Source organism: Rhopalosiphum padi, chromosome 3 (genome assembly GCF_020882245.1).
Source record: "Rhopalosiphum padi isolate XX-2018 chromosome 3, ASM2088224v1, whole genome shotgun sequence".
NCBI lineage: Eukaryota > Metazoa > Arthropoda > Insecta > Hemiptera > Aphididae > Rhopalosiphum > Rhopalosiphum padi.
Window position 1 is genome coordinate 43,675,220 of NC_083599.1, and position 144,179 is coordinate 43,819,398.

Genomic DNA, 144,179 nt, shown 5'->3' on the forward strand with positions numbered 1-144,179 from the left:
TGTTTACAATCATACCTGTACATGTGAACGCGGTTTTTCAAAATTAACCCTAGTAAAAAACAAATTATGTATTACAATGGGTCATGAATAATTAGAGTCATTATTACTGCATTTCACAGAACAAGAAATGGTATCGAAGGTAGATTTAAGTGTAGTAATATATGAATTTAATAATATGGATAATAAACGAATTTCTCTCTAAATACATAAAATATATTTATGATTTCTAGCAATATAATTCATAATTATTATATTTGTTAGATAATAATACTTTATTTTAATTTACTAGTACCGGTTTAGTATAAAGCAGTGGCGGATTCGTGGATTTAACAGGGGGAAAATGGACATTTTCTGCCTGGGCCCCTACACGAAAATTCCCCCCGTACCCAGTGTTCCAGTCCTCAGTCCTCACTTATTTTCATTTCAATAAAAATTGTCAAGTATAATTAGTTATTTCTTAAGTTCTTGAAGTTTTGGATTGTAACACATCAAGTAATAATTGGGATAACAATAATACTGTGTAATATATTCGTACTCGTACGTATTACCTATGTACAGTCAAATCCACACACTGGCATCATTATAACTATTTGTATTTATATTGTTTCATTACCTAACTAGTTTAATAGTTTTTTAAGATCTTAGAGAAGATGGGGGTAAAGTTCTCCAGGAGTTAGTATTCACGACAATTCAAAATTATTGGGCCCTTTATATAATATGCCGCTAGGGCTTTTTTCCTTAAATCCGCCACTGGACTATATAAAGTATTTAAAATTATATAAAACTGTATGCAAGAAAAGGGGATTATAAAACGGTGATCAGACATCAGAAGGCCGATGATAAATATGATGGACATTGCGGGCACTATACCCGCTTTTAGAGTCTGTGGCCTGTGCTCGCCTATGCAACCAAGTATAATCATGAAACTATTAAAATATTAAATTCACAATATATGACGTAGATATCTATTACATGAAAATTAAAATCGGTAATCAAGCCTTTTCCTGATTAATATAAAATAAAAAACTAAAAAAGTTCGAAAAATAGGATATTTTTCCATATGGATTTTGTTATTTTGTTGTAGTTAGTTCAAAAATAAATAACCATACATATTTGACATTTTCAAAAAATGTTTATGTTCCCATTTTATATATTATAATATTATTTTTTTCTTTATAATATATTAAATATTTTTAGGTATTAATAGAGTTTAAACTTTTTAATTTATGTTAGTTTTTTTCCTATAAATTTCAAAAGATTGAAAATTTAATACAACTAGGTGTCTAGGATCTAGGTACTTTACGATTTTTTAATAGTAGAATTAAAAAAAAAAAGTCGAGCGCCTACCGCTATAAAAGCGTCTGATATTAGCATTTTTAGGAAATCGAGTCTTCAATTTTTTCATAGTTAAAAATTTAGTATAATTTTAAAAATTCATCAATATTTTTTTTAAGGTTCCATCATAATAATTTTGCTTATAATATAAATATAATTACAAAAAAAAAGTCGATTATAATTTCGCAAATATTTGTATACGAGTGTCTGAAAAACTAACAGGTAAAAATCAGATACTCACTCAATAAAATAATATTTTATTATTATAGGATTTTAGTATCATGACTCATGAGTATATTAATCGTAAAAACTTCAAACATTCCAATGTTACATAAATTATCATTTTTTATACACAATGAAATTTTAAAAAAAGTAAAGCCTTCTATAAGGATACAATACTATAACATAATAAATTAGATGTAGCATATTAATATATTATGCATTGATATATAATAGCTTTCTAATAACCAACGTTTTTTGTGGAACGGGAATATTTTCTCTTCTTTTTAATGGGATAACCTCTGAATAGCGAACACTCATTTAAATTTAATAATAATAACTATAAACAACGACATTAAAATCACTTAAACTAGTAGGTACAAACGATAACAAATTCGTTCAAAACCGATTTTTTCCCACACATTGAATTGCATTTACCTATGTATGTATTTATTTTTTCAAATTCTTTTATATTTGATTAAATATATATCATTTAAATAATAAATTTGTTATACTATTAATTAATTAAAACATTAAATAATTAAATAAAAATTTAATTTAATTTATGTAGTGCAGTGCTTCTCAAACTTTTTTGTCTTGGACCTCCCTAAAATTAATGTAAGACTGTCAAGACCTCCTAAATTAAAATTATTAACTATTTTTTCTTAACTATATACTAAAATGTACAAAACGCATGACATCAAGCAAAGAAACACGACTGTACGGCTGTACTACAACGGCTTTACATCATTAAAGTTATCATAATTTGCGATAGTCTAATGTCTAATCCTAATGACTCTTATAGTCTTATATGAGATAAACGTTACCGATATAATAAAAATTTTATTATTATTAATTAATAGTTATCTAACATTAGATTTTATAGACTTTATTTAATAACTAAATAACCGAAAATATTTTACATAAAATAAATATTTCACGGCCCACACGTTGTGAAGCACTGATGTAGTCCATAGTTTTTCCTTTTACACATTAATACATTATGAATTTGAAAAATATATCACCTTTGAATATCGAACACCTCCAAATGGTGGATGTAATTTCGGTAACCAAAAGCGTCCACTATTCAGAGGTTTCTCTGTATTTAAGATTAATTTTAAACTAATTATAGGTAATTTAAATGTTAAAATTTTTAAAGTTTTGATAAAAAATGTATGCCTTGATTAAAAAGCTTGAAAATATAGTTCAAGATCACTTTTAACTATAAGTTGTTTTTAATGTTTTTATAAATATTTAAAAATAGTAAAGATACATAAAAGGCACGATTTTTTTTAAGAGTTATTTTAACTTTAAATTTTGACAAAGTTCATCAAATTATTTTGCAGTTAAAAATATATAGAAAGTTAAATTCGTATTAATTTATTAAACAATTTAATACAAAATTCCTCATTAGTAGTTTGTATTTAAACCAAAAAGGTAAATAATTTATAGGTATTTATAATTTACATGCTCATTTTTTTAAATTAATATTTAAAGTTTAAATGTTGATGAAATGATAATCTTAAATTTATCATATATCTACGATATACCTAAAATATAGTTGGTAATTTAAATTGACAAATTTCACAATCGACACAATCATTTTTATGACCCCGTTCATAATCGGTTTTTGTATGCAATAAGTTAACATTGAATTCAAACTTCAAAGTTAACACGTCTATATTACTACTTCAATGTCTCTGCAGTGACTATAATTATATGACATATTATGATACATAAATACATAATATTTTGGTAACAACTAACAACGTTAATTACGGTTCGTTGTGGAATTAAATTTATCTTGTTAAGTAAGTATAGCAAATGGAAAATAAAATAAGTCAACGTAAATAGATTGTAGATAGTATACCTACTGCAGTGTATAATAAATGTATTGTGAGATAAAATTATTTATTTAAAGATCAATAATTAAATACAAGATTTCATAAGAACTGTTCTTAAATCTTAAAACACTTAAAAAAATATCGAAAATATATTGGCAGTTTTATTATATAAGTGTTTGAAGTTCAAATTTTGATATAGGGTACCTAATAATTTTTGACTTGCAACTTTTTGTCATTACGTATACACTATACAGTTATATTTTAAGCAGGTACACAGTTACATTTTCTAAATATTAAGAAAAAATATTTTAAGTTCTTTAAGTACAACAAACCAATTTATTCTGTTCGTTTGTAATGTTTGTATAATTATATTGACTTATTGCGTATTAATTATTAATAATTAAGTTTATCAGTTTATGTGTCGACTCTGAAATCTGAATAGAGTGAATTGGTCAGTTCATTAAACTTAAAGTTAAGAATAGTATCTTTGTTTGCTCGTGGCACTTAGGTGTCTTTAATAATTTAATTATCTATAGCTGTTTATTATTATAGTAGGTAATATTATACTAATATGGTAGGTACTTTTATAAGATATTTAGATTTGTAAAAAACCGATGCCACTGCTTTACTATTGTCTATTAGTGTTCTATACTTCTATTTTAATATTACTATTTACTATTGATTAGCATAGGTATATTGTTGAGGAACTAGATGTCAACATAATTTTTTTAAACAAATACTACTAGATAATTTATTACCGAGATAATGTATGAAAGCGTAGAGTACTACAAGTGCGATCTATTCCAAGAAATTATTCGTAGCAACACGAACACATACCTATATCGTAATTCGTAACTTTTTAATATTTTTACCTCTCAGTGGCATATATAGGGGAGGTTAGAGGTTCAAGCCCCCCTGAAATATATGGTTAGTACAGGCATTGATTTTGATTGTATAATTAATTGGAATTTAAGAATGGACATTTTTTTTAACCCCCCCTGAAATTAATTTCTATACGCCACTGGTACTACTGGTATCATAAACAATATAGAAACCGAAGGATTTCTTATATCAATATAATATTTCCGGCTTCTTATGAACCATCACCTAAAATCTCTACCGTGTATTTGTCCATCCGAAAGTAAACCAAATGTTCAAATATATATGGTACGGGTTTTGATACGCTGTACAATCAGAATTAGTCTAATATCCCAAGTCACCGGACTTAATTGAGTCGTATATCGCCGCTTGCTAGCTGAGTCCAGAACCCAGTCATACTTAATAACTATACTAATTTCTATTTTTGATTCAAAACATTTTATATTTAATAATAATAAACAACTAATTATTATTACAAACACTGTTACCTACTGTTGTTCACTTTATTCACTTTAACTCAAGCTCTTTAATCCAACGTGAGACCGACCATCTACCATCATTCTTAGAGATTTTATTACTATGAGTGTAGCCCGAGTATACCTGAGGTCACTATCGATATATAAAATACAAAAATTCTCATTATTTAATTAAAATTGAAAATATCGTAAAAAAAACCACGAAAACACTCCAGTAATGTGTCTTTAAGCTTGAAAATATGCCAATTTACCAATCATTTTGCCAATTTGAAGCTTATTGCTAAAATACACACAACGACACAACTGGAGTTACCGCAGTGGCGTAGCCAAGGGGGGGGGGCTAAATGGGCTATAGCCCCCCCTCATTGACCGTATTTTTTATATTGTTTTGAAATACCTATTAGATTCTGAACGGAGTGAAGAATGTATTTATTTTACAATGATGTATGTTTTTATTTTTTTTTTGTGTCTGTCATCACGTTTTGGAGTAGAAATAATGCTTTGATTTTTGACTTCAGTCCTTCTTTGAAAAGTAAAATTCATCTAGTTGGTGCTTTAACGTTATCTATTTACGATTAAATTTTTAAAATATTTTGACTTTTTTTAAGCTATTCATAGACAATTGAAATTTTCGATTTTTCTAAGTTTTATTTTTTTTTAAATACCGTTAAAAAAATTTGGCTTTCCAAAAAATATTTAAAATTTAATAGAAGATTTATTATAAGTTGTATTTATTGTAATAAAAAAAAACGAAAAATCGTTAGTCACAATTTTTGTTTATAAACATTTAGAGTTCAAATGTTAACGAAAAATGTCAAAAATTGCAACAATTTGCAAGGAATTTTTAAGTTGAAAATTCATAACACTTTTGTGATTTATATCTAAGGATAAAAAACCCAATACAAGGCTCTTCATAACATTTTCTTCAAATGACTGTAAAAAAATTCCTGCGTCAATATAGAAAAACATTTTTAAGCGTTGGAAATTTAATTTATTACGAAATCGCGTAAAATAGCGATAGGTATATTACAATTTAAATATAGATGATAATAATATATCCTACTAATTATTCTAGACTGACAAATCATCTTCATTCAATTCGTTTTTGGTGTATACAATGATACTTGTCATTGCATTCAAATTTAAGATCACATCCATTATAGTGACCTACTCTCCATCTCTACTATACAGCAGAGCGATACCCACTTGCTCATCCTTTTTAAATTTAAATATGGAAATTGTCTTACAAATTTTAATTATTTGAAATAGTAAATACGTTAACGGAAAATCAACGTTAATATGTTACTTATCAGTATGTCTGTTTTGTTGCTATTTTTGATTTTCAATAACTCAAGTTAAAATTATTTAGCCCTCCCCATAAAAAAATCCTGGCTACGCCTCTGAGTTACCGAACACAATTTCGCTAATGGTGTACGTATTTAAGACGGAATCAATACTTACGAGTTGCAAATGTTGCGTTCTTATAGACCGTTCTAAATGTTAAGACATATCTTCAAGTATAGCAGTAGCCAGTACGTCGAGCGTTTGATTTGGGCGCCATAAATCGTAATTACGTGGAGGTAAAAACGGCGGTGTCGATGCGGTGCGCGCACCGGTACGCACCGATGACGCGATGTGTAGGACAATGTACATCGTTGTATTTTTTCCGCCCGTCATCCAATAATAATCTTTTTTATGTATAATGTATATAATTTATACGCCGGGTGTCGCTCGCACGCACACGCACGCGCCGAGACGATAGCCGACGCACGCGCAGACGGGCCAACTCGAGCATACACGCACGTACACACGCAAATACACGTCACACAGACGCACACAGACGCGTACACGCACCGACACACTCACACGGACGCATCACCACACCGACACTGCCATCACCGTCCGGTGCGAGACTAACCATTTCTCGTTTCTGTCCTATTTATTTCATTTCTCCTTTCCCGACCGTCTTCTTTTCCGCACACTTTTCGCACCACCGGCGACCACGCGTTTTCCGGCCACAGCCCCCGCCAAATCGCGCACACATTAACAAACAACGCACAAGCAACCGCCCCTGATTTCTTCAACATGTCGTCCTGGCAAGATTACGTCGACAAACATTTACTGGCGTCCAGGTGCGTCACCAAAGCCGCGATCGCCGGTCACGATGGCAACGTGTGGGCCAAGTCCGACGGATTCGACGTGAGTATAAACAGTAGTTATAGGTTAACCGTGTGCCCATCGCCACAGTGGCGGCCCGAGCTATTACATCTTTTGACGCACAGTATTTTTTTTGACATCCACCCTATGACCATACTAAAACAACATAAGGTACGTTATACGTGCTTACATAAATTATTAATAATGAATATCTAACTACCCACTTTCAAATTCCGAGGCACCTATTCACCACCCGCCTTATTAAATCTTGATTTCTGTGTCTCAAAAGATAACCTTTATGCTGCCACTGTGCTCTGATTAAAGGCCTATACAGTGTGACAGTGGTGGTATTGGTAAAATCACAACGGTTGCAGTGTGTGCAGTCTTCAGTGTGATACATTGGTTTTCAAGTTAATATCTTTTATCCAGGTGTGCATTTATTTCATTAGTTTTAACCAACCAGCACATCTTTTTCAAACCTATCGCTCTCGTTTACTTTTGTTCATACTACTATTGAGGAGACTGAATATAATGTTCTATGTGTTTATTAAACTTATTTCATATGATATATTATATTTTCTATATCTTGGATTTATTAAAGAAGAATAAAAACTTCTTCAATATTGTATAAAGAGTATTGACACATTTTAAAAACATGATAAGATACAAGGTTCTTGTCAAACTGTTTAGAATTTTTACAATGAATTTAAGGAGTTCTCATACTGTTTATTTGAGAAATACAATTTGTGTTTCTTAGTGATCACCTTTATTTTTTTATCATTATTGCCTATTGATAATATTTAATAGATCATTTAATATTTATGCATTTTAATTTAATTTAATTTTTTTTTTAAATAAAGTAATCAACATAAAAATATGAGTTTATAAATGTATGTAAAACACATTTTAATATATGAATGAAATATGCTTTATAAACTTCTTATAATAAAAATCTTCAAGTTTTAAATTTGAAAAATATATACTTAAGTATATATAGCATTTACAATTAGGTAATATTTATCTTTTTATTTCAAGACCTGTTAAATAAATGCTAAAATGCTAATAATTGTTCTGATTATTCAAGTTAATGATTTATTTCTATAGGTATCAAAAGAGGAATTGAGCAAAATTGCTCTTGGCTTTGAAAACCAAGATACATTAACGTCTTCAGGCATTACATTGGCAAGTGTTCGTTATATTTATTTATCGGGCACTGACAAAGTTATAAGAGCTAAACAAGGAAAAGTTGGAGCTCATTGTGTGAAGACACAACAAAGTAAGTTATAATTTTTATAATTATTGTATTCAAAATCTTAAAATTTTAAAAAAATCAGTAAAATATATGAATTAACTAATAGATAGGTACATTAGTTTTTTTTTTTTTTGGTATCACTGGAAAAAGGGATACTTTAGAATGATTTTATCCATACTTTTCACCATATATTTTTGTTTTGTGAATAAACTTTCTTGATGATTATTTTTCCTTAGCGATTTTCTTTGTTCCCTTTGTACCTGCTACAAATTTATAACATAATATGTTTAATTATCCTAATGTTTATTATAGTGGACATTCTTAACTATGTTTTCATAGATATTTATATTATTACTTATATAAGTAGTCAATCTTTACAAAAAATATGAAAAAATATTTATTCAAGGAATGTAGGAAAGCTATTTTAGTTTGTATATTTCATAACTTTTCTTACTATTGATAAAACTATTAAATATTAGAATTAATATTAAAGTGACATTTTAAATTAATTTTATTGTTATTTTTGCCATATGTCAATATTATTTGTATAATATATTTATTATTAGTTAATCGTTATTCATTACCTTTTTTTTTAATTTGCAGCTATTGTTGTATCATTATATGAAGATCCGGTTCAACCACAACAGGCTGCCTTGGTAGTTGAAAAACTTGGAGATCATTTAGTTGCCCATGGTTATTAAAAAAATGTAAGTGGATACACACTTTCAATTATGATAATAAAAGACAGATGTGATACTACTTAAATCAACTTCTTTTAATATATTATATTTATGTTACATTTACATAAACTTATTCAGATACACAACTAACTAGTTTAGAATACTGTTTGCTTTAATAATTTTTCTATTTATATTATCTTATTTCTAATATTCTCAAGTAAAATATCATAATATTCAAATGATTAATTCATATTCCCATAACTATTAACTATACAACTTGCTATCAATTACCTTTATATATATCTTTATGTATAAAAATACTTACTTATAGTAAGTATAAAATAAAGTATTCTCATAACATAATAATCTCTTAAATTGTTACAGTTAAAATTTTTTATTTTTCATAATTACTTGCTCATTTTAAATTTTACATTAAAGTAATTATTTACAGTGCAACGAAAATTATAACACGGAGTTCGTCAAGAACAAGACTACCATGCAATGTTTATTAATTTTATTAATATTAAAGTATCATAAATGGATTCTATTAAATAATTTTATTATGATTTATACTATAAAAATCAATAGATTTAAATAATTCACAAATTGTACTGTATTGAAGCCATGTTAAAATTTTAAGTCTTGTTCTTGTAAGAAAAAGAAAGAAAATATATCCCCAGTAATAAGCATTTTTAAAATTTGTATTTAACTTAGTAATTACTGTATTTTTAACTATCATTTTAAATAATAAGTCATGAAATTATTATTCTAAATCAACAATATTTTATTTTGATTATGTTTTTTAAATTAGTAAGTACTATAAATAAATATACATATTATTTTATCATTTTGATTAAGGAGTATTAAATATTTATCAGTTAATTTTTAAGATCAAAATTATTTTACTCTAAATTATTATGATTATTAAAAAAAAATCAAATGATATTAATATGTATATAAACTATATTAAACTGTAATGTTATTCTTAAGCTTTGTATGTTAATAATAATATTTCATGTCAACAAGTTTTGATTTTACATCTTTATTGTATTTACATTAAATAGATAAAATCAATTATCGAAACATACTGTATGTAAGAATAAAAAAAGCAACATTTTTTCTCATTGGCTTTCCATATATTATATATACATTTTTATATTTTTAATAAAGAAATTTAATATTATCTACATTTATAATATACATTTTCAATCTGCTCATTTAAGTAATATAACATTTGTAATTGTTAAATTTTCTAGTCCTGGGGATCGATCTTATTTTAACTATTAGAGCTCTAATTGTACAAATAAAGTAATAAAATAACATATAATAATTGTAATTTTTATAAAAATTGCTCTTTACATAAAATAACATTAATAATCTCAAAATTAAATTTTTGTATAATTTAAAACTTTAATATTATACATATAAATCAATGCATAATATACTACATCTAATTTATTATGTTATAGTAATGTATTTATTTACTATTTAGATTACCCTTCAGCTGTCCTTTAATGTATTGCTCTATTAAGTAAACCGTAATCCAGTAAGTTAATCTTTTGTGTAATTTTTGTAGTAATCAAAAATATAATTGGTATCCTTTATAATAATTTATTGTGTATCTTTCTGTTCCTATTTTTAAAAACTTGTCAAAATGTTTTAATGTCCATTTTATTTTTTATTATTATTATTCTAATCTATTGTAATGGCCAAATGTCTATTTTCATATTAGCCATTATCTTCATTATTCAGGAAAATATTACTTTTAATTTTAGAAGCTAGATAAAAAATAATGCAACATTTAAATCAAAGCTGTTAATAAAGTGACTAAATTATATTAAGTAAAAATAGTCAACTATTTATGAGTGCTTAATAGTTGATAAATATTATGATATATTTTAGTTAGTAATTATATACTTAGTACTTGAGTAGTTTATTAAAATATATATAAAGAAGTAGCTTTAAAATGTATGTTCAATTTGAACTTTTTAAAAATATTATTAAAGTTTCTCTGACTCATTTTAAATTATTATTTACACTATATATGGTAAAATATGCCTTCAAATAAATAAAATTGTACAGGTATGTATAATAATAAAATTATTAAAAAAAAAAAAAATTAAGATTAATTATCTTGTTATGTAAATGTATGTACACTTTGCTAGCTGTGTTTCTTAGTTTTAATTAGGAGTTATAATTCAATTTTATTCAAATTTAATTCTAACACCTCAACATAAAGTTAAGGTCATTAATTACTTGTCTTTTATATATTAATAATGGACTAATGAACAACTGGATGGAGATGCAACATTTGGTAAAATTTGCACAACAAGTGTTTTTCAGCACAGTGGTGATCCAGTTTATTATGTTTGAGTTTTTATGTTTCTATGACATTTTGATCTTGATCCTTGTGAAAAAAAACAAAATTTTTAAGAAAAGTTGGCTTAAAAATCAAACCAGCTATACAAGAAATTAAATGAAGGTTAAGTATAAATTATAGGAAGCTGTAGTTTTTGTTAGATATTTACATATAATATCAAATATAGGTATAGATATTTTCAAAATAAAACAATTTTGTTAGCTGCCCAGTATACAATAAAATATGGCAATACATTGAGACTTGTGTTAAGAAATAATATGATTTATCTAGTTTTTTGATTGCTCTAACGACCCAAGACAACTCATCTGGTATGCATATAAATGTATCTACAGAATACATGGTTTCTCATTATTGTTAATGATAATCATTAATATGATACAATAAATTCAAACAGATTCAGGTAAATGTATAATAATTTTATATTTTATATTCATAGTTTTTTTTTTTTTATTTATGATTTAAATAACAAATAGTTGGGGAATGGTATGCATGTTATTGTGACGCATATATCGATTGCGCCGAAAATCGTAGGTAAAGAAAAAAGGTATACTAATACATCAATTGTACTGGTTGATATTAGGATGTAATATATTGTTGTATGTTAATTGTACCAATCGATTCCTAAAAACATATATTTTTTTATAATATTGTCTATTACCATTTATTTTATAACTTACAGATAAGCCATGTTGATCATTTAGTAAATTAGTAATTTATAAATTTATTTGGTGACTTGATTTTGATAACTATGAATATCTGATTTTACGTGTTGGATTGCCAGTTTTATCTAGTTTTTAGTTTTCAAAAATTGGTACTCTAGACATTTCAATGATATTTAATACAAGTTGCAATGACCATACAATTCGATAATTTTTGTAAAATTTGACTCCGGTATCAACAAATTATAAATTACATAAAAAGAAAAGATAAATTATAACTATAAGTTATATAAGTTAATTTAACTATACTATATAAACTACTATTATACTGTATATAAACTAAAATTATAAAAGTTAAATTAATCAAGACAGTTTTATAATAATATGGGCTAACCAGCGGGATATGTGTAGATTATACAAGCTATGTCCCAAATTCAGCATGATTGACAAATTATATTATTCATTGGTAAGTATTTGCTGTTTTCATTATTTTTTTAATTAATCTTTAGATTAGTTATAGAAAAAAAGCATAGGTACTAAAATAATTTGACTAATGCTATTTAATAATAGATAAAGGCGTTTAAAATTTAGATACTCAATATTTATTTAATATATTAGTTACAATATTTTGATTATCTTGAATAATTAAAATCCTAACCTTATTTTGAATAAAATACACTTATGACATTAACAATAAAATTCAAAACTTGGAAACTATACATTTTTTATTACATCATAGCCATTTACAATTAAAATAAATGAATATTGCTAAATATAATACCCAGCCATACTCAATTTGTATGTAATTGGATAATAAATTAATAACAAGTAGTATATTTTAAAACACCAAACAAACCAAACAAAAACCAACACAAATAATAACAATTAAATGATGTTTTTTTCTTATTTAGTAAGACTTTGAACTTGGGCTTCAATAATACTAATGCTCAGCAGAACTATATAATGACAATTCATCACGAACCGTTTTCATTGACCGAAGTATGGAACGCAATGACTCACTATAGTTTTGGTATTTTTCATATGCTTGTAATAATATTTCCACTTGTTGATTACGTTTTTCAATTTCTGATTCACAATGTCTCATAAGTCCACATATTTGTTGCATACAATTATTCATTTTTAATCTGAAAAGAAAAGTGAATTTAAATGATTACATATTATTGCAATCTGATAAAGCAGTGGTCGGCAACCGGCGGCCCGCGCGTCTATTGTATACGGCCAGCTTTAAATTTTTTTTTTGATAAATAATTTGGAATATAACATTTTTATTTTTGTCTGGCCCGCAAACTCTTATTAGTTTATGAATGTGGTCCGGGAGTCCAAAAAGGTTGCCGACCACTGTGATAAAGTATAAAATATTACTGATATCCTTTATTGTAAAGTGTGTATAATATGTTAATACTCAATATTACCAATGTATTTTTGTATTATGCTAAAATTTATTTCTAAAAGCGGTTATAATAGTTTATGGTATTATAAAGATAACGCATACGTGGCAAATCTAACAATTTCTTTAACTTTATTAGATATGTTGGCAGTAATATACACCTAATATAAACCTTAGTCACTAGTCAACTGTTTTGTGTTAAGACATAATTTACATAAAAGAAGATTCGAAACAATATCAATTATTATTTACAAACAATATTATATTACTATTTTACATAGACTGATTTAAGGAGATGTCAAACTAGCATGTATACCTTTTTACTTATGTAAAACATACCAATATTTAGGTTCAGTAATTCTAGTTTTGTATTATCAGTTAAATTTAAGAATTATGAATTAATAACATTATCTATCTTCTGCCATTGGTTTCTTACAATATTTTAATTTTTAAAGGAACTATGAAAATTATTAAATCTAACATACTAATAAATCACTTAAAATAAAAATATTGTAAAAGCCAATGAGAAAACACAAATAATGTTCTTACCTTTAAGTTTCATAATAGATCAATTAATTTTAATATTTAAGCCACCAACACAAACTGGAACTGCTGAACTTAAATATTACTTTGGTATGTGTTATTAAAACAAAGACAATACACACCAATATTACGCTTTCTTAAAATAATATTGTAATAATAATAAGGCTAGAAAAATTAGTTTTACAAATTTTATGCCTTCATTTTATTTAAATTGTTACATTAGTCTTTAGATAACGGGGAATAAAATGCAATAATTTGCCTAGAATATTTTTTTTCACAGAAAACCCTTCCCTTTCATCTTTAATATTCATTGCAAATCCTGTTTATCTTAGCACATGAGTTTTTTGTGCATAAAAACTGAATTAAAAAGTGCAATTTATTTTTACACAATTAATAATTGTTAAGTTATTTATTATATATTTATATTTTTTAAATAGTAAGATTTAATTTAAATTAAAGACGAAAGATAAATAGTATTTTTAGTTTGTAGCACTTAAAATTAGTAAATCTTCTGGAAACACATATGTACCTATAATATTGATTTATCGCAATAATAGTAATGATATAATTTAATATCATTACAAATTTCAAAAAAATGAAGTGTAAAATAATTGATTAAAGAATGAGGATTTTGGTTTATTTTTGTATCACATTTAACAAATAAAAATCTTAAAAAGTTGGTAAAATTTGCCTACTGTTTTATCGGAAAATACTTAAAACTATTACTTTTTCCATGCAAAAAAAAACTAAATATTACTTTGATGAAATCATTCAACTTTTAGCATACACTGTTAAAACTGTTATAATTACTGTGCTGTAGCTAAATGAAACAACACATTTTTAAACTTACTTGGACTAAACTAAAACCAAGAGTACTAAAGAAAAAGAAGTTTTAATAAAGGGCAGAATCTTCAGTACATTAATATAAAAATTAGATAATGTGTAATATTACTAGAATTATTTTTTTAGAATAACTAAAATGTGTGAATATTATTGATAATTATCAAAAGTATATTTTTTCATTTTTATAATATAAATAATAATAATAAAAAAAAAAATTAGTACAAATTAAATTCATTATAAATACAAAATTCTTTCAAAAGTACTGCTATAAATTAAACTGGTTGGCTAACCAAATAAATGTTAAATGGATTTAATAACCCTAGACTATTAAAATTTAAATATATAACTAAAAAAATAGTAAATGTAAAAAAATTAAATCATATTTACTTGTTGAAAAATGTTAAGCTATAATAATAACACATTAACATAATAACTTATGTTAAAATGCTATTTAATGTTAAAATCCATAAACCTGAACTAATGTAGGAATACACGGATCTTCAATCAGCAATAACATTAGAACTTAACACAATAAATAATATTTTCAACAATATGTATAGAGGTGCTAATTTTAACAAATGCATATGGAAATTGTGAATATAGATAATAGATACTTAAATAAAATTATGTTTAGTATAAAATTAACGATTCATACTTATTATCTTCTAATGATTTAGCGTCAGTAGCTTTAACATGGTTATCCACAACATTCAATGTTGGAGCTGGTGATCTTAATGCACCATTGTTGATATTCTTTTTCGGTATTAATACCTAAAAGTATTTAAAAACATTGATATGTTTTCAGCATATTTAATATTTAACATACCTTATTTTGAACTATATCACATTCACTGGAAGAATCATCACTTTCTGATGAACTAAACGTTATATGCAATATCATAGTTTCATTGAATTTTTCGGAATCCAAGTTTGAAAGTTGAATACTACCATTCCTTATAACTTTTTTTATATCATCTTTATTATTGATGACTTCAGACTTACTTTGGGATTCAATGTTTGTTTCAAGTTTATGTTTACTTTTAAATACTTGTTCAAGATGATGTTTCGAAACTCTTGTAGTATTTCCTGTATTAGTATTGTTAGTAACATTGTTTACCAAATTATTATTTTTCATATCAGTCAGTTTGATGTTTTTTTTACTTGCTAATGGAGACACCTGGCTACTTATGCTTCTTTTTTTTTCATTAACTAATTTATTTTTAACAAGTTTTTCATCTTTATTACCTTGTGAACTTTTATTATTAATTGTCTTTAACGCAGCTGCTCTTAGTAATAATATATCTTGTTCATCAGTATCAGTATTATTAGTATTCTTTTTGCTAGACCTTCTCACCATAGATTTTAATGCTAAGAATCTAAGTTGTTCAGCTTCATCAATTTCTTCAACAGTAGCCATAGTGGTTAGTATACACAATTTTCAATATTTACAATATTTTTAATTCAAAATTTACATTTTACTATAAGCATTGTTCCAAAAATGTTATAAATGTTCATTTTTAACTCCTCTTCTGAAACATAATATTGCCAAATACATTATTTTATTTACAAAAAAAAATATATACATTTGTTACACATAATACTACATATTAAACCATTTTTAAAAATGCCTTTGAAAATAGTTTAAATGTAAATTATGATTGAATTATCAATATAAAAGAATAAGAGCATTTGATTTAGCAAATATTTATAAGTCATAACTTATTTTTGTTTCTGATATCGGAGAAAAGTTTTTTTTTAATTATATCAAATAATCCAAAGTGTAATATAAATTAAGTTGACTATGTCAATAAAGTAGTTAACACAAAGGCTAAAAACAATAGTTAAATAATACATAGCCACACACAATGTGTATTTCACACTTATAATACTAATAAAATATGTAATATATTACAATGAATATTAATACTTATTAATATTTATGCTAATAATTAGATGTGTATACACGGTATAACATTAAATATATAAATACCATAAATGTATGGATGTATTAAAACTTATAATAAAGGAAAAGGATAGCCAGTAAAAATTTAATTTAAATAAAAATGCATGCATTTCTTTCACTAAATTAAAAACAATTGGTCTTATAATAATAAATATTAAAATATTGGAATTTTTAATGTTACTAGCAATAAATGTTTAATACTGGCTACTTGTAATTACTACAGTAGAATCCAAACGTAAACATTGTTAAATAAGTAATTAAAAATAATTTTAAATCAACAATAAAGATCCCTTATTCTATCTACTATATTTACTTAATTAAAAAACAAATAAAATTATGTAACTAGCGGGAACTAGTAAAAACAAAAATCATTGTTTGGTTAGTATTATTAAATTTGAATTCTATCTTATCGTTAATATTATGATTTATGAAGAACATTAGTTAACCTATACACTTTATTTTACATACATTAGTCCATTACGGTTGTCCAATTAATGGCATTACTTTCGATATAGGTATTTAAAGTTAAACTATAATTTATGTTTTATAATTAATTAATCATTTCTAATCAACAGTATTAAAATAAAATTATACTTAACGAAAGACATACCACCTATTATAATAAATAAAAGGAACAAGTTTTATATTTGGTTTTTTTTTGTTTTAGAAATTTATTTATTTAAATACATTTTTAGTTTTATATTTGTTATAAATTATTCCTGAAAATTGTTTTGGTTTAACAATTTTAAGAAACTAATGATTTGGGTTGAATTCTTAGGGCACTGTTGTTTATGTCTTACTGATGTTGAGATTCGAAAACAAAAGAAGAAAGTATGTACTTAAAAACTAGCCAGTTGACCTTACCTGGTTAAATTCATCATCCAAAAACACTAGCAGTATATTCATCACAAATTTGAGAATAAATATTATTGTATTTTGATAATTAGATCGCCGTTACAACATAAAATACCAAACTAATTTACTATTTAAGTACAAAATAAAAAATTAAGTATTATTAACAGAACAAATATCGAATTTTTTACTGATAATAAAATGTAATAAACGAGAAGAGAATATGTATATTGCTACGAGAAGATAACATGGAGCCATTGTTATCATTTTATCAATAATTCAAAGGTCGAAGTTTTACAGTGATAGTATTCTTTCAAAATAGAATAAATATTAAATTTTAATAACGAAAAAATTACGACGCGATAATAATTACAGTATTGTTTACAGTTTATAATGTTTAGATCATATACAATGGATAGAGTTACCTACCGACTATATTATGTTTGAAGCTAACATACTAATTAAGCGAACTTGGCACAGTTACGCATGCTTACAATTTATATCTTGTTGTTATCATTGAACTCTATATGATAACCACGGTTAGAGTTCAATGATTGTTATCGATAACGATAAGCGCAAAGTAAGTTTAGGAATTAGGATTGAAATTAAAACTTTTTTTAATTTTAATAATAGGATAAAAGCTTCAACAATGGGGTTATTACTTATTAGTTAACATTTACATTCGCATAAATGGGTTACATTTTTTTTTATGATTTTTGACTGTTTACTAAACCTATCTTTTAGTGTAGAACTTTATTAGTATTATATTATGTTCTTATTATATAATTGTTGTAAAAATGTTAATTGAGTAATACAATTACATATGTGACATAATAAGTGATTATTCATTTATAAATAAATACAAATTTAAAAACATAATTATTAATTATTATTACTAATGAAATCAAAGTCTAACTAATAAGAATGAAATAGACCTGGATTCATCAATATTTTGACTACATAGTTGACCGACTACATTATATTTACCTGGGATATCATCAATAATCATAGAATTTAATTGATTAAACTTATTATAGAATATTATACAACATTATGAATGCATTATCACTCTGTGAAACAGCACAATAGGCTGGAAAAAATGTAAGAAGAAATACTAAATTATTTTATTCAAAAACCAATAGGTAGTTACTACCCACTACCTATTCGTAGTCTCGTAGATACATAGATAATGTAATGTTGACAACCACTCCTATGTTTAAATCAAGGTTTAAAATATACCTATATATATTTTAAATTGTGCAGTAAATTAAGCGAAAAGTATTTTGAATTAATTTAGGTAGGTACCTATATAACATATTAACATTTATTTATTTATTTATGTAATCCATCAATACATATTATGTTATTACTTATTAGTTTATTACTATTTTGAAACAATTACTTTGTATGTTATAATGTAATGATCTTAAAGATATACACTTACCATAAAAAAGTGATGTATTGAACGATTTGAACGTATATTTTTTTTTATTATTAGTGTTAATTGAATAATTGTTGTAGGTTTGTAAAATTATTATACTTTGTAAGTATTACTTAAACATGTTTCATAGACTCATAGTATATTAGTATATCAATATAACATAGTTTAAAAACTAATAAAAAAAATAAATAGGTATAATATGTAATATGCAGAACACGGATGTTGTAGTACTAAAAAAACTAGTAAAATTTATTTCAATACTACACTAAAAAATACCAAAAATTGCACTTAAAATATTAATGATTTCACTAAAAAACAACAGCGTTTTGTTATAAATTTTTTAAATTTACTGTTATAATTTAATATTCTACCAAAAATATAAATATAAATAATTCAGTATTCTATTCAAAGTAGCTGAAAAAAAAAATTATAACAATATAATGCATAATTGTCAAGTAACCCTATTTTACAAATTATTTTTGCGCTGTATTAAATATCTACCAACTTGAAATTATGTTTATTTTATAAGATAACTTAGATGTTATGACGGTTGAGTATCAACTATATACCTACCTAAAATAGTTGTATAAATGAGTAAATTCTATAAAATTGTATCAAAAATCCAAAAATTGCAAAATACTGCTCTTAAAAACTTTAAATTTTAGTTTGTACTTACATAACACGCATTTAAAACATACAAGTGATTAATTGAAAAAGTAGAAAAAAAGTTGCAAATGCAACAAGCATTTATGTACTCTATTACTCTATATATGTACTACATTGTCTACATTTATAGTAATATGTCATTATAACAATATGATAAATAGCCGAATAGGAAACTGAATAACTAAATAAAAACTCGGGAAAACATATTGCTGTTATTGGCGGGCGGGTTACGATTTAGGTATATAATATATACTAATATATGCGATTGGTACTGACGCATTTGCGCAATAGAAGTTTATCCGGTAGAGACTCGTCGCTAATGTAGTCGCTAAAGTGCCAAGTCTACAAAGAAAGAATGGTATACTGTGTATGAATCCCGAAAAAAAGCCCACAAAAAAAATTGTAATTAGGATAAAGCGTACTAAGCGTAGATATTTTATTAAAACAACCAAAAATTATAGTTAGGTACCTATTGTCATCATTTTTGGAGTTATTGCTACTCTCGTTTGTAGTTATCTATTTTAATTAAATAATAAATAATAAATAATTTTGTTTATAATCGACAAAATTGATACATACAATTTTAATATATTATTTAATATAATACCATTAATAACTACTTATACTTGTATAAAATACATCATTAGATATTGGTATATAGATATATTGCACTTTTGTATCAGTTTTCTGTTTTCTGTATTCTTATTTTTATCGAGTTGTCGTTGTTTTGTTTTTAAAAGCCAAAAGGTATACCCTATATTCTGAGCTTTATATTTCAAATGTGTTATATATTATTATTTATTATTATATTACAATATACAGTACCTATAATCAACAAAATATTACATAGAAACATTAAATGGCACTTGCATTTCTGACTTTCTGTCATTTATATATGGACTTTTATTTTTCGTGGTCATTTTTTCCACCAATGCACATCGGACGACGGACAGTAGTCATTTTATGCATAAATGATAGTTTTATTGGTTTTTAATATTATAATAATCTAAATGATAAAAATGGTTTTTGTGAATTCAAATTGTTATACCGCTTGGGTGTGATATCGGATCTCTCTCATTAATATTTTATGTTAAAGCTAGCTTAATTATCCACCTACTCATTACAACTGAGTTACATTTTTATCATTTTCCTATTTAACAAAAATTCTTGAAGTTTTAAAAATTCAGACTTTTTACATTTCAATTACCATACTTACTTGATTAATAATCAAGAAAGTAAAATATAGGTAAAAGTACAATACTACAATCGGTGAAACCACAAAGTGTATTTAAATATTTTATCTCAAAAATACTGTAAAACGTGATAAAAATTAATTGGTGATAAGTGATCAGTCGAAAGATAGTGGCGAGTATACCACAAAACTGAACTCTGAAGCCGATCTCGATATTACATTATTTGCCGGCCGGTATGGTACTCAGCATTTGCATTGACAATTGACTGCATCAAGTTCTACGCACAGAACATTATTTAATGCTTACGATTGTTTCTGACTAGATTTCCTTTTCGATACCTGTGCTGTGAAGGTTTTTCTGCTACCGATTTATTTGACCATCTATGTAAGTTACAAAGTTAATTTAATTCTCAATTTATTCCTTTTACGTGTAGCTGTGTATGTTAACCCCAAAATGATTTTGTTTTAACAATATAGTAATTTATTATTTAATACGTTATTCTCTTAAATATATAATAAAATCTTTTAATTGTTCATTTCGAGACTTAAGTGCTATATTTTGTTTTATTTTTTTTATAATATTTAAAACTAGCAGTATGGTTGAAATACTAATGTTTATAGCATTGATCATAGGTGATTTTACTATTTTTATTTATATGGCGTAGCCAAATATTAACCTGCTGCCATCATATTATTAAATCTTAATAATTGAGGTCTATTGAGACATTATGTGAGTAATTAATAACCTAACCTATAAAGATACTTAAATATGTGTTAAAACGTAACAGAAGTTCATAATGTTAAATCAGTGATTCCTATATTTGCAACTCAACACTAAGCATAGATCATTTTTGTAAATTGTCCACAGATCACTATTTAGTTCTACTTTCGCCCTCTATAACTTATTTCTTTAAGTATTAATTAAAAATGTATAAACATCAAAAATTTAATACAGCATACTACTTGAAATGAGTCTGAGACTATCGTTTGGGAACCACTATACTAAAAAAATCTGATAACTGTAAGTAATAAGCTTGAATCTTCCATATATTTGACACCAAATTCATACAATACTGTACTTCTTCATTAAAGCAGTTATTTTATAATTTGCATAATATACAGGAAATACACTTCTTTTTTAAATTAAAATATATTTATTATACTAATTATTTCAGTACATAACCATCAATAGCTTAATGATTTCAAATAATTGATTTGGTTTTGACAACCTAAAGAGTCGACTTCTTATATGCATATAGATTTATATATTATATATCTATTTATATCGATAGGTATATTCAAAACATGATATAATATTATCATTATCCAAATTTTAAATAAACACTTGATAAAGATTTAAAATTTGTGTTATTATATATAGAATACTTACTAAACTAATTATTTGCAATAAAAAAAAACATTGTGTTAAATTAATTTACTTGATTATTCGTAACTTATATTTTAACTCAAATGGTATACTTCCATAAAATATATTTCCTTTCTTATTATCTTCCACATGATTGTTCAAAACTCTAGATAATGATACCATGAATTAAATTATAAAATATAATAGCATATATAAATATATAGATTTTAATGTTACGTTTAAAATTTTATTTTTCAGAATCATTACCAAAATGGAAGAAGAACAACGTCGTATGCAGAGTGCAGTATATGATGTTTTAAATGATATAGATAGAAAATGTTTAAGGACTTTACAAGTAAATTATTTTTAATTATTGTTTTATTATAATATAATATAATTTAATACTTTAATAAATATGAAGTAGTAATACTATTACCATGTTATATGCAATTGTTTATGTACTTTAAATTAAGTTAATTTGTGTAAAAACTCCTCTTTCATTTGCTTTAGGATAATGGGCATTAATTATTTAATATGGTTGGTAAAATTAAATTAACTAATATTAAACTAAATGAATATAAATGTGTTATAAATATGAGATCTCTTCGTTACATCTAAATGCTAGTATACAATTGACTTAATGTACCAGTTGTTGATGATCATACATTATCTACAATTTTGGCTGGTAGACTATCAACACCACTATACATTTTTTGGTATTTTTTTTACAGTGTATCAGTATATGATCTATTATAATTATTTTACATAATTCTTTTACACATTTAATAGTAATATTAAAGTAATATTAGTAGATGGTATCTACTAATTAATGACCACCTACTAAAATGTTGATCTTTCGTAGTAAAATGTATTATATTACTTAGTTGTTTTATATTGTCATTTTATTTTATTATTCTGTTTTATGAATTAGTGGTATTGAAAAAAATGTATATCTTTAGGAAATGGATGTCTTCCTGTTGTATTAATCTTTTATAATATTTTAATATTATAATCTAAAATTGTATGAATATGTATATGGTAATGATAAGTATTTTATTTCCACAGATTCAAATGCATCAATGTGCTATTGAATGCTGTAGAGACCCTTCAAAAAATATTGAATCATTGGAAGTATGTAATGAAAATTGCTCAAAGGAAGTAGCAGCTGCTCGTAACTATGTTCAAAATGAATTTAGCAAGTGGCAGGTATTGTTCTCCCTTTATAATTTGAATGCAACTATTAATTTAAGCAGGATTTTTAATATATGCATAGAAAAAGACCAAAACATATAAAATTATATAACAACTAAAACATAAAATTGTTTCTATTTTAATTATTATTACTTATTATTCATTAAGTACTTTATAATTTTACATTCATCAACTTTGCTTATAACTTTTAATTTTTTTATGTTATGAGTGCCTAATGTTGAACTGTTATTTTAATTAAACATAATTTAATAAATAATTGAATAAAAACTGTATTCTCAGATATACATCAAAGCTAAAATATTACTTAAATTAATTAATACAACAATTTAAATCTATCTTGATGAATTCAGTTATTATAAATATATAAAATACAATTTACTATAAACCTAGGTATTTAATGTATATCTTGTATAATGATATAAAATTGTGTTTTTGGTTATCACTTGTCAATAGTTAATACATCCATAATTTATAAATTATACCTGTAGTTGTTATTATTATGTTATATGCAGCTATAATAAAAACAAAAATTTGAATAATTTTATTCAATGTAAAATTTATGAAACTAAGTAGTTTTATATAAATATATAAATAGTATTTTATACTGTACTGTATAATAAGTTCCAACCTTGAGTTTAAATCAAATTTTATTTTTGCAAAACAAATGTTTAATTTTTATTACTGATTTTAAATTTTATAACAAATCAATGATAGCAATAACTTAATTTTATTCTATTAGTCATTAGTGTTTTGAATATTTAGCTTCTTATTTATATTTTTAAAATTAAATTTCTAAAATTGATTCTAATTAAATTTAATTAAACAGCATTTTACAATCAAATTGTCATCAACTTAGATTTTTAAAAATATTTATTGTGCTTATTTTTATTTTAGAATAGAATACAACGTTGTGTACAAGATTGTAATGATACTATTATGGATAAAATGCCCAGTGACAGAAATCGAAGCGAAAATGAGGTTTGTTTGATTGATATAGTTTAAAATGTTTAAATCATTAAATAAATTTCATGTTTATAATATTTACATTTATTATTTTATAATTTATTTACTATTTTACTGAATTATCTCATTTTATTATGTTCTATCCATACAATTTTTCATATGAAATTTAGTATTATTTATTGCCTTAATCTTCATTTATTTATTTTTTTAAATGCAGGAGATCTCATACTGCTTAATTTAAAAATTTTTCATTTATTTTAATTTATCGATGTTTTACAGTAGTTGTATATGTTATTAATATAACTATATCAAGTATTATCACTTTTTAAAGATATCCCTAATTATATTATGTTATTACATTTCATGATTATTTATCTCTAACAAATTATCATATTATTTATATTATTTAGACAAGGCAAAAAAAGTATTATATATGACAGGGGTGGCCAACTTTAATAGACTTGCGATTTTCTAGGTTGTCGCGATCGACCAAAAAAAAAAAAAGTTGTCAATAAAAAAAAAATATGTATATTATATATGTACATACATGTTACACTTCTTTTATTCGATATCTGTGTATAATCTCGTTTTTCATAGTTATTTATTGCATTTTCTAAGTATAATTTTTATATTCGTTGATATAAATATATACAAATTTACAGAAAAAATTCTAAAATTTAAGAAAATACAAAAGGGAGTCGCGATCGATTGGTTGGCCACCCCTGATATATGTTATATATATATATATATTAACCATGACCTTATGTCAGGTGTACTAAAAATTAATTATATTTACATTATTAATAAAATGAATATTAGGACATTAAAATCTGCTTTGGTTTTAAATTTAATTTTTTTTTACAATTTTAATAAAAAATTTGAATTTATATTTTACTTAATTCATTTTTATTAAAAATATAATACCTAGTTAATAAAATTTATTTATAAACTGTAAATTGTCTTATTTAGTTTATAAGTTATTTATTTTTTTTTTTTTAGATGAATAAATATATAAAAGAAGCAGAAGGATGTACATCGCAATGTTTTACAAAATACATAAAAATATTACCACAATTGACTAATAAAATTGTTGATAACTTGTCCAACAAAAAATTACAATAACACTAATTGCATTTCCAAGATTATACACATTCAAGGCAAAATAACTAGAGGTTCATTCATATAAATTTCAATGTTAATGTGTATTAGTCTCATAACATATTGATTTAATGTAAGATCAAGTTATTTTTCCAATAAATTAATTGTGCTTTTGTAGTTTGACATATATATGTTAATATAGTGTAATAAATGGATTATATAATGAATAATGAATATTTTAATAACCTAATGATTCTCTTTGTTTTCTACATAGTTAGTCATGATCCATGATTATTTGGTGTTACGTCGAAAAATAATATTACTTAACTAAAAGGTTCAAATTATCATGCATTTCTAATTTATTGGTTACTAAATAAATGGAAAATAACAATAGTAACAACATATTATCCTAGATGGTATTAGTATTTTTCATAATCGAAACTGAATAGTTTTTATTTTATTAACATAAAAATATTTATACTTTTATTTATGTACTCAAAAAAATCCAATTGAATATATATATTCAAGACATTAAGACAAAATGTGGAAAAAGAGAATAAGATAATAAATTAAATGTTTAATAAACAATATAATATTATTCCAAAAACCTTAAAATGTATTAATATTTGGATTAAATATTGCATAATTGTGTAAGAAATCCTATAATTATTAAACATTTAGAAGTAACCAGTTATTGCCAGAGACGGACAAATCACACATAACTGTATTCCTTTTTAATCAATTACTAGTAGCCCACATGCACAAAATTATGCCAAGAGGTTCATGCACACTTCAAGTCAGCTGCCTGGGTCAATTTTAAACATAAGTGAAGTATAGTTTAATTTATATTTTTATTGATTTAATTAATTATTTCTGGATTTCATTAAATAATTCATTGAGATTGTATTTTATGGGACTATTCCTGAACACTTAATTTTAATGGTCCCGGAAAGTCAAACATATGTATAATAGGTTAAATTATAAACCAAACCATGAATAATTTTCAATCTTACAGTATTTATAAAAAATGTATAGTAAAGTATGTTGTAAAGTTGTAAAATAGAACATAAAATGTATATTTTTATTTACCAAATCAAGATATTACATTAAATTTGTATAGGTATTACAGAATTACAGTGTTTAACAAAGTTATTATATTGTTGGCATGAGCCTGCATTCTTTTAGTCTTAATGACTTAGTATCAAAAAATAAAATTTAGAGATTCTCTGTTCTTTTTTTTCAGTTACTGTTACAAATTTGTTAAAATACATACTTTGCCAAAGAAAAATTAATTGGGCAATATTTTTGTGCAACTAAGCCATAAGGTTGTTTTGAACCTATATTAATAACAGCATGTTTACTATGTTTGTTCCATACATGAATGCCAATGCTTTCTTTAAGCTTATCCATTACTTCATCACTAGTGTTTGTATTAAAATAAAGCTGCCAATCAGTCCAACTTATTGGACAAAATGCTTCTGTCCCTAACACCGTAAATCCTTTGCATTTTTGTTTATTCATATCAGTTACCTGTAAAATTAAAAGTTATATTTAAGTTAAATAATGTAATTGAAATCTTAGTTATAATATTTTATTTTACAGTAATTATTATTGGGATAAAATACTTCAAGTGTGAATTTTAAATCAAGAACTACAAAGGTGTTTTAGTACTTTAATTGAACTTAAATGAATTAAATCCTTTTACTTGGATTTTATTTGCTTTAAATGTTGGTATTTGTTCAAGAGAATTAAAATTTGACTGAAGAATTTGATAACATTGAAATTTGAAAAGAATAATCATTAAAATAAGAAATTAATAAAACTTGTGTTTTAACACTAAAACACCTTATAACAGCATAATATTCTTATCTATACGTTGCATAAATAACATAACTAGTCACATAGAAATTTCATAATTTATTGGCACTCAACTATATAAAATAATTGATAAGTTAAGTATGTTTAACTTATTCGCTTTTAACGCACAATGAGTATTGATTTTGCAAACGAAGCTTTACTTCCATTTAAATAGAAAAACAACATTTAAGAATGTATTATGTATTCTACTTATACTAGCTCAAGTGTTAAAGTAAAACTATTTATACAGTAAAAAGTAATAAATGTTCATAAGAATTATAATTTTAATAAATGTTGGATATAAATTATGTATGAATATATGATACCATAAAAATATTGAGATTAGTGAAGAAGTAGAATTTAAACTATAAACCATCTATTACTGCTTAGAAAAATGATATAACTTTAATCATTAGCCTTTATCTACCATAAATCAGTTTTAAATCACATCATAAAATTAAAATATATAACTTAATTTAAGAATATATTGATTTTTTTTTTTATATACTCACCAAATTTGTATTACAGATTTTTTCAAGTGTTCTAGTAATAACACCAGGACCATTATATCCCCAATTATTACTACAATAATTAGAAGCAAAATCATTGATTGAAGTATTTGCAACGGCTCTTCCTATTTTATCAACATCAAAATTCAATACAAGTGAGGCAACTGATGTATTTGATTCAATACTTGCAAAATTTGATAGGCCGTCCAAAGATCTAAACAATATATAGTTAAATTATGTTTATACCACTTAAACACCTAGTAATATTATATACTTAAAACAAAATAAGATATTTACTTCATAAGTACTACATCTAAGTCCAAATAAGTCCCTCCGAATTTCCACAATGTTAAGAATCTTAGTAAGTCACTTGCATGAGAAACTGGCCATTGACTAGTGGATATAGTGTTTGAGGTCACAAAGTCTTGCAATGGAGTATTATAAGAATATTTTACAAAATTTATATGCCTTAAATTAACATTTTTATACATTTTAAATCTATTAATAATATCAGAATCATTGTTTATATAACTAGGAGCGACAAATAATACAAATATATTTAAATTAGGATTTAGTTTTGCTGCAGATTCTATAGCACAGCCTTGTCTCAGACTTAAATTAATTCCGTTTTTATGGTTGCATGATGTTTCAACAAAGAAAATACTATTCTTTGTTACTTCTTCAGGATTTAATTCAAGTAAAGAATTATCTTGTTTTTCTTCAAAATAACAAGAAATTAAATGTTTTTGTGATGAATTTAAGAATTGATCAATATTACAGAGAAAATTCAAATTGTACACAATTACCAATGATATAAGTAGTAAAAATATGACACGAAAAATTAAATTTCTTTTCAAATATGGCCAGCAAAACATTTTAAATTATTTTAACAAAGAAAATAACATGAGATTTAAGGCACTTATATAGTATGAAACAATAAAAGAAAATATTAGAGTTTCCAGCTTTCTTTATTTTGAATTGCAACTTGAAAATCCAAATCTAAAACGAAAATGAATGTTTTATTATTACAGCTTGTTGCATTTTTTTCAGAGTACAGACAGTTGTTTTTATTTATTATCAATTATCTAGATTTTTGAACTGTAATAGTTAAATAAATTTAAAACAACATTCTCTACTTCAACAATAATTGTAATACACTCGTACAATATTTTTATAACTACAATTTAATAAAATATACTCTGTTTATACAACTGTTTTATCAAATCAAACTATTTGATCATAATACACATTATGAAACTAATAATCAAACAAAGAGATAAAACAAAATATATTTTATCAAACCAAATAACTGAACGTTTGTTTTATACTTACGTAGATTTTCTAACAACTGTAAATGCATTTTAGTACTAGTATTTCATACGACATTAATCATTACAGTTAATACATACGATATTTTAATAATTAAACATCAACAACTGATTAATGCATAACTTTGTTGTTAAAATCAAAATCGATGGACTGTTAGACAATATAATATCATAGTAGATATTCATTCATGTTACAGCTCACATTAATTATTGAATCGAAAAATCATAATAAATCGCATTGTCGCATTCTACGCGCGAGTCACACAACTTAGGTATGTGAAAAATTTCAAAATTTGATTAAGTCGTGATAATGTCGTTATCATTTTGATATGTTATTGTACGCTGTGTTCTGTCTAGAGCAGCGGTTCCCAAACTGTGCTTCGCAGAGCCCTTGATGATCCGCAATGGCTTACCAAGGGCTCTGTTAATAATACCACAAAAAATTTACTCAGAATTCGGGCAGATAAAAATTAACGTAAAATATTTTTTGGAGGCTCCACAAGAAACTTCTACTTAAAAAAAGGCTCCGATGCTAAGAAAGTTTGAGAACCGCTGGTCTAGAGACACGAACGTTCGTGTTTATAATGTGCGCGGTTATTATATCATACCATAGGCCATAGGGCATAGACTTAAGTCCATACTGATATTACCTATACGGTTATGCTATTGCATAAATAATATTTATATTTTATATTCATTACTCTAAGGTACAGAGTGTCCGGTGATGATTTAGTTATGTTTTTTTATAAGACTCACAGGGGCTAGAACTACAAGTAATTCACATTTTAATTTAATTTAATGTTTTAGTAAACAAGTTAAAAGAATAATTTTTGTTTAATTATTTTCATTTTATAGAGTATTTTTTTGAACATTTTGACGTTTCAAGATTTTATTTTTATTAGAATCCCGATTTTTAATATTTTTTCTAGTTTCGAGAAAAATTATGAATTATTTAATAAGTACTGCAAGTGACAGTGTTATTAAGCATGTGCTTGGCTCGTGCCCGTATAATAATACAAAAATATTCTCAAAATTAAAAAAATATTAAAAATCATGATTCTATCTAAAATAAAATTTTGAAAAATCAATATTTTCAAAAAAATCAACAAACAATGGCTATTTTCGATTTTTTTGAAAATAACTAAATAAAAAATTATTCTTATAATTTTTTTACCAAAACATTAAATTAAATAAAAATATGAATTACTTGTAGAATCTTTAAAAAAAATATAACTATGATATCTAGTGCTTTGTAATAAAATGAGTCATATCTACTTTATGTTTACCTATATTACACAGTTTCTTCTCATTGTTTTCAATATTTTCATTTTTTTATAAACTCAATTTCGATATTGTACCATTCAACCATTGTATTTATCAACTGTATACACTTATTGTAATTTTGTGACAGTTTGAAGTTTTGTGTTCCTTAAAATACATGTATAAAACTGTACAAAATCATACTAATCATACCATACGAGTTACGAGTTCGGTATCAAGTTTTATAATAGTTATAACTCGGATAAACGATTGTCAAAAATATACCTACATAATCATTTTTATCAATCAGTATTTCATTAAATACCACAGCTAGTTTCTATAGCTGTGTTAAATACCATTGATAAAAGTTTGAAAAAAAAATAGTTTATGTTAATGTTTGATCCTACTTCAACAGTTTTTATTTAAAAAACAAGAAAGTTATTAAGCAAAGATGATATAAAAAATAATTTAATTTTTTTATCTATCAATTTTGGAGTTTTTAAAGTTTTTAACAACTAGGAACACAAAATACTACTAAATACTTTAGTTCAAATTTGAAGACTTTTAGAAGAAGCTATAAAATAGATATAACAAATACCTACAAAAACAATCGAAGGTGACAGCTAAAAATAAAATGCAACATATTAAATAAAAATCCTGGTTTAAATTGTTTAAAATTAATTAGTCAGAGATATCCATTGCGGAATAAATAGGATATTATTGCAGGCTGAGCTCCCTTCTTTGGACATGGCAATTATGGAATTTGCACCCATTACATATGTTGGAGTCTAGTGTTATTTTAGACAGTACAAATCTGTACTAAAAGACTAAACTGTAGAGTATACGAGTAGGTATATAAATAGTATTTATTGCAATCAAGATCTAGATTAAGATTTAATTATATGTAAATTGTATTTTTTTATAAACTCATGTTTTCATTTTTTTATTACATAATATATAATTTGTGTTTACATAAATTTTTCAAACTATATTTATTATAAAATCATCATACAAAAAAATACTTAAGTTTTTAAATTGTATCACTATAGCAATAACTTGTAAGGTGCGACTAGTTATGAATTGTCAAAGTATCATGTATCTAATATAACTAAAGATAGACAAATTTTAGTTTAATTAGTTGTCTATTTGTCTATAACGTACAACTTTTTTTATGATTGTGTAACTACTTACTTACCCATCTCTGCTCTCAATTATATGTTATTTAACAAGTATAATTTAACAATATATAAGGTACTCATTATGTAATAAGATGCATGCTACTTACATTAATTTTTTTGTACATTTTTATAATTATTACATTTATAATTTTATTTTTGAATTGATAATTATGTTTGGCAACCTCGTTTTATACATTTTAGATAATTATTTAACTGGTCTTAATTAAAATTCTCTATAAATCCTTTTTGCAAAATGTTCGATGTATTATTTTAATAGGCCCTGCTCCTCCATATATAATCCATTTTTTTTTTTGTAAATATTCTTTACTAGTAATAACTAATAGTTCCCTTTCATTTAAATATTTTAAGCAAATTTATTTGTTATAAATAACATTCTTATTATTAATTATTTTTTATTTTATATTTTATATTATGTAATTAATTATATTCTAATAATGAATTTAATTATGTTTTAAAAAAATAAAATTAAAAATGTTGACTACCTATCAGTTTGGATAGGTAAAATAGTACATTAATATAATTGAATTATTTTAATGAATTTCATCAATGATCAAAGTATGAATGTACTATAATATGAATTAATTTTAATATATACATTTATATATATATTTTTTTTTTATTGTATGACCTATTAGTATATTACTATTCTATTTATTAAGATATAAAAATGGTAAAATTTTAAAAAAAATTATTGATTTTTTACTAAGTTAAATTACTTTTTTCTATTTTTATAATAGTTTGGTACTTTCACAGGTTAAAAAAAGATAAAAATAATTTTTAATATGGTTGACAAAAGAGACGCTTTTAATCGTTTCACTGTTGAAAACATACATTCAGGTGTTGTAAGTAGGTAACCAGAAATGTTGCAAATACCTAATAGTAAAAATATTTGAATATTTAGTAAAGCAGTTGTGCGATGGGGACGATGGGGTAATGTATTATGCATAGATCTGTTTTAATAATAGAACTATCATTACATTGAAGATCTTGAACATACATAGTAATCGCCTTAAAATTAGTGTTGTTGTCATTTATACCTACTGAATATTGTTAAAACAATAACATTTTCAAAAATATATTAAATTATTTATACCTGTAATATTTAAATACGTTCATGGTGGGGAGGATTTTAACTCCTCATGACTATAAGATATTCACTCAAAATCTACTATACAGCAGTGAAGCGAGTTCTCTGGTTATTAAAATAAAATTTGCAAAGTCAAATGTAACATTTATTTTTATTTTAAATAATAATAAACACAATGTTATTTCACTGTAACAGTTAATCAACCTTAAAATTGTAAACAGAATAAGTATTACTAGTATTAGCCATTAGGAAATAATAATTATTAAATAATTATATTTATATTATATACTATAAAGATTTATATCGATAGAATATAATAATTTTGAATAGAATAACTGTGCGCGCGTCATCAATGTTATCTATCACTGTTACGGTGCTTACTCTGACAAAAAATAAGATAACAATTTTGTCCGCCGAACGGCCCGAAGTTATCAGTATAAACTGTAAACAATAAACATTACATTATCGTACGTTTTAAATTTTAATTTTTTACCAAACAATTTGCTTAGCCTTAACTTATTTTTGTTAAATATTTAGATTTACGATGGCTTCTAGTGACAGTGACGAGGATCGGAGAGAACGAGATAAGTTTGCCGAAAGGCTTAAAAAAAAAGACAAAGACAGAACTCGTAATATTGCTATTCCTCGATCAGGTAAGTCTTGTAAATAGTAATAAAGTTTATTGAAATTCTTATGTTAATAACACAAATTAAACTATTAAACAAATTACGAAAATAATGATTTATGCATTGGAGGTTTATTTATTCCATATTTAATACATTTTATTTGTGCATTTCAATAATATATTGTGAGGCAATCCAGACTAGTCTACCAGCTAGTATTTTTTGTTGTAGACTAAAAATATTGATGCGTTTATTAGTTAATCTGATTTTGATAATAACCCTTTCCAGATTTTGGATGGAGAATAAATATTTACTGTTAGATTTAAAAAGGTTTTTTAGTTTCAATAATAATAATACAATTAATACATTTTTGTATTGAACAATTAACTAGTGATAATAATAAAAATGTACACAATTGAATTTAAATAAATTATTATTATTATAATAGAATATAATACATTTAATGAATGCAAAAAAAAAATGGTATATGTTGTATTTACAAACCATTTTTGACTTAACGTCTTAACTCAATGTATAATATATACTGTCATAAGCATGCGCATGGGGGATGCAGGAGAGGCAGCTCTCCCCTGCGAAATTTCCGCTTTCTCAAGATTTTATATTGTACATTTATTCCTAACAATTTTTGATAATATTTAAATAATAATATGTTCAAATGCTAAATATTGGTATACTATACTATTATGCTGTACCTATGCTATTTGAAAATAGTAAATATTAAATAATATTAAAATCCACAATTTGTGTGACATCAGTACATTACATACGTTAGCAATCCTTATCAAAATCTAATTTTGGATCCAAACAAAACAAAATACTCATTTAAAATGTATGAAAAAGTTGAAATGTTTAAAACATTAGACCCTACCGCTAACCTATGTATATGGAATTTAAATAAAACATATTAGCTATTTTAAAAGTTGTTCAAATTATGTTTTATTATTTATTAATTTTTTTTATTATGTATTATTCTTAATTAATTTGTATTATGTCTTCTTGATAATTAAAGATATGATTAAAAAGTACTTATTGAAAACTACTTTGGTAATTTTATGTAAAATCTAACTCTTAACCATATAGAACAATACCATGGTCTAATAGAACCCTATATTTGAATTTGTGTGAGGATTTATTTAAATTATTGTTGCCTCACATCAAGGTTTTAGTTGGGAAAAATCAGGGAGTGGGGTTTGGAGTCTGGACCTCCTTAGCTAAGGTATTGCCTCCCCTGCCAAGAAGACCTGCGCATGCTTATGATATAATATATTGTATATTGGGTTAAGACGTTAAATATAATATACATATATAATATATAATAATCCAGATATAATAATATCTAATTACTTGATAAATATTATGATCCTTATGGTTTATTAATTACTTAGATAAAAAAGCTTATGAAGAAGCAGCAAAGCGATTAAAATTAGAAAATGAACGTGAGAAAGAGATGGTTATTCCTCGACTTCGTATTGAGTCTCGTCGTAAATACCTCGAAAAAAGAAAAGATGATAAGGTTACCGAACTTGAAGCTGATATCTTAGACGATGAATATTTATTTGATAAAGAAGAGTAAGTTTTTGCTATAATTTAATATGGTATGGATTGTAAAATATGCTGTTAAATTCATTATTTTTATTTAGTTTATCGCAACGTGAAATTTTTGATCGTGAACACAAAAAGAAGTTATTAAGTCTTGCAAAAGAACATGAAAAAGCTAGAGAACTTGAAAATGTTCAACGTTATCGGATGCCTCAAGATATCAAAGATGACCAAATGGAGTATGAAATGGAAGTGGATAAAGCACCAATTACCGAACAACAAAAATGGGAAGAAGAACAAATGTCTTCTGCTGTTTATAAATTTGGTGCTAAAAGACAAGAAAAAGAACAGTACGAATTATTGATTGATAATCAAATAGAGTTTATTCAAACTGCTAATTTACCTGGCACAGATGAGGTATGTTCATACCTTTTGACAAAATAATTTATAGTTAATATTTTTTTTTTAATTTAACAAGGAAAAGTCTGAAATTACTGAAAAACAAAAGAAAAAACTCAGCATAGAAGAGACAAAAAAGAGTTTACCTATATATAAATTCAAAAAAGATCTGATAAGAGCTATTAAAGATCATCAAGTAATAATTTTGTTTAAATTATAACTTCATTAAATTAAGTTTATAATATAAATTGTTTTATTTTATTTAGATACTCATCATAGAAGGTGAAACTGGTTCTGGTAAGACAACACAAATTCCACAATATCTACATGAAGCTGGTTTCACAGAAAATAACAAAATAATTGGATGTACTCAACCTAGAAGAGTAGCGGCTATGTCGGTTGCAGCTCGTGTAGCCGAGGAAATGTCGGTTAAACTTGGAAATGAAGTAAACAATCTAATTATACTTGAAAAAGAAATACATATTAATATATAATTGACACTTGAATACTTGATACAATTTTTAGGTTGGTTACAGTATACGTTTTGAAGATTGTACTTCAGAGCGTACTATAATAAAATACATGACTGATGGAACATTGCATAGAGAGTTTTTGTCTGAACCAGATTTACAGTCTTACAGTGTGATGATTGTAGACGAAGCTCATGAACGTACCCTTCACACTGATATTCTATTTGGATTAGTAAAAGATGTTATAAGATTTAGACCAGATTTGAAATTATTAATATCAAGTGCCACTTTAGATGCTCAGAAGTTTTCTGAATTCTTTGATGATGCTCCTATATTTAGAATACCTGGTAAACATATTTAACATTTTATGATTTCTGTGTGTAAATACTAAATCTATTTTTTTATGTCTGTATAGGAAGACGTTTCCCTGTAGATATATATTACACAAAAGCGCCTGAGGCTGATTATATTGACGCATGTGTTGTGTCTATATTACAGATACATGTAACACAACCCCTTGGAGATATATTAGTCTTTCTAACTGGCCAAGAAGAGATTGAGACTTGCCATGAATTATTGCAGGAGCGAGTCCGCAGGCTTGGTTCTCAAATCAAAGAACTGATTTTACTACCAGTTTATAGTAATCTACCTACTGAGATGCAAGCCAAAATTTTTGAGCCTACACCTCCCAATGCTAGAAAAGTAATTTTTAATGTTTATCTATTTATTTTTGTTGGAAGTAAATTGATTTGTTTAATAATAATATTATGAATTATTCTTTAGGTTGTTTTGGCCACCAATATAGCAGAAACTTCTCTAACAATAGACAATATTATTTATGTTATTGACCCAGGTTTTTGTAAACAAAATAATTTCAATTCACGTACAGGCATGGAATCTTTAATAGTTGTACCAATATCAAAGGTAAATTATTTTTAAAGATGGATTTGTATTTGTTCATATTTTTTTATGTTAACGGTTTAGGCAAGTGCTAATCAAAGAGCTGGGAGAGCTGGTCGAGTAGCTGCTGGTAAATGTTTTCGCTTGTATACTTCATGGGCTTATAAAAGTGAACTTGAAGACAATACAGTTCCAGAAATTCAAAGAATTAATTTGGGTAATGCTGTGTTGATGTTGAAAGCTCTTGGTATTCATGACTTGATACATTTTGATTTCTTAGATCCCCCTCCACATGAAACATTGGTAAGTTAATGTTATTTATGATATCTAATTTTATTTTAAAAAAAAATTATTTTTTAAAGGTACTCGCATTGGAACAACTTTATGCATTGGGCGCATTGAATCACAAGGGTGAATTAACCAAATTAGGACGTCGTATGGCTGAATTTCCATTAGACCCAATGATGGCAAAAATGCTTTTGGCTTCTGAGAAGTTAGGATCTTTATATTTATATTATTATTTTAATACTATATTAAATGCACTTAAGTAAAAAAAAAAAAACAATTTTAATTTAAAGTGCTCACTTTGAAACATTCTATCAATCAAAGAATAAATTATTATTTATTTTTTAATTTCAGATATAAATGTTCAGAAGAAATCGCTTCCATAGCAGCAATGTTAAATGTAAATAGTGCTATATTTTATAGACCCAAAGATAAATTAATTTTAGCTGATACAGCTCGTAGAAATTTTTTTCAACAAGGTGGTGATCATTTAGCTTTATTAAACATTTATAACCAATGGGCTAATACAGATTTTAGTACAAATTGGTGTTATGAAAATTATATTCAACATAGATCAATGCGCAGAGCTCGAGATGTTAGAGATCAATTAGTTGGTTTAATGCAACGTGTTGAAATGGAGATAGTTTCAAATCCAACTGAAACTGTCAATATTCGAAAAGTATGCAAATTATTTTTTTTTAATTATATAAGAAATTTATGAATATTTCTTTTATAGATAAATATTATTATTTATTTATTTTAGGCCATAACTGCTGGTTATTTTTATCACATTGCAAGACTGTCAAAAGGTAGTTATCGCACTGTTAAACATAATCAAACTGTTATTATTCATCCAAATAGCAGTTTATTTGAAGAGCTTCCAAGATGGGTTCTATACCATGAGTTGGTATTAACAACTAAAGAATATATGAGACAAGTTACAGAGATTGATAGTAAATGGCTACGTGAAGTAGCTCCTCATTACTATCAAGACAGAGAACTTGAAGACTCCACTAATAAAAAAGTACCTAGGACATTAGGAAAAACAAGTTCTGAACTAAAAATGAAATAAAAACTAATAATTTAATAAAATATGTTTAATATGTTAAATTTTGTTAAAAATAAAAAAAAAATAAATAATTGCTAGCTTTAAAAACTTTAAAATGTGTTTTATATAATATCATAAACAATCGTTATCATTTATCACAACTCTTAACAACATATTGGTAAAACAACATTAATTTCAGCATTTCTGCAAAAATTTTGTATTTTTATGTGTACAATTATTGGTGATAATGAAAGTATCAGCTAAAAACATGCAAATTGGCAATTGTATAAAATAGCCGTATAATTTGTATATTTTCTGGAACCCCTTGACGCTGGCTAAATCTTTTTAAAGTTCAGAAGTGTTTTTGTTCTTTGGCAGCTTTCATTTTAAAATTGTTCACTACATATGATTATAGTCCAATAATGGATAAGTTAGGATTTACTTTACAAGCAGATAAGAAAAATAAAAGCTAATTTGATATTTATGCTTAAATTAAATAATGGACGTATAGATTTTCTTTTTCTCCTTTTCTTAATTAATGTTTCATGAGTTTCATTTCATTCCAATAAATCCAATTCTTCTTTTGTTCCATTTCAAACTACTAATTATGGTAGGTACTACACTATTCTTAAATAGTCTATAAAGTCTCTTAAATTTTTCTTATTAAAATAATAATTATTATTAGTATCATGCTTTCATTATTATTACTACCATCTATTATATTTTATTATGAAAAACGATAAAACGTTAGATAAAGCCATGATAGATTATAATAGACTATAATCTACCATGGATAAAGTTAAGTAATAACAGATTAAATTCGAAAACACCTATTAGATATTTTATTTTTTACAGTTAACGTTGAAGTATAATAAGGTTATTCATTTTTTAATAATTAATAAATCATTTTTTAATTTTTTAATAAGTAATGTGTTTTTATGTGAACCCTCATTAATCCGTCGTTTTTGTTATTCCAGCAGTAGCGTGGTCTGATATCTGTCGGATTACCGAGATTCTACTTACTGCTGTAATGCATTTGTTCTGTTTTTATTGTTGTATTATTTAATTGCTAACTACTGTGCAGTTATTGTATATTTTGTCTCTTACTGTTTTATTGACTATTAGATATTATTCCCATTAAATAATTAAATAAATAATTGTTATTTTATGTGTTTGTCTAATATTGTTGGTAAAATTACTCATTTGTTTTATGTGTCTTTAAATTTAGTATCACTATGAATATCATAGAAATTATGAAGTATGTACTATCATAAATAATAGTATTATCATTACCGTAGATCTAGTGATCATATTTTAATTTTCTAAAAGTATATATAATTTTAAAATATTTTTAATATTTTTGAACTATTTATATAGACAATAATTTATTTTAGATATTTTTGGGGATGCAGTTTAGGTTTATTATCAATATTATTCAAAGAGTTCATCCGTCCAATTCAGAATATAAATATTGCATATTGTAATAATTGTGTTGAAAATTAAAAAGAATGCAGTTACTTCCTCCAAATCAGTTATTTTTGGTATTTATTTATTCTGGATAGATAATTAAATAAAAATGGTTTCTCTACCAGAAATATGAAGAAATTGAATTCAATTTGTATTCTAACTATCATAATGGGATATAAAATTGCTATATGTTGTTTTGTGAAGTTATTTTTTTTGTAAGCAAACAACTTGGCAGTGATGATATTGTGATAATAAATTCCCGCTTATAGTCAGTGGCGAATCTAGGATTTTTTTTACAGGGGGGGATTTTCATATTTTATAATATATATGATGTATTTAATTTTGTAAGCACAATATTTAGGTTTTGATGTTAGGATTTACAAATATACTATAATTAGTATAATCCGCCACTGCTCAAAGCATACATACTAAATAGTTTTTATTTATTTTATATACTGTATTATATTCGACACCACTATACTGATACGCAGCTAGTGATCACATATTATGTGTGGAGTGTTACATATATTGCTTTATGTACATACTAGTCCCGTTTTTACACAAAATATGTATCTAAGGTAGAGAAATACAAATTCAATGACTCAATTTCGTCAAAAATTGGACTTGTCCCCTTTCTACAATTAGTGATTCATATATTATATCAGTGGTGTGGCAAGCATATTTCGAGCCCTAAGCAAAGTACAGTGACCCACCCACTATACCATTTTACAACATAATATATAATCTAAAACTGTATGGTAGTTTAGAATTTTCATTAAGGAACATAGGCCATCAACATTTTAATAAAAAAAAATTCTATGTTAATTAATTATTATTTATCCACACAAATTTTAATTTTTAAGTTCAACATAAATTTTTAGGGCTAAGCAATTGCATACTAGGATAAATGTCGTTTACCACGCCATTGTATTATAATATAAATATATATACACGTTTAATTTGTAAAACAAGGTTTTCAACTTATGCCAAACCTGAGATGAAAATTTAACTAATATCAACTAAGACTAATAGTAAATATATCAGTTGTAATAATAAAAAGCAATTTTAATCATCTTATTAAAATTTCAAGTCCTGTTTATATCTATTCTTATTTTAGGACTATTGATTAATTCTGAATTTTTCGAATTAAATAAATACTATTTTTGTTGTAAAAAAACCGTAGATAATTTGTTGCATTAAAACTATTAAAATAAAATAGCCAAAATAGGGGTTTTATGATAAAAGTGGACATAAAAAAGATTCCATGAATAAAAAAATAAAAAAATCCTGCTCTAGACAATTGTTATACCTACTCTTTGTGCAAAAGGTAATAGCAAACTACTACACAACTTCCTACTTTAAAAAAAATAATAACTGAAGGGTGGGCGGGAATAACGTGCTTATGAAGCAATCTCGATATATTTTAAGAATCGAAAAATTCTCAGAATGTTTTTATCGTACACAATCATCGTGTACAAACTTAGAAACCGGTATACAAAATACAATACGGCAAAACATTTTTGTTTAAATTGATCATGTAAAATTAAGAAATTGCTACATAGTACGTTATTGTCGCCCACCCATCAACTGTTGATAGATACTAAAAAGTTAATAACTACAAATAAAATAGATTTAAGACTTGTTTAAAAAACACTGGTTTATTTTATATAATCATTTCAACCATCAACAGGTACATCTGGAACAGCAGTTACTGCTACTTCGGGTTCAGATTTAATATCATTGGTTGGTACTATGGGTAGAATTTCTTCCTTGGGTTCATTAACTATGACAACATCTGGCAAAGGCTTCTTTGGGCCACGTTTACCTGTTTGGTCCCACGGCAACATAATTTTTACCTTGATACCCAAAACTCCTAAAAAATACATATATTCAATTATTAATTATTAATTATTTTCACAAAAATAATATTAACGTTTTTAAAAATTACCTTGTCTTAACAAAACGTGTTTAGTAGCCACATTGACATAATCATTGCATGGGTCACCACTATGAATCATAAGTCCATCAACGAATTTCATGGAATTGGCTCGTTGACCTCTTAATTTACCAGCCACTACGATTTCACATCCCTTAGCTCCACTTTCCATAATGAATCTCAATACACCATAACATGCTCTCCTGATAGCTAAACCCCCAACCAACTTGTAACGTAAAGACTCTGCTTGGGCAATAGCACACAATCCACGTTGTGCTATTTTCTCGACGAAAAGTTCAACTTCCTTATCTTTGAAATCGAAACGTTTTTTGATGAGAGATGTAAGTTCACGAATACGGCGTCCTTGATCACCCAATACGTTATGGGTACGTGTTGCAGAAACAACAATTTCTGTGCGCGATGGGCTCGTACGGATATCAACGCCAGAATAACCATCTTCAGCAAGTTCTCGTGTAAAGAACTCATTGAGTTCTGCACGTAACATACCATCCGACACAAACTAAAAAAAAAGACAAAACTAATATTATAATAACTGATAAATTTTACATACAGGTATAGTACCAGTCTAGTGATAAGCATTTTGTCTATTCTATCAGACTATTTCTATTTTATTATTTTGTAGGAAAAATTGATTTCACCATACAATTGGTTTTAGACATCCTATTGAATTCAACACAGGGGTGGATCCAGAAATTCATCAAGGGGGGGGGGGTAATTAAAAATATCCATCAGATACTATTCATATCTACTAAATAACATACTTATTAATATAAAAATTAATTACTTATATTATTTACTTATTATAATATTCACCATTTAGAATTTATTCTTACAAACTGGTATCAATGACAACATTTTTATACTTTTATAAATTTATAAAATTTAAATATAATAAGCTCTACCAATTTTTTTTCATCAACCGTCTTTTAATTTATCTTTACAGTTATTTATTATTAGTTATTTTACCTAACACTAAAATTAACATTTATACTATTCCAATAGTAGATATCATGGGCGTAGGTAAGGAAAGCGGGGTTTTGGGTGTTCAGACACCCCCCGAAATTAAAGATAAATACTCATATTTCATTTTAATGTTTTATAATATTAATATAGACCTAAACCAAATATCCTCCGAAAATATTTCCTGCCTACGCCCATGGTAGGTATATATATAAAAAAATATCCTGTTAAATGTAAATGTATTTTTAATTAATAAATAAAGTAACCAGGATGGCTACAGGGGAAAAAATGACAGAACCAATGGGTTGTTTTAAAACTAATCATACCAGTAGATATTGGTCTTTAATAAGCAATAATATTTTAACCGTAAATATAGATAAGTTAAAAATAATTAATACACTAAATGTACAATTTCAAATTTCTTTATAAGATCTATAGTCTATTCAAAATGAGATCGGTACACGGCGTCGACCTGTTTTCGTCGGCGGCGCGCAGGCAACTTGTTGATTCAACTTGTCGTGTTCTCTCGGGATGCTTCAGTCGCTCGTGCTTTTGGTCTGCTAGGTAGATATGCGTGCGTCATGCTCACTGTACATTTTAAATTATTTGAACTTATCGGCAGTCGTTACTAAAATAATGTAACGCTCTTGTCGGCGGCGGCGCATCGGACTGCCACGACCATGCGCAGTATTTGGCCGCCCGTACCGATCTCATTTTGAACAGACTATACATGCAGTGATAATTTTATCAAAAATATTTCAAGTACCTAATATATCGATGTCATTTTTTTCAAAAATGTTTATAAACAACGATTTGTTGTAAGATATTATTGAAATAACTAAGTTATTCAAGTTTTTAATAGTGAAATAGAAAACATGCTAGGTGCATAATTTACTCACCCTTTTCTTAATAGAAGTCATCGGCATCTTTTCTAAAAAAAACAATATATTTCACATAAAGTACTTGAAATGGAGTTTTTAATACAATATAAAATTTCTAAAGTCTTACCTTGTTTCTTATTTCCGAGGGGCGAAAGCAAAATAAAATTTGACGAGACGCTACAATTTTCTAGACGCAGTTCAAATGGCGTTAAAAATGTTAACAAACATTTCCTTGACGAAATGCTAACGTTACAGTGTAACCAACACAATTTTAGTTTGTTACAGAAAATATAGTTCAATAAAACACATATAGATAACGTGTCATATTCTTAACAATGATTTCCGTAATCTTATAACAAGTTATTTTATAACGATTAGTGATTACTAGCTGTCAATGTAACTCGATTCCGGTGTGTAGAAGCCACCTTCGAGGTGATTGAGTGAAAACCGTTTCATTAGAAATTCGGAATAGAATGGTAATCGGTCCCTATAACATGTGATGAAGTCGATTACCATGTTTGTGAGTTATCACTTTATCAGTTATCACTTTATCAGTTATCAGTTATCATTCGGCGTAAAAGTCTATTTTGACCACGGACTAAGATATAATGGACTGGAATCGAGTGAAATATCTGTGAGCCAAAAATGTTACGCGAGCGAGGAGTGCAGGGGGTTACAAAAACCGAATGATTTTAGCGCTCTTTATATAATTTATGTACTTTTATATACTATAATAAAAAATGTAGATGGCGTTGAAATCATTGGGTTTTTATTTTTTATAACATTTGATGATCGGTCCCTTCTACTCCCCCAGCCTATTTGATGCTAGTCCATTATATGCCAGTCCGTGGTTTTGACACTTGCCAGGTACTTTTTTTTTTAATTCAAAAATAATAAATGTATATCGAAGATTGATAATCGAGTGTCTAGCTATCAGTCCTTAACGGGTGCACCTCGATAATTGGCTGGGCAATCTGTCTACGGCGGATTGGATATATATCGTATCGTTTGCCCGGTACTTTTTGTATGTAAAAAAAAATAAATAAATACACGAACAATTTTAATTGAGTGTCTAGCCATCAGTTATCAACCAGGTCAAATTGAAACCTGGCTGGGTATAATTTAAAATTATTTTTTAGATTCTGAACGGAGTGATGAATGTATTAATTTTACAATGATGTGTGTTTTTTTATTTTTTTTTGTGTGTCTGTAGTAATAGTAGTAATAGTGGAGTAGTAATAGTGCTTTAATTTTTAACTTCAGCCCCTCTTTGAAAAGGAAAATTAATCTAGTTGGTACTTTGAAGGTCAAAAGTAAAAATTTTCTAACAGTTGTCAAATAGGAAAAACCCTAAAAAAGTAACAGTAAAACAGGAATTTTTACGCATAACCAGTTTTTCAACAATTTTGCTGTAACTCAAAAACAAATCATTATAAATACTTGACATTTTCACAAAACGTTATATTTGCGTTATCTATTTATGATACAATTTTCAAAATATTTTAACTTTTATTAAGCAATATCGATAAAAAAATCTGGCTCACCAAAAAATCTTTAAAATTTAATACAAGGTTTATTATAAGTTGTACTTATCGAAGTAAAAAAAAAAATCAAAAATCGTTAGTCACAATTTTTGTTTATAAGCATTTAAAGTTCAAATATTTACATAATATGTTAAAAACGCAAAAATTAGCAAAGAATTTTGAAGTTGAAAATTCAGAACATTTTTGTGATTAATACCTAAGGTTAAAAAAACCCAATACAAGGTTTTATAGAGGTTATATGGAGGTTCCAATATTTCGGAAAACACTGTCTCAAAAAATAGTTTAATAAAGCCATTATCATAAAGCCCCCCCCCCTCCGGAAAAAAATGTCTAGGCACTCCTCTGGTCATAACAATCCTTCTCGTGGAGCTCTCTGGGTTATGCTAAAATAGCTAAATGGCTTTATTAAACTCATTTTGAGACAGCGTTTTCCAAAATGTTAAACGTGAAGCCGTGGGCGTAAAGAATGCAATTATATTTTTAGGTGAAAAGAGGAAACTATTTTATCATTTTTGGTCGAAAAGAGGACGTAGGCGAAAAGAGGAAGGTCATTTTTGTACGAAAGGAGTTCCGCTCGCACATAGTATAATATCTATGGGTTGGCAGTATTTAAATCAGATATCGGTATATTGCGGTATTATAACGTGATTATACAGTATTACTTCAGTATCAGTTATTGAACTTACTGTACGTCAGTACTTCGGTATTGCGGTATATCATTCAATCAATATTTAATAAACAATAACCGTGGTCCATACCGTTCTTATACATAGTATATTTATCGATATAAAAGCCGCCAATCCTAAAGCCGGGTTTACAGTAATCTACATCGTCTGTCGTGTCGTGTTCATTGTTTCGTATTCTGAAAAGTCTTTTTAATCTTGGTATCATGGAATAAATCACTAATCATAATCTATCCAACTGGCCGAGCTCAACTTTTGGACACAACACGACGTACCTAGCTGGGAACCCGGTTTAACTGCTTACCTTTTGGATAATGTAACGGATATCTGTGTTAAATTTGAATTAAATGATTCATTAATGTACATGAAAAACGATACTGAGCGGAAACGGTAGTTAGTTTAGAAGAATTTTTTATGTTAAATATGTTTAATGTTTATGTTGTTATTATAGTAATTAATTTTATTAGTACTTAGTAGTATAAGAGGTTTATTTCATATTTTGTCAAAAATGTAGCCACATTATTACCTATAAGTAATATTTAATTATTATAATATAATATACCTATATCTATAGACTATATTATATGTATTATAAAACGGTGTACAGGTTTGTGGTAAATGCATTGAATTTTAATAAGAAATAGCTTAAAACGTATTTAAATGTTTTGAAAAAGTCATTATCTTTAATATAAAATATAATCAGATTATTATAAATATAAGTTTTTAATCTACACAAAAAATATTTTTAAATTACAACAAAATAACCAAAATCGTTATTATTTGTTTAAATATTTAATTTCGTCCAAATTTAAACTTTAACACCTATACAAAAAATTTGGGATTATTCAATTTTTTAATTTTTAATAAATAAAAAAAAAAATTGTAATTAATAAGAATAACATCAGGTAAATTTTATTTTTGTGAAGGTTCTCTTTTATTTATCTTGAAAATTTGTTTTCTTATTATAGTACATTAGTATTAATACCTATATACGTGTTATGGCTGTAATTATAGCTGACACTTGACTAAAATATTATATTATTAAATTTTAAATTAAAGGTAACTATTAAATTTTTTACATATATTTTGTTTTGATTCTCATGTTTTACTTAAATATAATTAAGACTGATAAGTTAACTGTGTTCCAAAATAATAAATAATTTATAAGCGTAGGTATTTAGTTCCCGTTGATAAGTTTCTACAATCTATATACCTACCTATACTTGTATAAATATTATTTCTGAAGTCAATCCGTAGTAAATGTTTTATTAGATTTGAAAGATTCAGCGAAAAATATTTTGGTATTCTGTTTGTTTGTTGTTGAAGATCTTATAGAAAAACTTTAAAATTCTGAGTAGAGCATAAATTTAAAATCTAATTTTGGAAAGAAAAATATCATTAACACAAATAAATTATAATAAATTCTTATAATGAATGGAGGGTTGAAACACCGTTTCCGCTCAGGATCGTTTTTAATACTTTATAATTTAGTTCAAATTAAACAAATCCATTAAAGTGACTAAATATCAAAATAAATACACTTAAACACATAAAGACTATAATATATAACAGAGCGATTTATTTAGTTTTTTCATTGTTAGCACTTAGTTTTGAATCGAAGTTTTTAAATATTATGTTTTATTATTAAGTATAATAAGCGAACACCCAGATGAAAGTTTTAGTCACAAACTCACGACATAGATAAACAGATAAATGATTAAAAAGATTTTTCCCGTGGTTCATATTATAAGACGAAGTGATACAACATAAATTAATTTAATTAATTATAAGCTAGTTAAATAATTAAATATTAATTAATTAACAACTTTTTATTATTATTGTATATTATTATTTGAAAAATTTACAATCTGTATTAGATAACACAATAAGTAAACAAGATAACTGACATAACACATACGTAATAAAAAATAACACATGAAGCATATGATGAGGGAAATCATCCAGCGATGGTAACCTCTCTGGTAAATTAATAACTTAATTAATTATTAATTAAGCTAATTCGTTTACACGAATACACACTTATAATAATTACACTTGGTGACAGTAAATATATCAATTATATCATTATGATTTAATTAATTGATCTATAAGCTTGTAAAAAATATCTATAAACGTTGACATTATGTATTATGTATTTAGGATAGTGTGCAATTTATTTTTAAACACTATAAAAATATAAAATATTATGGTCATATGGACATGACAGTTACGCTTTGTCAATATTTACCTACGTGTCAATTAAATTGGGTTGGTTTTCCTAATTTCTCATATGTCCTGTTTTTACGACAACATTTAATAACTTATAAAGCCAGCTGGCCCTAAATATTGTAAAAAATATTTATATTTATATAATATATAATAACATGAATAATTTATTAAAAAATATTATGAAGTGTAGGCAGTAGATACGAGTATAGTGATATAAATATTTTTATTATTGTTACTTTAAATGTATGATAAGTATAGGTAATGAACTGAACTCAATCTCCTTTCTTCAAATTTAACACGATTTAAGTCTGTTTGATACCTATATTTTAACAATTTTACATAACTAAATTTGATATTCTTCAATAGTTTAACCAATGTAATAATATTATACATATTATTATTTATTAAAAAAACTCGTACACTTATCGTTATTTCTTGACTACTTTATAATTATGGTAAAATATATGTTTGGCTTAGTTTAAACCACGAGTCCACAAACTTTATACCTTAAGACTTAGTACATGTGGCTTAAACGAAAGTTAATATTTAGCGTAATTAAAATTCACATATTTTTAAAATGCCCAGGTTAATTATAATAATGATCTATTCTCTTGGTAAAATTCTTTGGTGGTTTCGTTCCATGTATAATTGAAACTAAAAACAGTTTCTAAATTCATACAAAAATCTATTCACATGTATATAATGTAATAGATATACAAATACCTTTATACATATATATATATATACATATCATGTAATGCTTAGACGTTTCAATACTTAATTGTTTAGTATTTGTTTCTGGCTTGTACATAATGAGAAATGAATATTCAAAATGTAAGTTCCTATGACATTTTTTTTTTGAATATCCTAAATAACGACACACATTCATATTGTTCGTTATGCATTACTGGTTAACTGACGTGACGCGGAAAATATATTTGTTTCATTAAGATTATTTATATTAGGTCTCATTAGTATAATAATATATTATGTTATGTTTATAAAGTACTAGCTAGAGTTGCGTATTGTTATTAGTTGTTACTTTAGACAGCAGCGTTTCAAGGTGGTCCAGAAAAATTTTTCAGCTAAAATAATATTAAGTTAAGATTTACGATATAATAAAACAAAATACTAGTATATTTTATATAGTTGTATTTAATGGAACACAATCACATAGATCGTACCTATTGATTTTTCCAAGAGTTTGAAAAATTTTAAAAACAAATTAAATTATATATATATGAACTTATCATAATTTTTTTCATTAAATTATAAAATACATTTTAGTTGTAGATAAATATATAATAAATATGATAAACATACATATTAAATACTAGTAGCCTACCTACCTTTCATCACCCAGTAACGTCCTTTCTTTTTAGGCTAATTTTAATTGAAAATTAGTATTTTTTTTTTAGTAATAATTAATAAAGTAGGTCGAACTAATTTTTGTAAAAATACTCACGTATAGTAAAATAATATTTTTTATTTTTATTAACCTAATAAAATATTGACGTTGCATGGTGTGATAGGACCATTTAGTATCTGTTTAGCATAAAATGTTATTGTGTGTAGAATATTAATTGAAGCATGTTTAAAGTTCCTTAGATATTTCCCTTATCTTACAACAATAAAATACCTTAGACCGTTCGAGAGAAAATTGCTATTTCCCGTTTACATAATTGTCAAAAATTACTTTCAAATGTCTATACCAAAAATTTTCATTTTTAATACTTAGTTTTGAATTTCTATAAGAACGTCTTGCGAGGAATACTTTATATTGCATTTTCACTTATGTACTACGGTCTACGGTTTTAAATGATAATTAATGGAACAAAATATCGATCCAAAATCGATTTTATAAATTAAATTGCATGTAGGTAAAGGTAAATACATAAATTTCATATCTATTATTAATTTGTTTTACTATTTTATATGATATCAAAAAACTATTTTTAATAAGAAAAAATATAGTAATATTCTAATAATTTTTATATGTTAATAATTTTTTTTTTTTAGTAAGCAAAAGAAGTAAATTTATACCTAGTTAAAATAATTAAAATAGTATTTATTTTATTTATTATCTTAGTTATAAACTTATAGCTAAAAGTTTCTATAAAATCGTTAAGTATTGATAAGTAGTGATAAATAAATACCAAATTAAAGAATATGAAAGTATTTTGATGTTTAATTTGACAAGGTAACTAGTCATTTTAGGTGCTGAGAAAAATTTTACATGTAAATATAAAATAACAAAATAAAATTGAAATTGATATATTTTTTATTTCACCGATGATACCTCTCTCAATCACTTCTATTTTAATGGTTTTTGTAAATTATTAAATATATAAGATTATGAGTTCTATTTTTTTCTTTTATAGCTTTTACAGCTTGTGAACATTGTTGTCATTTGTCGTATTATAAAAAAAAATTAATTCTAAACGTTGTGTCAAAATACTATTCATATTAACTCCACAACATAATTTAAATACATAATAAGTTACTATTTTTTTTTATCATTACGTCTGAATAAATCGGTTCTTGGTTTTGAGTACATTTTGGTTTCAAGTGTTTCAACAAGATATTTTTTGATTATTAATTAAATTTGGAATTTATGATTGAATCATTTATTGAGTTATTTAATTGACAATTATATTTTTTTTCAATTTTGATTATCTTGTGAATATTTCATTGTTTATTATATTTTTATTAATTTATCCCTAGTCGTTTGATGTATTTTTATGTATAATATGTTGTTTCAGATTTTAAAAGAAAACAGTATAAAAGTGTGATATATTTTTTAAAGTTTCGTATATAAATATATAATATTAGAATTATAAAAATTTAAAATCGGATACATGCATTACTAATATAATTTATTGTTCAGAAATTTTGTTTCGGAAAAAAATGTCATTATAATCATAGGCGTAACTAGTCCTCTAAGTTAAGGAGGGCTAGATTCCTAGATTTCTTTTAATTTTATTATTATTTATTGTTTCTATTGGTGATTACAACTGACTTGAATGATAATTCGTTTATATGAAATATAATATTTTCCGTACTTTTCTTAACGATTGAGAAAACGAAAAAAATAAATAAGGAATATACAAATAACTCCGGGTACTTAAATGTTCACTAAATACAGTAGAACCTCGATTTACTACTACTCGCGCGTTGAAGTAAAATCTTATCGCATTATATGCGAACGGGTTTATCCGAAATTTTCCGGCAATATCAACTAGATTAGTTATATATTATAGTTATACATTATATGGGTGAGATAAAAACAGTGTATTGCGATTTTGAGCGTATCTTTTTAGTGAAAAGTCAGTTAGTCATAATTATACTGCCTTTTCGATTATCTATCAAGACTCTGATTCCAAGACTGACGATTAATTGAGGTTCTATTGTATTAGCATTTTCTAAACATGGTAACATTTTCAAAATATTTTTTGAGCTATTTATAAACATTTTAAATTTTTTACTTATTATTTTTTTTATTTTTATAAATGTTGATAAAAACAATCGTTATTTATGCTTGATAAAATAGCTTGAAAATTGAATATAAGGTTACTCATAAATTGTATTTATTTAGGTTATTACAATTGAAAAATATATATTTGATATAATATAAAAGTTTACCTATGTATCAATAAGTACATTTAATATAATTTGCGTCAAAATATAAAAACATAACATGTATTTTGCGCTATAACTAAAAATTAATTTTGGTAATTTACACCACGACAGAAAACGATACGAAATATAATATGTAATCTGCGCCGCACTTTTCATTTCTTAGAATAATTATATACATTTATTTATATAATTATAATATGACTGATTCTTATATATTTTTTTAGTAACTGGAATTGTACTTATTTATCATTTTTTAAATAATTTTTAGTAGTTTTCGAGAAATGTAACTATTAAAATGAACTTGATTGATCAATGATTAAAAATATAGTATGTTAATCTGTAAAAAAACTGTTTAGTGCACAAATTAAAGTTTAAATAAGATGAATAATGGTGTAAATTACAACTTTTGAAGGTACAAATTGACGCAGATTATGTATTTTTATTTAATTTTATGTGCCACAACTACTACCTAAGTGGCGCGAATCACCAAAATTAATTTTTAGATCTGACACAAATTACATAATACATACATATATATATTGAGGGGTTGTTTTGGCGCAAAGTACATATGCCCCATACAATGTGTGTTTTCAAACAATCGGTAGATAAGTAAGTAATTCAATTAATTGATATTTTACCTCCCATTGTTTATGTAGTTAATTTAATGGATTTTAAATAAAGAAATACACGGGAAATATAAAAGAACTAATTTAATAGAAGATACAATATTATATATCTGCTACTATGATATATTATATCATCATTGTGTATTTATGCGAGACCATTATTATATCCTGTTGAAACATTATATGACTACCATATAAAAAAATAAACCCACTATTTTCTTTGTTAATAATACAAGACGTTATTTTTAGAACTATCGTATGTTATATTACACATCTGCAGTGTCACCAATCACGATGTTGACGTAAGAGGAAAATAGAAAAATAATTTTACTTAACTGTATTTGTTTTTGTTGTTGTTCAATATAATAGCATTGAGTGACTTTAATAATAAGTAAAAACCTGCAATATGGTTGATTGGATCAATATTACTTTTTTATTACAGGTATACTGCTACCATATTCTATAATGAAAATTAAAAATAATTGAAGACACAAGAAACCTACAAGATGTAATCGACAATCGTAGCCTTTTGCAAACTGTGACTAAGTGGTAAAATGTCATAAATATTTATAATTATTAAGTTATAGTTCTCGATGTTCTGGTAATGACTTTTCGGTAGTATCTGGTATTTGTTTACACTCTAAAACATTCAAGTAAATTAAATTTATTTTCTCAGTCTTGAAAGTATTGACACCATTTCTCTGATGAAATTATTGTGTTTAAGAGTATATGCATTGAAATACGATTTACCCGTTTATAGTTTCACACAACGTCCGAAGTACTACGTATAGGTACTTAACCTAATGCAGTTATATCTGAAATGTTATTATAAATATTTTATGTAAAATTTATATATATGCCATCAGTGGCATGATTAAGGGGGAGGATTTGGGTGTCGTATAAGACTTGTTAACTACATTTATTTATTGATTTATCAATAAATATTATTATATATACTTTAATTAGTTAATATTTTATAGAAATAATACAAAAAAACACGAATCCCCATTGTTAGCTGTACATAAATATATAATTCTTTTTTTGGGTGGGCTGGTATATGTAAAAAATAAAAACATTTCATCCCCCTCCATAAACATAACTAAATTACGCTACTGTAGGCCATTACATTATCAGAGGTGTTAAATATATTATGGTCAAACAAAATATTATAACACTTATTAGTGGCGTATCCAAGATTTATCATATTGGGTAGGAAGACAATTTAAAACAAAAATTTATCCCCGTGAAAAAAACGAAACATGCTTATAAGAAAAACTGTATATAGCTGGCCCAGTGGCCCACATGATAGTTTTATTTTTATACAGTTGTAGTAGCCTATTACCATTTTATTTTTTCTTTGTAATATGATACATTAAATTGACAATTTCTTTTCCAATATAAATGCATACTTAATATATTGAAAATAATGTAATTTGTTTTAAAATTGTTTTGAAATACAATACTATAATAATTATCATTCTACAGTTTATACTTTTTTAACTTATACTTTTTAACTCGATAAATATCTTCCTTATAAGAGGATGTTATACCCGCATTTGTTGTCTCTGTCTTACTAATGTAGATCATAGCAAATTTTCGTTCAGCAGAATACATTTTGTGATGTTAGCTTTAATATTAGAGTAAATTTACCTATTATCAAATTTAAAGGCAAGAATATTATCTAGAAAATGTCATATGATTTTATTGATATTATCATTTTAAAGTGAGTTATGAATATTTTAAAGTTGTAATATTTTACATAGCTATAACTCACTTTAAAATGATAATATCAATAAAAGCATATGACATTTTCTAGATAATATTCTTACCTTTAAATTTGATAATTGGTAAATTTACTCTAATATTAAAGCTAACATCACAAACTGTATTCTACTGAACGAAAATTTGCTATGATCTACATTAGTAAGACAGAGACAACACATGCGGGTATATAACATTCTCTTAATAAATGTAATATAACTAACGCTAAAAACCCGATGGTCAAGTCATTAATACCTATTGGCTTAGTACTATCATCAATTAAGTATACATTTATTTAGTCAGTATTGTTTAAATTTATACTCAATGCTGTTACAAAAATAATATTTGAAATTTAAATATTATTATTTATTACTTATATTATCACGGGTGTACAAATGTTGATTTCGCTGCATCTGATAATTTATTTCAGATAAAATAAAATTCTTGAAAATCAGAAATTCCAAACATTCAGTTTATTTATTTAACAAAACATGATATAAATTTGTATCAAAATGATCACTTTCAACGTCAGACTGAAATGAAATCTCATCATATTACAATATTTTGTGTTTACTATAGGTAGGTATTTTTAGTGTCATTTATCAGTATTCAGTAATAATTACTAAATTTACATAAAATGATTGTTATTATGTCCTATAACACTGACCTATCTATTCAACATTTATATTTAGTTATAAGTAGTAGCTTTTTTTCAAATGGTTAATGACATTTTATTCACAAATCTAAACATACACACTCATTGTTATCATTATTATTTTATTTTGTATAATTTAAGGGCTTGAGCACATTTATATTATTGTTATTTGTCACCAGCATTATAGGCATATATAATAATATGTGTAATGTGTATTAGATACTATAGTTATTTGATCAGCATTTACGCATTTAAATGAAGTTTGTACTGTGTAGAAAATTCCTTTAACGATATATGTATAATGTATATACGTATGAAAATATTATTCCAGCAAGGATAACAATAACACAAACATGAACAAATGTATGTTTAAAAGTTTTGTGGAGACTATATATTATGTTATGGACACATAGTCACATTATAACTGTTTAATTATGACGATGAGGGGAGCGAGTCTTTTTCATTACAAACATTCTGTTGACAAAGGGAGTTCGTCGACAATATGAGACAATTGTGAATACGATACGCTTAAAAATATATTTTAACAATTAACAACGACAATAGACTTTAATGAACTATATATATATATATATATATTCTGACTAAATTCTAAACAGTTCACTCATTTCTTGTTTTATCCTTAACGCACAACGATGCATAATAATATATATTAGTAATTAGTATGCACCTACCTATATACATTTTGAAAAATAGTAGCGAGGTATACAATAAGATTTCATAACGGCTATTCTAAACCGACTCTTATTGTTAATATCATTATGCAACAAACTACTTGGTCGTTTGTCGTTTTTAGTTTTGCTGCTATCCACATTCCGCAAAATTATATAGGTATATATTATATATATAAAAAAATTATTAGTTAAGTATAAAACAACTACTATAGCTAATTAACCAGGGCAGTGTTCGAATGAATTAGTATGCTTCTATAAGTAATTTAGTATTTATAGAAGAATAATAAAATTTGATCAAAATTTGTTTTACATATTTGGTAGGTACCTGTACCTAGCTACTACAACACTACTAGTATTATACAAAATTATATTTTGCTCATGTTTCATATCGAATGTTTTAGGCTTTCGCATATTTCATATTATTTTTATGTAACAGCATATATTTTCTTCAAGTATAATAATTTAAGTACTTATGTTTTGCATACTAAGATAAGTAACAGAACCAACGATTAAAATTATGTAATTTTCTTATAAAAGTGGTTTTTTTATTATTTCTTTATAAATATAGAGTTAGGTATTTAAATATTTTTTATAGTTATTCATTAATATTATTAAATTTAGTTTTTTGAACATATTTATGCATATACTAATTTTAAAGTTTTAGTGTATTCAATTCACAGCCCTGCTGCAGTTTACATTGCATTATATTTATAACTAAAATGTATAGTAAATATTCAATAATGAATATAGTATTGATAGTTATCAGCGACCGTATCAATATTTAACATGAACAAAAGTATACTTTTATTACATGTTACGTAGGTAGTTTTATAATATATTTATAATGTTGTATCCATCAGCATGTATAATTTTTCGAATATTTGACAATATTAATTCAATATGTATTATGGCTTTTTATAATAAAATTGTTTTACATATTTATGTTTATACATAATTTCTAAATAATTTTTGGTCTATGTTGCGTTGATTGGACATCTCTAATGCTCTCACTAAAATCGAAAAATATAGTAATGATGTATAGGTACATTGTAAACAGCACAATCCATCATAACTAATAATTATTTATAATAGTTAACTAACACATTAGCCATTTATTGTTTATGCATGGACTAATACTTATATCGATTAGATATTAAGTTTATTCATATAATAAATCCTAAGAAACATTAAATATTCAGGATAATGATCAAGATTTAAATATTATAATATTTGTCTATGATGAATAATCATAATAATCAAGAAATATTCTTTAAGATGAGCTTTAATATGTACCTAAATATATGTTGTTATAATGTTGAACGTGTTTACTTTTTGGTTTATCGGAATAACTTTCACGTTGCATCTTGCATTCGCCAGTTTACAAAAAAACTAGTGATAATATGTACCTAATATTTAGGAACAGATTTAAGTTGTTGACTGTTGTGTTTATTTTTAAAGAGAAATATAAAATCTATATTGAATTTACGATAATATCAGCTAGGATAATTAAAATGTCCACGATCGTCGATCTCTGTCGTTTATCGCTGCTTGGGTTTTCAAATGACCTGGCAAATGTTCTATGGAATTTTTATTACGAAGTAGATGTGCTATTTTTAATTTATATTCAATATTTTTCTACTGTTAATTAAATTAAAATCAATCGATAATATTTTTTGTCAAACATTAAAAGTTTTATTTTTATCTCAATTATCGTGTTTTAAACCACTGAACACAACACAGCACTTCAAGTACATAGATAAAGCCGTCTGATGTCTCATACATTTATAATTATTTTAATTAGAAATATTAAAAGAATATGACTAATAAAACCACTACTACTTTATTATTGTCGATAAAATTATATTTTGATAATTATAAATTTTAAATAAATATTTTCGTTATGGCTTAAAGAACAATAATAATTTTTCATTATATATTTAACCTTTTTTTAATAGAATATGTTATGGGCTTATAGCTATCACAACTTTACAATAAACGTGTTATAATAAATTATTGTATATATTTGATAAACACTACTTGAATAACTACTTTTTGAAAAAAAAAATGTTAAAAATATCTTTGAATGAAAGACTTGACTTATGGGTACGGTGTTCTTCGCATATCTAAATTCAGCTCAGTATTTTATACTATTTTTATTTATGATTTAGTTAAAACTGCGTAAAGAGGGGTACGAATATGCATAATATATTTTAGTTAAATACAGATTTCCCTGTTACATACACTATGTAGCTCTGCGGAAGATACATATAGTTTTAAAATGTGTTTTCAAACACTTGTTCAATTAAACAATATTTATACATAGCGTTTCATATAATACCTACTCATATATAATTAATGTATGTATATATATTATATACATTATTGTACTTAAACATGCGGTAGGTATACCAATATAATTATTTATTTTAGCCGACATTCAACAAGGAACTTCTATTTAACCGCGGATAACTGTAGTTAATAGTTTTCATTGATGTCAATAAACAATATTATAATATTATAATACATAAAAGCGTGAACATATTCAATGTTCATAAGACATAATATAATTATGAAAAATAATAACAACTCGTGTTGACATTACATTTTCATTGGCATGCGCAGGTAAGAGTAAAATAACATTTAAATTTCCCAACAAAAAAAGTATAGGGTACCTACTTAAAAAAATAGACAATTGAAACACTATTATGTAGCATTATTTATCGTATGGTTTTTACGTTTTTTTTTATTTGATAAAACCAATATACATTTTTATGTATTTTGATACGTAAAAATCAAATTTAGGTGAACGAAGTAGTGGATCAACATTTTAGGAGGTATGACCGGGGTCTGGAGTAGTCACTATAAATACTTAAAATGTTTTAATAATAAGGTATTCAAAATTTAATTTTTGTACCGTAATACTTAGAACTTAGAAGTATACTTTATTTAGGAATATGAAATTTAAAAAGTGGTTATATTTATTATATTTAAATTATTATGATATAAATCACTGAATAAAATCTTTTAAAACGTTGACAATGTTAAAAAATAAATTATATATGTGCATTTTGAAATATCTTAAAAAAATATACCATGTACTCAACCGATATTTAGATGCTATTAAGGTGAACGGTAAACGCACACACATACAGTAAGTTAAATATTTATATATGTATTGTGTTATAATACTGTTGAAGGTAGGTGGATCATAGTCATGTGTGGCACCAAACCTTACAGGCCGAAAAAAATAAAAATGGGCGTGGTATGATTTTTTTTTTTTTACTGCAAGCTGTTATAACTGCCCCAGTAAATTATGAAAACGGTTCATTTCATTTTCATTTGTGGTTCTAACAGTTTTTCGTTGTAATAAGTTATTCGGTGTACGAAGAGGTTAGGTATATGTGTACCTACGTGGAGTATAATTGTGTAATATGACAAATTAAATTTCGAATGGCTCTATACTAATTGATCATAAATGAAGAAATTAAACTTACAACGAAAAAGGTGTCTTTAAGTTTTTACCGTTATTTATATTTTTATTAAAAATTATTATTATTTATAATTTTTTCTTATGTTAAATTGAAGTTGAATATACTTGATTGTTCACTTGGATTCAAAGTAGGTATGTTGATTATTTATTTTATAATAAAATATCAGAAAAAAGTTAAAGTTTTTATCCAACATTGTAAAAATATTAAAATTATTAAAAATATCTTTTTTTTATCAAAATAACGAAATCATACTTATCTATCATTTCATTATTAAATAATATGATCATGCATTAAATAAATCTTAGGGACCGCCACCACCAACATTTCTTTTCTCTTTCCACATAATATAGAAACAAACATATTCCGTATTTCCACGATTACAACTCTCTGATTCAGTTTAGGGCAAAGGTACGTATTATATATTTTATAAAGAATAATATTTCCTAGACTTTGACCGAATAGATTTTTAATATTTCATTTTTGAACAAGTTATTGATGGTTGAAAATATTCAAAATTATTTTAAATAAAAACATGCTTATATTTATAAAAAATATATTATTATAAAATATAATATTCTTCTTTATAAAATATACAATAGATGCCTTCGCCCTAAACTGAACCAGAGAGTCGTAATCGTGGAAATACGAAATATCTTTGTTCCTATATTATTTGGGAAATAGTCAGAGAAAACAAAATTTGGTGACTGGTGTAGCGGCCCCTTAATAAATTCTACTTTCAAACGTTCGATCCCGAGTGTAGATATTTATTTTATTTTTGTTTAAAATATTATTGTAACCATTTTGTATTGAATAATATAACAATAATATTTAGAATTATTCAAACAAAAAAAAAAATCGATCAAATAAAACAGAAATCTTGATTGAGAACTGTATACATTTATTATTATAGACTAATAGACTATATAGACTATTGGTATAATAACAATGTACATTATACATGTATATTTATATGGACAAACCAATAAGTACTATATAATAAATATTACATTAAAAATAATAATGGCTCTTATTGTTGGTTTTTTACATATATATTATACGCCTTGTGGTTATATTTGACTATTCGTTTCATTCAAATTTCGAACAATTTTAAAAAGAATTTATAGTTATACTGTTATATAAAATAATGTGGATATAATAAATAATAGATTAATATAAATAAACGAATTTGTAATTAACGAGATTTAAGCTATTAGATGATGTTTAAGGTTTAACGATTTACATTCGTACGTATATATAATATTATACAATATAATTATAATATAATATATATAGATCTTTATTTTAGTCTATAAATATTATATCTATTTTCACACATAATAGAGGACCCCCTTCAAGTAAATCATATTATAAATCTCTTCTTCATGTTTTAGAGACACAAAGTGCATATTAGTTCTCAAAACATCATTTTCAATATTTTAAAAGATACCACATTTCATTAATAACGATTTTGCATTGTATACTATTATTAGTGTTACTTATTGTATCTATATTCATTATATAAGTAATAGGTAGTACCTAGTATACCTATCCAAAATCATTATTATACTGTACTTGATTTATCTATAGATTTTGAAAATTTTTTTGGAAGATTGTTTATTATAATGACTTATTTTATTAAATTTAAATTAAGTGTTTAATATGGAAATACATTTTAAAAAGGGCGAAGTGTTTATTGTTTAAAAATATTGTGATCATGTATCATAATTTATATTTATTAAATTCATCTAAATAAGAAATATAAAAACGTTATAGTTAAATTTTAATATTCTTGGTATAATAAGCAAAAAATACAAACTTAATTTAAAAATATAATTAAGCAATATAATATCGTTATTTGCCAAATCTTTTGTGATACCTTCTAATGTAAAAGTTACAGAATACAGAATAATATTTTTGAAATTTTTGTCATGACATGTAAACCATTTTTTTTATCATTATTATTATTATAATTATTAATAACAATAATAATAATCGATGTGTACGAAAAACGGTTCTGAATTGAGGCCTATATTATTGGCATAAATAGGTTTGTATAAAAGCTACTTGCTTAAAATAAATCCAATATTTAGAAAGTTTCATTGTGTATAGTAAAAGATAATAATATAATACTTACCTAAAAGTATACCTATTTAAACTTATGAAGAACATTATATTAAATTTTCAAAACTTAGTTGTACAACTTTTTAAATTACCTAATACATTTTTTGATTTTTATATACAAAATAATTTGTGAATTTTATCAAATTTTCAAAATCTTCACGTATAAAAAAATGTGCCCATGTATTATCAATATTTTTAAATAACAATAAAAATGATAAAAATGATATAGGACATTTTATAACTTTTTCAAAATGATCGATAAAACATAACACTTTCAATTTTCAAATGCCTATAAATAGCTTAAAATTAATGATAATTTTAATTAAAATAAGATGGATGATTTAATTAATAGTGGAATGTTTCGATTTCTCTAAAAATAATATTTTTGAATAATAACAATAATAAACTGTTAGGTTAAAAAATTGTTATTATGTTGTATTTTCTATATTTTATACTAAAAACAAAATTCATTTAGAGGTGTAAAAAAGCCCAAAACTTTCATATGTTCTTAAGTAGCAAAAAAAGAGCTAAATTATTATGAAGATTATATTTAGTTAATATAAAAATGAAAAATTCAAGTCTATTTAGTTGAATGTTCATTTTTAAATTTAAACAATTATAATTTACAGCAAAATCAATGTTGAATCAAAAACTGATATTGCGTAATTGTTTACTAATTTTGTTTTATTTTTAAAAGTACTAAGAGTTTTTAATTATTGATCTATTAAAGTACCAATACAACAAACATGCTACCCAGTTACCACCATCAAAGTTGAAAATTTATGTAGGTATTTGAGCTGCTCAGAGAATCATGACATACAAAAAAAATAATCAAAAAAATTCTCATCATTATAATACAAATATATTTAAACTTCCACTAAATATCTAAAAAAAATACTATATTATCATTATTTATTTTAGTTTATTTATCACATTTACCATAATACTCGTACTAGCTTGTTTGTTTTCATAGTTGCATAAAATAAAATGTATATTATTTATTCGTATATGTTTATAATATTCAATACGTATTCGCATTCTAACACGTAATTTATTAAATAATCATTCAATTTTAGCTTATTAAATACACCGGTAATGTGATATCACTTATACCTAAGAAAATTAGTTGATAAAGTCTAAGTTTCATAGAAGCTTGAAGTTATTTTAATTGTTTTTAGAATGTTAACTACAAAATATACCCACAGTAAGTGCGCATATGTATTAAAATAATTATGAGTTAGTAAAATGTATAAACATTTTTATAAGATACTTAATAATTTTTTATATTAGCTTAAACTTATAAATTACACTATATAGTATATACAGACATACAGTTAACCTTAACATTACACGTTAACTATGATTTAATTTTTAATTTTAATTTTTTCGCCACATACCTATTTATTAAATAAAAATATTAGGATCCTATTTGATTATGTATAGAGTTATTAACTAAACATATTATAGTTATATTATTATTATTTGCAGCTGTCCATATCAAATATGATATAACGTATGAATATAAATTTATATTTTTAATTTTATTATAGTTTTATAAGAACTTTATACTTAAATTAATCAAAATAATTGTATATTGTTTTGTAGACTTACAGTTCATTGACGAAAATATAACATTTACGATGTGGACGGGCATTGTTTTATCATCAATATTTGAACTAGTTCCTGAGTTGAAAAATAAGAACATAATATTCATCACAAAGCTACGTATATTTTCTACACTTATAATAATGTTTATATATATATGTATTTGTAACAAATTCAAATCATGCTTTTCGACACACGTAATACAGACACATATTTTTTCATAACACCTAACTACGTTGTTATATGACCAGTGAAATATTTAGCCATCTCTTGAAAAAAATGTTTTGCATACTTGATATTATTGTAATTAATCGTTTTCATACTTTATAAATAATGAACGATATTAGTATACTTATGAACTGCTATTACTTTGTAATAAATGTAATACTACGCGTATAAATTAAAATGTTCTTCTAAAGTCAAATGGCATACCTATGAGTTAAAAGTATACAACCATAATTTATAATAATATAATTTTTTTTTGTAATATTAAGAGAAATTTAAGAAAACATTTACAACCAAAACGTGAGTTTTTTATGTCTTGCCAACGTATAATACTATATCAGATTTAAGTTCAGAAAAAACAATTTTGTGTTATTATAGCTTTTATTACAGTTAGGTACTTGACTTGAAAATAGGTATAAGTACATTGGCTTGACGGCTTATACAAACATTTAATTTATAAGCAAGTATCTAATCAGCATGTTCAATTGCTTATCATTAATGTTTAATCTTTATAATTTTTGTTTAAGTTAAGCACTGCCTACATGCACACGTCCCTGCAAGCTGCAGATACCCTAAATAGCTTATTCACTACACGGCATCACATGTATATATGTATGGATTTACAACAGATAGGGTGGTCAATATCACAGTTTAATATATAAGTACTATAATTGTGTTATATAATTTTTAAGTATTTGAGTATGACACTTATTCATTTTAAATAGGTATTTTTATCAGGCCTCTTTGATTTGATGTCTCAATAATTATAAACTTCTAACGCCCGTTGTAAAACGAACTGCGACGATAAAAACCTTATAAATATTTGATATTACATTATGACGTTATGTACCTATTTCGTATGATATTTTCTAATTTTCATTAACAATCTTTATTTTATTTTTGAAATTTTCTGTTTATCTTCATCCAATAAACAATTTTTGCCGGTTTAATAATAATTTAAAATTTCTATGCATTATTATTGTAGCTGTATAATAATGATATATTATGTATACACACATATAATTGTTTTATAATTATGTAAATGTATATTAAATATACAATAATGTTATGCATATAATATATTTAAATATAATGCGTATATAATTAACATTAATTACCTATTCAAAGATGAGAGACTTGTCAAGTCTGGGACTATGAACACGAACATAAATGATTTTACAAGAGTAGGTACAGATCCAATTCAAAATTAAATATTCGAATTTTACCCCGAAGAAGTTTTGTCAGTCTTGGAATTTGTCATTTTTCCAATTGACTTGTATCTTATCCAATATTAGACTTGAGTAATTAAATGCCATTTTATTAATACCACGTGGTCTTTGCACTTTACAAGCGTTATAATCACTATAGGGCATAATTTTATTTCACATAATTTACTTTAGATATCATTACATATTGTATAGTATAGCTATAGTAGTAAATAAATACATGCACTATATAGATACATTATAGGTATAAGCCATAAGGTGGGGTTTTTGAAATAGAATTATGTCTAGACTTTTCTATAATTTATATTGGAATACATATAGGAATGTCTGCATTTAAAATCTGAAGCTGATTGAATTACTTAACTCGTATTATAGCTTCTATGGTTGTATGTACTTTGTATAAGGTGGTAGTATACAATAATTATTGACGTCTGACACTCGTCATTGATTGAAGTAAAATAATAAATTGTTCTTCTAACGTATGCCTACAGTGGGAACGATTTAAAAACAGCTACATATGCAATACCAGTGTGTTGCAGATTATTGCCAGCCACAACCTTATTTGCAGTCCATCCGATCGCCGAACAACGAACAACCAAGACTTAAACTATCAAGAGAGCTATCCGTCGACAGTATAATTTTTAACTACACTGTCATGGAGTTGCTCTCTTTATGGATAAGTCTACTATCATTTATATGTTCGCCTGCGTCAGTCTAAAATGTGTGCAATTTAGTTACAACTTTAAAAACTATCATTACCTATTTATTTTGTAAAAGTGTTTAGTACTAACAGGTGTATATTTTTCAATCTATTGTATCAATAACCGTACCCGGACAGTTCATCAAAAAAGCTAATTCGTAAAAAATTTAGGTATTTGGTAAAATCCATAATTTATCAAAAATACTGCAGTTGGTTAAATAAAACTTATATTTGGTTTGTTATTAAATTCCACATTAGAGTTCACATTCAATAGATAACAATTTAAAACTATTCTTTGTTTTCTAATGAGAGTATATAGGTATGGTGTAATTGTATTTTTTTTTTTAAACAAGTAGCTTGATTTGTAATTATATGATCACAGGAAACAATTATACTATATTAATTTAAAATGTATACTTTTATATGAAACTTATTGACGTCAACAATTTTTTTTTCTACAATTTTTTTATATAATTTAATTTTAGAACAATAAATAAAAACCTTATTTAAAATTTAGTGTATAAAATATTTTAATTATCGATGAAAAGTAGGTACTTTGACACAAAGTTTTATTGACGAACTATTTGCGATGAACTATCACTTCATGACATTTTTGACTAATTGTCCCTAATTCATTAATAATAATTTATGTAATGCATCATCTATGATTGTAAATTTATTATTATGAATTATGATCATACAAAATTTAAATATATTATTCTTGTATTTGCATTTTAATATAAATAAGTTTATATTCCTGTGAATTAATAATTTTAATTTTAAACCACAAACTCTGCACAAGTTTAAAGTTGTAAACACATCCTTCACCATCATAGGTACTTAATAGTTATATGTAGGTATCTATTATTCGAGGTCTCGAGATTCTTCAACTGTATAGTTAAATATTATTCATTTGACTAGTTATTTCGTGATAAAGTTTATAATTAATATATTATAGTAATCTAATATGTAGGTACGCTGTAGGATATAATATGATTCAAATACCATATTATAATTTGGACAATGTCCAAAGGTCCAATGACCTACCTAATACCTATATATTATAGGTACATTATATAATAAATTTCTAAATTCCTATAATTTTACGACGTGTCGACAAAAATAGTTTTCAATTATAATTTGTAATAGGTAGGTAGGTACAAACTCGTTTATTACTATATTGTTATTTATTATTATGGCATTGTTGAATAATTAATATATCACATTTTGACATGATATATGAGTGCCTAGTGAGTAGTGTTCACAGTAAATTCTAGTTTACTTTAATTGTATTTGATATTTATACAATGTAGTATGTATCTACCTATACATACCTATAGGTTAAGTTTTTCCGAAGTATAGAAACAGGTGATAATATATTAACATCAGTGTGTATGCCAAAGGGAATATAGTCAGAATAGTGGAATAAATATGAAAATGACACATTTATTACTAGCAAAATTTTCGACGTTGGATTTAGAAAATATACAGATAATATTACATATATATGGCCAAAATAATGTTATTGGTCTCGCTTATAAAACAAATTATAATATGGAAGTATATTAAATTAAGATCAATGAATATATATATATATGAAATTTTTTTTTTTTTTTTTAGCAATAGTCCAGTTTTTAATTTTGATAACAAATATTATTTATTTAGAAAAATTTAAGTTTCCATAAACATTTCATTATTGACATCCATTTAAAAATGAGTGACATAGTTATGGGGATGGGGTTAACCTGACTTAAATTTCTCCCTGGCCAGTCAAAAATATATATGTATAACTATCTATTAATATCTAAATGCTTTGTTTTGTTATAAAGACACCGGAGAGTACTATAGGCAGCATGTTCAATTTAACTGAGAAAAATCGTGGGAATATATATAACAACTTATAAGTGAGAAATGCCGTATATAGGTAGTGATAATAATATTAAAAAATAATTAACTTAATTAGATATAGATAGGTATTAAGGGTATTTATAAAAATAAATTATAAACTAACTAAATTTATAAGGTTTATTATGCTATATTGTTGTTATTTGATTAGTGAAGCTATATATTATATAATTAATCTAACTTATAAGATATTTATAATACTCAAATATTTTTTCAATTTAAACAGTATGTACCTTTGTATAATATTATAGACCATTAGGTATACTAATAGAGCGTAAGTACCAGCCTTGACTATAATTGTAAGCGGTAATATGGTAGGTATTATTATATAAGCTTATATTAATATTATGTTGAGTAAGTTATAATAGGATAATGAATACTGACATTGATAATGTAATACATAGTATATAGTATATACAGACCTTAGAGTATATATTAACTATTAAGTATATGTCATATCCTTAGACTACACATGAGTATATTATAAATTACTTAAATAGACTACTGCTAGAATATTTTCTGAGCCAATGTTTATATACACAATTCTGTAGGAGTTATTCATTTACATCATATTAATTTTTCCAAAATTATACTTTGAGCACCATTTGGAATTACTCGGGGGCCACCGCGAGAAGATGGTTCTCATCGATCACCAAAGATTGTTATTTATAATTCATTACATGTTTTTAACTATTTATTTAATTTCGTCTTATCTATATAGGCATCTATAGTCGTAAGGTCGTTTATAGTCTTAATAATGATATTATTATAATTATAATTATTTACAATAATTTTTAGTTTTTTATATACCACTGTTTGGAGTTTTCAAAAATTTTACACGGATAATAGTTTTAGTTTCAAATTTTGTTCTTACTAATTAATAATTATATATTATGACAAGTTAATATTAATCGGTTTATATTTTATTCTTTTTGGCTTTTGGATATTTAATTTAGAACTATTTATTTTATAAATACATTAGTTTGAATACTTACGGATAATATATTGCAATATTGCATAGTCGTTAGACATATCGTTTTATTAATTGTATTGTTATTTAAACGCGGTTCACCTATATATTTTTGATAGAATTATGACTAAATACCGGATTTTGAATATAATGCATGTTCATATTTTTAAAACCAATTACATGCAGTAAATGGATTTCAATCATATCTAAATAAATAATATTATACATTTTTATTTTGCATGTTTTCAGTACAAGTGTATATTTTCTATAAAACTCATATTTTTGCATATTACGTAATACTTATACATTAAAATTAAAATGTTTTAATTTAATTTTATAATTTTATATGCAATTATTGTCTATAAATTTGGGCACAAACACAAAAATTGAAAATATTTTTAAAAATATAATATTACGTTTCCGTAGATCATTATTACTTATTAGTTGGTAAATAGGTATACCTAATTCATTGCATACTAATTTTCACATCGAATATTATTATTTTTTATATTTTGTCTAACATTATCGACTTATTGTCATTAGTCAAAACTACAGAGTACGAACTAACACACTGACGACTGTAGTTCAAAGTGTATATTATATTCGGCAATAATTAACGTATTAAAAAAAAGTGTTCATTTTATATAACATTGTTTGTGTTAGTTACTTTACAATGCCTGAGTGTTCAAGTTAAAAATTACCATCACTTAGAAAATGGATTGACATATTATTTTTAGTTGTTACCTACTTATTGTTGTTCCAATAACGAATAAATTGTCTATTTTTTTTATTTCAATCATAAAATATATTGTACATATAATATTGTAGTTTATTTTTTTCCATCATTAATGTTTTAATTTTATAATTTTATAATAAATAAATACCTAGCTGTAATAATTAAAAATTATATTGCATATTTTGTGCTTTTTATGTGCATATTATTGAAACTTATTAAGTGCATATTTGCATGCATGTTTTAAAATTTTAAATGCATATAAATTTGGTCTTTAATTATGACTATTGGTCTTCCAATGATAATTTTGGAAGGAATTTATTTTTCGACAAGGAAAATCAAAACATTTTTCCTTTTTTTGTAACTGATAATTTAATTATTAGCAGAAATAATGCACGCTCGATTCGGTAAAATGTTCAATATTATTGAAATGTAGGTTTTTCTATAAGAAAACTATCTCATTAGTCACTTCATTCCCATTTAATATTCTTAAACATGCATCTGTACAAAATTAAAATTGAGACTTGGTAACTACTTACTCAAGGTTAAAATTGTATAATATTTTACATCGATGATTAAGAATGTTAAAACTTGAAAAGTTGTAATATGCCACAATAATATTGTATTATCGCATATTTTTAATAATTTAAGGAGCATAATAGAAAATGATTTAAGTAAAATTTAAATAGCTTGATAAAACTTCTTATAAATTATAATAGGTATGTGTTATACATATTGTTTATTACACCCAATAAAATACGAATATCTATAAAATAAATAATAATCACGCTTTAAATCAAAATTTAAAGTCACTCTTAAGAAATGTGATTATTATTTAATATTAAGTACCTACCTAAATAATATTATGCAAAAGATTTATAATATATTTCATATTGTTATGGTCTATTATTGATTGCTTATAAACTATAATAAATTAAAACAATATTTATTGATTACCAATCAAATATTTGTATACCTATAATACATTCGAACATTGTACATATACCTATATGTATAATGGCTACGTATAGTTGAGATTTAAATCTAAAGCCATACCACATAAATAAATCATTTTATTAATTATAATTATAAAGCAAAATATTTAATCAAATGCCGGTGCATACACCATATTATGTCGATATACAGAATGTTAGAATATAATATTATAATTTGGTATATTGTTTGGTATAAAGTAAAAATAGGTCTAAACTTTGAAGTAATATAAAAATGCAAATTACCAAATTTTTAATGCGAAATGTACCAATGTACCTATAGAAAGCAACTAATTCCAACTACAATATAGTTAAGAGGGTAGTATAGGGTAGTAAGGCCGTTTATTTCGGATGCGTATACTATCTTAAAATATAACAATTTGTTTTCGTTCACATATTCGTAGGCGGTTGTTTGATAGGTTAACTAAATTTAGTTTTTAAAAATATGCCCATAAACAGCATTTATAACTCCAAATTAGCAAAATAGCTCCTATAATATGTATTTATGTGAAAATATACCCAAAAATAGTACTAAAAACCTTAAATTAGCAACATAGTAAAAACCATAAATATGCAAAAAATAGCAAAATAAAATTTTGTGTATGACATCAGAGAAGTGTGAAACATATTTGTATCTTACTTTGAATGTTCTGGGACGAACCAAGAAAAATATGCATTTGCTGGAACTTCTGAGACCTGCTTATACTTAATAAAGTAATTAGTAACTTTAACAAAAAATATGGAAATATAAATGAATATTAAAAAAGGTAGGTAATGGGTACCGTTCTGCTGTACATTGGGCGTCGAGTGGGTCACTATTATAGGTGTGTTAAATTTAAATTAAATAATATATCATTATTCATTATATATAAAAAATAATTCTGAGCGGAGAGGTCTAGCAGCCTATATCACAAAGTAAATAATTATATTATAATATGGTATAAATATATAATATTATAATAATGTTTATATTTACTATATTATATCAACTTATGTAACATAACATTTTATAAAATAACATTTTATTTTTTTGTAAATACTGCAAAACAGTAAAAATAGGTTTATACTATCTATAAATAGATACAATTTTAAAATAAATTAGTTTCTTTTTAAAATTGTACATTTTAAAATGATCATAAATTCATAACTTACTTAAAAAGTTAAAAATAATAATATCAATAAAAGGCTAATTGGGGCCCTAGATATTAATTTTATCTTTAAGTTTTATAATAGGCCAATTCACTTTAACATCAAAATTAACAGCACGCTGTTGAAACTGGTGAACGAAAATTTGCCATTTCGTATACGTGTGTAAGACAGAGACAACAAATACGGGTACCACGTCTTAGGAAATATGCTCTAAAATCTGAAAATCACTATATACCTATGCAAAAATATGCACTATACATTTTTGATATTTTGTTTGTAGTGTCTCAGAATTGGAATTTATTACTAGCGTCTAGCTCACTATTCACTAAGCAATAAATCTAATAAGTAGGTAGTCAAAAAAAAAAACACGCAAATGCAACAACTTCCGAGCCTTAGGCCACTGATAAAGTGATAAGTATTCAATCAAATTCACTTATTAAAAATGTGTAGACTTTCACAACATATATATATAAATAGCACGATTAAAGATTAAAAAAAATAGTATAAAAAGATGTAGACACCTATCAATTATTAATCGTGATAGTTAAGTAGGTAACTAAAACTTTAAAACGTAAATTTGAATCTCATTCTACACGACGACTTCCATTTATTGTTGCAGATACTCGCTTTCATACTGCAAATGGTTTGAGTTATTCTATTTATCAGTACCTAAAAATACAATATTATTAGATAGTAGATACCCATGGTTTTAAAACCATTTTAACATCATCATGTGGCATGTAAGCTATTGTAAATGTAGTATGTTAGGTATGGTCGTATATAGGTAATTATTAAGATTGTATATTTATTATTAGAACAAAAATATTATACAAATGTCAAATATAAATATTATATTCAGGTTATTAATAACAAACAAAATTACAATAAAATTGAAAACATGCCCTAAATTACACTAAATGAAATTTTAATTCGTATTTGCGTGAAACGAATATAAAACCTACTTAGCATCAAATTCGAACAATGGAAAAGCTGCAAATGCAACAACATCTATGCCCTACTTATTAATACATAATGTGACCGCTTAAGAATAGGATGTCATTGATAAATTGACATAAAAATGTTTGACGTTTTCGTCGGGGGGACTCGGTGGGCAGTGGATTATACGCGGAGTAGGTACATAACATAATTTATTATTCTATAGACAAATCGGGTCCAGGCGGTGGGCATATTATTATTATTTTGTTTCAAACGATTCGGTCGACACCGTTTCTCCTCGGTCGCCGCCGCCAATCTCACCAATCGGGTCGCGTTTCTATACGACAACGAGCATACCTTGGTCGCACCGGCCCCGTACTGACTGCGGCTACATTGCGGTTGTAGGGCGTCGGCGGGCGGCGGCGGGCGGCGGCCCGTGCTTAGGTATTTGCTATTTGATCATTTTGATGTGTACACAATAATGTGTCGCCGCCGACTCCGCCGCTGTAGTCACCGCCACCACCCTCCCTTCCCCAGACGTTTGCTCGGATGAGATCATCGGGCACAGCGCGTAAGAGAGAAGTGAAAGGGAAAATCGTATTTATTTTATTAATATTATTATCATCGTTATTCAACTATATCTATAATAATAACAACGATATTGGTCCATCGCTATTGTACAGACGCTGTAGGCGAACCGTTCCATTATCAATATTATTATTATTATTATTATTATTATTATTATTATTATTGCCGTGTAGGTAATAGGTATTCCGCTCTCGATTCAACAGTTGTAATCGGGCGCAGAGCAAACGAAATCAAAAAGCGGTGTTTGTCGCACATAAAAGAATCGAACATTTCGTTTCGAATTTTTCGTTTGGTGAGTAAATTATCCTATCTTACTGATTTTGCTTGGGACCCAATTTCGTCTTTCGCGTTTGACGTGTTTTACTTACACATGTATATTTATGTATTTAATTTTTCTTTTTAATACCATTTTCGTTCACTGTGCAGGTGCTGTATGCTGTACGATTTTGAAAACGAGAAAATTGAATCAATCCAGTTTTGTGGTCTTACGCCGTTACAATAGTGGCAGTGTATGTTCATATATTCATCTTCTATCTACTACACCTACGATTATTATAATATCGTCTTTAAAGTGTGCCACTGTGTTGTTGTGTCATAATTTTGACGACGGTTTGAAGATGAACAAAAAGTGTGCCAGATGCGAGAAAATCGTTTATCCTATTGAAGAGCTAAAATGTCTCGATAAGGTACATTTGTTTCATACTCAACAACCCACTACTTTTTGTTCTTCCACAAAGTCTTGTATACACATTAGTGTGCAGACTTAGAAGATATTTTTGATTTTAATTTTTTAATTTTAATTTTATTTATAGGCTTGGCATAAACAATGTTTCAAATGCCAGTCCTGTGGCATGACATTAAACATGAGAAATTACAAGGGATTCAATAAAGAGCCATACTGTGAAGCGTAAGTACTTAATGCTTTTTTTTCTAAATTATCATAAACCTCCTTATTTATAGACTGCTAACTAAGGTAGAGTTACAATAAAATATTGAAATAATTAATATAATAGATTATCATAAAACATAATATTAGATTATCATAAAACTATAGATAGTTCAAAAGGACTATAAAACAATTAAACAAAATTAGATAAAGTTTATAGTCCAATTAGGTAGACAATTAATATTAAAATTAGTTATATTTAATTATTGATATTTTTCATGAGAGATAACACCAGCGAGTCTTTATGTATACTATATTAATTTGTTTTTATTTTATCTGTAATAAAAAAGTGTTTTAAGCAATAAAATAATATTACATTATGCATAACAAAATAACATTACATATATACAGAGTAAAAAAATTATTGAATGAACCTAACACTGAAGGTCCAGTTAAAAGTCTATAATATTAATATTTTAATATAATAATATAAATTGCATAAAATTAATTTTATTTAATACCTAGGTTGATGCGAATCACTAATTTAACACATTTTAAAAACTTTAATATAGTATAAGTATGTTATGGTTATACTTATATTTTAAACTTATTCTTAATTTTTGATGTTAAGACCTAAATTCTTTGTACAAAACTGTCAATTGGACTTGATATGTCATTTCTCATTAAAATTATAACTAAAAGTGTAGTTTTAAAAGAATTTGAAAAAAAAATTGTTCAACAAAGCAAATTACTTTGATTTTAAAATATTTATAATGTTTAAAACAAATAATTAAAAGTTAAAACAATATCATGTTAAATTTATAAATATTTAAATAGTTTTATTAATTTGTAAAATATAATGATTAACTAAATTGCTTAACATTAAGTTCTTTATTTAATGTTGTTATTATTGATTGTTTTATTTATATAAATAAGATTAAATATGTACAATATATTAATTATACATTTTAATATTAAATTATTATCAGTTTAACTGGGTACATGTAAGGGACTATACTCGTCGCTGAATAAGGACATACCTCGTCGCGCAGGTGACGAACCGATTCCCTACCACAATCTTGTCTTAGTTGGGCTATATATATCAATTGCTTTTTGTTTTTGTTAGCCAATTAGCGACAACCTGCGCATGGTGAACCTGTTTTAGTCCGCCACCTAGGTATGTTCTTATTCCACGAGTATACTAAGTGTATTTGTATAGGCAAATTAATATAAGAGTTTGATATAAAAAAAAAATGTGATTAATTAGTACTCTCATTTTAGTAGTTGTAAATGATTGATACACTAAATAGATATGTGTTAGGTTTGGAATAATGTGTGAGCTTGTGTAATATATATTTATGTATATTGTATTGATACAATAATACATTTTTGATAAATGCGTTTACTTATGTATTCTGAAAATTTAATTTTTAGTAACATTTTTTGTTTAAGAGGACATCATACCCGCATGTGTTGTTTCTGTCTTAAGAATGTAGGGCATAGTAAATTTGAGTTTAACAGATCCAATTTTATGCTGTTAGCTTTAATATTAGAGTCAATTTATCTATTATTAACTTAAAGGTAATAATATTATCTAGGTCATCTCATAGGCTTATATTGATATTTTAATTTTTAAGCGAGTTACGAGTATTTTAAAGTTTTAATATTTTACATAAGTATAACTCACTTAAAAATTAAGATATAAATCAAAGCCTATGAGATGCCCTAGATAATATTATTATTATTAAGTTTGATAATAGGTAAATTGACTAGTATTAATGCTAACAGCATAAAATTGAATCTGCTGAATTCTAATTTGCTATGCCTTACATTCGTAAGACAGAGACAACACATGCGGATATGATATCTTCTTAAAATGTACAAAATATTTAAAATTCATTTTTTTACTATTTAGGACTGTTATTCATAGTAAAAAATATGTTTTTTGATGCTATTGAAGTATAGAATTGCAAAAAATACTGTTCATTAAACTAAGTTAATTAAAGTTTTTCACCATTGAATATGAACACTAGTTGATAAAAACTTTTAAATTAATGATTAACTATTGTTTATTGTTAAAAAAAAACTCTAATCATAAAAAGTAGAAGATTTTTGAAAAAAATGAACCTTAAATGATTAAAATGTATTCATATATTACGTTTTATAGGTTTTTTAATTTAAAACTTACTTAATATTTCTCCATCTGTGGTTTTAATAAACCAATTTTTTACCTTTTATAATAAGAATTGAAATAAAAACAACTAAAGGTATATAACCACATGACATAGTAACAACTATGTTTGTAATTGTATAAATAATAGCTACAACTAAAGACTGTTATTTTTTTAGTCATAAAGATATCATATTATGCTCCATTGTCTTTATTCACACTTATCTTAATAACAGTAATATAATATTACCTATCAATTTTATTTATGGGTTATTTATTTCTTGCATAATATGTTTTTATAATTTTTATTCATATTGTTTTATAAGTATTACATAGTGAATATTTAGTTTAGTTAAAACTGTTTAATCATTGAACTAAATAAACATAATATTTATTATATAAGTATATAACAATATGTAAATATCTTATTGTTATATAAGACAAATAAATTAAAAAGCAAACATGATTAAATGTTTTATTATATTCAAACACTAAAAATTAACAACCAAAACAAAAAAAAAATAAACTTAAAATTTAATAATTACAAAATAAATGATTTTATAACTAAATATTTTAAATTTAGAACAAAATATATTCTTCAGTGTCCCCACACAATTCTTTATTAACATCTTTGAAATTAGATTAGTGTGAATTAAAAAAAAAAAAATATATTGTGAAATCATTTATTGCAAAAGGAGTTTAAGAATTATAATTTATAATAGTTTTTTATAATTTTATTATGTTGACTGCTAGTAGCAGATTTAAAAGTGATTCAAGAGAGGGGGACAATTTTTTGAACTATGATCGAAGATATAATAATGTTCAATACAAAGATATGGGTTTATTTTTGCCTTGCTTGAAAAAAAAATTCCATTTAATGCTGTTTCATTGATAATTATAAGTTGGTAAATAATACATTAAATTTATTTATATTTATTCAAATTTATCATTAATATTTAGTACCTACTGGCTCTTACATAACTCTTAAATTTGAATCAAATGTAAAAGTACCTACTTGTTAAAATAAACATTATTTAAAAACTACTACAGTATTAAAATTAAAGATTTATCAGATTTTATTTTTGAAAATTGACTTACAAGGTATAGGAGAATAATCCTACTATGCTTGTATCCATTACTATTGACTTTATGTCTAATGTCTTTTTTCCATATTACTAATTAATAAATTGCAAAACATATTTTAGTCATATTCCAAAAGCAAAACATACAACTGTAGCTGAAACTCCGGAGTTAAAAAGAATTGCTGAAAATACAAGATTACAATCAAATGTAAGTACTAAGTATATTTAAACATAAAAGACTTTTAATTTGAGTTATTGGAAAAATAAATGATCAATCATTATTTTATGAAAACAAATATTTCATGCCATCTTTATGGATAGATAAATTGCTGTAAGTAATTTAAAATTAATTGTCTACAAAAAATAATGTAGTTCAAGTAACATATTGATATGTTTTATTTAAATTGAGTATTATAAAAAATAATTATCTAATAATATTACTTAATTATTTAATTTAGTTATAATAAATATGATTTGTATTCTTATGAAGAGGACGTTATACCCGCATGTGTTGTCTCTGTCTTACTAATCTAGATCATAGCAAATTTTCGTTCAGCAGAACACATTTTGTGATGTTAGCTTTAATATTAGAGTACATTTACCTATTATCATACTTAAAGGTAATAATGTTATCTAGGGCATCTCATAAGCTTTTATTGGTATTTTAATTTTTAAGCGAGTTATGAGCGTTTTAGTTTTAATATTTTACATAACCATAATTCACCTTAAAATTAAGATATCAATGCCTATGAGATGCCCTAGATCATGGGTCACTAAATGGCGGTCCACCAACAAATTTTATCTGGCCCGCAGACAAAGAATAAATAACACATATTACAACAAAATTATGTGTTATGATTGTAAATTATTATTTTTATTAAATACTATTGGTTTTTAAATAATGTAAATATGTACTTGGATCTTGATGGCCCGCAAAAAATTTTTAGATTCCTTATGTGGCCCTTCAAAAATATTAATTGGTGACCCCTGCCCTAGATAATATTCTTGCCTTTAAATTTGATAATAAGTAAATTTACTCTAATATTAAAGCTAACATCACAAAATGTGTTCTGCTGAACGAAAATTTGCTATGATCTACATTAGTAAGACAGAGACAAAACATGCGGGTATAACGTCCTCTTAATTTATTTGTATTTGAATGGTTAAATACGTGTCTATTTTTTTTTTTGAGTTTGTAGAATTGCTTGATTTCTATTTATATAATAATGCATATAGAAGTGTTCATTTTATTTATAATAAAATATTTAAAAAGACTAAATTATTTATAAATTGTATATTGTATGTATAGGCCCAATATCATGCTGAGTTTGAAAAGACTAAAGGAAAACTAACACAAGTTGCAGATGACCCAGAAACATTGAGAATAAAAGCTAATTCAAAAAACATAAGGTAATGTAGGTAGTTAAAGTTATGAATTTAGTTAATCTTAATCATTCTAATAATTTTATTTTTATTTAGTAATGCCGAGTATCATGGAGATTTTCTGAAAAAAGCGGAGATGGAACAGCGTAGACATTTATCAAATGGGAATAATGCAGCAAATAATAATGAATCATTAAGTAATAAAATAAAATATAAGTTATTTAGTTAATTTAAATTATAACACTATTATTTATTCAAATTAAATAGAAAAAAATGTTATTGCGAACAAAACAATTCAAGATATTGATCATAGTAATACTATTAAACAAAATAAAGTACAGCAGAGTTATAATAGTGGAAACACTAGATATGCGCCTCAGAAAGTTGAAAATACACAGCACCATACTAGAGTAGAAGACTCTTCAACTAAAATTCCTGCATGTTTAAATCGTCAATCTTCTACTTTAATTTATTCATCTGATAGTGGAGATTTAAGTAAGTTGTAATAAATATAAAATTTAAAAATAATATATTATTCAACATCTTACATTATATTATATTTATAAAATATTATCATGTACCATGATATGTATTACTGTATTATTAATAATGTATTACTTTTATGATAATATTATAAAAATATAAAATGTAGTAACTTAAAAAAAAAAATAATAATAAAAAAACAATAAAATATGATAATTTACAGTTAACAATGCATACAACAATCACATTGGTTCAATAGCTGACTATGATCCTATTAAAAAACAACCATCATATGGTGGTGTTAAGTATACTAATAATTCTGAAAGTCAAAACTATAACCTCGGGGTGTGTATTTATAATTTTTTTAACCGATACTTTTACAACAATAATTGAATATATATATTTTATTTATAGAGAGTTTACCGAGCTATGTATGATTATGAAGCTCAAGATTTGGATGAAGTTTCATTTACTGATGGAGATTTAATTGTCAATTGTGCCGCTATAGATGATGGTTGGATGACAGGTGTTGTACAAAGAACCGGTGAATCTGGTATGCTACCAGCTAACTATGTTCAACCCGCAGCTATTTAATTCTGATTAATAATTTTGTTACATATTATTTGTTAATGTTTATAATATGGTGAAAATGTAATAATTTTATAGTAATTTGTTTCTACTAATTCCCAAAACTAATTTATATGTATTACTACAGCTAAAGAAATTAAGAGCAACTAATTTATGTGATATCAAACTTGTTAAACTAAAACTAATTTAAGATCACTTATCATAAATAAATTTAAAAAAATATTCCTAAATTAAAAAAAAAAATACTATTAAGTGAAAGAAACATTCCAGTATTGTAACTAGTATTGACATATTTTTATTGTATAACTTAAAAGTAAACTTTTATATGATTTGCACCAGCAAAGTAATTAACATGAGATTAAAATTTATTGTTTTAAATTTATAAATAAATATGTGCTTATTCTATTTTTGTATAAAAATTAATTTATTTTTAGACTTAATAAAAGCAGTGTTATTTTAATATTGTTATGAAAAATTCAAAAATATATAAGACATACTCTTAATAAATTAACTATCTATCTAGTAATTTATATAAATGAAAACTTATTTTAGTTTTACATAAAACATGTCTTCAATTTGTATTACATGCTGACTATGAAAAATAAATATTTATATTATAATTAAATCTTATTTTGAAACATTTCCCTATTTAGTATATTATTTATTTTTGGGTAGATGCATACTATTTCTGTTATTCCCGTGTTTTTTTTTATATAGTATTATTATTATTATTATTATGATTAATATTAATTAATTCTTCGTAATTGTTAATTTTTTTATTGTTATAAATTGATTACGATTTCGCATAGTATTTTTTCATTTATTGAACATTATGTTTTTTAATTAAACGCTTATCGTCATAAGAGCTATAAACAATTATACTATACAACATATTTAGATATGAACTATGTCTTTTTAAATATTTATATATATAATTGAACGTAGATAAGACATTTTTTTACAAAATAAAAATTTTTTATCCGTATTACAAATTAAGAATTTTTATAGTTATTAAATGTTGATGTAATCCATACAGAATTTTAAACTTGTATAAGTTAAATAATATCATTACTCGCTGTATGAAACTGAGGTTAGTGATAGTAAGTAGAGTTGAAAATTTAAAAGCATTCACATTAAAATAAAGAGTTATCGATATTTATGCATGATTTCCATTGAAAATTTATAAATCGAAATGCTTTAAATTAATATTTAATACTTGGTGTGAAACTACCAACATAATATTAAGCCAAGGATAATACATTATAATGAAAATCGTTTTGATAAAATGATCATCTATTCACCATTGAGTTAATTTCTATTCAAGATTAAGAATTAGGATTTATGATTTTATTATATATTTATACCAATAGATAAAAATACACTAACAGCAAAAAAAAAATTAAACTAAGTTATGTAAATATTAAATATCTATAATAATGAATATTATTTTTTTAATGACTTATTAAAGATATTTTATAGATTATGTGTCAAGTTGTCATGAATAGAATATTGTTTTTCAACATACTAATGTTATTCTAATATCTACAGCCTTGGTTTCAGTTGTATTTAATGTTGATAAATATCTATTTAATTACTAATTACCAAAAGTATATTATATTGTTGTGATTATTATTTTTTGTTAAATCAGATATATCTAGTTGGTAGTTGGGCGAAGGATGTGTTTTTCATTTGACAAAATATTAGCTATAAAAGCATATTGATAACAATTTTATTTTATTAATTAAATAATAAATACATTTTGAAAAATATATAAGATTTAACTTAGTTTAATTTTTTTGAATAAAATATCTGTGACAAATGTCATTGCTAGTCTTAATTGTACCTTTGTCAAAACAACATTTTGCACCGTCTATATTATTACTATGTCCATTATAAGAATATTATATGCTTTATCGGCTTATCGCAGTATCTTTTTTTAATTATATTCTGCTGAAATATATCATATCTTAAAACATTCATTATTTCAGAAAAATATTTTCAAAAAACCTTTTTGAGAATATTTTTAAAAGTTTTAAGCCAAATTACAAATTCTCAAATAACAATTATATATTTTATCATTTTCATTGTTCTTTAACAATAATAAGTTTTTTACTTTGTTAATGACAAAATGTATTTTTAATTCCTTATTCTAAAGTAGAATATTACACTTTTATATATAAAAATTAAATTTTGGAGAAGTAGTTTATGAGTTATAACTTATAACTTTATAAGTATTTAAAGTTTTGATGAGCAGAGTAGTGGACCAATATTTGACCTCATTACTCTGTGTTTTGGCTCATTTAAACTTTAAATACTTATAAGCAGGGCTCGGGACTTATAGCACTTAAAATCTTTGAAATAAGTGCTTAAAAAAGCATTTAAAAAACATCATTACAAGCACTCAAATAAGCATTTAAAAAACTTAAATTTGAGCAAAAATATTTAATAAAAAAAAAACTTTCTTTTTACACGATAAAGTAGAAAACTAGACATAATTTGTAACTGTGCTAAAAATAATATAATTAAAGATTTTTAATATTGAAACAAAATGATTAGGAAAAGTTTTCTAACTAAAAAATCAAACTTCACTTTCGAGACATTTTGCTTTATTGCTTATAGATTTTCTGAAAAAACCATAAAAAGTAGAAAAACTGGAAATAAACATATTTTTTAAAATAATCGTTGAAAAAAGCACTTTCAGATTTCATAATTGAATGTGTTTTAACATGACATACACTTCCATAGCACTCTGCTACATTTTAAGTCAATCCATAAAAATTAGCAAATGCTTAAGTCCCGAGCCTTTCTTATAAGTTATAACTCAATATGCAGATTAAAAAGTAAAAACTTATACATTTTAATGATAAAAAATAGTAAAATTTATATTTTATTATGGAAATGTGGTTTTTTATGATCTGATAGTTTTTTAAATAATAAGTGTCTTAATTTAAATGGATCACCTGGCATAAATACAAATGGTTATAGGCAAAAGTGCAACGCACTAGACACATTCTTACCTTTAAATTTGATAATAGGTAAATTGACTCTAATATTAAAGTTAACATCACAAAATGTGTCTGCTGAACGCAAATTTGCTATGATCTACAATTGTAAGACAGAGACAAGACATGCAGGTATAACGTCCTCTTAACGATGCGATTACCTATCATGGCTACATATTACGTAAAAAGATATTAAATAATGGTGTTTTTGAGATAAATAAAAATGTGAATATGTTGTCAAAAAAATAATGGTTTTTATGCAATGTTATGAAAACAATTTTATTATTATTATAATTTATAATTCTTGGTTTGGAGGATATTTTAAATACATACTTTGATAATATTTGTACTTTTATGATATGTAATTTACCAATCTAAATAAAAAGCACGAGACTAAGGGCTTGAGCCCAACATTCACTTTTCTCCCTTTTATTCTCATTATAGTAGTAGAGAAGATTAATTTGCATGTATTCATATACGACTATACATTATTTATACATATATTATGGATGCGATTCAGTGAACGGTTCTTGTTCTTGTAAATTAGTATACAGTCATAATAAATGGGAATAGCATATTTTAAAAATAAACTTTTCGGGCCTGCAATCAAAGACGTGTCAGAACACTATTCGACTAATTGATTAATTGGAACATTGCCGTATTAACATTTAAAACACATACTTAGGTATGTGGTATTATTATAGACACGAAGATATGATGTCCGTGTGCCGTATGATTTTCTGTGTAACAAAGTACAATATATTACATTTCCATTCAGAAAACCCAATTTTTTGTTGTTATTATAAAAATTTACGGCGAAAACAATTTATGTGTTTGTGCGTTAAATTCCTCTTAAACAATTTTAAGCTAGTACCTAATGAACATTTTTAAATTGTATATAAGGAAGAATAATTTTGAAAAATCAATATTTTCCTTACCATTTTTCAGACTTAGGACTGAAAATATAATAAATGGTATTAATATTAAAAGTATTTGTTTTGCTGTTTGTTTGGCTTTTTTAATTTATTGTTAAAAATCCCCTGGCAGCATAAGTCATTGGGCGTACAAAAGATTTTCATAAACTTATAAATTTACATTTAAAATATTAACTATTACATCAGATATATTCTGTACATAAAGGTTTTTCAGATTTTGATTTGAAGTTTGGAGGCAAAGATGAACTATTATAAAATTGAGGATTAACTGAGAAATGAGGATAATTATGTAGTAGGTATTTCAAGTATTGATTTGGGAAGACTGGAGTTTGTACCTACTTGTGCTGTGGTATTTTGGTGTTCGGTAATTGTTAAGTGTTAGATGGTGACTTGGATTTCGCAGACTGTAAATATTGTTGGTTTTTCTGTGAACAGTGTGAACTGTGAGAAATTTTAATGTATCTAATTCTGAGTCTTGTTATAATAACTTCAAATTGTCTAGGTATTTCGATGAAGACATTCTAGTTGTCGACGATGTGTTTAATTTGATATAATTTGGCAGAGTATAAGATGGTTTTTTTTCCATCACGGATTATTACTTATTTTTAAATCGTTTTCTCCGATTGGAAATAAACAGAATATCCGAGGACGCAATTAAGTACGTCTCAAAAATAGTAAGAATTTACCTAATCTGTTTAAAAGTACCTAATTATTTGTTTTATTTATAGTATAAAAAATGTTAATGTTTGGTAATTATTTACAGGATTGCTTGATTGCGTTCTAAAGTGACTTATTTATATTTTTTTACTTATTTTATATTAATATACAGTGACGTACTTACACGAGCTATCAATATTCACCATGAATAGTGCTTTTTAGTGCTTTTTAGCGGAGAAAGCATGAAAAAAAACAAATTTTACAAATCAACCAGCTACTGTTAAAATATAATTCATTCTTTTATTCATTATAAAGTATAAATTATATTTAACTACTTAATAGAAAATCTTAATTTGTAGACTTGTAAGTTGTAGTCATAGCTTTACTTATAGAAAATTAATCTTGTAGTAATTAAAGGTATATCTTCAGTTTTTTCCTTTTTAATTTATTTCTTTTATCTATTTATTTTAAGTTTGTAAACAAGTAACTCATTTTCCCCCACCACAAGCTATGCTTATTGGGGTAAATTATTCAAAATGTATTGTAAATTTTATTTTAACTTATTCTGTTTTAATTTGATTTTCTAGATAAAAAAAAAATATATAATCTATGCATATTGCTAGGTAATGAATACCGAATACCATTAAGATATTTATATATTACACATTCGGAGTATTCGGACCATACAATCTATTATTAAATAATAATTACTAATTTATTGTATTATGTTTGTTATTTTCCACATGCAGTATTTGTAATATTATATTTTAAGACTTATATCCGTATATATTAAAGAAAACAATAAATAACATTATAAAATTATCGAGCATTAGATTATTATTAATTATGTATTGTTTTATTTACCACATAATATTAGTATAATAATATATCCACCAAAGCACCAATTTAAACTTCAATTTTAATTATGGTAATATTAAGTCAAAGTTGGTAATAGGATACGCTAAAATGAGTCTGCGTAACACGATATCTCGTAAACGAAATAAAATAGAGGTGGAAATAATGCTTTTGTGCCAGGTAGTATAGCTGAGAGGGGATAGTAGAAGGACCATTTGGACTGCCAGGCGTTCCATATGAGCTTCCGGCGGCTAAATCGGGGATCGCAGAAGAGGGAACTTTAAAAGGGGAGATGATTAAGTACTATATATATTTGTACTTTGTTATATTGTATAAAATAGACTAGGCGATACGCAGTCTGTTACTATTAACTTTTAAGAAATTATCGTTTCTAATCGGAAAATATGAATTTTTGTTTGAAATATTATTTTGAGATCTATATAAAACAACCATTTTAAACGTATAAAATATAATATTATAACTTTAAACCTAGGCAATTAAAGGTAAGGTTAGAGATTAAAGTGTCGAAATAATAAAGGACGTTCTTATGAAAATTATACAAATATTCGCAATGAATAAGTAGACATTTACATTTAAATTTATATGACTAAGCTAACATTGTTTAAACATATTTCTATATGTGTATCTATCTATCTATTATATTATACATACGCCTATAAATGTCATATATTTTAATAAAATAACTACTATAATTACTTTGTTACAACTATTTATTATTTTTTAGTAAATACTAAATAGTAAATGCCTCCTCGTTTATATAATATACACGATAAGTAGGTAATTTGGTTAGTAACCAATCATATTAGTGGTTTTTGCCTTATTGGTTTACATTAATATCAATAAAATTGCCAAAATGATATCTATGATTTCTGCAATGGTAAAAATATTTATGATTGAGGTTTTCATCATCTTCGGTGAAAAAATAGTACTAAATGGTATAGATGGTGTACATTCTATTTTAGTATTTTCACATAAACGTGAACTATAATATTATAGTATTATCTATAATGTATATTTTTTCTTTAGTTTTTCCTAAAGTTTAATATATTGCACTATAAAAAGTACCTATAAATGAAATATGGGTCCTTACATTTAATTTAGGCCTCAGTGACGTGTCCCACCCTTTAATTTGGGAGTGTTTATATTAAGTGCGAATTTGAGTACTTATAGCATACAGCCACATATTTAGTTGCTATGTAGAATTTTGAAGCTATCAATGTAGATACAATAATTATATGATAATATATAATATAAAAATTATATGTTTAAACCATTTAAAACCCACCCGTTAAAGATTTTGATTATAATGCTTTTTTTGATTCTCTTTTTGAACAAAAATCATATTAAAGATCAAAATTTTCAATTTTTATTAATATACAAATTGATTTTTTTATCATTAATAATCTATCAAATATCTACGAAGGACTTTTAAGTAAATTTGATTTTTGTTTTCAGTGATTAATAATTCTTTTAGGAATCGTTTAAAGATATTAATTAATTACAATATTTTCAAAATTGTATTCTCATTCTGTATAGTGTATATCAATATTATCAATAATACTATGCATACAATACCGTAACAGTCATAGACTCATATAATAGGTGCGACTATACCTTTCATTTTGTAATTGCTATAATCATATTAATACGCAAAATACTAATTACTTTACCCTCATTCTCAATATTTCAATAATAATAAATTCCCTACTTAAATAAAAGATTATTAATAAGTACCTAATTATCTAAATTAAAGCAACTATTCTGTCTTCAGCAGAAAATGTTTAAATATCTTCAATTTTTAACTGACTTAATTGTTAAAACTTTTTCTAATATTTCATGCTTGTCTGTATCCAATTTTTATTTATCGTGTTGTAGAAATTAATACTCTAGTTTAAGAACATAATATTTAATGATTAAAACAGAGATTGAAATAGTTATTTTACTACTACATAATATAACACGAAAAAATTAGGTAAGTAATAAAATAAGTACTTATCTTATCAAAAAAGTACATATCCAACAGTTATATTAAAAGGATGTCACAACTATATGTGGGTTATCACTAGGGCTGTGAATTTAATGCATTTAAAATCAATAAAAAAATGTATTTAAAATGTCAAAAAAAAAATGCATAAAATATGCACTTAAAATGCCAAAATTTAGTATAATAACAACTTAAAATGGTTTTTAATTTAATTTTTATATTGATATCAGTATATTATTTGTATAAAAATGTATTTATTAATAAAAAAAATATATAAAAAGTTAATTCAATTTGAATTTTGATTTTTAAGTTGAAATTATAAATTTGACGTGCCTATATACAAACTGTGTAAAACAAAAAAAGGTTTACAAAGATGTTAATTGACGGAATTTAATTAAAAATATTGGAAAATGAACTAAAAAAGGAAAATATGACCTAAAAAGGCAAAAAAATATAAAATAAAATTTTCATAAATGGATTTGTTGTTAAATAATTTAAATGATGTACTTAGTACTTACAAAGCTATGTTTCACAGCCACCAAAAAAAAGTGCATTTCCCTACAAATTAACAGCCCTAGTTATCACTTATCACCATCTTACAAACTGTACAATATGGATTATTTTCATTCACTAGAGTCTAGAACCAATTTCACATTATTAGCTTTAATATTAGAGTAAATTGACTTATTATTAAATTTAAAGGAAAGAACATCATATGTGTTTATGTATTTGTATTTATACCATATTTTATATTTTAAATAAGCCATGAGCTAAAATCATAAAAGTTTCACCCAACGGCGATTCAATTACAATTGACGATGATTAGACAGCATGTTTATTTAATGTTTTTATTTTTAGGACTAGAAGAAATGTCTTTTTCTATATAAATAAGATACATATTAAAAAACCTATTTAATACTTGGGCGTAACCAAATTTTTATCTTTCTCATATCTGAGAAAGATCTATTACATGTATTACGACTTACAAAAAACTGAAATAGTCAGAGATAAAAATAAAAAAGTATATACCTAAATTTGGAAATATTTTAATATCTAAAATTAATTTTGTTTCCTCTAAATCAAAGTTTGATATTAAAATTAAACGTGTCAAACAGTTTTTTCAATTAGCATTATCAGATCCAGCATCTCTTGCTATTATAGAATAGTGTATCATTTCATTGACATTAACAATTTATAATATTAATTGGTTATATATCCTGTTGATATTCATTATTAGACAACATTTTTGTAAAATGTTGATTATAAAATCTTATAATTAACTTTTTTCTCTTTTTTTAATTCCAACTAATTTTTTTATTAGTTACTGACTATTCAATATGAATTTTGAATAAATTTATTAAAAAAAATAAGGGCAGTTAAGCCACCCTAGTTCCTTCAAATTGTGCTTATGAGTAAGACATAGGTATGCACTATGCATATATACAAATGTATAATTTGAATGCCTAAAGTTTAGGCTCTAAATACAATATTATAAATTGAATCATTATTTATTCTGTAAACATTGTAAACATATTAGTATATAACATTATATACTATACTATACCTATAGTGGGTTTTTACTTTTTACATAAATAATCTTATCGGATTAATTATATTAATGTGTTCTATAGCCTATAAATTATAACTATGTCCATCCAGGAAGTTCTGTTTGCCCCGTCACCACTATACCTATAATCAAGGTGACTCTAAATATCTAATCAGTGTTATCAATGTTAACAATTATTTATTCATCATTAATCATTTGGTATATTAAAGTATTCAACCAGATTATTTTTAATGTAGTATATTTGTTTTTGTGTTATAAAGGTCATAATTTAAAACACACTTGCAAAATACAACTACGTCGATTAATATTCAGAATATTTTATTAGATTTTTTGGGCTAATAATTTAAATATATTTATACCTACGTATTTACACACACATACATATTATATAAAATATATTTTTTTTTTGGGTGGTCGCCACTCGCTTTATTAGTTTATTTGGTAATGGACCCAAATTCATTTAGGTTCCAATATTTCTTAATTAAAAAAGTCACTTATTGCTGTGAATACTATCTGTGTTAAAATAGCTTATACTTATGTGGTGCGTACCTATTTATATTTTAATATTCATTCTTCATCAATTCATCATTATACAAGCAAAACAAAAATAAATTATAATTATATCTTTTTTATTATTATAATAATTTATTTATTACATATAATATAAAGAATAGTAAACATAAAGACAATATGCAAGTGTATAAAAAATTATTAATACATGCGTAAGTAAGTAATAATAACAACTATCATTAATATTAAATCACCTTATTATTTTAATATTAATATTTATAGGACTACATTCGTCATTCACTAATTAGGTATATTATAGAATCAGCAATTAGCTTTTTCGGGAATAATTGTTATCAATGTATTATTCATACAAATATATATTTAGTTGTCAGACCTGCGTGTTTTAAATGAAAATAATCGATAAACTACCTACCATTCTCCTTTCATTGTTAAAAACGGTTTTAGATTCTAAGAAAATATATAGCAAATAATGTTTATTCTACATAATGGTTTTATAATGTTGTTTTTATTTTTGCAGCTATGGAGAGGAGTGTTTCAAATGAAAAAGTGTCAAGCAGATCTATAGCCTAAAACCACTAGGTACTGGCATTTTATAAAAACAAATCCAGATTTTTTCGTCAGTCATCATACTTATTACTTACTAATAAGGAATAGTATTATATTTTACAAAACACAGCTCACACAGAGTTATCGACTTAACCAAAAAGATTGATAAAATGCTAAAAAAAATATACCAAGATCACTGGTTTTATATGATATAGATCTACATTCTACAAAAATACGATATTAACACGATAAATACAAAGTATATGCGTATTTTATATTTTTATACACGAGTAAAAGGCAAAAGTATTTAAGGTGATATCTTAGAGCAAAATAAACTATTTTTATATATTACAGTCAGTGGTATACCTACATAGATATTAGATAGTACCGACTAGTACATATACCAATATAGAAGTGTCGGTCAAGAAAAATAACAATTGTGACCCAGTACACACAATTGTAATTATAATATTATCATCACAGCAGCGTATACAGAGTTAATATTAACTTTACTATTCATTACTACTATTTCAACTGACTCCGAGATCATAAAATATTATACATTTACAGGGTAGTCTACGAAAACGTACGTATCATCGAAAGTTTGTCCCAAAATTACATCTGTTGAATAACGTTATGAGCTAAAGTAAAGTGTAGATATTACCTGAGTGAGTCCCAATGGATTTAGTATTATGGGTGCATTACGTTTGTATTGGTTGTTGTGAGGAAAACTGAATTAAAATGTTATGTTGCCTGTTGCCTAATCATTATAGGCGCAACTAGAGCTCTATTTCTGGGTAGGCTAAATTGATATCAGTAACCCGTGGGGCTTTACCCCTACACCACTAGTATTGATAACATATAAAACTAAGTGGGCTAAACCCACCCAAGCCCCCCCCGCCTAGTTGCGCCTATGATAATCATATTATTTGGGAATAATGTCGAGATACTTCAAATTTAATTAATTAATATAAAAAAAAAACCAATAAAGTAGTGACTTATATTTAGTATGTTGTATATAGTAGGAGTCGAATGTACCTTATAAATCAGTATTAAGTAGGTCATTGTAATGAATGTGTTAGATTCTGATAAATAGTCAAATTTGAATTAAATGATAAAACTTTGTTAACGAAAATCGGTTTTAAGTGGAGACAGTCTATATTTTATATTATATTTACATGTATACTCGTATTAGTAATTTATTTTTCTGTATTTTATTTTAGCTTTCAGTTCAAGACTATTATACTATCTCAACAATTCAAATAAAATTAAACCAAGACATTTATCGGCAATTAAACTTTGTTTTCCGTAAGTAATTATAATAGATTGAACTTATTTTTGACAACAATTAATTGTATACATTGGACATTTTATTATAAGTATGTAATATTATTATGTATATTTATCATTTTATCGTAAATAATTATATACGTGGTATTATAACAAGTATTACGTCCCTACGAATATTGTTTAGGTGCAACTATAAATATCTAAAACCATTATTTTTAATTTAAATATCCAATTTTGCTGAAATATGAACTTAAAATGTCTAAAACAAAATTATGTAATTGTATTTTTAAGATCTTTAGGGTCCTATTAGAATAAGTAATGAGAAATCTTGTACTAAATTTTCAAGCCTAGTCGTAAAAATTTAAAACGCTATAAATATTTATATTTTACATTACATTTTAAAGCTTTTTTTTATCAGATCTAAATATTATTAACGTTTTTATTAAAAATAAAAGAGAAAAAATTCGAAAAATTCAAATTCCTATAAATTATAGCTTAAAATGAGTTTAAATATTTGAAAATTTTATTATGTATATAAAATTATAAGTTATGTAACAATGGAATAGATAATTAACATTTTTAAGATAAATGCTCTTTGAATTATATTAAAAAAAACTAAAATTATGTGATGATAAATCGTGATTTTACGCGTAAATATCTAAATTTGTTATAATTTAATTTTCAGACGTTCATAAATATGTTGGTGTAATTACTAATTATACTCAACTTTTTTTTTATTATTCTAGTACCAAAATTTATATGAAACTGTTTATTAATTTTTCAAACCTTAGGAATTAATACTCAAATTGTTCTTTTTATGAATTTTAAATGACCATATTAGGTATATTATAAATTTATAACACTAAAAGAGCTTAAATATTTTGAAAATTATATCAAGTTTAGAAAATGCTAATATAAATGTTTAATAAAAAGTTCAAGTTGAAAAAACACACATTATTGTAAAATAATAATACATTCATCGCTCAGTCAGAATTTAACACGCACACATTGTACTTAGCACATTACCTTATGGGTTAGGTATATATAATATCACTAATAATATTATGCACTATATGCATGATATATGCATTAAATAAAAAATGCCTCAAATAATAATAAAAACAGTACAATTAGAATAGTTCAGGTTAACCTAATCTATAGGTATTATATTATTTTATTACTCTGTGACCAGTCAAAAAAAATATACCATATTATGAATGCCTATACGTCATAGAAATATAAAATTACGTAGCACCCGTAACTACTCAGTATACTTGTATTGTACGTTATAATACTTAGATACATAATATAGATTCGATTACATCGACGCCATCGTTGTGTTATATATATTTAAAAGAGCAGCCCAGTAACATGGAAGTTAAATAATTATTAAAGTAATATAGTAATAAAGTACGAAGCGCCATCTTATTCGCGTTGCAGCCAGCTACTCTCCGGTACTATATATATTATATTATACAGAAAACGTAAACACAATAACAATATTATCATGTAAATGTGAACATTGTTTCCTATTTCCATCTCACAATATACACTGCTACGTATAAGGATTAAACGCGTACGCAGGTAGTGTATAATATATTATGCAAGTTAATATGTTATATTATGTAGGTATATAGAGGTACCTACGCTTACTAGCAGCATATGAATATGTATAAAAACAAATGATCGACGTCAGAGATAAGTCAATTTATAATTTTGTTTGGAAAACGTCTTTTCCATTTTAAACGTGCATTTAATATTTTAATCCGAAATAGACTTTTTGACGTGGGTAGAATACCGTATGTGTCTATATAATATAATATATTAACATTATTAGTATACTATATGTGTAATGTTTCGGTATATATAAATACAATGACGTGAACAAATATTTTTTTTTTTTGTTAGAGCGCGTATTTATATGCGATGCAGAAAACATGTTTGCACACATACCAATATTTTTTATAGATTGACTCGTTTGAGTAAAAAATTGTTATATATTATTATATAAAATATGAACAATATGGGATTCTTTAATATTTAGTATAAAAATAAGTATAGACTATTAGTAATTTATAAAAATATATGGTAAGTTTATTAAAATTAATTATAAGAGGTTTATATCGGGCTTTGGATTTGCGTATTTTTGTTTAATCGTTATTTTAATCTCACAAACGTTGGACAAACTGATTTAAAAATATGACTTATTTATAACCAACATCTAAATACTAATATACTATATTAATCATTTTTTACCGAAATAACCTGAAAAAAATACTAATAAATAACTTACAAGACATTATTATTGATGAGATAATATAATTTAAGTCTTGTATAATATTCTAATTAGGAATGATACCTACGTATATACTATATTTTATATTTATTATTTCCTATCGTATATGACGTATATATAACTGTTTAAGCGAATGTGCGCAGTGGTAACATATATATTAAACCTCACACATATCCTTTTTCAGTTTCGCAGCTATTATTTAAATAGTAATACAAAAATTTCTTTTAATTAGGATTTATTACCTGAAAATATATTTTTCCTCTAAAGATAGACTCACGTAAGAAAAATTATTTTTTTCATTTTAAAGTCTTTATAATTAATATTTATAAATTATAATAAACATACTTATATAAATAGGCAAATACGCAATTAAAATAAAGTTATAAAAAAACGAATATTTCACGTTAAATTTTTAATTTAATTAACATTATATTGTTGGCGTAGAAGCGTGTTATTACATATGAGTATATGACATATCCATTGTTGATCAAAATCTGAGGAATAGTCGCTGACTGCTAAACGAAGACCCGACCGGCTCTAAACGGTCATTACAAAAAATAACTCGGTAGCCGGTATCAAATTTTATAATTTTCATGGAAGAAAATGACATTTCACACAAACAGGTTTATCCGAAAAATGTACGTAACTAACTATATACATTAAAAAATCAATAACAAGTTCTAACAAAGGGGATCGACTGTTCGACCGCTCCTGATATATTTAGCTATAGCAGAATATAGTACAGTATTCATTAAAAAAAAATCGGCACGTTTCTTTCGATTCTTTTTTCTTCATGTTTTTTTTTGAATCGTGGCAGTTTTGAAAAGCGCGTAGGTAAAATACACACTGTAGAAGAGGCCAAGGCCAAATATTTATTCCAGAGAGCATATTATATGCTTAAGGGCCTATAACTTATAAGCAGAACAAAATCGTTTCTCAATACATGATATTATAATAGCATAGGTATATATTATATTACATGTAAGAAAAATAGCCCTACAATCAGTGCACGTGTGAAAGGTAAGTTTTTCTTTCTAAATAAGCTACTAAAATATATTATTATATAGTAGTAAAACATTTGTACACGCACCTATATATCAATTATGTATAGATTATATATATATATATATATTATAGACTACCGTTTTAAAGAAAAATTATCCAGAATCTATCTCTAAAAATTCTATTTTTTGAAAAGATAACTATTTTAATTTTTTCATTGTTCTTCACCAAAAAATTATTTTTTTTCTTTCTCGTTTAAAGGATCAGATGACATTAATGTGGAAGTAATAAAGTTATACAAAAAGATTGCATGTTTGATCTTTGTGTCTTTTTTAGAGTTTTGAACCCTTAAGTCTATTTTTTACTTACTCATTATCAATATTTCAAAAATATAATTCAATTTGCATTTATATTCTTTGTATTTTTTATTAATTTCAATTAATATTTTTACCTTTTTTTTAGCGTATAAAGAGAAACTGTATATTTCTGTAATAATATGATCCTATAATATCAAATGAGACAACAATGTTAATTTTTATTTTATTTACCATTGTTGTAAACTAAATTAATGATTGACATATAAATTAATATTATTACATGAAAATTATACTTATATTATACTTATACATACTTAATATTAGGCTTTTAAATTGCTAGAATATAATACTGACACCTGACAGTTTTAACTCCTCTTAAGCTTGAACAATTATGAATGTAACTTATAATAATTATAATACCAAGTTATGTCACTGTCCACAGAAAATTGTTTCAATAAATTTTAAACATTTGTCTTGAAATGGTGTATATGTTAAATTGATCTAATGGCTGGTACTTAATTCTCAAAAAACAAATGTTTAGTTGGTTAATATGTTTTCTTAAACTTAAGTTAAAATGTGATCCAAAATTTGATTGCAGAAATTTTGTTGCACACCATTAAACAATAACATCTCAGGCGCGTACCCAGAGGGGTTACAGGTGTAGTAACACCTCCCCCCCTTCAGCCATGGTATACTCATAGATTTACATTTCTTTTATTAATAATAATAATATTTAAATTTTTTCTCATAAACCATTATCTATTCACTTATAATACGTTTGTACAATAAATTATACCTAAAGTTATTAATTGTATGTGTATAATTTTGTTAATTAATTTTGAATTATACCCGGGGGTGTTAAAAAGGAGAACTTTGAAATTCCTGGCTAGTAGCTACGCGCCTGATACAGATAGTCTTCCAAATTCAGTATGACAAAAATGGGGGGGGGGATTATATTAGTTTTACGCGATCTTCGCCATTTTTTTCACTCACAATTTGAAAGATCGTGTATATAACATTATATTATATACATTTGAGGACGGTGACGCGAAAATAGTTAATGACGATGAATGATGATGACCAATGGAAAATACTGGCAATTTTTTTGATGCCATATGTAATATGTATACCCAAAGGTAATATCACATGATTCTTTCATAACCAAACGTAACTGGTAACTAAATGTTTGATAATATTATGAAAATTCAAAATAATAAGAACATACGACATGACACGAAGTGCAAAATAAGATTAATGTGCTAGCTTTATCTGCTCGTCATCAGTATACTGTGTTTACTTCGATTTCCAGAGTACAAAAGACTGTTGGTAATAGAACCTAATTGTAATAGACGTGTCTGGAAAATCGAAACATTAATTATTGGCAAAATCTAGCGAAGTTTCATAAATCTGTATGATTAGATTACCGTGATAAACATGGCAATAAATAGCGACATCGCCTACTACGTATATTACTGTTTACCAAGGTGTTCGTGGTAAACGGGTAATTACGATATTTTCCGTGAGTTTGTCTTACGAAAGCAGTGGTCGTTTTCTCTGAGTCCGATACTCAATCGAACCGTTTTTAGATTTTTTTTCGTTTTCACGTCTAAGTGTACATAATATATATAGTGCAATGTGAGGGAATTCTGTCTACTAATTTAGGTTTATTATCAACTGTTTTCATGTAACGATTTTTGAGAGCTTATTATTTAACACTTATTTAGTCTAATATATAATAAAGGCATACGTATTATAAATCATAGAATTATAGTGTGATGCTGTGTTAGAATGAGCCTTGATTGTATTTGGTTCGATGCGATGTTTTCCGAGGAATATAAACGGCGAGGTGAGATTTACTACGTAACTTACTCATATTATTCAAAGATTTATGGTTTCTTAAAGAAATATACAAACTTTTAATTTAATAATTTCTATAAACCTACATATTTACGAATGTTATTTATAAATAAGAACTTATTGTATTTACATATTATATTATTTGTATATTGTTAAGTTAAAAAACTCTGAGGAAAACTAGTATAATAACTGTATAAAGCATATGATATTTTTTCTGTATATACTTTAACATCATATGTACGTAAATATCGAATGCCTATTTTAATGCATTAATGCGTATTTATTTAAACTATATATATATTAGTTACATTTTACAATTGTGTACCTATACGTAACCTATATGTGATAATATTTTTATAATAATGCAATATATAGCTTTGGCTTTTGATTACCGTAACTATATTATAGTTATATTATATACATACAATAGTGGTAATATTTTATATTGTATCGATGAAATTTACTCTGAGTTGTAGTTATAATAATATCAAACGGACTTTGACCTAAAAACGGATAGATTAACCCCTTCCTATAAAGCTCCCGCTCGGGAAATGTCAACGCAGCGAGAGTGTTTTTTCACTACATAATGCATGTTTACACAGAAAGTAATGTTTGTTTTCCACATCCAATAATACGATTTAGGAGAGGTACTACTCTATATACCGACCCTGCGCCTGTCGTACCGACACACCATTGGAAATAAACCACGCCGAACCGTCGACGACGACCATGCGCGACGGCGCGACGCCGTTTCGGCGGCGTGTTTCCTATAATGTTCAAACGAAGGTTTATATCGCGTGTATAATAAATAATAATATTATTTCGGTTGTTATACCGCCGTCACTCATTTCTAAATGTTTCCAATATTAATTTCCGATTACGATTGGTTACCATTATATATATACATTATTTTAATGCCCTATATATAGTTTATGTATATGTTATGTATTATACAGGGCGTTTATTTGTAAAATTCTCTAAGCGAGCGCATGATAATACAGTTCTGTACTGACTTTGCTTATCAAAGAATAGAATATTGGCCTAGGCACAAATCATTTTATAAATAGTAATTATCTACGGTTGAATAAATGATCAGAATTTAAAACACTTAAAAAATATTGTTAATAATCATTATTTTATATTTCAAATGAAAAAATTCCTCTGGTTTTTTTTTTTAAATATGATGATAATAAATTAAAATTTAAATATGTTTCGTTGATTTTTTAGTATATTCTAAATAGTATTTATTATAAACAATATTTTGTGAAGAATCCAAAACTGTTTTCTAAATTATTATTGAAATTGAAGCAACATAACGTCCCGTTGTTGGGATAAAATGATCATTTTTCGAACTAAAAACTGAAAGTCATGAGGACCCTTGTCTCTTTAACATTCGCACGATCATGCAGTAAATATACAATATATTACATGATATATATATATATATATATAACAAAAAAGGAGGAATAATATAAGTAGGAGTTCACTCTTTAAGTGAAAAGAGAAAAAAAGGAATTACTTAATAAAACAATATTGAATGATTTGAACGTAAGCCCCGTATTGTAAATAGACAAGTACACATCGACATAATTCGTACAATATTATGCGCATATCCTTCATTATATCATTAATGCACATATAAAAATAACAAAATATATCTTTGCAATTTTTATTGATGTTTGTTTTAGGTATGTTTTTTAAAGTTAATATACTGCACAAATAGGTATTATTTAAAATTGTATTTGTATTTTGTAATTTGTATTTTACAATTCAATATGCTGTAAAAAGTATTTTTAATATTTAAAACACGTTTAATAAATCAAACAGGTATTCATATAATTTTATTTTTATTTATTTGTAATGATAAAGAGTTTTATAACCGAATTATTAGCTAATATCTATAAAATGTAAGATATTGATAGTATATATAGACTATTAATATTTAAATATATTGTAAATTACATTATAAAAGGATAGTATATGTATACTCGTAGTTTTAACTTAAATTTTAATTTTTTGTTCGAAAAATGTTGATTTTTGTTTATTTAGTTAGTTTAGTACCTATACTAGTTACTAGCGGAAATTTCTTTTATGTCATTAATTTTTAAAGTGTCCAAATAGTCAAATTTTCATGTTCCATAGTTTAAAAATAATTATTACTTATTTATTCTTAGTCAAATCATAATTTTAAAAACTATATAGTACAACGGGTTTTCTTATCAATTGATTAATTAGTTTCAACTTATATTTTAAACATGCCATATTTTTTTTTATTGAAAGTTATGTATAATGCTGTACCAGTGTACCAGAATGCAAATTAATGAGATTTTGTTAATTATAATAACAATTAATTGCACGGTACAGATAATAAAATAAAAAAAATATAGAAGTTCACAAGTTCCAGAGTCAAAATGTTTTGATTTAATTTTATTAAATATCAGAAATAAACATAAACATTAAAAAAATAACACATTTTTAGAAAATATTTTATAAAACATTTAAATGTTTATATTTTTTCTAGGCCACTAAGAGTGTATTAAAAATCCCTCAAATAGCTGCTTTGTGTAATAATAAAATTATTTACTATTTTATTAAAAGTTTTATGATATGTTATTTTTTCTTTCTTTGTGAAGGACTACTACACCAATTAATTTTTAAGAGGCTGCTATAATTAAGTTTATTATGTATATTAAAATATATTATACTTTATATTTTAAATGCAAAAATTATAGTACGTGTATTTTGCCCATGTGCGATTATACAATTTATAATTGTATACATAATAATTAATATAGTGTGTGTGTGTTCGCATGCGCGCATTTATTTTATAAGCATATAAATATACAACTCAGACTTTCTAGTACCGACCAACTATCTCCACAGGACCTCTGGGGACGACTAAAACGCCTTCGTATATATATAATATTATATCACGGCGGTGGCGGCGACGGCGTTATAGTTGACCGAATCAATACTAGGTGTCGCTCCGGAGTCATTCGACTTTTAATCAATGAAAGCGAACGGGGCGACCCACAAAAAATAAAAAAAAAAACAAAACAAAACAAAACCGAATCAAGGCAAAAACACGGAATGTTCTTTCGGGAAAAAGTACGTTCATATAACGCATATTCATTCGTACACTCGCGTTCATAATATTATACTGTAATACTAACATTGTCGTTGTCGTCGTCGCGAAAGACGAATAATTTATACGTGATTATTACGGTTATTTATAAATGTATAATTTATCCAAATCGACGTGCGTATATTTGTTTACTTTTCGTCGTTCTCACACGCGTTTCTCAAACAAACAATTTCGCATGTAGCCGCGCCTACAAGGTAAGTAAACTCGATCAGTATGATAATACTTACTGTTGTAAAATAATAATAATACGAATCTGACGTCATATCGAGCGCCGCTTTTGTATGCAGTTCAAAATCGCGTTGTCACGTCGACGTCATCCATTTTAACATCGTAATATATATTATATTGTGTTTGGACGATCGAACGACGCACGCGAAATCACCCCGTGTGCTTTTATCGTGATTTTCACCGGCAACCGTACCGCGTGCGAAAACCTTTAATAGCGGCGGCGGCGGCGGCGGCGGCGACGACGACGACGACGACGACGACGCGACAGGACGAGATCAGAACTCGGCGGCGTCACTCTTTCACCGACTACACCCTGACAGACTGGTACCGTGTATCATGTCCTCTGTCTGCAACTACGTGAATAATTCTGTTTGGTGAGTACAATGACAAATTTTTAGATCATTTTTATGGAATAGGCATTTAAAAAACTAAAAAAATATGTACCTAATTTGTTCGATATACTTGGATTTGTATGTCTTACATTTTTAAATCGTATACAATATTAATATAATATTCTTTTCGTTTAAAATCGATTTATATAATATATATGCAGCTGTATTAAAAAATAAAATGGACTTCATTAGTATTAATATTAATGGTCATGAACTCATATGCCATGACTACAATAGATTAAAATTTAAAATCGAAATAAATTTTTAATTATATTACTACTTAAATTAGTATTAATCTTTAGATAGCCCTATAAAATATGCACTAAAAACTTTTTCTAGTTCATTCGCATAAAGCTATGCACCATATAACACTATTTATTGTTTATCAAAAAGTAAATCTAATAAGTATTAAGTAATAATAATAATAAAAAAAATGAAAATGTAATAAGTTTGAAACCTTATAATTACGATATTAAACTATTATATTTTTTATTGTAATTGATAATAATTTATAATCATATCAGATATCAGTGATCTTTATCCAACATTATTATAGTATGATGATGTATGGATAGAGGCATGTATACCATACATGATAATTTTGCGTGGTACCCACGGGCCACGAGCGTACCATGCAAAATGATCGCGGATTAAAATTCATGGTTTTTAACAATCACGTAATTCCAATTTATTTGAATCGTACCTAAAAATCGTTACTTGTAGTCTAGCACTCAAGTAAGTATTATGTATAAAAGATAGGATAGGTAATAAAATATAATTTGGATATTCTATTATAATGTAGTATAATTATTTTATGTATTATTATTATGTTTTATCGTCATAATTATATTGATATTAGTAATAATAGTAATGATAATTTTATAATAGTCATATACGCTTGACGTAGTGTATTACATACACAATTATATTACCAGTTAACTTATAGACTATTGATATAAATATATTTTCCAATAAGTATTTTTTTTTAAATTGAGTTAGAAAACAAAGTTAACAGATAAATCCCTATAGAATTCAGCATGAATATAAAAAGTAAATAAACCCAAATATTTTTTTAGTATTTTGTTTTTCAAAAATATAAATCAAAAATATATTTTTAATAAAATCTATTCAAAAATTTAAAAAATATTAAAAATATCAAACATTTGTTAATACTTATATATATATACATTGTAATATTATAATTTTATGATTGGTTAGACTTCTAATCTATTTAACTATATAAATTTAAGACTTATTATAAAAAAAATTAACTTAATAACATCGTCATAAAATTAATTATTTATTTTCATTTATCATTATTCATTATCCAGTAGGTAGAAAACAATAGACCATAGAATATAGATAAGCATACATTTATCAGAATTTAGATACAATTATTAAAAGTTTCATATAAATAAGACTGAAAAATAAAATCAACATTTTGTGTCTGTAAAATAAATAATAAATATTAATATTCAATTATATACTCTGTGAAAAGTTAACGTAGGAGCTGTAACCTTTATAATAATTTCAAGTTTTTCAAAATTAAGTATTATACCGATATCAATCAGTAATAATGAATACAATAAATCCAAAACTATTATTAATATATATTTTAAGAATCCTGAAAATATCGGTTTTAGTATGACCGTGATTTTAGGTGTTATCTAGTAGCCATGCTATTGACCTTTAGATAATTTACTGAGAGAACAATTGAGTGTTTTCGCCTAATCGATTTTTACCCCAAATTACGCCAATGGCCGTGATTATATACTCATATACTCCTAAAATTTCATTTTCCTAAAATATCTCTAATTTATATTTATTTTCTGATGAAAAATTCACTAGAGAATAAAGTGACAAAGGTAACATATTTATTAATATTTTTAATATTGGGTTCATTTTCTGGTGCTTTTATTTTCTTAGACGTCTTTTTTTTGTTCATTTCATTTTATGATCACATCACGGCGTCTTACATAGACTATTTAGCTACACCTCTGTTGCGCATGCATTTTCGAAGTATCTTATTATAAGATACAATATATTATTATATTATTTCATAACGCAAAAACACTTGACATTCTGCAAAGATGAACACTGTTCTTTGATCATATATTTACCATTGAAATAATTTAGACATTTTTCCAACTAAGCCAAATATATCCACTAGTTTCCAGTTGTACACTCAATTCAAAATACGTCGAAGCTAATTTTTGGTATTTATTCTTTCATTAACTTGATTATAATTATTGCCGTTTATTTATTTTTTAACAAATATATTATAAAATCATAAATTAATAATATCTATTATATAGTTAACATATCCCTATATATATTGAAAAAAATAATTAAATATTTCTTAAATACATCATACAGAATGGTTTTAGATAAGACATTTTTACTTATAAATTACGTATTGCATTAGTAGTCATTATATAAATTTATTTATACCAATTTATAATATTATACTTTATATAACATAATTTATTATATAATACAGCAAATATTATTTATTACTATGTATACATTACATAATATTTTGATAAAATTAAAAATATATATAATGTTAAGTAGGCTTAAGTTTCATGTATACCAATTACTAAAATCATAAATTGTTAATTCCTATTTAACTTTTAAATGATTTTTTTATATCTTATTATTATTTTCTTTTATTTTATGAATTTTTTTTTATTTCAACTATTTATTTACACATACCTATCATGTAATATATAAAATCAACGTATTACAAATAGTACGATTCGCATTCTAACATAAGTAAAACATCTATTATATTAATAATTAAGAAAAAAAGATCCTACAGGGAATTTTTTTTTTGTTGCTACTAATTAAAAATGTTTAAGCTACTACACCGATTAACATTTTATGATTAAATACACTGATAAAAGGTTATTAAAAAATAAAAAAGTGTAGATTATAGATAATAAATCAATTATTTGTAAAAATAAACAGATATATTTCTTCTTAAATAATTAATTGCCACCATCATGAATTATAATTATTTGTTTTACTAATTAATTATTTATTAATTATTATTAGTTATATTTGTATAATATTTTTATATTTAATTTACATTTTTATTTTAATTAAATTTTTATATAAAATCATGAGTGTGGAATGCTATAGAGTACTTGAACATTTTTAATGAGTTTATTAATATAAGCAATCTAGCAAATTGATTATATTAAAAAACCAATTAAAATTGAAGCATAAACATATATTTAAACTTTTAAAGCACAAGGTGCGTGAATATAGTATTTCAAGGTAAAGTGAAACTCCGGTGGCTGTATTTTGAATTTAAATTATTTATTTAACTGAATATTATTTACGAGAAACATAGAAGAACTTAAGTTGAATGAATAAGAAACAAACTTTCTAATTAGTTAAACATTTTCATAGTAATACTTTTAAAATAATATATTTTTCAAGTTGGTTTATTTTAATTTAATTTTTAAGTTATGTATTTATAAATACACGTCATATTTTGTAAAATATTTGTAACAAATAATTTTAGTAAAATTTATTTATGGAATTTTTAAGCAAAACACATTTTTGTACAGGAGTTTTGAATATATTGTAAAATATATTCCCGAATTTTTCTAATTATTTTGCCAATTGTATTTTAAATTTAAATTTAATAGTAGGTACATGGTAGAGTAGTTTACCCAAAATTATCTTTATTATGATCCATGATATGTTTTGGTGATAATTTTATTATATAATATACTATTTAATGCTTCAAAATGAAGTTATGTAAAATAAACGTACCATTTTATAGTGAATACTGCTATATTACTGTCACATTTTTATGCTCTTTTGGTTTTCAATTATCAATAGAAAAACCATTACAACTATGTATTTTTAATTGTTTAATTTAATACGTATTAAGTTAATATATAGTTTTTTTTTTTATACGATTTATTACATGGTTTAATGACAAGTGTGAAGACGTTAATTGATGACCGCTTGTTCATACATCACCTTTTCGTAATTAATCAAATGTTTAGTAATTCTGTGAGTATTAATATTGTTTAAGAACAAATTATTAGACTGCACTAATTTTTGTAAAATCTTTACTAAGATACATAAAACTGTCATCAGTCATCACAACATTGGAACATTTAATAATAATTTACCTACTATATTTATTTAAGAAATAGGAAAATATACGATTAGGTTATGATGACCAAACAAATTACATTTATATGACTACATTTTGATATTATTACTTATTATTAACATTTTCAAGTCAAAATAGGCTATATAGCCCCTTATATCTTTTAAATTATTATTTAAATAATTTATGATATAAAAGGAAGATTCTAATTTGATAACAGAAATTTTTATCTCTGCAAAATACTCCTTAAACAGTAAAAAAATCTCAAGAATGTAAAAATATGGTCTTAAAGTATATTTCAAAATTCCAAATATCAGATTTTGAATAACTGTATTATATTGAAGAAAAATGCAGTGATGCTTGGTTGTATATTATTTTGTATTTTTCATGGTTACAATTTTTTAATTTATTTTTAGGTATTTTGGCGAACCAAATCATATTTACAAGTGTTTTGTGTAATGGAAAAATGATGCTTGGAGGATGGGGTCGAAGTCCTGGGAGCAGTGGATCCGTCCCGCCGTCAGGACAACGTACCGGTCACCGATTATTGCCATTGCCGTTCAACAGAACAGGAGGCGGCAGTGGAAGCGGCGGAAGCGGTGGCAGAGCAGCTGAAGCTGAAGATGTCATGGGACATTATGGTCGAAATAAAGGCGGTGTAAACAAAATACGAACTGGCCTGTATTATTCTCCACCAGGAACATCTTATACCATACTCGAAAAGCCCCCAGCCGCCTCACCACCGCCTCCACCGCCTAGAGCAACATATCTAAGGGAGTCATCAGCTGGCGTATCTGGACCAAATCACCCAGGTAATTATGATCATTAGTTGTTATATACATTTTGAATTCTAAAATTAAATCAAGAAAACTATAATGAACTTTAAACTATGTATTTTTGTTCGATAAATACATTTAGTTGAAGTTAATTTCTAATATTTTTGGATTTAAATTGAATATAAAAAATCTTGATTATTTTCGAAATGCATATAACAAAACACATTTACGTTTTAAATAAAATAATACGTGAACTTTGCATGTTTAAAAAGACTTGAAGGGAGATATAGCTTACATGATTAATTACAATAGATTAGATTTTTGTTTTAAATTGCATGACAAATATTTTTAAAATTATTTTTATATTTTTAGTTATACGTATGGTGTTGTAAAAATGTTATAATTTTTAACGATTTATTATTTAATGTTCACATCATGAATCTGGTATGTATAGTTGCACGAATACGAAAATATAAATTATGATTTTTAAGTCATTGTTTGTGAGTTAATATAATGGTTCATTAGATTTTTTATTCGCTTCTAATACATATTATTAAAGATAATATCAGTAATATAAAAAATAGTGAAGCAGTTATCACAAAACAAATGTACCCAAAGTTCACTAGTTATAATTATGATATTAAATTATTATACATTAAATTAATATAAATTAAAATTTCTTTACACAATATTGATAGTAGATTTAAAAAATAACCAAGTTTTAACATTAACTTAAATACATATCTGAGTTGATTCCAGAACAAAATATCTTTGGAAAATATTTCTAAAATTATAATTAACCTATAACCTATATTTAAATCATTTTTTTTCTTAATAACAAATTCTGTACAAATATTTATTTAAAACAACGTACACTTAGTTCAATATTCACATGATACAATTTTAAATTTTATTATTTTATTTTTTATTTGAGAACAAAATTATATAAGTTTTCCTACATAACTATTTACTTCATAAAGTTTCGTTAATTTTGGATTTAAAAAAAGTATATGTCATTTTGTCATAAATCATAATGACATAATAATCTTTTAAAAAGACGTATATAAAGACGTATTTATAGCTATACAAAATTCTTAGGAGCGAGACGATGAGTATGCAACTAAACGTACTAAACACGTTTTTATTATTTTACTTACCTAGAGTTCGTCAATATTTTAATATCTATTAGTTTATCAACATTTAAGCACATTCAGATATTAGATAATATACGTTAATAATATTCCAAAGGAATACAAACAATAAAATTTGTCCTATTGTTGATAATACGAACATTCAACATATAATATTCGATACTGACATCTATAAATTTTTAGTTTTAAAGATTCTATAGAGTATTAATAATATAAATATAGTACAATTAAAACGTATCAATAGTATTAACCAAAATTTTAATTGTGAATGATATTTTATATAATTTATGATATGATTAGTTAACTATGCGATCAGGAGTACGGTATTTTGGTTATATGATCCTATCTTATGATAAATAGTACCACGTCCTTATCCAATATGAAGCAATATTAATATAATGCTTATATTGTTAAGAATGATATAAATGAAAGACTATTGACCAACTAATGAAATAAATATAGTAATAATGGTCGAGATATATTTCTTATATATACCTAAATAATTTATCACCTATGTCCTATATAATCTGTTCAAAATATAATATTTTTACAAAAAGTGTGAGGGGAATTTTTAATGGGTATATTCTTGGATATCCACTGATAGGTATACATATTTTTCAAAGTAACATACAATTTGTATTTAGATCAATTTTATCAAAATATCTGTTTTACTTATATTTAGTTATATTATTTAATATAAATTGTACAGTCCTGATTCACAGTTTAAGGTAGTGTTAGAAAATCCTCACAAAAAAATAGTATTGCATTTTCAGTGTTAAGACCTAATAACATACACAGCAAACTAAAAAATCAAGATATCCAATCGAAGTGAACCCAAGATATTATAGATATTATATTATAGTATACATTAATATTTATAGTTCATTGAAATATTAAATATAATGCTATTTTAAATGGCTAATAAATATTATATGTTTTTATTTAGATTAGTATTTTGTATAATTTATTTAACAATTAGCTAAACAAGAAATTAAAAATTATTTTTCTATGGACCATAATATAGAATACAGCTTTTTGCTTTTATAATAAATAGAAGCATGAAGTATGTCTGTTCGGTTTGTGCACTAATAATAGTAAAAAAAATTCCTCTAAATAAAATAACAAGTAATAATAATAAATAATCAATAATTTTAGATTTAGACAATGGTTATATACTTTTATAGAGCTAATAACAATTATTTCTTAATTTAATGTATTGATGAACGCAGATAAATAAATATTATTTATTAATAGTATATGTACAGTAATCGCCGCTTATTGAACTTATTGTTGGGTGAGAGTATATGAGTCCATTTATTCAATTAGTCAACATAGTGAAAAGTCTAAGAATAAAAATACATATAAATATATATATTGCAATAGAAAAATTAAACTTATATTCATTACTTTTTTATTATAATGTATTTAAAATATAATATGTTGTTATTTATAAAGAAAAAAAGTTGGTTAAGTGGATATCGTTCTGCTGTATAGTAGAGATGGAGATGAGTAGGTCACTATAATGGAAGTGTTAAATTTGAATGCAATGACAGGTATCATTGTTAACGAAAAACGATTTTGAACGGAGATGATTTGTAAGTCTAGGATAATTAGTGGGATATATTATATTATTACCTATATTATTAAATTGTAATATATCGTTGTTTAATTGTTTTACTCGATTCCGTAAAAAAATAAATTTCATACGCTCATAAAATTTTTTCTATATTGACGCTGGAGTTTTTTTTTACAGTTATTTGAAGAAAAAGTTATGGAGAATCTTGTGTTGGGTTTTTTAACCTTAGATAAAAATCACAAAAATTTTATGAATATTCAACTTCAAAATTCTTGCAAATTTTCGCGATTTTGACATATTTTGTAAACATTTGAACTTTTAATGCTTATAAACAAAAATTGTGACTAATTATTTTTGATTTTTTTTTACTACAACAACAAAAACTTATAATAAATCTTGTATTAATTTTTAAAGATTTTTTGGAAAGCCAAATTTTTTTATCGACATTTTAAGAAAAAAATTTAGAAAAATCGAAAATTTCAATGACTTATAAATAGTTTAAAAAAATTTTAAATATTTTGAAAATTTAATCGTAATTATATAACGCTAATATAAACATTTGGTGAAAATTTCAAGTATTTATAATGATTCGTTTTTGAGTTACAGCAAAATCAAAAAATCGACTAGCTATGTCAAAAAGTAGTTGTTATGCGTATAAATTCCCGTTTTTTTGTTACTTTTTCAGGATATTTCCTGACGCTTTTGAAAACTTCTGGAAATGTTTTATTTTTGACCCCCCAAAGTACCAACTAGATTTAATTTCCTTTTCAAAGAGGGGCTGAAGTAAAAAATCAAAGCACTAATACTACTCCAAAACGTGATGACAGACACAAAAAAAAAAAAAATAAATAAATAAAAAAAAAAAACACACATCATTGTAAAATCAATACATTCATCATTCCGTTCAAAATCTAAAACATGAAAATTAATAATGATAAAAATAGATTTTTAATTTTTTAATTATTGTTTGGTATTTGGATTAGAAAATCATGTAAAAATATTTTCAAGAACTTAAATACTTTTTGATGTGATATTAATATTCAAAATAAATGTGAAAAATGGACTTAAATTATAGAAATGTTTGCACATTAACCCTATGGCCTATATATTAATCAGTATAGTGAGTTGAAAAGACATATTGTTTTCAACTTGTATACGTGCAAATCAGGACCAGCCAGTTTGTGTCCAATGGGTGAATGAGTTTATCAATCATAATTTTCACAAGAACAAACTACTGTGTAATATATTAAAAATTGTTCAACCCTGTTGAAAACAAGGTCTAAATTAATTTGGTGTTTGAAAAATAAACACTATAAAGTTAATAATAATAAATATATATATAATATAGGTATAATATGCTTTTTTCATATAAATAGGTATTGTGATTTTTAGTGTTGTTACCTACCTAGTTGTTCTGTCCTACAAATGTATGTCACGCGTTTGTTTTGTCACACAGGCACTGGTAGCAATAGTAATCGTTCTAATAATGTCAGTTCACGTGGAAGTTCTGGAAAAAAGAGGCCTATTTCTCCGGAACAAGTTCTTAAAATGTTTGCAGCACCCAATTACAGTGCATCTTCTTCGTATCACGTGTCTAGTGCTAAACCACAATCACCTCCACCTCATGGTTCAAACACATCGCAACCGCACAACAACACATCATCCACAATACATAATGATAATCTTACAGTACGTACGATATCAATGTCAAGGCCAAATGCAACTTCAGGAAGTCCATCCAATCAAGGATTTGGTATTTGTGTTAAAGGTGGTGCAGACGAATCAAGTAAGTAAAATTATTTTTAACTCATTGATTTTTCTTTTAAAAATTAATCCAGAATATCTATTTTCTGTGATAGCTACTGAAAAGTCGGAATAAATTTAAATCTTAAACTATTTCAAGTATTAATTTTTTTATTTTAGCCAAAAAGATGTCCACCGGGGTTTGTTATATAATTTTTTTATTTTCACTTTCAATTCTCGCTTTTAACAAAAGCGATTTGTATTATGTATATACTTCCAAATTTTATTTTGGGTTATTATGTCAATGAAAAATAAATTTCATAATGATTTTGACGGTTATAATATGTTTAGATTCCGAGCTGAGTTATGAATTCTATTTATTGGGTAAACAATGATATTATGTGTGATTTTTCTATGTCTAAAATCTAATTTAAATGCTTTAATTTTTAGCTCTGAAGATAGTTTCTGGTAGAAAAATAGATTTATAGTTGTTAAGTTAAAAAAGGGATTAAAAGTAAAAACTAGGGAACTCGCTCTGCTGTATAGTAGGTGTTGAGAGTACCACCATCCTCATCTCATCATGAGCGGATAACTGAAATGGATTTGTAAATTCCTAGTTAAATTTGAAATATATTACAATAAAAATCGTTGTACTTACGTATACCTATACGATAAAATCCAATTTTAAGCTGAGACAATCTGTCAGCTTATATGTCTCAAAAATAATTAATAATTTTAACAAATTTTATAAAATTTTTAAATTTAAATGCTTACAAAAAAAATTTGTAACTTTATATTTTTGATACTTTTTAATTGCTGTAGATACGATTCATTTGCAAGGAACCTTATATATAATGAATAATTTTTAGCGTTACATACTTCTATATAGCTCAAAATTAATCTAAATATTTTGAAAATGTTATTATGTAACCGAAAATAATAACAGATCATTATCCATACTATGTAATAACAAAAAGTTTCAAATCCTTAAATTTAATATTTTTTGAATTACAGCATAGAACTAAAATTGTTATTTTTTATTTTATATATTATTACATTTTGCCAAAATAAGAACTTAAAATGCCGATAAAAAAGTTGAGTATATATTTTATTTTAGATATTTTTAAAATAGTATAAGAACAACTAATAAAAAATGTTATATTAAAATATTGTCAAGGCTTAAAGCTTAAATATTAAAACAAAAAATTATACATTTTTATCTATAAAATAAATTTCGAAATTTTCATATTGAAAAAGATGTCAAAATTTTAATTTCAAATACTTATAAAAAATAAATTATGATTATTATCTATTTTCAATAATTTTAATTGTTATAAGTAATACTAATAATGAGAAACCATGAATTAGAATTCTACGTTTGAATATTCAATTACCTACTCATTAAATATTTATAGGACCTAAAAATTTAAATTAAATTTTTTTTTTTTTTAATATCAATATTTAAAAACTTACGAGTAATCTTGTATTAATAGTTCAAGTTTTAATTGTTAAAATTGAAAAGGAAAAAGTAAGTAACCTTATGTTGAACAGTAGGTTTCGAATAGTACCTCGTCATTGAGAATGAGATATAGATTTTATTGTACAAATGTATGTGTTATACATTTTAATTCAATGATAAATCATTTCATATAAAAAATGATTCCGAACGATTGTGGCCTATCAGCCTATATTACTAAGTAAATCTTATGATATATTTATATTGCTATTAAAGTAGATAGTTTATTTTACTAATAGAAATACACTGGGTTAAATTAATTTTTGCTCAACACTGTATTGGAAAATGTTAATTAGTATAAAAAATATAATACTATATGTTAAAAGTTTCAATCTACAAATAGTGTATTTAAATTACAACGAAGTAAATAAAACTGATTTGTTTAAATATTTATAAATTTGTTAAAACTTGAACTTCAAATGTCTATAGAATAAAACTGTGATAAAATATTTTTAAATTTTTTGTATGAACACTTATCAAAAACTGTGTCAAATTTGATATCCAAATTTTGTATATTTTTAACTATAAAGATATTTGGATTTTGAAAATTTATGATTTTGATGAATTTGGTCAAAATTTTAACTTAAAATGCTTATAAAAAAATTGTTCTTTATATAATTTCTTTAATAATTTAAAGTTAATATAATAACTTATGGACCAATTTGTATCCATTTTATAAGCTTTTTTACCTAGCGAAAATATTTTATTTCTGTAATTTGTCTACAAGCATAACTTTGTATACAAAAATGTTAGTTTTAATAACTTAAAATTCGTTAGAAATTAGTCATAGTTATAACGTATAAAATATAATATGTTAATTATTTAAATATTATTTATTACATAAAATGTCTATGTAACTAAATATAATTTTTTAGACTATTTTTTCAATTTGAAGAAAGCAAATATCTAAGTTCAGTTAACAATTGAATCATTATCTTATTATTAAGACCTTTTATGTTTTTAAGTGGTTCTTTTATTAATTTGTATTGTTTCGAGAATGTTTTTGTTGAATATTATAAAATATTAAAATATGCCATTTTCGAAACATATTACCTATGTGTTAGATTTTTTCATTCATCCATTATACATATATCTAGTTGTCATCACAATTTATTATTCTCAATTTCCAGATAACAATATCCACTACGTATTTTGTCCATACTCTACATATCTCCACATTATTTTTATGTAAATATTTATGCGCGCTCATTCTATAAAATGTATGACTGCATCATGCAGCCTGCATGTAGTAATACCACGAAAAAGTATTACCATAGCAAATGCAAATTTCTAATGATTAACATCAGATACTATTTAACTGATAGGTACTACTACTTTACTTCAATCAATATTATATCAATAAATTCATTGAGACTCAAAGGGTGTTTTTTTTTAGTTTTTTTAGTTGTCCACCTCTATAGAGGTACCTAAACATAGGTGTATTCGTATGCTGTTATAGGGTGACCACACATGAATAATGATTAAGCTCACGAAAATCGAATATTTTTTTATTTATATAAATGGTTGCATTGATAACAGATTAAATTACTATTATAATTATTAAAAACCTAGCATATTCTTCAATTTTTTTTAAACAAAATATAATCCATTTTACCTGAAAGCGTTTAGAATTTTAGATGTTAAGTACTACCTGCCTTATAATTATATGTTATAACAGTTTTTAAAATTGTCTTTTAAATTCTTCATTTTCATTGTGTATCTTGACTCCAAGATAAAAACAAACTGTTAAATATTACTAATGTTATTCGTTAGTTTATTTTTTTTTTTACTTATTATCTTTATTGTACCTATAAGTATAAAGTAATAAGTATGATGCATTTTCATTGATTATTCGATTAATCAATTATGGCTTTTCATAAGATACAAATGCTATATTTTTATATAGGTAGTTCTGATTTATATATAAGGTATTTATATATGTATATATTAAATCTATATACCTATTATATTAAAATATTTTGTAAATAATATTAAAGCAAAATTTCTATACATTTCATTCTTCATACTTGACAAATATATAGAATCAATAATTAGCTACATAGACACATATACATGTGCAAAATACTTAAAAATATTTTATTGATTGTACATTATTTTCTCATTCATGACGTAATTCAATATTTATATATATAACAATATCGTATATTGATAAACTATAAAATACTATATACAGTAAAGTTATAATTATATCAGAAGACTTAACTGAAAACCTTGGCCAACAGATCATGATTTTTTTTAAATTTTAATAACAGAAAATTACATTTTTTTAAATGTATTAAAAGTATTCAGCTGCATTTGATATTTTACCATAATATGCTATACAATTATTACAACTGTAATTAATTTAGTTAAGAATAATTGAGAACTGTTATTAAATGTATTTTATTATGATGGTTGGTCGAATTCCATAAAAGTATACCGTATTTTCACGATATAATATAATTATACTTATTTAAATAGATGTTGGGGTGTATATATCACGGGTAGAAGAAGGAAGTATAGCCGAGAGTGTTGGTCTTAAGCCCGGAGATTCAATTTTAGAAGTAAATGGCAGGCCATTTTCAACTATATCACACGAAGAAGCATTAAAAGTATTAAGACTCAAATTATTGATAAGAAATATTTTCCTTAATATTTTCCTTAATTTTTTTTTTTTTTTTTTACTCAGATCTTTAAATCATATCGTCAAATTACAATGACTGTAAAATGTCCATCGCCACCTCAATCAATGCCCACCATGCACAAAAAGGACGACGACGAGAACACTAACCAAGACGATACGTGGGGATTGACCAGGACGTATTCATGGATTAATCGGAAGGGTCAACCAGTCTCACCTCCTTTAGAATATGCCAAACCCATTTCTCCATACTCAAAATGGTCCTATACTCGTTCATCCAAAGATAAAATAAGAAAAGTAAGCGTAATTATATAAAGTTTAAAATTAATTTACATATATTTTTTATAATAAAAATGGTTTAAGGTTGAATTGGTAATTGAACCAGGACAGAGTCTTGGTTTGATGATAAGGGGTGGAACTGAGTATAATTTAGGTATTTTTATAACTGGTATCGATAAAGAGTCTGTTGCAGATAGATCTGGACTTATGGTAATGAATCAACTTATTATTAAAATAATTTTGTTCTAATTCATATTTGAAATAATTATTTTTAGATTGGCGATCAAATTTTGGAAGTAAATGGTCAATCTTTTTTGAATTTGTCGCATGATGAAGCAGTAAACCAATTAAAATTTCAAAAGCAAATGACACTTACCGTAAGAGACGTAGGTAAAGTTCCTCATTCTTGTACAACATATAATCCAGATACAAATTGGAACCATTCCTTAGACAAGTAAGACCATTATTATAATATTAATTACATTTTAATTGTAATAATCATATAATTTATAATCTCTTATGTAATTTGTGTAGTTTAATTTTTTTTTTTTATGTATTTTAGGAAAAACTTTTATTATACTTCTTCATAAAAAAGCTTCAATTAATAGTGAATAGATGGCTATTAATAAGTTTAATTAGACATATTGAATTAGTTAAAAACAATTTGTAATACTCGTTAGCTTACACATTTTAAATATAGATACTTCTAACTTTAATATTAGTTTGTAATGAGTTCATAGTACTTCTTAAATATTGTATAGAAATTATAATATTCATGTTGATATTATATTATATTTTTAATGATGCATACAGATATATAATTTGAATTACATAACCGAACATACTATTATTAAAAAGTAATCCTGCCGTTGAATAAATTAACTTTGTTTATTTCAAAGATATTTAATAAAACTAAATCGTTACTGAAATGTCTATAGACATTATACCGATCATATCTAAATATAAATATGGACATACACAAATAATCATATTTTAAAAATAAATAAATTAGGTACTTATATAATTTCATAATTTATTATTTGTGGTCATTTCTGATATCAGTAGGTATTACATTTTTTGGTGTTAGGTTAAAAATATAAAATGTCAATAATAATAAAAATTATAGCTACGTGAGACCTTAAAATATAGTTTATTTAACAAAATAATCGAAAATTTAAGTAGGTGAACTAAATAGTTACCAATGCTAATTATATAATATGCGCGATTGTACCTATGCATAGAAAAACAAGGTTCATGTCACTGAAAGAATGTTAATCTTAACATATTGGTCGTATTAGTATTATAGATTTTATATAGAATTATTAAGACATGCGGCATATACTCGTATTAATTACAGTATACGTAATATTATAATGTGTGAAATGTTGACTATACCGTTCCAACTTATTATATAAATACAATGTACATATGTATTTATAATTTATAAATAAGTAGTAAGTGATTAGGTAGATTTTTTGTTATATTCAAGTAATGTCGTAGGTACTTACATATTTAATATTTAATCAATAAATAAATTATAAAAATATATTATTTTAATTGTATGTAAATTAGGATTAGAAATACTAAATAATTCTCACCAAACACGTTTAAAAAAAACACAATTCAGTATTTAATGTTGATAAAACTTTTAATTATAATATAAAATTTAGGTAAAAATATGTTCCAGCACATTACAAAAAATAATTATTTTAAAAATTCACGGTCATTATTAGGTACATTATTAGTTCGAAAAATGTATATGGTTTTTTAATTCCAATTCTAAAAAATATCATATGTTATATACTCGTATTAATAACAAAAAAAAAAAAAATTCAAACGTATTTTTCCTAACTTGGCAATATTAATTTTAGTGCAGACGGTGCTTTGAAGTTAGGGACATCTGCTGCATCTCAAATGGTAGAGGAAAAAGCTCGAATTTTGCTGACGAAAAATGAATTTAATACTTTGCGGTATTATTTGGACGAGTATTCGTGTTCTCGAATGTCTATTGACGCATTTATAACTATACTTTTCGAATTGCTCAATACAACTGATAAGGTGAACAAAAATCAATGATTGCCATTATTATAAAAAGCATTCTATAATCGAAAAACATTAAAATAGATTAAAGCAAAATGAAACAATTTAAACACATACAAATATGACATTCATTATTTTGAATTGTAATCATATTTGTATTGTTATTTGAGTTTAAATTGGTCTCTACTACACGAGCTAATGCAAGTGGTCATTATTGCATTAATAACGGTCTGCTTTTCTAGTTTACGCTGTTGACGGAATTGCGCGAACTAATAGGTCCCTCAGATCGAGACCGTTTTGATCAATTGGTATATAGAAGAGGACGGGAATCCAGAAAAACACACTCCCGAGTAAGAATGTCATTACAAATTATAATAAGCTTAACTTAAAGGGAAAATGCCTATTCTATTGCATATACTTATATATTTCAGAAACTTGATGGTTTTAATTCAAATATACCTGGAGGTCAAAGTAAAGGATTTGATTTTCCTAATGAAAATTCTGGGATGGATATTGGGACTACCGAGTATTCAAATTCAAATTATAGGACTAGGTAATAATTATTACGTGAAAGATTCTTATACTCTGTATTAAGTTAATATAATATTACATTCTTAAAGATAATTATTAAAAATTATAATTTATTTACTCATATTATCTACAAATTATTACTAAACGAGGCAAATTATTTTGTGGCTAATACTATAATAATTGAAAATAAACCAAGTTTTTATATGAATAACATGATTGTATTTAAAATGTCTAAAACTTGAGATGGAGAAGTATTATAAACGAAATTTCGATAAGATTAAAAATACTAAATATTACAACACAATATATTCTTCTGATAGGAAATAATATAATGTAGGTACATGCTTACATAATACATAACAATCAAAATTTATTAAAACTTTTTTTTATGTTTTGATTTTGATTTAGATTATTTTTAAAGATCATATAGTATTATTTCACTTTTGTATTTCATATTGTATTTGTATAATTACCTCATTCATGGTCATCCAACAATATAGTAGTATTTTTAAATTGAAAATATTTTTAGATTACATATTTTTACTTACATTTATCTAAAACATTCATGGCATTTACTTTTTATATTTTTAAATACAAAGGGTTTCAGTTTTTTTTTTAAAAATTGAACTCGTGTTAGATATACTATACCTATTATATGACTATTTGAATACCTAATAAGTAATAACTATTAAAATACAATTTTAGAAAAATTATTTAAATAGGTACTATATAGGTTTAATAACTTTATAACTAAACAAAACTTGTAGAACCTTTTGTCATGCTTATGTTATGCGAAATACATTTTTAATCATCATTATATGTACATTATATTTACAAATAAATAATATATTCGTTCATTTTCATATCTTATAGTAGCTTTTGCGTCAACGATAAATTATTATATTGTAAAAATACAAAAACCTATATAGGTATTTGAATATCAGTATTTATTTTGTTAAAATATTGTAACTTTGCTATTGTTTCATTTTTAGTAATGATAGAAAATCTGAGGGAAAACATTCTCCTATGAAAACTGACGAACAATCTCATAGAGATATGGAAGTTGAAGAATTTGAATTTAGCCATCAAGTAAGTAACAATATTATGTTATAATGACTACCGTTATAGATTCCTTTGATCCTTATAATTCTTTATTTAGGATTACGGTGACTTGGAAACTGAGCTTTTACCAAGAAAATATCATAACGATTTGATTGATGTTGGTTATACGCATCGAAATTCAGGCATTTATGATGAATCTAATATGACTAGGTCATCGGTAAAGTACAAAATCATAAAATTATTAATTTATTATAACATTAGAAATTCAACCATCGATAAACTTATGTACCTATAAATTCCATTTATGCCCGAGTTTAGACAGTTTGCAGAATAACTTGAATATATATGTTTAGTCGCGCAAAATAGTTTTAAACCTTTTAACTTAAAATAAAATTTTAGATTTTGGTGTTACACTGCAATAAAAGTTACTTTTTGAATAATACACTAGATAGATATCGTTTATTATATTTAGTAATATAAAACCACATATTATTCATCTTTCTAAAACCTTTATCATTTATGAACCTATTAATTTAATATAGGTACCTATCAAAATATATTTGTGTAGTGCATTTTATTTAAATACATTTAAATAAACACGATTTAAAATTAAATATTAAATAATATAGGCACTTGGTACATGTTGTAAAGTCAAAATGATGCATCAAAAATAATTTAACTTTCATGTTTTATGCAATATAAGATTATTATATCAATCTATTTAATTTGGTTAAAATATACCTATGTTGTTTTAATCTTGAAAATATTGTAGTTTTAATACAACAGTGTCTTGGAAAATGATTAACGTTAAAAATTTACAGTAAAAGCATGTTATTAGTTTTATAGAATTATATTTATATTTTAGGTACCTATCCATATATCCTATTGTAACATTATTACCTTAGTAATATTCTCTTCATTTTCCATGGAACCATCACAACATTCCAACTGCTAATAAAAATATATCACAGGGTCGGGTTTATTGTAAAAATGAGCCACTTCGTAAAAAAAAACCTAAAAAAAAAACATTACTTTATTAACGCTGTTATAACATATTTAAGTGATGATGTATTTTTTATTATTACTATAGCCCTTAAATTACTATTTATGATTGCCATAAAACATTCTAGTATGCATGAAAACCCAAATTTTATCAAAATTATACACACTATATGTATTAGATTTAATTATTTATTAAGGATAAATTAGTTGTTTTACTTAGAAAATTCTATACTAAAAAATGACAACATTTCATTTAGAACATAACTATTTTTCTATTATCATTTATCATATATTATTATATTTGTATATGTATTGATATACTTATTAGTTATTACCTACTTTTGCAATTACCCATAAAAATATTAAACATTTTTATTTTAAATTAATAATAATTAATTTTACGAATAATTATGATATTATATAGACCTAGTTTTTAAATTTTTTCTGATTAATCCACTTATAATAATAATAATAAAAAAAAAACAGTATTTTTCAATTGTAAATTGTTGATAATTCACTTGGATGTGTTAATTGTTCATCATTTATTCACCAACTCGTTTAGTATTATAAATTACATCAAAATAAATTAAAAAGGTACAATAATTCATTCAGACCAATGAAAAGTGTTTGATCTAACACAGTGAATATTTTATCAATCTGATAATAAGTGCGCTTATTCAAATAATTCAAATCTTATGAAGACAAATTGAGCAAAATTATGGAATTCGATTTAAAGATTCACGTGTATTTTTGAAAGACAATATTAAAGAAAGAGTAGTGGTAATTAGTGAATGCACAGGATGTGTTTGACTATTTTACATGACGTGAATTGACCCATCTTTAATTTTAAAATTTTCCAATTATTTTATTGAATAAGTAGTGAATTATTTATAAGGTAAGATATAATTATTAATGAATGTATAAATTTAATTAAATTTCGAGTAGATAGCTTTACCGGTGTTACATACTAAACGAGTAGATTCCATAATTTGTGTTATATGTATCTATCTAGGTACTTAATTAATTCAAAACAACCAAATAAAAATGTTTAAAACCTAGTTTATTAAAGTCTTAGTTATAGAATATTGTTACGATGTAAAAAAACAACATTAATATGTGAAATACTTTTCTTGTAACAGTTTATCGTTAAAAAAAGTATTATGTCAAAAACTCAAAATAATAAAAAAAATTTAAAATTAAAATGTATCAAATATATTTAAATTATTAATGGTTAACACGATATACTTGTGTATTTAATCAGAATTAACTTTTAATGATTTTCTATTTAAAAAAAAATCTTTGCATTGTAAAATATATGTACGATATATCTGATATAATTTGGAGACATCTATTTGACCGTGACCTGATTGAACTCAAAAGCAATCCAATAGTAAGAATCTTAAAAACTATATATTATGAAAAATAACACAACTGAAGATAAATAAATTGTGCAATTTTGTCAAATATTATACCTAAAAAAAATATTGTATGAGTAATTTAAACTGTGTCAAACTATGTCAACCTTAATAAGATGTACGTGTACTTAAAAATTCACCAATATAATATTATTTAAATATTATCTACTCCTATATATAAAAAAAAATATAGTTATTATATTATTACATAAATTAAATATCAATTAGGTAAATATTATGTTATAATAGTATATTTAAAAAATAAATAAAATTTAAAATATTAGCGCTCTATGATATCTGCCATTATTTACAATCAATATTAATCAATCGTATAAATATATCATTGTAATTAAAATATTTTCAAAGTTAAAATATTGAATAAAGTTTTTTAAATTATAAACTTAATTTGAGATAATTTATTTTGCTTCTTGTAAATCCCTGGAGTTTTGTAGAGCTCAATACTGTAGTATTTATACTACTATTTATTAGACTAAACTTCTAAATATTGATATTGCATTATTTATGACCTTTTTTGTTTTGCATTAATTAATTTCAAATCTCCTGAATTATAGTCCAATGCATGGCAAATATTTTAAATATTACCACAGTTATATTGGGCAATATTACTGTTTTACTAGATACTTTTATAATTTATAATATTTATGTATTAAGATTTACAAAATATGTTGTACGATTTATAAATATTAAAGTAATAACTGGGGGTATCATATTACTGTGCTGTAAATCTCTTTTTAGAATGTTTTTTTTTATATAAGTACCTACTTAATAGAGCTCCACTCCAATAATTTTATCAATCCGAGCACTAACAATAATTCATATGAATATACTATATTCACTTAAGTGAATAATAGTTGAAATATCATGGGTATCACCATGTATTTAATATTATAATTGAATAATTAAGACAATATTTGTTTGAAATAATATTTAGTTTTTATTCTTAACTAGGTTGTAAAAAATTCAGCCCAAAATAATTTTACTTAATCGGGTATCACTAATCTAGGGAAATATAGTTATTATTATTTTAACAATTAAATTCATTAATAATTATTCTAAATTAATTGATTATTATTATAAAAATAATAATAAAAAAATGTACTCAATAATATGTATAATATTATTTATTGATAAAGTTCTTTAACCACAATAGAAATTTTTAGTAGTCATAAGGTATAGTTTAAACAATTTAAAAGCCATAAATAAAAAAACGCGTATTAATAATAAATACATAATCTATTATCATAAATTAGGGAACGGATTTAAATGCTCTAAAAAATAAGAAAAATGCCTTAAAAAATTTCACAAAAAAATGGCCTAAAAAACTTTAAAAATTATGAAATATATATATAAATTATGAAAAATCAGATAAAAAATATTTTAATACAATAAAACCTTAATTAATTAACTCTCAATTATCTTCTGTCCATCTTCTTTTTACCCTAAAAAATTAATAAGTATACAATTTATATAGGTATATTCGTTATACTTTTACCTTTTGTTTCATAGCACTGTATAATTAGGTGCTGCTTAATATTCTCAAACAGAAATCTTCGATGGTTATCGGCCAGTGTTGTTTTGTATATCGAGGAACTTCGTTCCACGTCAACTGACGCCATAGGTGCAAACTTCATATGAGCTATGTCATCAGCAGTTAGTTCTTCAAATATTGTATTATTTCGAGATGTTTCTTTTCCTTCCAAAATATTTGAAAAATGTTTAATTGTTTTAAATTCCGAATTTTTACAACTTCTAGTTTTTTTTTAATGGATTTCCGATAGTATTGTTGTCTGTTCCGATTTTATTTTGTACTTGAGCAATAATGCTCTATGATTCATAATCTAATCATCTACAAATTGTTTTTATAAAAAAATGAAAATACCTACTCATATAAAAAAAATGTATAAGTACCCAAATTAGTGATAATTTTATAGATTATAAAATGTAAATTAATTAACTAGGTACATGTTTTTGGAAAATATTAAACTCTAAGTTTTAATTGTACGTAATCAACATTTATCCGTATTCAATATAAATATATATCAGTATATGTATATATACTTTGACGTACTATATAATATTTTATAGGTAATAACATAATAAATCTATCAATAATATTTAGTCATTTTGATATTTACCTAGGTACACTTTTTTTTTTAAATATTAATTCTTAGTCTTCGTTGTTATCTTGTTATAGTGCATACAAACTCAAGTATATTATACTGTAGGTAGTTAGTTAATTAAAAAAAAAATTGATTAGCTTTAATTAAGTAAATACTATACAGTATATTGTGTGGAAGTGCACTTAACCTAAAGTATCCCTACTTTCCTATCAACATTAACAACTTACACTAAGTATATATCGTTATTTCTATCAATCATATTCACATTTTATCACTTAAAATTAATGAAAATTATATTTAATATTCAGTTATATGATAAAAAATTATTTACTCATAGGTATGGATTCACACCTACTTTGTTAAAATAAAACAGTTGTCATTTTATATTTTCACTGGTTAAATTGGTCTTGAGTAGCGCATTCTTTTTTATTTATTGCAGTACAATTTGATTGAAAATATATTTTTTTATTTAGTATACGAATTCGACAAAAAAAAATTATTTAAATAAATTATAAAATATGTAAATTAATTACGTACAGTTGTATTGCTACTTAATTATAGGTATTTTTTAAATTTTACGCAAATAACGTTGCTGATGCTTTCAGAGTGGATACTTGGAGGGACTGCGATCCCACTTAGGGGGATGGACCCAAAAATTGAAATCCTGGTACTATGGAAGTTCTCTAGTAAGTTTCAGTTGATGTTTCAGTTCCATTTAGTTTTTGTATGTGAACCAAGTAGTTAGATATGTTTTTCTTTAGTTTTGGAACACCGTCTTCTATTTTCATCTTTAACTAGAATTTTACCTTATATTATCTTGTTTACTGCTCTGTGTTTATATGTTTTATTTAGTTGATCTATAATTCATTTTAGAGCTTCTAAAGAACTGTAGTTTCAATTTATATTCCTTATCTATCTATACCTAACAAACTTTTCATATAAAAACACCTTCAAATTCAAAATTCGGCATGTCTTATAATCCTTTAGTGTTTCAGCTACTTAAGACCATATTCCAAAATAACATAGGTAAATCATTTTTGTAAATACCCTGTAAGTGCACTTCAGAGTTAAAATACTTAAATGGCTTTTATTAATTTACTCACTTTATCACGAATATATATTTTGTTAATTATCGATATATTTATTTTGTAATAAATAAAATATGGCTTTTTAAACTTCATATTAATTTAGTTTTTATTTTAAATAAGCAGGGTCCGTGAAGTAAGTATTATTTTTCTATAACATATGTCTAAGACCAAAATAATAATACTTATCTTTTATTGCAGCCCTTATAAAGTTATAAATAGAAGCTCAAATCAAACTCCTACATTTTGCGCTTCGTATCTTCTCCGGAAGTTACAAACAATTAAAACTATTAAATAAGTAAAAATATATGATTTCTTAAGTCTTTATGCGCATACTTTAATTTTAAATTAATGATTAAGATAACTGTGGCATGTATAGTAGCCACTTAATTATCAGTAAAAAAAAAAACGTGGATACATTATTTAGAATTTTAATACAATATTCCTACAGGCTACAATAAGTTTCAACATAACTATTAATATTCATAAAATGACGTGAGAGCATGTGTTGATTATGTATAAATTCAAATATTTATCATAAATTAAGTATTTGATAAAATGGCCAATAAATTCAACAAATTAATTTTTTTTGTCAATTTTAAAAATTGTCTAAAATTTTGAAGAGATAAAAATAATTAAGTACAAAATATTAATTATTATATTACTTTTAACCAAATGTATTGTTTTTATATGAGTGTTGCACAAAATAAATGTAGAAATAATTGTTAATTTATTTTTATATTTTTAAATAAAACATCTTTGATAAATTATACATGGATATAATCGTTATATTCTGCAGTTTTAAATGATACTAATCTATTTTTCATTGATATCATAAGTGCAAAGATGATATTCGAGAATAATTTAATTAAAACTTCAAGTACCTATCATAAATATACTATTTTACCTATTACATTATTGTAACTCCTACTTATTTTTATAAATGCAATTTTTAAGTTTTTGTAGTTTCTGGATAAAAAATAGCTAAATTAATAGATAAAAAAATGTTGGAGTTATTAAAATTGAAATTGTTAATAACATAAAGTATGAAATTAATATTTATTTTTTTATTTATTCTAAGTATGAGAAAAATTATGAAATTTTATAGTTTAACTTTAGCGGCTTTTATTTCGACCACCATTTACAATCCTGGATTTTGATCTTACGATAACAGTTATGAAAACAAAAATTTAATAAATTAATAGAACAAAAAATTAATGAACTACTAAATTTAGGTTTTTAGATAATAATAGATTTGCTCATATATTTACAGTGGTTTCTATAAATGCCACAGTTGAAATTTTGTTCGATTCACAAATTATTTTCTACCCGCCCGCCAATCGTATAGTATTGTACAAAAAGTACAAACACTAGTGGATTATATACCCGCCACTTAAAATAATAAATTGTATATAATCGTAATAATCGTAATATCATGTAGTAGGTAGTAGGTAAATAAGTAAATATAATATTTTGGAGTTATTTATTTAGTTTTTAAAATCTCAGAACTATTTTCAGTATTTCTTTTGCTTAGTAAACCTTCAGAATTAACAAATATAACAGTGCTTATATTAAGCATGAGTAGTTTTTGCTATAATTGTATGGTCTTACACAAATCAAAATTGATTCATAGATTCATTATTTATTTTATTATTCACATTTATACATTTACACATCACATTTTTAGTTATGTCATCACTCATCTCAAATTAAGAATATGTTTAACCAGTAAATACTAAAACATATAAGGTACTTCAATAATTTATGTGTGCAATAATATTCGTTTCAATCTTAAACAATCAATAATAATAATATACTTACCTAGTAATTACTAAAACTTGGTAAAATACAAATATTTTGTTACTAATCAAATATCCTATAATAAAAAAAAAGAATGAATCTTATGTTCCTTTATGTATTATATATGTAAAGACATTTGTATTACTTATGATACAATTATAGATAATACGAGTATGTGTAATTAAACATGGGTATCTTTTAACTCAAAAAATAAAAATATGTAGGTAAATTTAGATACATCGAGTAATACACTTTTTTTTTTAATATTAAGTAATACCTAACATCAACAATCATCAAACTTAAATGTTTATATTGGAGTGTAACAAAAAAAAAACACCAAATTTACAAGATATAACAAGAAAAACAAAAGTGTTTTAGGTATTGCCAATATTATTTTTTCAAGATATGATGATACAATATTTATGTTATAACGGAAATTAGAAATAAAAATCTAAGGTGGTCGGTGGACTAGCTATAATGTAATTTTATGTTGTTTTTGTTTTAATATCGAGACAAACAAAAAATGGTGTAATACCATTTATGCGTGATTGTCCCGATGTATAAATATTATCAAGGCTATTCAATGATATTTTAATAAATTATAATTATTAATGAAACAAAAACATTTTTTAAAGCAATTATCAAACAAACACGGACGGTCGTACGATGGTAAAAATGAACTGCTGGATGAGGATGGAAGTTATCGAAGAGAAAGTGGTTTTATAGAGTCATCATGTTCCAATAATATACAAAACGAATCTCAGGTAATTCGACTATATATTTTAATTGTTATTACTCACTATATTAAGTTTGAGTTATTAAAAATTAAAATTTACAATTTTATAATTATAATGCATTTTATCATTGAGTATAGATAGTATCTATACTCAATGATTTTATGTTAAAGATGCACTGTTTATATGAAATATTATTACAATATTGAATATTTTAACAGCTAAAAATCTATGAAACCTATGTATTTTTAATATTTTTATATGTCTATAGGTGGGGGAGGATCTTGAATACATTTTTTTAAACTTTTTGATCACTTTTATCAACATTATAAATAAAAATAAAAGGTGGAAAATGGGAGTGGTAGGTGTCAACTGGGCTATTCTAACAGATGTCTTAAATTTGAATACAATGGTATATTATATTAATTATGAAAAACAATTCAAGCGAAGATAGTCAAATATTTTTTATATTGCTATTAGGTAAAATAATTTGTTTTGCTGTTAGTAACACGGAAGATTAACATAATTTTTACCGAAAACATTTATTTGAAGATATCATTGTATGTATAAAATATAATAATATACATAAAAATGTTATGTTAACGTTAATAATATTTTTGAATTATAAAAACATAATGTATATCGTTATTCATAGTTTATAATTATGTAATTTTATTCAAATTTAAACTTAATATACCTATCTATAAAAATAATTTTTTTTTTTAATTCGGCTTTACGATTCATTGAGGATCTTAACCGCCAAAACTACCTCCTCCCATTTATCTCTGTCATACGCTATAACTTGCCCCACCTTCTTGGGCTACCTCATTCCATATCTCATTTATGCTGTCTATCCATTTTCATCGTGGTCTTCCCCGCTAACATCCAAGTCATTATTTCTTTTATTAGTCATCCGTTTGCTCGTCATGCATGTCCAGTCCATTGCATTCTAATACTTTTAATAAATTGCACAATATTTTCCTTTTTGTGTAAGTTTTCTAGTGGGCATTCGATCTCAATTCTTATTGTTATGTTCCGGTATTATTAACTTATATATTTTTTAGATTTTTGGTTTCAATCTGAATAATAAAATTTGTATTATATTTTGAAGCCACAATTGTAAAAATTGCACATTTTATAAATTTTTAACTACAAAGGGATTAGCAAATTTTCTCGTGATTAAAATGTTTGTCAAACTTAAACTCCAAATGCTTATAAAAATAAATTATGCCTATGTATTTCAAATATTTTTACATATGTAAAATATTTACATTATGTGGAATATTTCATGAAATGTCCAAGCATTTTTACACAGTGAATAGTTTTTTATTTTTTTTTTATTTGTCGAAATACTTTTAAAATTTCGTAAATATAAAATTATAATATAATTATTTGGTAAACAATTTCTAGTATCTACGGTTATTAATTTTGGAGTGACACAAAAAAAAAAGAAAATGGAGTTTATTTAAAAAAAAAAAAGGATTAGTGTAAAAATTCTTGTATTTCCTTATTTTTTTGTTTTCTCAAATTATAAAAAAAGTACTGAAAATTATTTTGACTTCTTGAAAGTACAGACTAGATCCAATTTTCTATTCAAAGCTATCCTCAAAGTTGAATACATTAAAAATTATGTTAAGTATAAAAAATACTAATTAATATAAACATTTGGTGAAAAATTTAACTATAGAATATAGTCAATTAAAATACACATAAACATTTCAAATCCACAAAAATAATATTTTTGTGTTACAACATAAAAACAAAAATTATTATTTTTCATTTAAATATTTAATTTTATCCAAATTTGAATTTAAAAAGAGCTTAAAAAAAACATGCATACTCTTCTTTAATAATTTTAAATTCTTATAATAACTTACGAAATTTCCAATCTTTCCGACCAAGCAAATGTTGTTTTATCCTTATTTATATAAAATAAACTTTAAAGAATTGTAAATCTAAAATTTCTATAAATACCTCAAAGAGGGACAGAATGTTTTGAAAATTTTGCTACGAATAGTTAATGTTAAAATAAGTAATCAAAGGTTTTTCACAAATAGTTTCTTTAAAGATTGGACATTAAAAATAATACATGTTTTTTTGAAGAGTAAATCGAATGACTGGCAAATAGTTTTAAATACTTTAATGCTTTCAGAATTTGACTGATAATAAATAAATAAAATTGTAAAGGTGTATTAAAATATTGATAATTTGAATTCATACTTTAATTTATTAATTCACTTTATTAATATATGTATAGTAAATTAATATAGTAAAAGAAAAGTTATAATCAACATTATTTAGACAGCAGTTAGTACTTAGTTTAAGTCGTTTTAAAATCAAAATAATATACTGTATAAATGAATACGACAGTATTATAATAATAGATACTATTTCTATTTACAGAAACATGTACTCGTATCATATATTTTTTTAATATACACATTTTCACATCTCTACTTTTAGACTCAATTTTTTAATTTTTTTTTTTTTTATTAAAGATAATGTTAGATCAACAAGGAAATCTTCGTATAATTGTTAAAAAGATCAAACCATTGCTCGGGATCGCAATTGAAGGCGGAATCAATACAAAACATCTACTTCCTAGGATAATAAATATACATGTAAGTATAATTATAAGCCTAGAACTAAATACAGATTTTAGATTTGAAATGAAACGAAGAAGTCAAAATAGATACCTAGCTATGTGATCTTACAACAATAATTGGTAGCTGCTGAAGGAAAATATTGGTAAAAAACTATTAATGATGTAGGTAATTGGTGACTGGTGTTACCTAATATAATCTAGTTAAAATTTTCATCTATTGTATTTTTCAGTTAAAAATATAATATTTTACAATTATGATATTATACTACGATTTTATAAATCATTCAATTTTTATTATTTAACAAACTATTTGTTAAAGCAATAAACGTTTGAATTTCAACTAGGTTTATTAATATTTACAGTGGTAATATTATTATTTAATTTTGATAAAATATTAAAAAATATTTAAATATTTAAATTACCATAAATGTAGGATCATTATTTATTATTCAAATTTTTAGTTTAGTCAACTAAAATTAAAAATATGTTTAACAATTAGATATTAAAAGATATCAGATATTTAACTTATTTCAATGTAGGCAGTAATAATTATATTCATTTAAATTTCAACTGGGCTTTAAATTTAAGTATTAATATTTTAATACCATATTCGAATATTAAATATGTCGATAACTTCGTGGATAATCTGTATTCATAGCTTTGGTTTTTTTGTAAATACTACTTAATATGAGCACCAACTTTAAAATATATAAAAATATATATAAGTAATCAATAAAGGTTAACTTACTCATAACCTGGCCTTTATAAAATTATAACTAAAGATCGTTTTTCAAATGTCTTATACGACAGTTTATTATTGCTTCAAATTTAAATCAATAAAAAGTATTGTTCAGGTAAACAGATTTGTCGATCATGAAATTCTCTTATTCGTACTTATTACTTTATAATTGTATGTATTTCATTAATTAAAATTAAATTTATTATTACTATACCAATAGTTTTCTAGTAGTTATGGTAGCTGTTAATTTGGCTCAACTGACAACTGTTGTAATATTTTTGTTATTTTTATTATTTTTGTCACGAATGGTATATTTTATTGTTCCAGATTTTATTAGTAATGATCTATTTTTTTATGTTTATTAATCAAATATATATTATTATATGAATATATAAATTTCAAATGTTCTCAACTCATTTGTAGTTCGGTTAGATTGTTTTCTAGTTACTAGTTAGCCATAAAACTAAAGACACGGTTATTACCATTATCGTGGTATTTACGATTCTTATAATTGTTGATCCATTGTTTTCAAGGCCTTTATAATAAAATTTCACCCAGAAACTAATTCTTTTTATTAATTATATTGTATAAATGTTAACGTTTGGTAATTATTAAGGCTATAGGCATTAAGCACTAAAACATAATTATGCTTTAATTATCAGTATTATTATAACTTATATGGCTAACTTATGTCTACCTATGTAATCAATTATTTATAACAAAAAAAAAGGCCACATGCAGTGATGACAGTGATGAAATAAGAATTTATAATTAAAAATAACAACCAATAAGCACCTTATCTATCATTATCAAACTCGGATTAAGGATCGGTTGAGCCCCAGGGTACCATAAACTTAGTAGGCCCCCTTAAAACTTAAATTTCAAAAAAACTGTATCACTACATTTTAAAGACTGTATATTATTGTATAATTTTGTACAATAAAAAAAATATATATACAAGGTTGAATAAATTAATAATTATTTAGATAATAATTTATTATACCTACAGTCTACACTTATTAGGTATATATATAAAAACGCTGTATCAGTGGCGAGCTCAGCTTTTTTGTAAGGGGGAAGATTTAACTTGTCACAGACCCTACATTTTTTTCATGGAGATAATATATTATTAAAAAAAAATCCAAAGGGGGGGATATGACACCCTGATCAGCCCCGTGAGCACGCCACTGTGCTGTATTTATTACTAAAAAATTATAACTTAAATTATTTTCCTTGCTTTTTCTTTTGAAAATTGTTGTATAGTTTCATTGAAATTAATCAATTGCAAAATTTTCTAATTACAATATCATTAATGATGTTTAATTTTCTTGAGTCTGGCTTGTTTTATATTTATTTTATTCTTGTTAACTTGGTAAATGCTCTTTCGGCCGAACAATTGGCCACTGCGATAGTTAAATATAATCTAAGAGCAATTAAAATGTCTAGCTGCAATTTTTTTGTTAAATCATTTTATTATTATACATGGATATCTCATGCTATAGTTATGCGAATAGATCAACAATACCTAATATAAATTATTACTATGTATTACATACGTTATCAACTATTAGAATATCAATTTAATATTTATTATCATTTACCTAGTTATGTTTTGTATTATAAATTAAAAACATTTTTATTTTATAATTGTTAATTACCTACTATACCAAGTACTTACTAAAATATATTTTTTTTTAAAACGCATTAATAAAAATATATATTTTGGAGATAAAGATGGGCCCACAAAACCAATGCGCCTAGGGACCCTGCCCCCTTAGTCTGGACTTGATCCTTATATTATTACAGACTGCTAAAATAATTTTTAATTCATCTCAATAAATTAATGATATTTATCATCTAAATAACAATATTAATATATTATTATAACAATATTTTCAATCGGTTCTTAAATATTTATTAGGTATAAATAAGGTTAGGTGTAAATATCTATTTACCTATAATCTATATACTATAATATGTATACTATTAGTATTTAGTATATATTATTACACACTCCTAGTTATAAAACACAACCAATTTTAAAAGGTATTCGAATACAAGTATATTTGAATACTTTTTTAAGTAGTTTTATGGTATTCTGAATACTTTCAAAAATTATTTTCAACAAAATTATTAATTACCATACGTCCATTTTATTAATTATTTTTTACAAAAAAGTTTAAAATTAAAAAAATTACACATCCTATTTTATAAGGGTCCTATAATGGAATTTTTTTAAGAAAAATTAAAATCTAATACTTTTATTAATTTTACTTGAAATATATATAAATTAAATATGTGAACATGTATTTACCTCTAAAAAGTCAGATATATTATATTTATTTGTGAAATTGTTAAAATCTTGTATTCTATGTTGTAACATCTTCGTCAAATAACCAAATCGTCCAAAGCCCCATATATTTATCTAACGACACTCTAAATTCAAACCTAGCAATTCCAACAGTCCAAAACGTTTTAAAAACTTTCTACAAACGCTAGCACTCTAAATTTCACAATTAACACAGTCCCTTGATTTCCGAATTATCCACCAATAACGCTATTCTTGGTGACCCCAGAAGGTGACTCAAACGTACCTGGTGTTGTGACCTGCTAAATTAAAATTATTAAACTTCCTTCCCTTTCATTCTCTCTTACTAACGTTTTAAAAACAAACTCCTACCCTTAAGTGCCTCAAACCGGTGGCTAATTTCCTGTCCCTCAAACCATGTTATCTCCATAACATACGCTTATTGTAAAATAATAATTGTTAAAAAAAAAGTTGTACTTAATAGGTAACTATACTGATATACGATATACATATATTATATATAATACAGTATACAATTTAAAAGAAATACATTTTTATAATAGTATTTTAAAAGTATTTTTAATACTTTTTTATTCAAGTACTAGTATCAATATCTTAATACTTTTTCAAAAGTATTTTTACAATACACAACACGACACATAATGTTGAAACTTTTAAATTTTTGAAATATATATATTATTCATTACTTCATTAGAAATATACTTTTCATATGGTAATTTATTAGGTACCTATTTAAGTGCATAATAATTATTGTTGTTTAGTAATTATAAATAATTAATCTATATGGCTAAAAGCTAAACCATAGACGTAAATATATATAATATATACCAAAATATTACATTTTATAAAGAAGATGTTTTCAATTTTCAAATATTTTAAAACATTAAAATTAAACTTTAAATTATTTTCGTTATCTTTACTGATATTATATATATATATAGTATTTAATTAATAATCATACTACTGTGGATTATTAATGTAATACGTTTAGTACACTGATACTTGTTGACTAAAAAATAATGTTACGACAACAACATACACTTTTAAATGAGTTTAATTCATAGAACATTTTACAACCACATTTTATTGATTTCATGTTGAATCATAGTATGTAGAATTCAGTAAAATATTTTTTCTCTTAATAAAATGTATCAAGGTTGAAGGTATAATCAATTTATAATTTTAGGAAAATGGGGCTGCATACGAAGCTGGTGGTCTTGAAGTCGGTCAGTTGATTTTAGAAGTCGACGGTCAAAAAGTAGAAGGTGAGTATACCTACTTTGGTAAATTCCAAAATAATATTAAGTAACATATTATGTAATGTGTGTATAAAATATAAATAAACAATTAAAGTTAGCATTACTATTATCAACTTTTATTTTTTTTCAGGAATGCCTCATCAAGAAGTAGCTAGGCTCATCGCAGAATCTTTTGCACAAACTGATAAATCCGAAATTGAGTTCCTTGTAGTTGAAGCAAAGAAATCGAATTTGGAACCAAAACCTACCGCACTGATATTTTTGGAAAGTTAACCGGTTGAAAAAAAACTATTGATGATATGTTATAGCTTATTAAGTACAGTGATGGATTCCAATAACGTGACGACTATTAATAAACTAGTTGGAAACATACAAGTCATTTGTCTGAATACATTTATTTGTATGATTAATTTTAATTATCTACTATAAATTGCAAGATGATATGTTATTAATTCAATTTAACATTTCACATTTAAGTATTTTTATCGAATCATTTTATTATTTTTATTAATTCTCATTTTTATTCTTTAATAATTCATTTTCTATAAACTTCATTATAAATATCTAATTTTATATTACTCTTGTTCAAATTGATATCCAGTATAAATTATATTACGTTATATTATTATTATTATTATTATTTAATAATGCTACACAAAATATAAGTAAAAGTTAAATACCATAGAATTATTTTTGAATAACTGGCCTAATAAATTATTATATTATGTAGGTATATCTGATATCATAAGACATATTATTATAATTTATAACGTACAACAATTATTCATACAAATAATAAAGTAATAGTACACTTGCACAGATCACACGTAAGGCGTAATATAAAATTTTACAATATAACGATAATTCTTAGTAAGTACTAATATTATATTTTAGTTCATTGTTTTAAGTGCCTTCAATACCGATTGGGTGTAAGAAATGTGGTTTAAAAGCATTGGTCTATATAATTATTTTATCTGTTGTACGAGAAAACTTTATAATAATATATACAACTTACATATTATTATATAATCATATATAAAGTAGTGATCGTTATAAGAAGCAATAATAATAATAATAATAATAATAACTGTGGCCTTGTCTTTGATACCCTAAATAACTTATAAAACAACTTTTTTTTGAAAAACGTCGTTACATAGAATTATGAAAAAATAAGACTTTTCGAAATAATGAGTGTAGACACTTAAATCCTCCCCCGAACAGCATGATTCTTAAGAGAAAACATCATCTCCTATATTCGATTACTACATATAATAGATATATCTATTATATAATATAGTCATAGGTATTTATAATAGGTATGTGTACATACCCCTGTTATTCTAAGTTACTTCGACAACTGACCACGGGTACCTATGTTTATATATATTTTAAACTTCCTTTATACGATATATAATGGCATACTATAATATAACTACGTGGCAAGTAATTTTCCTCTGTAAACATAACCGTCGCCTATATATTATATTATTATACTTAATATTTTGCCATTTTGCATTATTAAATAGTACGCCTTTGTGTACGTTCGAATTTCATTAAGATTATTAATTTCATCATATTTAAAATTGAATTACATATAATATTATTAACGTTATTATTGAATAGTTGCATAGAATCATAGAAACACACACTATATATTATGTATGTGTCGTATAGGTATTTATTGAGTTCACTCGCGTATTTAATTGTTATTTTCTCTTTCTCTCTCACTTTCGATTTTTTTTTTTTAAATTAAATTAGACGATATACATATAGTCATGATCATTCACTAATGTTATTTTTATCAATTTCAGTCTTTTTCTGTACAAAAATGAATTGTGTATTAGTGTACTAATAATAATATTATAATAGTTCGGTGCTGTGTTATTGTACCACCCGGGGGAAGATTTTATGGTGCCACTCTTTATTATTTATTTATCAACATGGCAAAACAATTGAGTACCTATACCAAACAAACATACCGTTATAAATTTATTTATTTATAAAGAACCACATTCTTAATTTATATATAGTTGACGATGAAATAATATTTATGTTTATACGCATATTATAATATAATATCCGAACTATATTTTGAATACATATTGTAGGATATGAAAATATATTATTTTTTTCATGAATCTAGTAGATTCCTTATCATTTTTAAAAACACAACAAAGAATTACTTTAAAACTAATTAAAATTACTTGAAAATTTTTCTGCTCATAAAACTTTGCACCTCGATTCTTAGGAAGCTTTCTCCTCTTTTTAAACACGGCACCGTAGTTACCGTTCATCACAGTTAAATTAAACTCAAGACTAAACTACGAGTGTTGTCATTTCGTTTTTAAACTTTATAAAGATTAAGAGCACTGAGAATTTGGCTGATGTATTACAGGCATATAATTATATTATATACCTATATACTGCAGTAGTAGGTATAATAGCTACATATTATAATTGGCTTTGCCCGTTACATTATTTTAGCTCAATCGAAAAAAAAATTATAATAATAAATAATAGGCATACTTAGACCACTTAGCTATATAGTTTTATTAATTTGTGGTATGCCGTAAAATGTTAATAACCGCGATATTATATTATTAATACTTATATATATATATATATATATATAGAACTCGACTCGATATTTTATTTTAGATATATAACTATTGTTTTTATTTGTACAAATTAATTAATAAATATTTGTTGTTTGTTGGATATATTATAATTTAAAAATATATTATATTATACACGTATACATAAATATATATATTTATTTATACAGTATTATACGGAGTGTCCCACGATGTTCTTGGTATTTTCAAGTAACAAACATTGTAACTGGTACATCTAGGACCCCCTGTTAAATATATGTATAATGTATATATTATACATACATAAATACACATACACACACACATATATATATATATATAGACGTGTGTGTATGTATATATGATAGGTATATTATATATTTATATATTGATGAAATGTGTATTTTAATTTACGATGACAAGTAATACTTGAGCCTGTATTTTTGGTACGTTGTAAAACACGCACTATATATTATTATGTTGCATGTTTACTATTTGTAGTCGTAATTAAATTGTTACTAAAAAAATATACTAATAATTACTGAAAAACGTAGTACTTTTTTAAAATGATATATTGTCATGATACTATATTATGTATTAGCCTTTGTAACTACCCCCCCCCCCCCTTAAGTTGTCTTTTTTTGAATTTAGGTTATTAACAAATATTGGTTTAATTAAAAGAGAGTTTACTTCTGCAAAACGCCTTAAGTATAATGTATGATCGAAAAACTATAATTAATAAGCACTTTTCATATGCTCAAAAATTATAAATAAATAATTACGTATAATAGTATAATACTATTTTTATAATTTTTTATAAGTTACGACTTAAATAATTTAAATAGAGGATGCATAATAGACGTGCGTTTTACATTTTACAATAGTCTTAATACTTATGTAGAGATAATTTAACCCATATCCATATTAAAATTAAATCTTTATAATAATATATTATTAAAGTCATTTATTTTACTTTTAGTGTTATAGTAGATTATTATAATTTTCCCAAAAATAATGCATTTTATATATTAATATTATTTATTTATTTATTTTATTAATATATAATTGTTATCTATCTATACATATACAAGAGAGTGATATTTTGGATTAAACGCGAAATCTCAAAAACTATTTAACCTGAGAAGCTGACATTTGGTAAGTACCTAGGTAGATAATCCACTAAAAATGGGTTTTGCGAAATTAGGGGTAGAAGGGGTAAAAATGGAGAATTTTATTTTTCGAACAGATGCTTTTGAAACTTTTTAACCTACGGTAATTTTGTTTTTTGATGATACTGCAAATATTGCTTACACAACTACATGTAATCGAAATATTTTAAAAATTTAACCATGGATATGCATTCTTAATATAATGAGCTACTTCATTAAATTTATCTCTTAAAAGCATTGTTCAACTTATACATTTTCTTCTGTGTCTGAAGTCATAATTTTTCGATATTTAACTGTTTGAAATGATAAAAATATCTGAGATAATTTTATGTGTTAAACAATATTTTATTGACACGGTTAGCTTACCATTAGTCATTTCTAATTATAATGCAAACTAATATAAGTTGATTTATATAGAAATCACTTTGAAAAAAAAAAAAAATCACAATCCCCTTGAAAAGTTTAAAATACATACCTACATTATAATTTTAAAATTACACATAAATATTCTTTTCAATAATTATATGCGCTCCTGAAATCTAATGCAATACAACCTAAAATACAAGATCTCTATCACAGAATGTATGGAAAACAACGGGTACCTGCCGGCTGCCACATCGCTTTAAGCACTCAACTTCATGTAGGTACGTTTCCACCGAAAAGATCAACAGATTTCTTTCCTCTATGTCGACTGTCTGTCCGTCTAATATGCATAATATATATAGCATACAAACGCTAAAAACACGAATTTTAGAAATGTGTACAATAAGAATCGACACGAAACTCAATCTAACAAAAAGAAAGAAATTAATAAAATCATTGTCAAAAAAAATTATTAAAATCTAAATTTTAAATAACGAAAAAAAAAAGTAACAGTGATAATGAACGGACGATAAGGCGCAAACAGATATTAACTATGAATGATTTAAAAAAATATATACGGCGCTTGTGGACGATGATGACCAAAGTTTATAGATACTTAGTAGGTAGGTATCTATGAACCTTGAATGATGACGACGATAAAAATTAATATTATCATTATCGTCATCATCAAAATAAAAATAATCAAAATTGATTCGTTATTATCACATTTTCAGTTGTATTTTTATCAATCGGTAATGCGCATTAACATCAGGTATTATTACTTTTAATATTATCATGATTCATTGTTATCGCCGATTTCCGTAATATGTTTTAGAGAAATGTTTTATTATTTTCATCAATTATAATGAAATGTATAATTCAATTAATGCACCAAACGCGAATGGTGCCCTTGATCGGCCTATACGCTCTTCCGACGTCGTTTTGTTTAAATCCGATTCAAAAGTGATTAACATAATATTATTATCGTTGAACTGTAATAATAATTATCATAAAATGAAAAGAAAATAGACTGTTCAATGTTCATATAGCAGGATTGATTGGTCAGTTAGTTGTTCATATTCATTGTTAGGTACTCTTTTATAACAATAACGTCCGTGCACAACTAGAATTTTTGTGTTCCCGTCCACATGAGTAGCAGTGATGTCCACACAAGAAAAGTTTACTGCGGCCATAAACGTCATCAGGAGTTTACCAAAAAATGGTGAGTGTTATACAATCAAGCGCAATTAAATTGAATATGATTATGTTAATATGCTATTTGTATTGCCAAGAATATTTCTGGGTACCATCAGAAACCACCTATTAATTTATTTAGTATTATTATTAACCCAATTTTTAAGCAATACATAAATCATGGAATAACAGTCACTGATTATAAAAGTAAAATGAGAGGCTTGATCAGTATTTTTATTATTATTTTTTTTTTTGAAGAGGAAGGGTTAAATATTTATTTAATGCTCTAGACATAGTTAAATATAAAAACCTACATTTTTTTCATTTATTATACTTGGTATTTTCCTATTATACGAGACTACCATGATTTTTGTCATCATAATTCTGTTATTTATGACTACCAACATGGTACTTTCCTGATATACGAGACTACGGCTATTTTCGTGACTACCAACCAAGACTATCTCCTTTATCGTGACTACCACAATTAGCTGTACGATATCCACGCGCTGTGTTCTAGCGTAGCAATTCACAATTATTATATTATTATATACAGAGTGATTCAAAATGTATGTTACAGCCATTTTAACACATCGATATTTAAAATAGAGAACAATTTATGATACAAAAGTTTTTTGATGTAAAAACATCTAAAATGATTATACAACACTAATATTATTACATTTTTTTTACATATAATTCGTAAATGTGGCCATCATTATTTATTATTTTATTTGTGGATTTACCATTTTTTACCACTATTATTTTTGTATTTATTATAATTATTATTTTATTGTTTTTAGTGACCGTACGCCACATATGTAGCGTGTGTTGTGTAATACATATACATTACAAATGATTACTGGGTATTTAAATCTTTTTTTTATGTATTATATAATTAAAATATAGCCATCCCAACAATATCTACTGATAAAAAAAATATCAAAGAATTAAATATGCAGGTGCATTATACAATTATATATATTAAATAAAACTAAGGTAGTCTGTGATAATAGGAAAATGTGCAAATTTTGGTAGTCTTAGATAACAGGATTGTGGTGTTTCACAAAACAACCGTGGTAGTCTTATATAACATAGGTAGTCTTGGGAGGTAGTCGCAAAAATAGCCGTAGTCTCGTATAACAGGAAAGTACCTTATATTTATATAATCTTTTAATTTATTACATTGATTACAGTAAAACTAATATTGAAACTATAAAAGTGTAATACCTATGGTACTATAAACCAGCAAAGAAAATTGTTTGGGTGACTAATTAGTAATTTTAAAAATTACCTAGATATATATTTTCATTACTACTTTGAATGAAACGATTGTATATAAGTTTGTGTGTTCAAAGTATATCAGTTATCAACTAATATATGTATATATATATATATACATAAGTTACACAAGTGTATGAGCAATTTTAATTCAATTTTTTTTGTTTTAAATTAGGTTAAAATCATAATATAAAATTAAATATCTAAGATACAAGGTACCTAGTATAATTATTTAATTAATCTGGAGCCTTAAAAATGTATATTGCTCGACTACATTTTTAAGATTTTTGTACCACTGATTAAGTACAAATTTCAAAAATGAAATATCAAGTATAATTCTTATTTATTAATTATTTTTTTTTTCAATTTTTATTTTATTTTTATTGATTGAAAATTTTGTGCTGTAAGTATAAACATAAAATTTGAAAACTTATTAATTTTAAATAAAGTTATGATCTTTGTTTGAAATATTTTAACAATAATAATAGTTTTTTAATAGAAGCTCAATTTTAAAAACATTTACTTAAATTAAATCTGACTGGTCAATAAAAAAAATATAATTAGATTTCAAAGAAAAGTATGCATATTATATAAAAAATAGGTACTTGTTAGCATCTATCCACCACTCCATATAAGACATAATGTCACACATTTTATATGTTTTGACAGTAATTTATGTTGTAAAATATTGAATGCCAGTATTAAATATTATTGGAAATAATTCATTCAGGAAATGTTTTTGAATTTATTCTGCTTGCATTCCAAATTAGAGTCCTAATGATGGACCATACTCAAAACTAGATCTAACTAGAGCCTTTAAAATATTTGAAGTTATTTAATTCAATAAAGTGGAAAGTAAAAGAAAACAACATTAAATAATTTAGTAATAACATATAATATTATGGTAAAATTATAGAATACAATATACTGTATATTATTTTATGCCATTTTTGTTTTCTAGTTAAAAAAATTATTTAATTTTTTTTATTTATTGTTTTACTATTAAAATATATTATACATTTATTCAATAATATTAAGTTCTATTGTTATGAAAAGCTTATTGAAATTTTGGTTTATTTACATTCACCTTTGACCAATTGGTAATATGCAAATATTTTAATTGCTGCTGACTTGTTTAAAATGTGTGTTACCTATGGTTGTGTTGTCTCCGTCTTATAAATGTATAGTATAGCAAATTAACATTCTTCAGAATCCAATTGTGTGTTGTTAATTTTTATGTTAAAATGTATTGACCTATTTTTAAACTTAAAGGTAAGAAAATTATCTGCGCTTAAGGGTCAACTTTTTTTGATATTTTAATTTTTAAGCAATATATAATTATGTATATTATTACAAATTAAAAATTCTCATCTCTAGCTTAAAAATTAAAAAAAGCCACAAAAATATTCCTATACCTTTAACTTTAATAATAGGTCAATACACTTGTGTATTCAAATTTACAATACAAAATCGATTCTAATGAACGCATATTTGTTATGTTAAACATTTGTAAGCCAGAGACAACGCATGCATAGGTAGTGTCCTCTCTTAAGGATTTTTTACAAATCATATGTTTATTCTTTACATGATATAAAGATTATAACATAATAAATACTTAATTACAATTTTAAATTCACAGGAAAAATATAAAATAAGTAATATATATTTAAAAATAAAATTTGTTCCCTCCAATTATAACCATCATAAATCCAAAGTTGAACAGTGAAATAACCTTCTATGGCCACTTTAATCCATTATCTATTTAACATAACTTTAGTAACTAATAGTATAAATTTTCCTATATTGTTTATAATAGTTTAAATAACACAATTCACTTAACATAAATTGCACAGTGTACTCTATTATTCAATTTAATATACTTAATTAACATAAATGTAAAATAATAATGTTTTATTATTATTTGATAAAAAAAAAATATATATGTATGTAATTTAACTTCCTTAGTAAAATTATTTTATAATAATAAATTGTTGAAAATAACTTCCTTTATTATAACTATTCTTATATGATACTTAGTTTTATAAATGTACTCATAAAAATATACATTTAAAAATAAACATAATAATTAATATTGTAATAATAATAATATAAATTATAGCATAATTTGAATTAAAAAAAAACTTAAAAATGTATTAAAAAATAATACCTTACTTTTAAAAATCATCTATTATGCCCGGAAAACATATTTTAATTATCTACCAATATTTTTTAGGAAAAAACAGTTTTTCAATTATGTCTTCTAATTCAATCCATGATGCATTATTTTCCATAGGAATTAATTGTACCTACCTGTTTGTTTTTCTATACATTCAAAACATTGTATTTCAATAATAGTGTAATGTATTAAATTTAAAAATATTACTGCATAATTAAAAATACATTTTTTTTTGTTACTATTTCTCTGATTTGATTTAAATATTATCTCTCGAAGTCTCGGCTTTATGCCTGCAATGAATAAATCTAAATTCATGTATTTGAAATACTAGCTTAAGTAACAAACTTAAATTGTACACTATCTGAGTATTAAATTTCAATTTTCTTTTCATTTCTTTGTTGTTTTTTTAATTTTATTTTATCCTTTTTTATTTCAAGCTTTATGTTTTGTTTCTTTTTGTTTCTATTTACTCAGTTTTTTCTTTTGCTTAACCCATTGTCGATGTCTCTGTGCAAATCCCACCATTGGTATTGAATGAGTATTGCACTCACTTCATTGTTTATTCATTTTATACATTATAATGTATTATATAATGATCATAATATAAAGAAATCAACACCAAATTATATATTTTTTTTTTTATACAAAGTGTTTTACTATTTCTTAATATTATGAATATTTCAAACAATACTAATTAAAAATTACATTATTGTAAGTATTTATTTTATAAAAGATACTTCAAACATTATTTTCTTTAAAATTAATTTTTTCTAATTCTTTATGTACATATATACGAGTACATAATAACATTCTATAAATAGAGTATATATATATATATATACTCTATTTATACTCTCTCTCTATATATATATATAATATACTATTTTATATATGATAATATAAATATTATGCCAATATTGAGTGGGCTAAATACTGAGATGTTTTGAGTGGTATAAAAATTTAATTTTATAGCTCACCACGATACCAATGACAAGTTAAAATCATGAAATTCTATCCACTTGTTAAGAAAACTTTAATGTATTTTATCCTTTAAGATTTTGACTCTTGTAGATTATTTCATAGTATTATTAAAATAGGATTGCAAATTTGCAAAAATCTAACATTACCATAAGTAGAATTATATCGTTTAGAGTTTAATAACTAGACTACTAGAGGATGATTAATTTTTTTAATTCAGTTGTTAATGGTTGTAATGTGCTCACATCTTAATTATTTTAATGAATTATGTGTTATTAATGTTGACACTAAATTATTTGTAATTAAACTTGTTGATAATACATTTATTAGCGTTGTTGTACCATATAAATTCTTTTTTAGAGACATTAGTGTTTATTTCACTTATGATTTGTGACAGTAGATTGCAACATTGATGATTCAATATCCCTATGCTATTCTTATTCTCCTTTTAGGTTTTTTTTTTAAATTCTTCTAGTAGATCTATATTCATTTAAATTTAAATACCTTTGTTTCAATAAATATTAAGTGTGACTCAATTGGTCAATATTTGTTTCTTACTATCAAATATTTGTTGGAGTAGTTCTCAAAACTACTTTGGTATAATCTACATTATTAACATCAAATTATTACTAATCAATTTTTTTAGGGGCATACCAACCATCCAAGGAACTTCTGCTTCGGTTTTATGCATACTTCAAGCAAGCAACAATAGGACCTAACAATCAGCCCAAACCCAGCTTTTGGGATGTCGTTAATCGAGCAAAATGGCAAGCTTGGTATAATTTAGGTGACATGTCAAAAGAGAATGCAATGCAAGAATATGTAGATGAGTTAAAAAAAGTAACTATTGAGAATTAATTAATAAATATAAATATATTTACAGTAATACAGTTTATTTAATATTATTGTTCTATTTTAGATACCTATTGTATGGATTATCTAATGATATATCCTATACATATCATATTTAGAATCCCAAAGTACTAACTCATGTTAGTCATTCAATCAATCATAGATCATTTTTTTTCAAGGTTTCTAATTTTCTATAATAATAATAATAATTTAATAACAGATAAAAATTCTACCAAGTAAATTTCATAGTTACGAAATCTGTTTTAAGCTCAAATAATATGTGAGATTTGGCAGTGTGCTGTAATGGTCAAATAGATGGCCATGACAGTAATATGTTCAAACCTCAGTATAATGCAAAAAATACCATATACTTTATATTATCCTTTCATTGTTCCGATTGCTTTACCCTGTCCCTCTGGGCTAACCTCCTGACGTTCATACAAGTGAAAATTCTATCTTAGAGAAGGAAGTAATAGTGCGCTAGACACTCCACCCATTTCAAGTGATAAGATATTAACTAAGATTGATAAAGTTTTGAAGGAATATTGAAAAAAATTATGTTAGATTTGTGTATATTTAAATTAATTATTAATAATTTACTAATTTTCCAGTTAAATTCAATTTAATTACATTAATTAAACTTATATATATATATAATAATACATTATGTAAATGATGTGTGATTTATTATAGTTAAAAATTATACTAACAAAAAAATTAATACATTTTTAATTATAACAAATTTTATCTGCAACTTCAATAGGCATAATTGACAATTGTATAATATACTGGCTTCACAGAAATGTTGTGTTGTTAATTATTTATTTAATTTATTGTATTATATTTAAATTTGCAGATTGTAGAAACTATGGCTTATACAAATCCTGTGGCTGATTTTGTATCTAGCTTGGATTCGTTTTATGAATCAGTTTCCATTGATGACTTAGAAATGGTGGTTGGTCCAATAGAACGAGGCAATTTAATAGGTAGGTATTTTAATTTTTTGTTTATTTAGATTTTATGAAAATAAAAAATAATGGTGATTATAAATGTAGATAATTACCAAAAATATTCATTCAAATAAGGGAATGCATCATGTATAATATGATATTACCACATAATATTATTATTACATAGTTGGAGTTGAAGGTGATGTATAGGGACATATTTACCCTAGGGCTATCCAGAGCTACAGCTCTGTGTAGCAAACTGTTGAGTAATTTAATAATTTAAAAAAAAATATTTTATTTTATTTAAATTTTGTACATATTACAATATAATAGATCACTTTTATTTTTTTATTAAATACAACTAAATTTATAATGGAAATAATACTTAACTAAAAAAATAAAAACTTGAAATACATCTCTAGTAATACTGCTATTATTATATTTTTATAATACCTTAAAGCATTTGTATACCTTATGATCTTATAATATTTTGTCCTGTAAAATTGTTATAAGTATATACTATTATTTTTTTACAGAAAAAAATAGCTGCAGCATAGTTTCATCAATAAATGAACATCAAGATATAGCAGATACAGAAATAGATGAAGAATGTTTTCATGATGTATTAGAAGTAAACAATTTGGTCAGCATTACATAAGTACTTTTCTTTTTTTTTTAGTCAAATACAATTTTACATTATATACGTCATATCTAAACCAGTTGTTCAAGTCAACAAGTCCCTGTTATTTGATCAGGAATTCATATATCTGTAGATCTTCCAATTGGATTAGGTTAGAATTTCTATGAAGGAAAAGCAGATATATCTAAAGTAGAATTTAGTATATACCTGTAGATTAAAATTATATTATATCTCACCTGTTTCAAATTTAAGATTATCTCATATAGATATTATAATACTTGTTATTATCTGAGGTTTGGGATAATAAATAAAAAATATGTATATATATAATATATATATATCTTTAATAAGACAATATTAAATGCTCCAATAAGATATGAATAGAAGTATTCACATTAAAGAATTTTTAAAAGTAATTAATTTGAAATATAACTACATTTTATATTGTGTGTAACATAAATCATAATAACAATTTTATTATAATATAACACTATACATTTCATGACTGAAGTCAGATA

General features: G+C 24.8%; 9 protein-coding genes and 1 long non-coding RNA gene across 18 annotated transcripts in view; 7 read left to right on the forward strand and 3 right to left on the reverse strand.

Annotated features, from left to right (window-relative positions):
• Nucleotides 1-6,564: 6,564 nt before the first annotated feature.
• Nucleotides 6,565-10,452, forward strand: LOC132926747 (profilin-like). Of its 2 annotated transcripts, none has more exons than XM_060991138.1 (4): nucleotides 6,565-6,952; nucleotides 8,015-8,186; nucleotides 8,766-8,869; nucleotides 9,281-10,452. In XM_060991138.1, exons 1-3 carry the CDS (start codon nucleotides 6,839-6,841, stop codon nucleotides 8,861-8,863), a joined length of 384 nt encoding a protein of 127 aa, XP_060847121.1. In that variant the 5' UTR covers nucleotides 6,565-6,838; the 3' UTR covers nucleotides 8,864-8,869; nucleotides 9,281-10,452. The 2 variants fall into 2 exon arrangements, with proteins under 2 accessions (XP_060847121.1, XP_060847120.1); XM_060991137.1 differs by having other exon boundaries at nucleotides 6,566-6,952; nucleotides 9,294-10,452.
• Nucleotides 10,453-12,460: 2,008 nt separating this feature from the next.
• Nucleotides 12,461-17,966, reverse strand: LOC132927253 (putative uncharacterized protein DDB_G0286901). Of its 2 annotated transcripts, none has more exons than XM_060991753.1 (4): nucleotides 17,920-17,966; nucleotides 15,502-16,204; nucleotides 15,331-15,446; nucleotides 12,461-13,026 (listed from the first exon to the last, which is right to left on the reverse strand). In XM_060991753.1, the coding sequence occupies exons 2-4, from the start codon at nucleotides 16,090-16,092 to the stop codon at nucleotides 12,822-12,824; spliced, it is 912 nt and encodes a 303-aa protein (XP_060847736.1). In that variant the 5' UTR covers nucleotides 16,093-16,204; nucleotides 17,920-17,966; the 3' UTR covers nucleotides 12,461-12,821. The 2 variants fall into 2 exon arrangements, with proteins under 2 accessions (XP_060847736.1, XP_060847735.1); XM_060991752.1 differs by lacking the exon at nucleotides 17,920-17,966 and adding an exon at nucleotides 17,503-17,695.
• Nucleotides 17,967-20,878: 2,912 nt separating this feature from the next.
• On the forward strand, nucleotides 20,879-25,658 carry LOC132924254 (protein FAM136A-like). Of its 3 annotated transcripts, XM_060988450.1 has the most exons (6): nucleotides 20,879-21,023; nucleotides 21,113-21,174; nucleotides 22,414-22,510; nucleotides 23,221-23,361; nucleotides 24,262-24,345; nucleotides 25,330-25,658. In XM_060988450.1, exons 3-6 carry the CDS (start codon nucleotides 22,427-22,429, stop codon nucleotides 25,450-25,452), a joined length of 432 nt encoding a protein of 143 aa, XP_060844433.1. In that variant the 5' UTR covers nucleotides 20,879-21,023; nucleotides 21,113-21,174; nucleotides 22,414-22,426; the 3' UTR covers nucleotides 25,453-25,658. The 3 variants fall into 3 exon arrangements, with proteins under 3 accessions (XP_060844433.1, XP_060844431.1, XP_060844434.1); XM_060988448.1 differs by having other exon boundaries at nucleotides 20,918-21,174; XM_060988451.1 differs by lacking the exons at nucleotides 20,879-21,023; nucleotides 21,113-21,174 and adding an exon at nucleotides 21,792-21,810.
• An 830-nt stretch (nucleotides 25,659-26,488) lies between these two features.
• Nucleotides 26,489-29,268, reverse strand: LOC132924253 (lactosylceramide 4-alpha-galactosyltransferase-like). Its single transcript, XM_060988447.1, has 4 exons — nucleotides 29,127-29,268; nucleotides 28,092-28,793; nucleotides 27,798-28,008; nucleotides 26,489-26,958 (listed from the first exon to the last, which is right to left on the reverse strand). Exons 2-4 carry the CDS (start codon nucleotides 28,667-28,669, stop codon nucleotides 26,689-26,691), a joined length of 1,059 nt encoding a protein of 352 aa, XP_060844430.1. The 5' UTR covers nucleotides 28,670-28,793; nucleotides 29,127-29,268; the 3' UTR covers nucleotides 26,489-26,688.
• On the forward strand, nucleotides 29,258-39,121 carry LOC132924252 (pre-mRNA-splicing factor ATP-dependent RNA helicase DHX16). 2 transcript variants are annotated; one of them, XM_060988445.1, is made up of 13 exons: nucleotides 29,258-29,394; nucleotides 33,206-33,321; nucleotides 34,698-34,881; nucleotides 34,953-35,268; nucleotides 35,330-35,446; nucleotides 35,517-35,696; nucleotides 35,776-36,067; nucleotides 36,136-36,422; nucleotides 36,504-36,644; nucleotides 36,705-36,923; nucleotides 36,983-37,113; nucleotides 37,260-37,584; nucleotides 37,669-39,121. In XM_060988445.1, the coding sequence occupies exons 2-13, from the start codon at nucleotides 33,213-33,215 to the stop codon at nucleotides 37,975-37,977; spliced, it is 2,610 nt and encodes an 869-aa protein (XP_060844428.1). In that variant the 5' UTR covers nucleotides 29,258-29,394; nucleotides 33,206-33,212; the 3' UTR covers nucleotides 37,978-39,121. The 2 variants fall into 2 exon arrangements, with proteins under 2 accessions (XP_060844428.1, XP_060844429.1); XM_060988446.1 differs by lacking the exon at nucleotides 29,258-29,394 and adding an exon at nucleotides 33,113-33,135.
• A 1,957-nt stretch (nucleotides 39,122-41,078) lies between these two features.
• LOC132924648 (small ribosomal subunit protein uS3-like) lies at nucleotides 41,079-43,809 on the reverse strand. Its single transcript, XM_060989075.1, has 4 exons — nucleotides 43,346-43,809; nucleotides 43,237-43,268; nucleotides 41,369-41,876; nucleotides 41,079-41,293 (listed from the first exon to the last, which is right to left on the reverse strand). Exons 2-4 carry the CDS (start codon nucleotides 43,261-43,263, stop codon nucleotides 41,097-41,099), a joined length of 732 nt encoding a protein of 243 aa, XP_060845058.1. The 5' UTR covers nucleotides 43,264-43,268; nucleotides 43,346-43,809; the 3' UTR covers nucleotides 41,079-41,096.
• Nucleotides 43,810-58,389: 14,580 nt separating this feature from the next.
• LOC132926677 (uncharacterized) lies at nucleotides 58,390-63,450 on the forward strand. Its single transcript, XR_009661495.1, has 3 exons — nucleotides 58,390-58,551; nucleotides 58,633-58,669; nucleotides 62,265-63,450. It is a non-coding gene; the product is annotated as an uncharacterized LOC132926677 (long non-coding RNA).
• Nucleotides 63,451-71,548: 8,098 nt separating this feature from the next.
• On the forward strand, nucleotides 71,549-80,104 carry LOC132926632 (LIM and SH3 domain protein Lasp). The gene is made up of 10 exons (XM_060991006.1): nucleotides 71,549-71,788; nucleotides 71,862-71,980; nucleotides 72,115-72,374; nucleotides 72,501-72,595; nucleotides 75,950-76,034; nucleotides 77,136-77,236; nucleotides 77,306-77,406; nucleotides 77,477-77,704; nucleotides 77,916-78,037; nucleotides 78,107-80,104. Exons 3-10 carry the CDS (start codon nucleotides 72,306-72,308, stop codon nucleotides 78,284-78,286), a joined length of 981 nt encoding a protein of 326 aa, XP_060846989.1. The 5' UTR covers nucleotides 71,549-71,788; nucleotides 71,862-71,980; nucleotides 72,115-72,305; the 3' UTR covers nucleotides 78,287-80,104.
• Nucleotides 80,105-98,152: 18,048 nt separating this feature from the next.
• Nucleotides 98,153-134,607, forward strand: LOC132924185 (whirlin-like). Of its 3 annotated transcripts, XM_060988330.1 has the most exons (18): nucleotides 98,153-98,479; nucleotides 98,573-98,887; nucleotides 103,457-103,852; nucleotides 108,000-108,329; nucleotides 112,284-112,414; nucleotides 112,492-112,740; nucleotides 112,807-112,932; nucleotides 112,998-113,176; nucleotides 114,594-114,780; nucleotides 115,005-115,112; nucleotides 115,194-115,315; nucleotides 116,286-116,382; nucleotides 116,453-116,572; nucleotides 121,519-121,599; nucleotides 124,434-124,562; nucleotides 127,031-127,153; nucleotides 131,392-131,470; nucleotides 131,595-134,607. In XM_060988330.1, exons 3-18 carry the CDS (start codon nucleotides 103,507-103,509, stop codon nucleotides 131,735-131,737), a joined length of 2,550 nt encoding a protein of 849 aa, XP_060844313.1. In that variant the 5' UTR covers nucleotides 98,153-98,479; nucleotides 98,573-98,887; nucleotides 103,457-103,506; the 3' UTR covers nucleotides 131,738-134,607. The 3 variants fall into 3 exon arrangements, with proteins under 3 accessions (XP_060844313.1, XP_060844314.1, XP_060844315.1); XM_060988331.1 differs by lacking the exon at nucleotides 121,519-121,599 and having other exon boundaries at nucleotides 98,153-98,887; XM_060988332.1 differs by lacking the exons at nucleotides 114,594-114,780; nucleotides 115,005-115,112; nucleotides 115,194-115,315 and having other exon boundaries at nucleotides 98,153-98,887.
• A 1,666-nt stretch (nucleotides 134,608-136,273) lies between these two features.
• The window catches only part of LOC132927198 (acyl-CoA-binding domain-containing protein 5), an 11,081-nt gene continuing 3,175 nt past the window's right edge, over nucleotides 136,274-144,179 (forward strand). Inside the window, exons 1-4 of one of the 2 annotated variants that reach the window (XM_060991684.1) lie at nucleotides 136,274-136,812; nucleotides 141,866-142,059; nucleotides 142,928-143,057; nucleotides 143,558-143,652. In XM_060991684.1, the coding sequence (XP_060847667.1) occupies nucleotides 136,752-136,812; nucleotides 141,866-142,059; nucleotides 142,928-143,057; nucleotides 143,558-143,652 (480 nt within the window). In that variant the 5' untranslated portion in view covers nucleotides 136,274-136,751. Of the gene's footprint in view, nucleotides 136,813-141,865; nucleotides 142,060-142,927; nucleotides 143,058-143,557; nucleotides 143,665-144,179 lie in introns of both variants that reach the window. The other variant, XM_060991683.1, reaches the window with a different exon arrangement.

Excerpts from the sequence above, each read along its gene's own strand:
- LOC132924648 (XM_060989075.1), bottom strand. The coding sequence starts at position 43,263 with ATGCCGATGACTTCTATTAAGAAAAGG. Across the intron at positions 41,877-43,236 it reads TGACTTCTATTAAGAAAAGG|TTTGTGTCGGATGGTATGTT; the intron begins GTGAGTAAATTA and ends CTTTTTTTTTAG. Across the intron at positions 41,294-41,368 it reads ACACGTTTTGTTAAGACAAG|GAGTTTTGGGTATCAAGGTA; the intron begins GTAATTTTTAAA and ends TGTATTTTTTAG.
- LOC132924253 (XM_060988447.1), bottom strand. The coding sequence starts at position 28,669 with ATGTTTTGCTGGCCATATTTGAAAAGAAATTTAATTTTTCGTGTCATA. Across the intron at positions 28,009-28,091 it reads TTAGATGTAGTACTTATGAA|ATCTTTGGACGGCCTATCAA; the intron begins GTAAATATCTTA and ends TATATTGTTTAG. Across the intron at positions 26,959-27,797 it reads AAATCTGTAATACAAATTTG|GTAACTGATATGAATAAACA; the intron begins GTGAGTATATAA and ends TTAATTTTACAG.
- LOC132924254 (XM_060988450.1), top strand. The coding sequence starts at position 22,427 with ATGGAAGAAGAACAACGTCGTATGCAGAGTGCAGTATATGATGTTTTA. Across the intron at positions 23,362-24,261 it reads ATGAATTTAGCAAGTGGCAG|AATAGAATACAACGTTGTGT; the intron begins GTATTGTTCTCC and ends TTTTTATTTTAG. Across the intron at positions 24,346-25,329 it reads GAAATCGAAGCGAAAATGAG|ATGAATAAATATATAAAAGA; the intron begins GTTTGTTTGATT and ends TTTTTTTTTTAG.
- LOC132924252 (XM_060988445.1), top strand. The coding sequence starts at position 33,213 with ATGGCTTCTAGTGACAGTGACGAGGATCGGAGAGAACGAGATAAGTTT. Across the intron at positions 34,882-34,952 it reads TATTTATTTGATAAAGAAGA|TTTATCGCAACGTGAAATTT; the intron begins GTAAGTTTTTGC and ends ATTTTTATTTAG. Across the intron at positions 35,447-35,516 it reads GAGCTATTAAAGATCATCAA|ATACTCATCATAGAAGGTGA; the intron begins GTAATAATTTTG and ends TATTTTATTTAG.
- LOC132927253 (XM_060991753.1), bottom strand. The coding sequence starts at position 16,092 with ATGGCTACTGTTGAAGAAATTGATGAAGCTGAACAACTTAGATTCTTA. Across the intron at positions 15,447-15,501 it reads GTGATATAGTTCAAAATAAG|GTATTAATACCGAAAAAGAA; the intron begins GTATGTTAAATA and ends AAATACTTTTAG. Across the intron at positions 13,027-15,330 it reads AAATCATTAGAAGATAATAA|ATTAAAAATGAATAATTGTA; the intron begins GTATGAATCGTT and ends TTTTCTTTTCAG.
- LOC132924185 (XM_060988330.1), top strand. The coding sequence starts at position 103,507 with ATGATGCTTGGAGGATGGGGTCGAAGTCCTGGGAGCAGTGGATCCGTC. Across the intron at positions 121,600-124,433 it reads GGTACTATGGAAGTTCTCTA|CAATTATCAAACAAACACGG; the intron begins GTAAGTTTCAGT and ends CATTTTTTAAAG. Across the intron at positions 131,471-131,594 it reads CGACGGTCAAAAAGTAGAAG|GAATGCCTCATCAAGAAGTA; the intron begins GTGAGTATACCT and ends ATTTTTTTTCAG.
- LOC132926632 (XM_060991006.1), top strand. The coding sequence starts at position 72,306 with ATGAACAAAAAGTGTGCCAGATGCGAGAAAATCGTTTATCCTATTGAA. Across the intron at positions 77,237-77,305 it reads GCTAATTCAAAAAACATAAG|TAATGCCGAGTATCATGGAG; the intron begins GTAATGTAGGTA and ends ATTTTTATTTAG. Across the intron at positions 78,038-78,106 it reads GTCAAAACTATAACCTCGGG|AGAGTTTACCGAGCTATGTA; the intron begins GTGTGTATTTAT and ends TTTTATTTATAG.
- LOC132926747 (XM_060991138.1), top strand. The coding sequence starts at position 6,839 with ATGTCGTCCTGGCAAGATTACGTCGACAAACATTTACTGGCGTCCAGG. Across the intron at positions 6,953-8,014 it reads CCAAGTCCGACGGATTCGAC|GTATCAAAAGAGGAATTGAG; the intron begins GTGAGTATAAAC and ends TTATTTCTATAG. Across the intron at positions 8,187-8,765 it reads TTGTGTGAAGACACAACAAA|CTATTGTTGTATCATTATAT; the intron begins GTAAGTTATAAT and ends TTTAATTTGCAG.